We start from the raw sequence: 144,179 nt of genomic DNA on the forward strand, positions 1-144,179 counted from the left end.
CTGTATCATTTTTATTTAATTGTTAAGTCCTGGTTCACATAGTTTATGTAACGTGTAAAGTTTAGTCCACCTGGTCCTTTGACGTTTATTATTTATTGTGCCAGACTCGAGACAGGGATACAGAAGAAATGTCAAAATAATAAAAAATATCCCTGATCGCTCTCGATTATTGTGGCTATTGTAAATTTAGCTTCGATCATTGTGAAATATGCTAAAAGAATCCCGTAAAAATTGAACACACCGTTGAACACAGTTGTGTCTATTTTTATCAAGACACCTTCAGCATGATTTGTTTTCACTTCCTTTTTCTAAGTGTTTGTCGATGTAAGCTTTTATGTATGAGAAATTGGTTTCTTTCCATTGTCTGTAAAATCACATGTTAAATGTACTGGAATAACAGCAACTATTGTATTAACTGAACCAAATCTGAGAAAGTAGATATGGAAATTCAGCCCTATTTCCATGCGGTACTTTATGTTAACTTTCACTGATTATATGTAAATCATAATATCAGTATATTACAAAAATGTTAACACGGATACACGATAATTATACATCCATTTTTCTCACAAATATTAGATTTGCACTGTGTAAAAAGTATGACCTCAGGTCTGACGAATGACTGATATTTTTGAAAACTTTACACATGTCAGGCATCGAACGATGACGTCATCTACACGAGCAATCAAACTGCGTGTGCGTGTTAAATTTGTGTGGTATAAAAGTTCATGTAATAGTGTATTGAATTTTTTTATCAACAGTCGTGACCCTTATTGGTTTAATACATAACGATACATATACAACAACCTTCAGTCGATCTATGTTTTATTTATTATGTCTTGCCATTACAGAACTATGGGATGTACTGCAATGTATCACCATTAATCGCAATTAATCAGTCCAGTGCTTTTATAATATGCATTCTATTGAATGCTAGTCTTTGAAAAAAAATATATGATATTGTTTTACAATATTTTAACTTGTTTATATTCTATGTCCTAATTTTGTTTTAAGATTGACGTTTTGTTTGTCACCCTAACATTATGATGTAGAACTCGATAGTATTTTGTATCTTTTTTTTTAGCTCTGGTCTGGTTACGAACATGAGGAGTGTTGACGAGATTAAGACGATGTGGAGAAACGCAAAAGGACGAGGTTCGCTTAATACGCTTACTACGCTAAACTGTCTAACCCCGTTTGCTCTAACTCAGGAAAAATCGGGCTAGGTGGGATGTCTAACCTTCAGAATATAAACATCGGTCCTTCATATCCAGTTCGATCAGCAATTCTGGCCAAAAGAGTTCGAGCCAACGGGGTGCGGCTGTATTTAAAAGTTGAATAATTATTCTTGTGTCGCCTGTACGTATGACTGACGGTCAGTCAAATATAAGGAACCGTTTGCCACAATGTATTATCTATAAAAAGGATAAAATTTACTTCAATATGCTGTACTATGTGAAGAATCTACGTCAATTAATTTGCCTTTGCTTTTAAATCACCGCCGCACGTATTTTGTTAACCGCATGGTGATATTTACTATAAAGCATTGTAGCTGTACTGATACTTGAATTTTGCTTTCTGTTTTCAATGCATTTTCATACACGGACGTTATTTTATTCAGTAAAAGAAAAGGTAGATAAAAGTAAAATGACTGGTGCTGGTGTGATTGAGCCCCTAACAGCATGCGAAGAGTTCGTTAGCAACCACATGTACGCTAACAATCAGTGCCAGTTGCTAGGGATTCCCGGAGGATCAGAAACAGGTGAGATTACTGAATTCGTACATATTTCGACTGTTGTGATTGTTCAATATGCATTATATTAACGTTACTCAATCGCCAAAATTCAAAAACATGAGAAACATTAGAACGCTTTAAGGCCGTGCGTATTTGTGCGTAACGATCTGTAACTATAATGCACCAGTCAGTAACCACGGCCCCTCCAGGTCGGGGGAATAGCGGGGACTTTGACTTTCGGTACAGCCAACCCCAGGTAAAATCGCCACCCTGCGGGAACGAAGTGATGGTCAAATCCCCGCGAAATGCCCCCGCACCCCAGGGAGCCTAAGTAAGGCAAATTCTCCGCTTTTTTGCGCAAATACAAAACCACCGCATTCAACCGGCACTGCGGGGCCACATGAAAGGTAAAAACACGGCCCATTTCCCCGGCTGTCCCCGGACCTGGTGGGGGCGTGGTTACAATTGACTTGTGCATAATTGTTAAGAATAATATATTGATTATTAATATGTTAATTCTTTTTTTCAGCCACTTATGTTGCACAGTCATTACCAAGCGGCCAAGAGATAACCAGAGACGATGGTCTGATCGTGCTACACCTTGACGACAACATGAACATGTAACTTATACTTTACACAATAAATTGACAACTAATTATGTTAACATTTGCGAAAGGGAATATTTACCGAACTGTTGTCTGAAAATGACCGTATATCAGTAGTAGTATTGCAATGGAAGGTGATTATTGAAGAAGTACTAATTGACTTTATATGAAGAACATATTAGTTAAATTGTATGATGTGTATACAAAGTTCCTTGATGCATATCAGTTACTGAATGTATGTTTTGTTTTAGCTCGGATATAATACAAACCCCAAGCCCAGTGCGAGATGAACAAGATTGTGATCGTCAGGCGGCAGAAAAGAAGCCGATGTTAAAAGGTGGTAACTAAACCTTTATATAAAATCATCAATCTGTTTGAAGGCCTCATGACCGCAATTACAGATAGCCTTTACATTCAATGAGCACTTTTTAGAACTTAAATGTTATAGATTAAAGGCATAACACATGTTTGTCAATAAATGAAAATCAAGAAATAACATACTAAATATTTATTAACAGGGAATAAAAGCACACTGAAAAGGAAAGGAGAAAGAACGGAGGATTTGTACGATCTTGAGGAGCAGCGCTTGAACGCTGAATTAAAATCATTTAGGGCCTAAGAGAGGTATTGGACGGAAAATAACAAAAGGGAGGCAGCAGTTCATGAACTTAACATTGAACTTTTGAAGAGAAGAGTCGAAAACGAAAACTATACTTAAAATATATTTAAATGAATGTAAAAATTCCCAACATCATCTTAAGAACCAATTCTTCGTATTTGTCATTTTTAGCTCGACTTTTCGAAGAATAAGGAGGGCTATACAACTCGCCCAACGTCTGCGTCCGGTTAACGTTTTAGGGCAATTTGGGCTTTTCACTATAAATCGAATAGCCTTCATCTAATTGACTTAATACTTCACACAGTTGTTCATGTCCGTTACAGGATGAGGTAAGGTTACTCCATATTATCCTTTATACAAATTATGGCCCCTGATTGATTATGGAACTTATGTTAAAGCAACTGTGCACCAGATGATTAATTTGCAAGAAAAAAGGAAATTGTCGAAACTGACAAAAACTTGGAATTAATGTGTACAATTAATTGAAAATAACTAACCGGCCCCAATTTCTCGAAAATTCTTAAGTACGTTAACTCAATAACATATTCAGTAAAAATAACGCTCTCAGCTGAGTAGGTTAGCTAAATTCCATTTCTTGAACGTGCTCAATAAGCTACTCAACTGAGTAAAAATAACGCGATTATCTTTTCGGTCATTTCGGTTAAAAGAGAGCTCTTCGGTAAAAAAGGTAAGAAAGTATAAAGTTCGGGAAAATCTGACAACAGACGATAGCAATGAAAAAATCTTGCACAATGGACAATGGAAGCAAAAGAGCTCCCTAACTGGACAGAAGCAGAGAAAAGCTACTGCCTCGAGCTGATATCAGTCGAGTCTGATGTACTGTTCGGAACATTTCGAGGGGCCACACAAGGTGGCAAGCTAAAAAAAACAGCCTGGGAAGGCGTTTGTAAAAAGCTTAATGCGTAAGACACAGCCCTTTTGTTCACATTTTTTTTTATCAAACATGCATTATTACAGTAATTAAATAACTATACGATACAATAAACATGTTTATACAATAATTTATTATTTTGTCATATGATTTATTAAACGGTAAACAATACGGGCATGAATTTCAAACTTTTGAAAGAATCTTACCGCAAAGAATCTAGTGCCTTCTATCTTTCATTGGCTGCAACTGTATCATTTTTATTTAATTGTTAAGTCCTGGTTCACATATTTTATGTAACGTGTAAAGTTTAGTCCACCTGGTCCTTTGACGTTTATTATTTATTGTGCCAGACTCGAGACAGGGATACAGAAGAAATGTCAAAATAATAAAAAATATCCCTGATCGCTCTCGATTATTGTGGCTATTGTAAATTTAGCTTCGATCATTGTGAAATATGCTAAAAGAATCCCGTAAAAATTGAACACACCGTTGAACACAGTTGTGTCTATTTTTATCAAGACACCTTCAGCATGATTTGTTTTCACTTCCTTTTTCTAAGTGTTTGTCGATGTAAGCTTTTATGTATGAGAAATTGGTTTCTTTCCATTGTCTGTAAAATCACATGTTAAATGTACTGGAATAACAGCAACTATTGTATTAACTGAACCAAATCTGAGAAAGTAGATATGGAAATTCAGCCCTATTTCCATGCGGTACTTTATGTTAACTTTCACTGATTATATGTAAATCATAATATCAGTATATTACAAAAATGTTAACACGGATACACGATAATTATACATCCATTTTTCTCACAAATATTAGATTTGCACTGTGTAAAAAGTATGACCTCAGGTCTGACGAATGACTGATATTTTTGAAAACTTTACACATGTCAGGCATCGAACGATGACGTCATCTACACGAGCAATCAAACTGCGTGTGCGTGTTAAATTTGTGTGGTATAAAAGTTCATGTAATAGTGTATTGAATTTTTTTATCAACAGTCGTGACCCTTATTGGTTTAATACATAACGATACATATACAACAACCTTCAGTCGATCTATGTTTTATTTATTATGTCTTGCCATTACAGAACTATGGGATGTACTGCAATGTATCACCATTAATCGCAATTAATCAGTCCCGTGCTTTTATAATATGCATTCTATTGAATGCTAGTCTTTGAAAAAAAATATATGATATTGTTTTACAATATTTTAACTTGTTTATATTCTATGTCCTAATTTTGTTTTAAGATTGACGTTTTGTTTGTCACCCTAACATTATGATGTAGAACTCGATAGTATTTTGTATCTTTTTTTTTTAGCTCTGGTCTGGTTACGAACATGAGGAGTGTTGACGAGATTAAGACGATGTGGAGAAACGCAAAAGGACGAGGTTCGCTTAATACGCTTACTACGCTAAACTGTCTAACCCCGTTTGCTCTAACTCAGGAAAAATCGGGCTAGGTGGGATGTCTAACCTTCAGAATATAAACATCGGTCCTTCATATCCAGTTCGATCAGCAATTCTGGCCAAAAGAGTTCGAGCCAACGGGGTGCGGCTGTATTTAAAAGTTGAATAATTATTCTTGTGTCGCCTGTACGTATGACTGACGGTCAGTCAAATATAAGGAACCGTTTGCCACAATGTATTATCTATAAAAAGGATAAAATTTACTTCAATATGCTGTACTATGTGAAGAATCTACGTCAATTAATTTGCCTTTGCTTTTAAATCACCGCCGCACGTATTTTGTTAACCGCATGGTGATATTTACTATAAAGCATTGTAGCTGTACTGATACTTGAATTTTGCTTTCTGTTTTCAATGCATTTTCATACACGGACGTTATTTTATTCAGTAAAAGAAAAGGTAGATAAAAGTAAAATGACTGGTGCTGGTGTGATTGAGCCCCTAACAGCATGCGAAGAGTTCGTTAGCAACCACATGTACGCTAACAATCAGTGCCAGTTGCTAGGGATTCCCGGAGGATCAGAAACAGGTGAGATTACTGAATTCGTACATATTTCGACTGTTGTGATTGTTCAATATGCATTATATTAACGTTACTCAATCGCCAAAATTCAAAAACATGAGAAACATTAGAACGCTTTAAGGCCGTGCGTATTTGTGCGTAACGATCTGTAACTATAATGCACCAGTCAGTAACCACGGCCCCTCCAGGTCGGGGGAATAGCGGGGACTTTGACTTTCGGTACAGCCAACCCCAGGTAAAATCGCCACCCTGCGGGAACGAAGTGATGGTCAAATCCCCGCGAAATGCCCCCGCACCCCAGGGAGCCTAAGTAAGGCAAATTCTCCGCTTTTTTTGCGCAAATACAAAACCACCGCATTCAACCGGCACTGCGGGGCCACATGAAAGGTAAAAACACGGCCCATTTCCCCGGCTGTCCCCGGACCTGGTGGGGGCGTGGTTACAATTGACTTGTGCATAATTGTTAAGAATAATATATTGATTATTAATATGTTAATTCTTTTTTTCAGCCACTTATGTTGCACAGTCATTACCAAGCGGCCAAGAGATAACCAGAGACGATGGTCTGATCGTGCTAAACCTTGACGACAACATGAACATGTAACTTATACTTTACACAATAAATTGACAACTAATTATGTTAACATTTGCGAAAGGGAATATTTACCGAACTGTTGTCTGAAAATGACCGTATATCAGTAGTAGTATTGCAATGGAAGGTGATTATTGAAGAAGTACTAATTGACTTTATATGAAGAACATATTAGTTAAATTGTATGATGTGTATACAAAGTTCCTTGATGCATATCAGTTACTGAATGTATGTTTTGTTTTAGCTCGGATATAATACAAACCCCAAGCCCAGTGCGAGATGAACAAGATTGTGATCGTCAGGCGGCAGAAAAGAAGCCGATGTTAAAAGGTGGTAACTAAACCTTTATATAAAATCATCAATCTGTTTGAAGGCCTCATGACCGCAATTACAGATAGCCTTTACATTCAATGAGCACTTTTTAGAACTTAAATGTTATAGATTAAAGGCATAACACATGTTTGTCAATAAATGAAAATCAAGAAATAACATACTAAATATTTATTAACAGGGAATAAAAGCACACTGAAAAGGAAAGGAGAAAGAACGGAGGATTTGTACGATCTTGAGGAGCAGCGCTTGAACGCTGAATTAAAATCATTTAGGGCCTAAGAGAGGTATTGGACGGAAAATAACAAAAGGGAGGCAGCAGTTCATGAACTTAACATTGAACTTTTGAAGAGAAGAGTCGAAAACGAAAACTATACTTAAAATATATTTAAATGAATGTAAAAATCCCAACATCATCTTAAGAACCAATTCTTCGTATTTGTCATTTTTAGCTCGACTTTTCGAAGAATAAGGAGGGCTATACAACTCGCCCAACGTCTGCGTCCGGTTAACGTTTTAGGGCAATTTGGGCTTTTCACTATAAATCGAATAGCCTTCATCTAATTGACTTAATACTTCACACAGTTGTTCATGTCCGTTACAGGATGAGGTAAGGTTACTCCATATTATCCTTTATACAAATTATGGCCCCTGATTGATTATGGAACTTATGTTAAAGCAACTGTGCACCAGATGATTAATTTGCAAGAAAAAAGGAAATTGTCGAAACTGACAAAAACTTGGAATTAATGTGTACAATTAATTGAAAATAACTAACCGGCCCAAATTTCTCGAAAATTCTTAAGTACGTTAACTCAATAACATATTCAGTAAAAATAACGCTCTCAGCTGAGTAGGTTAGCTAAATTCCATTTCTTGAACGTGCTCAATAAGCTACTCAACTGAGTAAAAATAACGCGATTATCTTTTCGGTCATTTCGGTTAAAAGAGAGCTCTTCGGTAAAAAAGGTAAGAAAGTATAAAGTTCGGGAAAATCTGACAACAGACGATAGCAATGAAAAAATCTTGCACAATGGACAATGGAAGCAAAAGAGCTCCCAACTGGACAGAAGCAGAGAAAAGCTACTGCCTCGAGCTGATATCAGTCGAGTCTGATGTACTGTTCGGAACATTTCGAGGGGCCACACAAGGTGGCAAGCTAAAAAAAACAGCCTGGGAAGGCGTTTGTAAAAAGCTTAATGCGTAAGACACAGCCCTTTTGTTCACATTTTTTTATCAAACATGCATTATTACAGTAATTAAATAACTATACGATACAATAAACATGTTTATACAATAATTTATTATTTTGTCATATGATTTATTAAACGGTAAACAATACGGGCATGAATTTCAAACTTTTGAAAGAATCTTACCGCAAAGAATCTAGTGCCTTCTATCTTTCATTGGCTGCAACTGTATCATTTTTATTTAATTGTTAAGTCCTGGTTCACATATTTTATGTAACGTGTAAAGTTTAGTCCACCTGGTCCTTTGACGTTTATTATTTATTGTGCCAGACTCGAGACAGGGATACAGAAGAAATGTCAAAATAATAAAAAATATCCCTGATCGCTCTCGATTATTGTGGCTATTGTAAATTTAGCTTCGATCATTGTGAAATATGCTAAAAGAATCCCGTAAAAATTGAACACACCGTTGAACACAGTTGTGTCTATTTTTATCAAGACACCTTCAGCATGATTTGTTTTCACTTCCTTTTTCTAAGTGTTTGTCGATGTAAGCTTTTATGTATGAGAAATTGGTTTCTTTCCATTGTCTGTAAAATCACATGTTAAATGTACTGGAATAACAGCAACTATTGTATTAACTGAACCAAATCTGAGAAAGTAGATATGGAAATTCAGCCCTATTTCCATGCGGTACTTTATGTTAACTTTCACTGATTATATGTAAATCATAATATAAGTATATTACAAAAATGTTAACACGGATACACGATAATTATACATCCATTTTTCTCACAAATATTAGATTTGCACTGTGTAAAAAGTATGACCTCAGGTCTGACGAATGACTGATATTTTTGAAAACTTTACACATGTCAGGCATCGAACGATGACGTCATCTACACGAGCAATCAAACTGCGTGTGCGTGTTAAATTTGTGTGGTATAAAAGTTCATGTAATAGTGTATTGAATTTTTTTATCAACAGTCGTGACCCTTATTGGTTTAATACATAACGATACATATACAACAACCTTCAGTCGATCTATGTTTTATTTATTATGTCTTGCCATTACAGAACTATGGGATGTACTGCAATGTATCACCATTAATCGCAATTAATCAGTCCCGTGCTTTTATAATATGCATTCTATTGAATGCTAGTCTTTGAAAAAAAATATATGATATTGTTTTACAATATTTTAACTTGTTTATATTCTATGTCCTAATTTTGTTTTAAGATTGACGTTTTGTTTGTCACCCTAACATTATGATGTAGAACTCGATAGTATTTTGTATCTTTTTTTTTAGCTCTGGTATGGTTACGAACATGAGGAGTGTTGACGAGATTAAGACGATGTGGAGAAACGCAAAAGGACGAGGTTCGCTTAATACGCTTACTACGCTAAACTGTCTAACCCCGTTTGCTCTAACTCAGGAAAAATCGGGCTAGGTGGGATGTCTAACCTTCAGAATATAAACATCGGTCCTTCATATCCAGTTCGATCAGCAATTCTGGCCAAAAGAGTTCGAGCCAACGGGGTGCGGCTGTATTTAAAAGTTGAATAATTATTCTTGTGTCGCCTGTACGTATGACTGACGGTTAGTCAAATATAAGGAACCGTTTGCCACAATGTATTATCTATAAAAAGGATTAAATTTACTTCAATATGCTGTACTATGTGAAGAATCTACGTCAATTAATTTGCCTTTGCTTTTAAATCACCGCCGCACGTATTTTGTTAACCGCATGGTGATATTTACTATAAAGCATTGTAGCTGTACTGATACTTGAATTTTGCTTTCTGTTTTCAATGCATTTTCATACACGGACGTTATTTTATTCAGTAAAAGAAAAGGTAGATAAAAGTAAAATGACTGGTGCTGGTGTGATTGAGCCCCTAACAGCATGCGAAGAGTTCGTTAGCAACCACATGTACGCTAACAATCAGTGCCAGTTGCTAGGGATTCCCGGAGGATCAGAAACAGGTGAGATTACTGAATTCGTACATATTTCGACTGTTGTGATTGTTCAATATGCATTATATTAACGTTACTCAATCGCCAAAATTCAAAAACATGAGAAACATTAGAACGCTTTAAGGCCGTGCGTATTTGTGCGTAACGATCTGTAACTATAATGCACCAGTCAGTAACCACGGCCCCTCCAGGTCGGGGGAATAGCGGGGACTTTGACTTTCGGTACAGCCAACCCCAGGTAAAATCGCCACCCTGCGGGAACGAAGTGATGGTCAAATCCCCGCGAAATGCCCCCGCACCCCAGGGAGCCTAAGTAAGGCAAATTCTCCGCTTTTTTTGCGCAAATACAAAACCACCGCATTCAACCGGCACTGCGGGGCCACATGAAAGGTAAAAACACGGCCCATTTCCCCGGCTGTCCCCGGACCTGGTGGGGGCGTGGTTACAATTGACTTGTGCATAATTGTTAAGAATAATATATTGATTATTAATATGTTAATTCTTTTTTTCAGCCACTTATGTTGCACAGTCATTACCAAGCGGCCAAGAGATAACCAGAGACGATGGTCTGATCGTGCTACACCTTGACGACAACATGAACATGTAACTTATACTTTACACAATAAATTGACAACTAATTATGTTAACATTTGCGAAAGGGAATATTTACCGAACTGTTGTCTGAAAATGACCGTATATCAGTAGTAGTATTGCAATGGAAGGTGATTATTGAAGAAGTACTAATTGACTTTATATGAAGAACATATTAGTTAAATTGTATGATGTGTATACAAAGTTCCTTGATGCATATCAGTTACTGAATGTATGTTTTGTTTTAGCTCGGATATAATACAAACCCCAAGCCCAGTGCGAGATGAATAAGATTGTGATCGTCAGGCGGCAGAAAAGAAGCCGATGTTAAAAGGTGGTAACTAAACCTTTATATAAAATCATCAATCTGTTTGAAGGCCTCATGACCGCAATTACAGATAGCCTTTACATTCAATGAGCACTTTTTAGAACTTAAATGTTATAGATTAAAGGCATAACACATGTTTGTCAATAAATGAAAATCAAGAAATAACATACTAAATATTTATTAACAGGGAATAAAAGCACACTGAAAAGGAAAGGAGAAAGAACGGAGGATTTGTACGATCTTGAGGAGCAGCGCTTGAACGCTGAATTAAAATCATTTAGGGCCTAAGAGAGGTATTGGACGGAAAATAACAAAAGGGAGGCAGCAGTTCATGAACTTAACATTGAACTTTTGAAGAGAAGAGTCGAAAACGAAAACTATACTTAAAATATATTTAAATGAATGTAAAAATCCCAACATCATCTTAAGAACCAATTCTTCGTATTTGTCATTTTAAGCTCGACTTTTCGAAGAATAAGGAGGGCTATACAACTCGCCCAACGTCTGCGTCCGGTTAACGTTTTAGGGCAATTTGGGCTTTTCACTATAAATCGAATAGCCTTCATCTAATTGACTTAATACTTCACACAGTTGTTCATGTCCGTTACAGGATGAGGTAAGGTTACTCCATATTATCCTTTATACAAATTATGGCCCCTGATTGATTATGGAACTTATGTTAAAGCAACTGTGCACCAGATGATTAATTTGCAAGAAAAAAGGAAATTGTCGAAACTGACAAAAACTTGGAATTAATGTGTACAATTAATTGAAAATAACTAACCGGCCCCAATTTCTCGAAAATTCTTAAGTACGTTAACTCAATAACATATTCAGTAAAAATAACGCTCTCAGCTGAGTAGGTTAGCTAAATTCCATTTCTTGAACGTGCTCAATAAGCTACTCAACTGAGTAAAAATAACGCGATTATCTTTTCGGTCATTTCGGTTAAAAGAGAGCTCTTCGGTAAAAAGGGTAAGAAAGTATAAAGTTCGGGAAAATCTGACAACAGACGATAGCAATGAAAAAATCTTGCACAATGGACAATGGAAGCAAAAGAGCTCCCAACTGGACAGAAGCAGAGAAAAGCTACTGCCTCGAGCTGATATCAGTCGAGTCTGATGTACTGTTCGGAACATTTCGAGGGGCCACACAAGGTGGCAAGCTAAAAAAAACAGCCTGGGAAGGCGTTTGTAAAAAGCTTAATGCGTAAGACACAGCCCTTTTGTTCACATTTTTTTATCAAACATGCATTATTACAGTAATTAAATAACTATACGATACAATAAACATGTTTATACAATAATTTATTATTTTGTCATATGATTTATTAAACGGTAAACAATACGGGCATGAATTTCAAACTTTTGAAAGAATCTTACCGCAAAGAATCTAGTGCCTTCTATCTTTCATTGGCTGCAACTGTATCATTTTTATTTAATTGTTAAGTCCTGGTTCACATATTTTATGTAACGTGTAAAGTTTAGTCCACCTGGTCCTTTGACGTTTATTATTTATTGTGCCAGACTCGAGACAGGGATACAGAAGAAATGTCAAAATAATAAAAAATATCCCTGATCGCTCTCGATTATTGTGGCTATTGTAAATTTAGCTTCGATCATTGTGAAATATGCTAAAAGAATCCCGTAAAAATTGAACACACCGTTGAACACAGTTGTGTCTATTTTTATCAAGACACCTTCAGCATGATTTGTTTTCACTTCCTTTTTCTAAGTGTTTGTCGATGTAAGCTTTTATGTATGAGAAATTGGTTTCTTTCCATTGTCTGTAAAATCACATGTTAAATGTACTGGAATAACAGCAACTATTGTATTAACTGAACCAAATCTGAGAAAGTAGATATGGAAATTCAGCCCTATTTCCATGCGGTACTTTATGTTAACTTTCACTGATTATATGTAAATCATAATATCAGTATATTACAAAAATGTTAACACGGATACACGATAATTATACATCCATTTTTCTCACAAATATTAGATTTGCACTGTGTAAAAAGTATGACCTCAGGTCTGACGAATGACTGATATTTTTGAAAACTTTACACATGTCAGGCATCGAACGATGACGTCATCTACACGAGCAATCAAACTGCGTGTGCGTGTTAAATTTGTGTGGTATAAAAGTTCATGTAATAGTGTATTGAATTTTTTTATCAACAGTCGTGACCCTTATTGGTTTAATACATAACGATACATATACAACAACCTTCAGTCGATCTATGTTTTATTTATTATGTCTTGCCATTACAGAACTATGGGATGTACTGCAATGTATCACCATTAATCGCAATTAATCAGTCCCGTGCTTTTATAATATGCATTCTATTGAATGCTAGTCTTTGAAAAAAAATATATGATATTGTTTTACAATATTTTAACTTGTTTATATTCTATGTCCTAATTTTGTTTTAAGATTGACGTTTTGTTTGTCACCCTAACATTATGATGTAGAACTCGATAGTATTTTGTATCTTTTTTTTTTTAGCTCTGGTCTGGTGACGAACATGAGGAGTGTTGACGAGATTAAGACGATGTGGAGAAACGCAAAAGGACGAGGTTCGCTTAATACGCTTACTACGCTAAACTGTCTAACCCCGTTTGCTCTAACTCAGGAAAAATCGGGCTAGGTGGGATGTCTAACCTTCAGAATATAAACATCGGTCCTTCATATCCAGTTCGATCAGCAATTCTGGCCAAAAGAGTTCGAGCCAACGGGGTGCGGCTGTATTTAAAAGTTGAATAATTATTCTTGTGTCGCCTGTACGTATGACTGACGGTCAGTCAAATATAAGGAACCGTTTGCCACAATGTATTATCTATAAAAAGGATAAAATTTACTTCAATATGCTGTACTATGTGAAGAATCTACGTCAATTAATTTGCCTTTGCTTTTAAATCACCGCCGCACGTATTTTGTTAACCGCATGGTGATATTTACTATAAAGCATTGTAGCTGTACTGATACTTGAATTTTGCTTTCTGTTTTCAATGCATTTTCATACACGGACGTTATTTTATTCAGTAAAAGAAAAGGTAGATAAAAGTAAAATGACTGGTGCTGGTGTGATTGAGCCCCTAACAGCATGCGAAGAGTTCGTTAGCAACCACATGTACGCTAACAATCAGTGCCAGTTGCTAGGGATTCCCGGAGGATCAGAAACAGGTGAGATTACTGAATTCGTACATATTTCGACTGTTGTGATTGTTCAATATGCATTATATTAACGTTACTCAATCGCCAAAATTCAAAAACATGAGAAACATTAGAACGCTTTAAGGCCGTGCGTATTTGTGCGTAACGATCTGTAACTATAATGCACCAGTCAGTAACCACGGCCCCTCCAGGTCGGGGGAATAGCGGGGACTTTGACTTTCGGTACAGCCAACCCCAGGTAAAATCGCCACCCTGCGGGAACGAAGTGATGGTCAAATCCCCGCGAAATGCCCCCGCACCCCAGGGAGCCTAAGTAAGGCAAATTCTCCGCTTTTTTTGCGCAAATACAAAACCACCGCATTCAACCGGCACTGCGGGGCCACATGAAAGGTAAAAACACGGCCCATTTCCCCGGCTGTCCCCGGACCTGGTGGGGGCGTGGTTACAATTGACTTGTGCATAATTGTTAAGAATAATATATTGATTATTAATATGTTAATTCTTTTTTTCAGCCACTTATGTTGCACAGTCATTACCAAGCGGCCAAGAGATAACCAGAGACGATGGTCTGATCGTGCTACACCTTGACGACAACATGAACATGTAACTTATACTTTACACAATAAATTGACAACTAATTATGTTAACATTTGCGAAAGGGAATATTTACCGAACTGTTGTCTGAAAATGACCGTATATCAGTAGTAGTATTGCAATGGAAGGTGATTATTGAAGAAGTACTAATTGACTTTATATGAAGAACATATTAGTTAAATTGTATGATGTGTATACAAAGTTCCTTGATGCATATCAGTTACTGAATGTATGTTTTGTTTTAGCTCGGATATAATACAAACCCCAAGCCCAGTGCGAGATGAATAAGATTGTGATCGTCAGGCGGCAGAAAAGAAGCCGATGTTAAAAGGTGGTAACTAAACCTTTATATAAAATCATCAATCTGTTTGAAGGCCTCATGACCGCAATTACAGATAGCCTTTACATTCAATGAGCACTTTTTAGAACTTAAATGTTATAGATTAAAGGCATAACACATGTTTGTCAATAAATGAAAATCAAGAAATAACATACTAAATATTTATTAACAGGGAATAAAAGCACACTGAAAAGGAAAGGAGAAAGAACGGAGGATTTGTACGATCTTGAGGAGCAGCGCTTGAACGCTGAATTAAAATCATTTAGGGCCTAAGAGAGGTATTGGACGGAAAATAACAAAAGGGAGGCAGCAGTTCATGAACTTAACATTGAACTTTTGAAGAGAAGAGTCGAAAACGAAAACTATACTTAAAATATATTTAAATGAATGTAAAAATCCCAACATCATCTTAAGAACCAATTCTTCGTATTTGTCATTTTAAGCTCGACTTTTCGAAGAATAAGGAGGGCTATACAACTCGCCCAACGTCTGCGTCCGGTTAACGTTTTAGGGCAATTTGGGCTTTTCACTATAAATCGAATAGCCTTCATCTAATTGACTTAATACTTCACACAGTTGTTCATGTCCGTTACAGGATGAGGTAAGGTTACTCCATATTATCCTTTATACAAATTATGGCCCCTGATTGATTATGGAACTTATGTTAAAGCAACTGTGCACCAGATGATTAATTTGCAAGAAAAAAGGAAATTGTCGAAACTGACAAAAACTTGGAATTAATGTGTACAATTAATTGAAAATAACTAACCGGCCCCAATTTCTCGAAAATTCTTAAGTACGTTAACTCAATAACATATTCAGTAAAAATAACGCTCTCAGCTGAGTAGGTTAGCTAAATTCCATTTCTTGAACGTGCTCAATAAGCTACTCAACTGAGTAAAAATAACGCGATTATCTTTTCGGTCATTTCGGTTAAAAGAGAGCTCTTCGGTAAAAAAGGTAAGAAAGTATAAAGTTCGGGAAAATCTGACAACAGACGATAGCAATGAAAAAATCTTGCACAATGGACAATGGAAGCAAAAGAGCTCCCAACTGGACAGAAGCAGAGAAAAGCTACTGCCTCGAGCTGATATCAGTCGAGTCTGATGTACTGTTCGGAACATTTCGAGGGGCCACACAAGGTGGCAAGCTAAAAAAAACAGCCTGGGAAGGCGTTTGTAAAAAGCTTAATGCGTAAGACACAGCCCTTTTGTTCACATTTTTTTATCAAACATGCATTATTACAGTAATTAAATAACTATACGATACAATAAACATGTTTATACAATAATTTATTATTTTGTCATATGATTTATTAAACGGTAAACAATACGGGCATGAATTTCAAACTTTTGAAAGAATCTTACCGCAAAGAATCTAGTGCCTTCTATCTTTCATTGGCTGCAACTGTATCATTTTTATTTAATTGTTAAGTCCTGGTTCACATATTTTATGTAACGTGTAAAGTTTAGTCCACCTGGTCCTTTGACGTTTATTATTTATTGTGCCAGACTCGAGACAGGGATACAGAAGAAATGTCAAAATAATAAAAAATATCCCTGATCGCTCTCGATTATTGTGGCTATTGTAAATTTAGCTTCGATCATTGTGAAATATGCTAAAAGAATCCCGTAAAAATTGAACACACCGTTGAACACAGTTGTGTCTATTTTTATCAAGACACCTTCAGCATGATTTGTTTTCACTTCCTTTTTCTAAGTGTTTGTCGATGTAAGCTTTTATGTATGAGAAATTGGTTTCTTTCCATTGTCTGTAAAATCACATGTTAAATGTACTGGAATAACAGCAACTATTGTATTAACTGAACCAAATCTGAGAAAGTAGATATGGAAATTCAGCCCTATTTCCATGCGGTACTTTATGTTAACTTTCACTGATTATATGTAAATCATAATATCAGTATATTACAAAAATGTTAACACGGATACACGATAATTATACATCCATTTTTCTCACAAATATTAGATTTGCACTGTGTAAAAAGTATGACCTCAGGTCTGACGAATGACTGATATTTTTGAAAACTTTACACATGTCAGGCATCGAACGATGACGTCATCTACACGAGCAATCAAACTGCGTGTGCGTGTTAAATTTGTGTGGTATAAAAGTTCATGTAATAGTGTATTGAATTTTTTTATCAACAGTCGTGACCCTTATTGGTTTAATACATAACGATACATATACAACAACCTTCAGTCGATCTATGTTTTATTTATTATGTCTTGCCATTACAGAACTATGGGATGTACTGCAATGTATCACCATTAATCGCAATTAATCAGTCCCGTGCTTTTATAATATGCATTCTATTGAATGCTAGTCTTTGAAAAAAAATATATGATATTGTTTTACAATATTTTAACTTGTTTATATTCTATGTCCTAATTTTGTTTTAAGATTGACGTTTTGTTTGTCACCCTAACATTATGATGTAGAACTCGATAGTATTTTGTATCTTTTTTTTTTTAGCTCTGGTCTGGTGACGAACATGAGGAGTGTTGACGAGATTAAGACGATGTGGAGAAACGCAAAAGGACGAGGTTCGCTTAATACGCTTACTACGCTAAACTGTCTAACCCCGTTTGCTCTAACTCAGGAAAAATCGGGCTAGGTGGGATGTCTAACCTTCAGAATATAAACATCGGTCCTTCATATCCAGTTCGATCAGCAATTCTGGCCAAAAGAGTTCGAGCCAACGGGGTGCGGCTGTATTTAAAAGTTGAATAATTATTCTTGTGTCGCCTGTACGTATGACTGACGGTCAGTCAAATATAAGGAACCGTTTGCCACAATGTATTATCTATAAAAAAAGATAAAATTTACTTCAATATGCTGTACTATGTGAAGAATCTACGTCAATTAATTTGCCTTTGCTTTTAAATCACCGCCGCACGTATTTTGTTAACCGCATGGTGATATTTACTATAAAGCATTGTAGCTGTACTGATACTTGAATTTTGCTTTCTGTTTTCAATGCATTTTCATACACGGACGTTATTTTATTCAGTAAAAGAAAAGGTAGATAAAAGTAAAATGACTGGTGCTGGTGTGATTGAGCCCCTAACAGCATGCGAAGAGTTCGTTAGCAACCACATGTACGCTAACAATCAGTGCCAGTTGCTAGGGATTCCCGGAGGATCAGAAACAGGTGAGATTACTGAATTCGTACATATTTCGACTGTTGTGATTGTTCAATATGCATTATATTAACGTTACTCAATCGCCAAAATTCAAAACATGAGAAACATTAGAACGCTTTAATGCCGTGCGTATTTGTGCGTAACGATCTGTAACTATAATGCATCAGTCAGTAACCACGGCCCCTCCAGGTCGGGGGAATAGCGGGGACTTTGACTTTCGGTCCAGCCAACCCCAGGTAAAATCGCCACCCTACGGGAACGAAGTGATGGTCAAATCCCCGCGAAATGCCCCCGCACCCCAGGGAGCCTAAGTAAGGCAAATTCTCCGCTTTTTTTGCGCAAATACAAAACCACCGCATTCAACCGGCACTGCGGGGCCACATGAAAGGTAAAAACACGGCCCATTTCCCCGGCTGTCCCCGGACCTGGTGGGGGCGTGGTTACAATTGACTTGTGCATAATTGTTAAGAATAATATATTGATTATTAATATGTTAATTCTTTTTTTCAGCCACTTATGTTGCACAGTCATTACCAAGCGGCCAAGAGATTACCAGAGACGATGGTCTGATCGTGCTACACCTTGACGACAACATGAACATGTAACTTATACTTTACACAATAAACTGACAACTAATTATGTTAACATTTGCGAAAGGGAATATTTACCGAACTGTTGTCTGAAAATGACCGTATATCAGTAGTAGTATTGCAATGGAAGGTGATTATTGAAGAAGTACTAATTGACTTTATATGAAGAACATATTAGTTAAATTGTATGATGTGTATACAAAGTTCCTTGATGCATATCAGTTACTGAATGTATGTTTTGTTTTAGCTCGGATATAATACAAACCCCAAGCCCAGTGCGAGATGAACAAGATTGTGATCGTCAGGCGGCAGAAAAGAAGCCGATGTTAAAAGGTGGTAACTAAACCTTTATATAAAATCATCAATCTGTTTGAAGGCCTCATGACCGCAATTACAGATAGCCTTTACATTCAATGAGCACATTTTAGAACTTAAATGTTATAGATTAAAGGCATAACACATGTTTGTCAATAAATGAAAATCAAGAAATAACATACTACATATTTCTTAACAGGGAATAAAAGCACACTGAAAAGGAAAGGAGAAAGAACGGAGGATTTGTACGAACTTGAGGAGCAGCGCTTGAACGCTGAATTAAAATCATTTAGGGCCTAAGAGAGGTATTGGACGGAAAAGAACAAAAGGGAGGCAGCAGTTCATGAACTTAACATTGAACTTTTGAAGAGAAGAGTCGAAAACGAAAACTATACTTAAAATATATTTAAATGAATGTAAAAATCCCAACATCATCTTAAGAACCAATTCTTCGTATTTGTCATTTTTAGCTCGACTTTTCGAAGAATAAGGAGGGCTATACAACTCGCCCAACGTCTGCGTCCGGTTAACGTTTTAGGGCAATTTGGGCTTTTCACTATAAATCGAATAGCCTTCATCTAATTGACTTAATACTTCACACAGTTGTTCATGTCCGTTACAGGATGAGGTAAGGTTACTCCATATTATCCTTTATACAAATTATGGCCCCTGATTGATTATGGAACTTATGTTAAAGCAACTGTGCACCAGATGATTAATTTGCAAGAAAAAAGGAAATTGTCGAAAACTGACAAAAACTTGGAATTAATGTGTACAATTAATTGAAAATAACTAACTGAAGTACCACATAGTTTACAATTTATTTAGGTTTAACAGTTTTTCGTATTTTTCCATTAAACAAGAGGGCCCTGAATGCCCTGTATCGCTCACCTGGTCCAATTCAATTACCTTGCTGTAGTAAGTACATTCCGATCAGATTTCATATAGACATAGTAGAACTATGGCCTCAAAAGTTCTTTAACAATATTTGACTTGACTTTGTGACCTTGTTTTTGAACTCATGTTACCATGTTTCAAACTTGACATAGACTTCATAAACACAAACATTCAGACATAGTTTCATGGTGATCAAATAGAGAATGTAACCTCTACAGTGTTTACAAAGTTTTTTCTATAATTTGACCTAGTGGCCTGATTTTTGACCTCTGATTACACAAGTTTCATGAGCATAATTATCGTTAACATGTTAACATGAGGATACATTTATAAATGTGACCTCTAGAGTTTTAGCAAGCTTTTCCTTCAATTTGACCTAGTTTTTGGATCCACATGACCCAGATTTAAACTTGACCTAGGGATTATTGATATTAACATTCTGTCCAAGCTTCTTAAAGATATGGTCATAAATAAACCTCTATAGTGTTAATAGGCTTTTCATTTAATTTGACCAGGTGACCTAGTTTTTAACTCCAAATGAACCAATATCGAACTCATCCAACATTTTATTGCGGGTAACATTCTGACCAAGTTTCATTAAGATTGTGTCCAAATTGTGACCTCTAGAGGGTTAACAGTCAAATTGTTGACGACGGACGACCACGGACTCAGGGCGATCACAATAGCTCACCTTGAAGCACTTCGTGCTCAAGTGAGCTAAAAATATTACTGGGTATGTCTACCTAAGTATTTGATTGCCCTTTTAAAAAAAATATATGCATATTAAAGTACATCAATTGTTCACCATGTTAAGGTCAATGAATCTACCATGTGAAGTTAAATGAATCTACCATGTTAAGATAAATGAATAACACTACTTTAAACTAAAACATAAAGGAAATTTACAGACAATGGAGGTCTAACATGTTCTTCACAATAACATAACAGGAAATAGAACTTGACATGTATTTCATCTGTTTTTCAATAACATAACATAAAATAGAAATGGACATGTATTTCATCTGTTTTTTTAAGTGCCATATTTCAAATATATTGATTGTCACATTTGCAAAAGGTACACTATGTAAAAGGATGATATGTACAGTTAATTCATGTGATAAAAGTTATATGACGTTATGAAAGTCTTTATGACCACATCTGCATATATACTTATGTGTTATTTGTTTTGTTGTTTAATATCAGGTAGTTTAAAGAGAGTTATTACAGAAATAAAGATTTTTAAACAAAATGCATTTTTTTTTTACAAAAGTATCAAGGATATGGGCTTTATGCATGAAACACCATTGGAACAGAAATATTTGATATGTCTCAAAAGACTAGCAATGGAAATATCACACTCGGAAGTAGCAAATGATCATCAGAGGAGCAAAAAACATTAAGAGAAAATGCAATTTCTCTTAAACTATCAGCATTCCAATTGAAAATTAGACATGTATATAATGATATCAAATGAACCTCAAACAGGGATTGACAACCAGAGTTGGTGGAAAACATTTCGAAGCAATTATTAACAAGAGCTGTCACAGAGACAGCGCGTTCGACTACTCCGTCGCTTTTATGTGTAAGGATTGAAAAGTTTTGGTGAAACATGCATGGATCACTTTAAATTGGATTAGAGTGATGCCAAACTTAATGCAAACTATAGTTATTTTACTTGTTTTTTAGTAAATTGGATGGTTTAGTACCATTGTATAAAATCTCAATGCAACACGATACATCAAGTAGTTGCTGAGATATCAACCTATGTGTGCCTACATGCAACACTTTTACCAGAATTTCAAAGTCAAATAATAAAGGCCCATTTGCACTATACTCAAATAAGTGTTATCTTACTTCATTAATTTGGTAAGTTATATAAATGGGAATACATATCCAAAGTTTCAATGCAGTAAATGATGTAGTTACTAGAGATAATGGCTTAAAGCTGCACTCTCACAGGTTGAACGTTTTGACGACTTTTTTTTATTTTTTGTCATGGAACAAGCTAATTTTTGAGAAAATCCATGTAAACCATTTATATAAGACTGCTGACAAAAAATCAGATGGCAGATTGTTATATAAAGTTCAAAAATTGATATTTTATGCATTTTCCTTATACTGTTAGTAACAGTTTAAGCAATAAAACATTAATTTTGGTATGGAAATATGAAAATCTACGATCAGATTTTTTGTCAGCAATCTTATATCATTGGTTTGCAAATATTTACGCCAAAATTTGCTCTTTCCAAGACACAAAATAAAAAAAGTTGCAAAAATGGTATATCTGTGAGAGTGCAGCTTTAAATGTTCATACCAGTATATGCAAAATCTTAAACAAGATGTCCAGCCGACGCTGCTGCCGACATAACGCAGAGTAGTATAGTTCTCCATTCTTCATTCAGTTCAGCTAAAAACAAAATGATTCTTACTTTTTTCAAATACTCAAATACTGTCATAACAGTTACAGCACTTTTATGAAAAAGGAAACTGAACATATCAGTCAGGAGAAGAATGTTTGTGCTAAAACATCTCTGAAAAGAAGGCCATTGCCTGGATTTTGAATTTGAAAATGAAAGTCATGATCTGGTTGATCAACATCAAAATCGTCCAGACGATCAAATATGTCTCCATTATCTAGACCAAAGTTGTGGAGGAAGGAGCAGGTCAATATTATCTGGCAGCATCGCTGGGGCTGTACACGAAGGCCATATGAAAGGCAAGGAAACCTGCGCTTCAACACACCGTATGTCTGTTCAATAATGACTCGAGTCTTTACTAGGGCTCTGTTATATCTGAAATTTATACAACAATCATATCATGGGCATATACTTATACAACGCAATTAATGTTAAAGGTACTAGACACTAGATGGTCCCAAAGTTAGCAATAACATGATCCAGTATGAGTGAAATGTCACTTACACATCTAAACAAATTTTAGCACATCTTATCATTTACATATGTTACATTTCTTTTATTTGCCCTGCTTGGCATGAGTATCATACCTTTCCTGTGCTTGTGATCGTGTGTTCAGGTATGGTGTTAGAAGGTAACGTCGGCACGCATAACCACTGTCACCAAGCAAGTAACCATCCATGACACCTGTTCGACATATTATATAATACAACATCAAAATACATCAGACATAATCAAATGCGGTCAATAAGAACATGAATATTTACACCTCACACTGCTTTTCAGGCTTCAACATGTAAAAACTATTAATAATCACAAATTTCTTAAGATATGATTTTGTGTATTTATTATTTTACAGTTTGCAATAATTTTAGAATCTTTGATTAATCTTGGATTTGGAAGCAATGGTACATAATAAAATGGTACAAAGATCTATTGCCAGACTGAGACACATACAATGACATACTTCATCACTTGACCATTGTTCAATTGCTCACCATTTATATAATGGTGAACAATTGAACAATGGTCAAGTGATGAAGAATGTCATTGTATGTGTGAAAAGGAATTGTTTCAAAAACATGACTACCTTAAAGCTGCACTCTCACAGATTGACCATTTTAACAACTATTTTATTTTTTGTCTTGGAAAGAGCAAATTTTTGGCGTAAATATCTGCAAACCAATGATATAAGATTGCTGACAAAAAATCTGATAGTAGATTTTCATATTTCCGTACCAAAATTAATGTTTTATTACTTAAACCCTTACTAACGGTTTAAGAAAAATGCATAAAATATCAATTTTTGAACAATCTGCCATCTGATTTTTGTCAGCAGTCTTATATAAATGGTTTACACATGGGTGAAAGTTTGAATTTTTCAAAATACTGAAAATAGGGTGTTTACATGGGGAAATGCCATTTTTACAATACATTATATAGGATAAATATTTTCTAAAATACTGAATTCAGTATCAATACTGAAAACTTTCACCCATGTTTACATGGATTCTCTCAAAAGTTGGCTTGTTCCAGGACAAAAAAATCAAAATAATTTGTCAAAACGTTCAATCTGTGAGAGTGCAGCTTTAAGAATATGAAACTGGAAGTTATGTCCATCAATTATTTTACTGAAAGTACCATATACAAATATTTTTTTAACTTTTTTCCCAATTACTTTGTTAATTTTTTTAAAAAAACAACAATTTTATTTTGCAAAAATCACAGATTTGTATCATAAAAAATCATTTTACATCAAGAATGATTCCAATTGAAAACATTTTAACAGAAATATTGACAACATGTTATGAAAATTTCAAGATTATGGAAGTTTTAGTACTGAAAGTTTTCACCCATTTTTAGGAAATAATCTACTTACAAACTTCCATTAACAAACGCCCTGTTAAATTATGTTTTACCATTTAAATATACCTGGCAATCTTAAACTCAGAAAATGTGTGTATTTGTATGGTTATATGACATTAAATGAGACATCAAAGTAAAAGAAAAATGCATTTTCATTGAAATACACGAGCATTGATTCATTTACCATTTTCCAAATCCAGGCATAAGGAAGATTGCCGGAATATGCGGGCATCATGGACACTTCCAGGCCACTTCACAACTACATTTTGAATCCGGAACCCAGCATCACATACCATCTGAAAATACAATGACAATTGTTGATTATGTTTCAGTCCAGTTGTTCATTTCTGGAGTAAGATTGAACAAAAAGAATGAGTATTACAATGACAAGAGGGCCATGATGGCCCTGTATCGCTCACCTGTAGCTTTGCTAAATAAAGTGAACATTCTGACCTATTATCATAAAGATCCAATGAAAAGTATGGCCCCTAGAGGCCACTCTTTTATTTGTCCCACTGACCTAGTTTTTTACCCCACATGACCCTATCAGTAGGCAATGCTTCAAACCAAATATTTAAGACCTAGTCCTTGTGGCTTCAGACAAGAAAATTTTAAAGTTTTTTCCTATATAAGCCTATGTTAAACTTGTGACACCCAGGGTGAGGCCTCTTTTCACCACAGGTGCACAAATTGAACAATCTTGGTAGCGGGCCACTAGGTTATGCCACATATAAAATGCCAATGTCTTGTTGGTTTAGACAAGAAGTTTTTTGTTCTATATAAGCCTATGCAAAACTTGTGACTCCCCCCAGGATAGGGCCTCTTCTCCCCAGGGGCATAAATTGAACAATCTTGGTAGAGGACCACTTGGTTATGATACATACCAAATATTGAATGCGTAGGCCTTGCATTTTCAGACAAGAAGATTTTTAAACACTTTCCTTATATAAGCCTATGTAAAACTTGTGACCCCCTAGGTGGGGCCTCTTATCACTTCAGGGGCATAATTTGAATAATCTCGGTAGAGAACCACAAGGTAAAGCTACATACCATATATCAAATGCCTAGGCCTTGTGGTTTTAGACAAGATTTTAAGTTTTCACTAAATAAGCCTATGTAAAACTTGCGACCCCCGGGCAGGGCCTCTTATCACTCCAGAGGCATAATTAGAACAATCTTGGTAGATGTCCATAAAGTAATTATACATGCCAAATATCAAAGCCCTAGGACTTCTAGTTTTGGAGAAGATTTGTTAAGTTTTCCATATCTAAGTCTATGTAAACCACGTGACCCGGGGCGGGGTCATTTTTGACCCCAGGGGCATAATTTGAACAATCTTGGTAGAGGTCCATTAGGTGATGCTACATATCAAATATCAAAGCTCTAGGCCTTGTGGTTTTGGAGGAGAATTTTTTTTAAGTTTTTCTTATCGGTTACCATGGCAACCAGAGTTTCGCATGGAATCCATGTCTTTGAACAACTTTGGTAGAGCTTCATGCAAGGAACATCCCTGCCAAGTTTCATCATGATTGGCCAAGGGGTTAAGGAGATGTTGTTCGAAGCAAAATGTTGACGAACGACATACATCAAGCGGTCACAAAAGCTCATTATGTCACTGCGTGACAGGTGAGCTAACCATAGGGCCATGGTGGCCCTGTATCGCTTACCTGCCATCGATCCATACTATTGGGACTTTCAGGATTGCAATGCATCAATATTTTGAGTTACTGGTTCTTCCTTAATTGTTAGTAATTAATGGATGCCACCAGGCGACAAGTTTACTTTGTTGTTAACAATCATGAATGAATGGAAGTTGTCATAGTATATTAATTAGCAAACAAAATACAAACAACATCTTCAAAGGGTTTTATTAATGTGTTTATTAAACATTTACTTGTGCCAAATTTTCTATAAAAACAAACATCTTCAAAATCAACAGAATGCATCAAAAAGTTGTGGGAACAAACCTTGAAAAGTATGATGGAAAAGATGGGTTCAAGGGAATGATATGAAGAAAATTTCTGATTTGTTGAATAGGGATTGGTATTAGCTGCAAAAAATGAGGGCATTAACAGTTCTAACACTGGACTTTTAACGTCAAGGTAACATGAAGGTGATGGTCACAATTGTAAGTGAATGGGAACTACATCAATAATGACAATGATAACATCAATGCAGACACAATGTAGTTGGTGACAACATTTTTACTTTTTCCAGGAAACAACTGAGCTCTAAGTTCTTTGGTTTTTGAATGTTTTAAATGTGTCAGTAATAGTATTCTTGTGCCAAGGTAACTATGACAGACAGATAGGCTAACAAAAATGTACAAATATGTACACTATTATTTGTGTAGACTGCACATACTGTTGAGTACAAATGTGAAACGTTCAATAGTAGTCAGCCAATTGCAAATGAGAACATGAAATTATATTGAATAGTAGCACATTGGTGACATATTTTTAAGATTTTTGCAAACAAGAGGCACATCAGTGCCTGTGCTGCACTGGCCTACAGGCTCAAGCAAAGGCCACCTAACAAACATTTTCGCCAAGTTAAATAGAAATACAATCATCGGTTTCTGAAGAAAAGTCATTTAAAGATTTTTCTATTTTTAGCTCTGATGCCCATGTTGTGCAGCGGACCAGAACGGTTTGGGCAATTTGAGTTAACAAGGACCACCAAAGGAACATTTCTGTCAAGTTTACTGAGATAAGATTATTGGTTTTTGATGAAGTTGTTTAAAGGTTTTTCCATTTTTTAGTCTTGGCGGCCATGTTGTGCAGCGGAATGGACCCATTTGATAGATTTTGGTTAAGGACCACCCAAGGAACATTTATGTTAAGTCTAATCAAAATCTGATCATCGATTTCTGAAAAGATGTCGTTTAAAACTTTTTCTATTTTTAGCTGCGCCGCCATGTTATGCAGTGGACCAGAAACATTTAGGCAATTTCGGTCATCGAACTTGACCTATATTTTTCTAGAGATGATCATTCTGACCAAGTTGAATTGAGTTAAGCCTAAAATTGTGACATCTATTATGTTCACAAGGTTTTTCTACTAATTGACCTAGTGACCTAGTTTTTGACCTGGGTTGACCCAATATGGAACTTGACCTAGCTTATGTTAAGATGATCATTCTGACCAAGTTTCATTAAGATAAGGCTAAAATTGTGACCTCTATTTTGTTCACAAGGTTTTTCTAATAATTGACCTAGTGACCTAGTTATTGACTGCGTATGACCCAATATCGAACTTGACCCAGATTTTATAGAGATGATCATTCTGACCAAGTTGCATTAAGATTAGCCTAAAATTGTGACCTCTATTGTGTTCACAAGGTTTTTGTACTAATTGACCTAGTGACCTAGTTATTGACCGCAGATGACCCAATATCGAACTTGACCTAGATTTTATAGAGATTATCATTCTGACCAAGTTGCATTGAGATTAGGCTAAAATTGTTACCTCTATTGTGTTCACAAGGTTTTTGTACTAATTGACCTAGTGACCTAGTTATTGACCGTGAATGACCCAATATCAAACTTGACCTACATTTTATAGCGATGATCATTCTGACCAAGTTGCATTGAGATTAGGCTAAAATTGTGACCTCTATTGTGTTCACAAGGTTTTTCTACTAATTGACCTAGTGACCTAGTTATTGACCGCGGATGACCCAATATCGAACTTGACCTACATTTTATAGAGATGATCATTCTGACCAAGTTGCATTGAGATTAGGCTAAAATTGTGACCTCTAATGTGTTCACAAGGTATTTCTACTAATTGACCTAGTGACCTAGTTTTTGACCCCAGATGACCCAATATCGAACTTGACCTAGATTTTATAGAGATGATCAGTCTGACCAAGTTTCATAAAGATTAGGTCAAAATTGTGACCTCTGTTGTGTTCACAAGGTTTTTCTAATAATTGACCTAGTGACCTAGTTATTGACTGCGGATGACCCAATATCGAACTTGACCTAGATTTTATAGAGATGATTATTCTGACCAACTTGCATTGAGATTAGGCTAAAATTGTGACCTCTATTGTGTTCACAAGGTTTTTGTACTAATTGACCTAGTGACCTAGTTGTTGACCGCGGATGACCCAATATCGAACTTGACCTACATTTTATAGAGATGATCATTCTGACCAAGTTGCATTGAGATTAGGCTAAAATTGTGACCTCTATTGTGTTCACAAGGTTTTTCTACTAATTGACCTAGTGACCTAGTTTTTGACCTGGGTTGACCCAATATGGAACTTGACCTAGCTTATGTTAAGATGATCATTCTGACCAAGTTTCATTAAGATAAGGCTAAAATTGTGACCTCTATTTTGTTCACAAGGTTTTTCTAATAATTGACCTAGTGACCTAGTTATTGACTGCGTATGACCCAATATCGAACTTGACCCAGATTTTATAGAGATGATCATTCTGACCTAGTTGCATTAAGATTAGCCTAAAATTGTGACCTCTATTGTGTTCACAAGGTTTTTGTACTAATTGACCTAGTGACCTAGTTATTGACCGCGGATGACCCAATATCGAACTTGACCTAGATTTTATAGAGATGATCATTCTGACCAAGTTGCATTGAGATTAGGCTAAAATTGTGACCTCTATTGTGTTCACAAGATTTTTGTACTAATTGACCTAGTGACCTAGTTATTGACCGTGAATGACCCAATATCGAACTTGACCTACATTTTACAGCGATGATCATTCTGACCAATTTGCATTGAGATTAGGCTAAAATTGTGACCTCTATTGTGTTCACAAGGTTTTTCTACTAATTGACCTAGTGACCTAGTTATTGACCGCGGATGACCCAATATCGAACTTGACCTAGATTTTATAGAGATGATCATTCTGACCAAGTTGCATTGAGATTAGGCTAAAATTGTGACCTCTAATGTGTTCACAAGGTATTTCTACTAATTGACCTACTGACCTAGTTTTTGACCCCAGATGACCCAATATCGAACTTGACCTAGATTTTATAGAGATGATCAGTCTGACCAAGTTTCATAAAGATTAGGTCAAAATTGTGACCTCTGTTGTGTTCACAAGGTTTTTCTAATAATTGACCTAGTGACCTAGTTATTGACTGCGGATGACCCAATATCGAACTTGACCTAGATTTTATAGAGATGATTATTCTGACCAACTTGCATTGAGATTAGGCTAAAATTGTGACTTCTATTGTGTTCACAAGGTTTTTGTACTAATTGACCTAGTGACCTAGTTGTTGACCGCGGATGACCCAATATCGAACTTGTCCTACATTTTATAGAGATGATCATTCTGACCAAGTTGCATTGAGATTAGGCTAAAATTGTGACCTCTATTGTGTTCACAAGGTTTTTCTACTAATTGACCTAGTGACCTAATTATTGACCGCGGATGACCCAATATCGAACTTGACCTAGATCTTATAGAGATGACCATTCTGACCAAGTTGCATTGAGATTAGGCTAAAATTGTGACCTCTATTGTGTTCACAAGGTTTTTCTACTAATTGACCTAGTGACCTAGTTTTTGACCCCAGATGACCCAATATCGAACTTGACCTAGATTTTATAGAGATGATCAGTCTGACCAAGTTTCATAAAGATTAGGTCAAAATTGTGACCTCTATTGTGTTCACAAGCAATTGTGAACGGACGGACGGACGGACGGACGGACGGACGGACGGACGGACGGACGGACGGACGGACGGACGGACGGACGACGGACGAAGAGTGATCACAAAAGCTCACCTTGTCACTACGTGACAGGTGAGCTAAAAAGTGAGTGTTTCTTCTGCATGATTGCAAGGAGTGTACTAGTGAAGATATAAGTACATTTAGAGCAAAAATTCATATGTCAGTCATTGAAATTAGACTTTCGGATAAACAAACCCGAATTCTTATACTATATTGCATGGAATCATGTTTTTGAACAAGCCCTGCTATATAAACTTCAGAATTTGAGCAAGCCCGGAAGACATTTTACTAGTGCGTGGCTTGCATGCTTGTGCTAATTTCGACCACTGATATGTTATTAAAACCATGAAATTTACAGGAAGAACTTTCAATCATACTATCACCATTGGCATTGCCAAGGCAAGTGAGTACACTATGAAAGTTGTTATAAGCTACATGCTAAGGCCAAACAATTTACAAATACAACATTGCAGCTTGGTAAGGATGACCATTACATTTCGTATAAAACTAGAACATCTATAAGATTTATTGACAACAAAACATTTATGATCTTTTTTCAGACAGTTATATCATTTTCAGTTGTATCAGTATGTAAGTTCTCACCTGCACATTGATAGAGTGATAGCCATTGCGATTTACATAGTCCTCCTCATACTGGTGAGGGGCATTTATTCGTATGTGGGTTCCATCCACCAGTCCAATGACATTTGGAAATCCTGAAAACGCAAACTTCCAATTAACATGTGTAAATATTCTAAGAAATGAAGAAATAAATTTATTATTTAAATTTAATCCATTTACAGCTATGGAGTGGAATGAGTAAATAACTAAGAGTTGGGTGGGAATGGTGGCGGGGTATATGCGATTATATCGACAATTTCATCCACAATATAATTTATATCTACAAATGTAATCAATGCACATCTACGTACAGTATATAAATATGATAAACTTTTGTCGTGGAAAAACTGAGAGGCTGAAAAATAAAATCCCAAAAGTAACTAAATAAGTTGCGAAAGCCCTTCAAAGGTTGATTCATGCCCCCCCCCCCCCCCATTTTATTTTATAAATAAATAATATATAAAATAAAAAAAATAATTCCACTATTGGCCCATACAGATTCGGAGTAGCTAAAAACAATACCAAAATGTAAATTAAAGAAGTGACGAAAGCCTGTACGAGGTAGATTCTTAACCCCCTCATACAACATCCCCACTCCTCCCACATAAACAAATCCCCACCCCTTTCACCTACTTTTGATCAACTAGTGTCCTTTATCAAATGTAGAATCTAGCTTGTTCATCAAGCAGCAACAATGCCAGGATATGAGACACCTCGTAGCATGTTCTATCATCATTTGACAACAGTAGCGCAACTGGAACAGAAAACAAGAGTATTTTTTACGATATGAATTAAACAAGGAGCTAAGTTTGAACCAGTATAATATGTCTTTCCAAACAACTGCTCTATTTCTAGTTTTCTTTTCACCCATAAATCAGTCTTAGGTACATTGCCTGGTTTTGGACAATTTCACATGGTTTAAAATAAGCGATATAATCATTAAACGTCATTAAAATGTATGCAATAAAACTGCTTACCTCTGACCAGTGTCAGGTACAAGCTGGTATCATGTGCCAGTCTGTGTCTCAGGGAGAAGTCATTAAAATGTATGCAATAAAACTGCTTACCTCTGACGAGTGTCAGGCACAAGGTGGTATCACGTGCCAGTCTGTGTCTCAGGGAGAAGTTATTAAAATGTATGCAATAAAACTGCTTACCTCTGACGAGTGTCAGGTACAAGCTGGTATCATGTGCCAGTCTGTGTCTCGGGGAGTAGTTATTATGAATGATGCTTCATATAATGGATAAAAACCAGGTAGGTATGGCTGCACGGCGCTCTGGAAAAAAATGGTTGACATACATTGTACATTTTAGACATTTGTAATATATTTGATCACTTGAGCCCAAAGCAAATTTGACAATGAATTTGTCGTACACTGCAAGTGATGACTGAAAAGGGACATCATTGCTCATCTGTTATGGAGACAACACTCAAGAAAATCATGCATATATGGTCACTGGTAACATTTGTAGAAAGTTTTATGTCAATATCAATATTTTTCAGCTATTGTCAAGTTGTTGTAGGATGATTTGGTTGCAGGAGAAGACGACTGAATGACTATCATATACCTGTAACTTTTTATTCTTTACAAACAGACAAGAGAAGAATTAAAGTCATGGTAATTACAATCTCACCCTACCCTGAAGCCATGCTGTCTAATTTAGTGTGTTCGACAAAAAATGGCTTTGGCATATAACGACAAAAATCGAGTAAACAGTGCCATATCAGGCCTTAATGGTCTAATAAAATAAGATTGTATATCACTGAGCATATTTTTTAACTTTGAGAAGGTTACAAACAACCGAATAATTTTCCTATATATTCTGTCTAACAAATTTGCATGTATCATAAAACTGATTTCTAGTGCTCCACGACTCCGAAACACAATTTATGGACATAAAGCTCCACTTGTGTACATTAAACATCATTAGAAAAAAAAGTTAATTCCCCTTAGAAAAGTAATATTGGTTGAACGTAACCACTGTATATTTGGTAAAATGACAATATCTGGAGTACGAGGACAAACAATGCGGTGAAAATGTAAATAATAAAAAGTAGATCAAGTAGATCCAGCATGTCCAGCCTGTTTTCTAAATCATTCAGTTTTAAAACCTATTTATATGTAAGGTAGCCAATTGTCTGAGATTGTACCACAGTACTTTGGTTCACAACTAATGGAAATAAGGCATGTAACAATGAGTAAGCACTTCTGATTTGGTGTAATTTGCCGTTAGAAAGCTACATACTGAATTAGAGTCGCCATCTTTGAGCACACCGAGTTGGATGTGTTCCAATATCTTTTCCATCCCACCATCTTTCTTGAAGGCTGTATGCAAGGAAGGATCAGTAACATATCAAGCTTGTCGGAAAACAGCTTGTTTCTTGTTTGCATATTCCCGACTAAAATAAAGATTCTTTCTTTTATCTTGTGGTTAAATGAGTTTAACACAATTATATAATGTTGTCTTTTATTTCTGGTTTAAAACTGCCATAAACTTTAAGACAGCTCCATATAAATGAAAATAAAACACACACACTAAAGTGACCACAAATTATTTGAAAACTTATTTTCATATTTTCAAAACTGCAATAATATTGTTATAATGGAAAAGTAGCGTTAACGATAATATTTAATTAAAAAACAATTAAATGATAACACAAGTTGTATAATCGTTAATATGACATTAAATATCCTTCTGGGCACTTTAGCTCATATCTTGAGAAGAGGCAAACATTTAATTCACCCTTTTTGTACATGCCTTTATCTTCAAGGGTCTACAATCTTGTCATAAAAGCGTGACTATCATCATTTGTCAGATAAATATAACTATTGATATTTTCAAAACCTACCTTGCAGTATAATGGCGAGTTGATCCGGCAGATTTTTTCACCCCAGGATCAACTAAGAGAGATGTAAGTATCTTATACACCTTCCGCAACCCATCCATCTGTAAAGTATAACAAGACACTTATAAGGATATTTATCATGAATTTAAAACATTAAAGAAACCTTTCTTTATAGACTAACATGACAGTCAGCCTAAGGAGTATGTGAATTCCTGGCATGTTAAATTTTAAGTCAATTAGAATTAGAGCTTTCAATGGATGATATTAGTATCCAGCACAACTTTCTGTTTCGTAAAAAAATAAGTTTAATAATCGAAGGGCAATAACTATAAATTATCATACACAAAATAAACAAGATATGTTTTGATGTTTGCTCCCCCTCCTGCCCCCTTGGACATTGGATGCCTTTGAGGCAGTTTACAGATTATGACTATTCAAAATGGGATGATAGTAGGTTCAGCTTTTAATCATGTTCAGATATTGATAAATATTTGCAGATAAAAATATATTGTCTTAGCAGCAGGGAATAAGTAAATATGATGTAAATCTAAATGATGAATATGACTTATGACCATGACCTTTGACTCTATGATCTCAAAATCTGTAGGGGTCATCAACTGGTCACCCTCTCCCTAAATATTAAGTTTAAGGGCCATGGAATCAGGCATTGCTGAGTTATCACACAAACAAGCTGTTTACATTCAAGGTCACTGTAACCTTGACCTTTGACCCGATGACTCCTAAATTCAATCGGGGTCATCTACTGGACATGCCCAGCCTCCATGTCAAGTTTGAAGATCATAGGTCTAGGCATTGTTTAGATATCACTTGGAGAAGCTTTGTTAACCTTTTCGCATTAAAGGTCACTGTTACCTTGAACATTGGCCCAATGACCCCTTAAATCAATAGGGGTCATCTACTGGTCAGGTCTAACCTTCACGTCAAGTTTGATGACAATAGGTCCAGTTATTGTCGAGTTTGCATTCAACGTCACTGATACCTTTACCTTTGACCCCTAAAATCAATAGGGGTCATCTACTGGTCAGGGCAAACCTCCAAGGCAGGTTTGAGGGCCGTGTGTGCAGGCATTGTCTAGTTATAACTCGGACAACCTTTTATCATTCTAGGTCACTGTGACCTTGACTTTTGACCTGATGACCCCTAAAATATAAATGGGTCATCTACTGGTCAGCCTCCATGTCAAGCTTGATGACCATAGGTATAGGCATTGTTGAGTTATCACTCAGACAAGCTTTGAGAACATTTTACCATTAAAGGTCACTGTGACCTTGATATTTGACCTGATGACATCTAAAATCAATAGGGGTCCTCTACTGTTCAGGCTCAACCTTCATGTCAAGTTTGATGACCATACGTTCAGGAATTGTCGAGTTATCGATCGGACAAGCTTTGGTCTATGGACGAACCAACTGACCGACTGACATGTGCAAAGCAATATACCCCTTATTCTTTGAAGGGGGCATAAAAATGTACACAAAATGTTTCTTGTGCATGGCACTCCTCTCAACACAGTCAATATATGAGTTATTGAGAAAAGTAGACTTGTCCTGATGGATAGACAGACAGGAAAACTTTATTCTTATATAGCCCCTAATATAGAAACTCAAAAAGACAATATAGAAGGGCTCCCCTGATTCACTCTCACAATCATTCAGATTTTACTAAATTAAATAATATTGATACTGAAGTTGTAGAAATATTTACATTTAAAATATAACTTATACACTTACAATATTCTTATCAGTTATCAGGGCATTTTTCTACCTAAAATAAGGTACTTCAACCAAGAAAGAAAATTATCCACAAAAGTACAGAGGTGGCATGAAAGCTTGAGTATTTGTTTTCAAGTTCATGATTTTATTATATTAAGAGATTTCCTTAGAAATACTATTTCAACTATACAATCCAGACATAATTAAACTAAACATACACTGTATATAAATTGAGAACATTAATGATTTTGATCAAAACACGCATTTGAGGACAAAAGCTCAGTAAGCATAATCAGGGTTCATACAACCAGATCCATAAAAAAATTCAAGGAGTTTTTAATGAGATTTCAAGGACCTTTTTCGATTTCCAATGACTATTGTTGATAACAATTATTTTCTGCACATTAAGACATAATTTACAGCAATCTATGAAAATAACACAACTTTGTGATACAGTTACCTGTCAAAGTTTTATTAACCCTTTAAACGTGTATAATGTATCGTCTAATACCTCTGAGATACTTAAGCACATCTCTATACTCTTTCCCTGTCCTGTTACATTTACAAGGAAATGGTGAACTTGTCTAGGGTATAAATGCTTGTGCAAATACTAACTAGAGCTATCACTGAAGGTTATAAATACCCCGAACGCCGTCTCTTGTTATGATTTATCATAGTATGAAGTTTTATGCTATTCCATTTAGTAGTTTTCAAGTTACTTTCCGGACAAAAGTTTGACAAAAAACACAGAAAAAGGCAATAACTCTGTAATTTGCTAAAATAATGTAATGATTCATGTACATTGAACTCCTTCTTATTGTGTTGTACCATTGTATAAAGTTTTATTACATCCCATCCGGTAGTTTTCAAGTTATACTCCGGACAAGAAAAAAGTAACAAAGGGCAATGACTCTGTAATTGGCTGAAAAAGAATTGCATTTCCAGTGCACTGCACTATTTCTCATTATGATCTATCACTGTATGAAGTTTTATTAAATTCCATCCAATACTTTTCAAGTTATGCTTCGGACAAGAAAAAGTAACAAAAGGGTAGTAACTCTGTAATTAGCTGAAATAGAATTGCGGTTCCTGTACACTGCACTCCCTCTCATTATGATCTATCATTGAATGAAGTTTTATAAAATTCCATCATGTAGTTTTCAAGTTATGCTCCATACAAGAAAAAGTAACAAAGGGCAATGACTCTGTAATTAGCTGAAATAGAATTGCGGTTCCTGTACACTGCACTCCCTCTCATTATGATCTATCACCGTAAAAAGTTTTATTAAATTCCATCCAATAGTTTTCAAGTTATGCTCCGGACAAGAAAAAGGAACAAAGGGCAGTAACTCTGTAATAGGCTGAAATATAATTGCGATTCCTGTATACTGCACTCCCTCTTATTATGATCTATCACTGAATGAAGTTTTATAAAATTCCATCCGGTAGTTTTCAAGTTATGCTCCGGACAAGAAAAAGTAACAAAGGGCAATGACTCTGTAATTAGCTGAAATAGAATTGCGATTTCTATACACTGCACTCCCTCTCATTATGATCTATCACTGTAAGAAGTTTTATTAAATTCCATCCAATAGTTTTCAAGTTATGCTCCAGACGAGAAAAAGTAACAAAGGGCAGTAACTCTGTAATAGGCTGAAATATAATTGCGATTCCTGTATACTGCACTCCCACTCATTATGATCTATCACTGTATGAAGTTTTATAAAATTCCATCCAATAGTTTTCAAGTTATGCTCCGGACAAGAAAAAGTAACAAAGGGCAATGACTCTGTAATTAGCTGAAATAGAATTGCGGTTTCTGTACACTGCACTCCCTCTCATTATGATCTATCACTGTAAGAAGTTTTATTAAATTTCATCCAATAGTTTTCAAGTTATGCTCCAGACGAGAAAAAGTAACAAAGGGCAGTAACTCTGTAATAGGCTGAAATATAATTGCGATTACTGTATACTGCACTCCCTCTCATTATAATCTATCACTGTATGAAGTTTAATTAAATTACATCCAATAGTTTTCAAGTAATGCTCCGGACAAGAAAAAAAACAAAGGACAGTAACTCTGTAATTAGCTGAAATAGAGTTATGGTTCTTGTGCACTGCAGTTCCTCTCATTGTGCTTTACCATTGTATTAAGTTTTAATAAATTCCATCTAGTAGTTTGCAAGTTAATGTCTGAAAAAAATTGACAGCAATAAAAACTAATAAAGGGTAATAACTCAGTAATTAGCTAAAGTAGAGTTATGGTTCTTGAACACTGCACTTTCTATCGTTGTGCTTTACCACTGTATGAAGTTCCAATGAATTCCATCCAGTACTTTTCAAGTTATACTCGGGACAAAAAAGTAACAAAGGGCAATAACTCAGTGATAAGCAAGAATAGAGTTATGGTTATTGTAGACTGCACTTCCTCTCATTATGCTCTACCATTGTATGAAGTTGAATTCAATAGTTTTTAAGTAATGCTCCGGACAAGGTAAATTGCAACGGACCGACCAACCGACAAACTGATCGACCGACTGACCGACCACAGGGTGACTCCAATGTACCCCCTTCAAACTTCGTTTGTTGGGGAAATAATAATAGGCAGATTTCTCTTTTGTTTTTCTGACTTTGAGTTTGATTTCAGGGAAGACTCACCCCCTGAACTGATATCAATCAAATGCAATGTTTACACATCGGTTTATGTTTATTTTTTCGTGGTCAACTAGTCTATCTTAAGCAAAACGCCACTTTTTGTTAAAAACACAAGAAACAACAGCAAAAACAAAACAAAGAACAGAAATAGACTTAACCAGTGTCCGCATTAATTGTACTCTTTGGATAAAAACCGGTACCATACCCATACCATCGTACGCATGGCAACATATTCGAAAAGTAAATGAAGGTCCACTTAAATAGAAGTTTTTTTCTAAAGATGAACCTCTTTTACTACAAAATACAGACACTTCTTTTGTGACAGAACAAGGAAATTTAAAGACGGTTTCTGAAAATACAAGCACTTTCCAAGCAGTTTTCACATAGATTTAAAGAGCTTTTTTAGCAAAATTAAAGACTTGTCATCCAGCAGCCTAAAAATCAAGTACTTTTCAAGTCCGTGCGAAACTTGGCATTTGCTGCATCATTACTCAATACTCAACTTTAATTAGTATTCCCACACTTAAAATCTGTTTCAAGGATATCAATTTACAAGGTATAACAACCGAATGAAGTAATTGACTGTGCTACAGAGCACAGATAAAATACTGCTTCTTTATCAGCTCAAAATGGGAAACCTTTTGAGAACAATCAAAACATTTCAATTGTTTTCTTGTTTTGGCTATAGATTGAATTAAAACATCATTTAAACAAACTAAAATGTCTTTTGATGATTTTAGAGAAAAATAGTATGCACAATTTCTTTTTCACACAGTGTATCGTTCAACTTTCTCGTTGATAATTTATCACCCAAAGCCCCATCTGATATGTATGTACAAAGTCTATAGTCAATGAGATAACAAGACTCTAGATTATGACATTGATTGAAATTTTAATTATTTGATTGAGATTTAACTATCATTTTGCATGAAATACTTAACGATTTAAAATGACTTTAAAGCATACATATCTAGTTCTTGCTTGACATTGTGACATTTAACAGGCATATTGATATGTGGAATATTAAAACTTACTGGTAAAAATTGGCTTCAAAGCATACAAAGTCATTTAAAGACTCAATGTCAATGGCATCTGATTTGATCCATGACTTTGTCTGCTCTCCGTGTCAAGAAGACAAGCTTAATACTGAGGCCAAGCATTTCTGTAGGGACTGCTCCAAATACTTATGTGACAAATGCCTGACATTTCACTCCAAACTCTTCAAACAGCATGTTGTGTTGGACCATAAGAATGTGGACAAGTGGGTGGGGCAGGGCGACGCCCTCATTTCATGTGACCTTCACCCTGGTAAGGTCATTGAACTTCTGTGTGAGGACCATGCTGAGATGTGCTGCCACCTCTGTGTGTCCTTGAATCACAGGTTAGTGATAATATTATGACTTATTTGACTGCATCTGTTTAATTGACACCAAGATATCTTAGGATGAATAATTTAATCACTCAATGTTGATTTCCCTCATGATTTGAGAGGATACTAGAGCAATGTGAACTGATTATTTTTCAGTAAGGGTTAAAGGTCTAAAACTGTCCATTATGTCAGATAAAGAACAAACCGAGGCACGCAGTGTGGATGTTTTTTTCCGCTGACATAATGGACAGTTAGAGGTGTTTCACTTACTTAAAACAAGTAAACACAGAGGTCAAAATCATGATTTCATGGCGCTATTGTTTACTTATTGGACAGTCTGTTATTTACCATTTGAAAAGATACTAATCATGGATATCTCTTAGGCAAAGCAAAATCATTTTTACGCTTATTTACGTGTACATGTATATCAATTGTAAATAATTGTTTGGTTATCATTTCAAATAATCATTTTTAGAATACAACCTATATTTACAGCTAATGAAATTACAGATAGGCAATCATTAAGTACTTTGATTAAGAGGATTAATCATTAAGAACTTCAACTTTTGCGGGTGTTTAAAGGTCCGCACACTGCAACTTATCCGAAACACAATCCCCGTGTCAGATTTTGCGTTGACAATGTGTCAATCAATGAGGTTGTAACCTAAGTCAGTTAGATGACCTGAGTTAAAATATTATGATTAAGAAGGGCTCGTTCGCTACGCTCTCTACGGCCATTCTTAATCATTAAGATTTAAATTCATCTAACTTTTACTTAAAAGTCAACTTCTATGGACATAAAACAAATCCTAACTGTGTTTTCATTGTTTATTATTCACGTAATACGGAAACCTTTTAAATCCAAGAGTTTTTCAGTTTATACAACTTATAAACATGTTCCTTTGCCCTAACGGCTGCACAAACCTCAGTCACATCTTCAAATTCAACATATATTTATAATTATTTATTAAACCCTAGTAATAAAAGGGCCTTTAAGTATTTTTCTTCAAATAGTTTTACACAAACAAACAAACTTTATACACAACAACAGAGCTGTAGGCAAAAGGTTTTTATTAACTAGTATATTTATTCAACTTTTTTATTCGAATATTCGAATACCGATTTTGACATTCAAATACCAAATGTTTGATGGCATATTCGAATATTTGTTTGCATCCCTATAATGTTGTGAAAATGGCTCTTCGTAGCAAAAGTGTGACAAATGTTTACATGAGTAAATTACTACAATTTGGACATCTCTTTGATGTTATAAAAACAGCAAAGTCAATTGACACAGACGAAATAGCCCTCAATGATATCCCTTGATATTTGGGGATGGTATGACAGACACTGTTTGTGTATTAAAAAATCATATTTATTTACTGACTAAGCCGTTTTGGACTGAAATTTACAAGAAGAGGATTTTTTCAAACCAATTTTTTAGTCCTTTTCTTTTACTTAATTCCATCCGGCAAAGTCCAAATCAAACCAGACCAGCAAATTGTCGGTTTTAGAAGCCCTGTAAACAATCATCTCTTCTCAATTGACTAACTTTATGCCTCAGATTATGTACATAAACTGATTTCAAAGCTGAAATGTTGATTACTTTTATCAGTAAGTGAAATATAACAACTAAACGTTATTAAATACAAATGTAGCTTCAAAATATATAGCTATATAGGACACTGTGTTACATTTAAATAACACATAAAACTATTTTATATTCTATAGATGTTTAATCCAGTCACTAATTCACCATTCTTACATCCTACAGGATGTGCAGAACCATCAGCTTGATCTCAGACCTGGCCAAGGATGTATACGAGATGGCCGATTTCAAGCAGCTTCCATCCAATGTTGCTAAGATAACAACAAGCCTGAACCAGGTTAGAGAGGTCAGAAAGAAAAACCAATGCACATTAAAGACTTCTGGCAAGTCCATGCTGACAAAGATCAAGGACTTAAGGAAGTCACTGAACCAGCTGCTAGATAAGCTGGAGAAGAGGACAGTGAAACAGATGGACAGTGTCCTGGCTGACCTGGATGACACACTACAGAAGGACATTGACTCCTGCACACTCATACATGACCAGCTTAAGGCCTTGATGGACACCATCCTATCCCAGGGCAAGGACGATGAGTCAAGCTCCTACATTGGCTTCAGAAAGTGTGAAGAGAAGATGGCAGAAGCCAACAGCCTGCTTCAGGAGATGTCCACAAAACCTGAATCGACCACTAGTTTCCAGTCTGATACCAGAGTTACACAACTGCTGTCTGATATGCATTCATTAGGCAAGATCCTTGGGAACTCCGAATCACCGACTGGCCATCAAAAGTCTGACAAGAAGTCTTCAAAACAGATCAGGCCATTGCATGATATATCAGGGGTTTTCACAGTTAAAAACAAATCTACTTTCAAAGTGAAAATCAAGCCAGATAAACATACCTGTGAAAATATGGGTATAACAGAACTTCCATCAGGAGAGATTATTCTTGTAGATAACAGCAATAACAGAGTGAAGGTATTAAATATGAAGTATAAGGTAATTACCCAGTGTGATGTAACTCCAAGGCCCCAGGACATCTGTCATGTGACTGGTAATCAGGTGGCTGTAGCAGTAAACTGTGTTGGTCCTGTCAGGCATGAGGTCCACTTTCTCACTGTGTCAGCTGGCAAAATCAAGATGACCATGAGGTTCTCAGTTGACCATGACTGCATGTCCATCAGGCACCATGGAGACCAGCTGTATGTGTGCTCCAATTCTGCCCTGTACCTCTACACCACAGACAGCAAGCTAGTCAAGAAGATATATGAAGACACATCAGGAGGGAGGACAGTGGCTAACTTTGTTTTAAACCAAGATGGCAAAAGGATATACATCTGTGACTCTACAAATAGCAAGATCATTACAATTGACATCAATGGCAGTATTCTAGCCACACTGAAGGATCCAAACATTGGAAGGCCATGTGGTGTACATGTGAGTGAGGATGGACATGTGTTTGTGAGTTCATGGGTCTCCAACACAGTGGTGCAGGTTGACCAGGAAGGCAGGAAGAAGCTGGCCACACTGGTCAGGAGTGGAGAGGGCATCAAATATCCATGGGCAGTTTGGTACAGCACCCACACTGGCAGATTGATTGTGGGTGGATCACAAGATGACATTCAGGTGATGGAACTCCAGTAGAGAGACAGTCAGAAAGTCAACAAAAGTTTGGAATAGTTGTTGAAGTGATGGAAGGAAGCATTCAGAGAGACAGAAACTATGTTTAATTCAATTCATTATAATATGTATGCTAATCTAGATTTTACTTATTTGACTTTCTAAATACATTTGTTGATTAACAAGAAAACCCCAGAAATAATGTAAATTCAATAAGTATGTGTGTTTGCTTATATTCAATGATTGATATTTGTAATTGTTAAAACCTTTTTTTAATTTACTTCTGTATCATGCAATACCTCATGAAATGATTTAATATTAGGGATGCAAACGAATGGCAAAATTGATATTTGAATATTCGGTAATTCTTGCGATCGAATATTCGAATATTCGATTGAATTACCGAAATACATATTTTGGAAGATGTAGTAAACTACTATTATTATTCGCTTAAGTAATAGCCGGGGCAATTTTACCTTACTTTGTCGCAGCCAGTACGCGCGGCAGACCCCGATTTCCCCCTAATGAGCCTTTGAAATTCGCAATTTTCAGGAAGAAAAAACAATACATTATAAACAGACAAACAACAAAATCGAATAATTTCAATTCCGCTGCCTTTATACGAGTAAACAATGTGATATTAGATGGATTCCTGGTCAAATAGCGTTTTGCACCAACGGAGGGTCTTTCTGTAGGACAAGCAGCCTCGTTCTGAGATTGACTTCTAAATTGACTAAATATAACTATGGAAACCCCAAACCAACTCGGGAACTAGTAAAATAATAAAACTAAAACATATCTGGATTTGACTCATCCAGTGTTCAACAATAGAGGAAGTATATTCTAAAACGCTATACTATACATTTACATTTCAAAGCACGAACATTGTATCGAAACAGGGAAAACAGTTAAAAGCACATACATGTAACAACATTATTGTAGCTCAGCTTAATTTGCAGCCAAATCAAAACATTGGTCTTAAAGCCGATTCCTATTGAGTTATTGTTAAAGTACGGGGACTTTTTACAGTACCCTACGATATGTCCATAAATTACATATGACCCGTGTTTTGTGTATTGTCATCACATTCACACCTCTGGCATTATGGGCCAGTCGTTGTAAAAGCAAAATAAACAAACTTTATAAACAACAACAGTGTTACAGTGTTGTAGGCAGAAGGTTTTATATTATCTCTATTGAAAATTAGTATTATTACCGGTACTCCTTTTTTCGAATATTCGAATACCGATTTTGACATTCGAATACCAAACGATTGATCGAATATTCGAATATTTGTTTGCAACCCTATTTAATATTATCAAAAACAAATAAAGTGATTAACGGTAGTATCACCAAAAGAAATATCCTGATCTAGTATCTTTAAAACAAATTGTGTTGGCTGCTGTATATACCGCAATTATTATAAATTTCTTTACTGTTAGAATACAATACAAGTATTCAATATCTTATACATTAATAAATTGGTTTTGAAATGTATATTATTAGTTTAACTGACCCTTGAAAATTACGTTGACCAAGAATTAGGTTACACTGTTTATTGTCATTATTTATGCAATAAGCTACAGAAAATGTTTATCGTCAATTCCATTTCTCGACACCTGTCTTGGTATAGTGATCAGATTATGATACTCTCACAAGCAATAGTCCCAGAGATTGGAAGTGTCTTTTTTACCATTTTTGGAAGAGGCTCAAGGCTTTTTTCCATAGAAACAAGAGCGTCGTCTTGGTATGTCGAACACATGTGGCAAGTTATTTTCAAATCTGTCCATACAAGAAAAAGTTACTGCCCGGACATAACAACCAATACTCTGTATCCTTATATGCAGCACTCCATTGTGAATAAACACCTAAGTGTGACCTTGACCTTAGAGGTAGGGACACGGTTCTTGCACGTGACACGTCGTCTTGGTATGTCGAACACATATGTAAAGTTATTTTAAATTCTGTCCATACAAGGGAAAGTAACAGCCAGGACACGACAACCTATAGTTTATGTCCTTATATGCAGCAAGTGTGACCTTGACCTAAGAGGAAGGGACACGAATCTTGCACTCGACATGTCGTCTTGGTATGTCAAACACATGTGGCAAGTTATTTTATTATCTTTCTATACAAGGGAAAGTTACAGCCCAGACACGACAACCTATACTCTATCTCCTTATATGCAGCACTCCATTGTGAATAAACACTAAGTGTGACCTTGACCTAAGAAATAGGGACACGGATCTTGCACGTGACACGTCGTCTTGGTATGCCGAACACATGTGGCAAGTTATTTTAAAATCTGTCCATACAAGGGAAAGTAACAGCCAGGACACGACAACCTATACTCTATGTCCTTATATGCAGCATTCCATTGTGAATAAACACCAAGTGTGACCTTGACCTAAGAGGTAGGGACACGAATTTTGCACGCGACACGTCGACATGGTATGTCGAACACATGTGGCAAGTTATTTTAAAATCTGTCCATACAAGGGAAAGTTACAGCCCGGACACAACAACCTATACTCTATGTCCTTATATGCAGCACTCCATTGTGAATAAACACCTATGTATGACCTTGACCTTAGAGGTAAGGACACGGGTCTTGCACGCGACACGTCGTCTTGGTATGCCGAACACATGTGGCAAGTTATTTCAAAATCTGTCCATACACGGGAAAGTAACAGCCCGGAAACGACAACCTATACTCTATGTCCTTATATGCAGCATTCCATTGTGAATAAACACTAAGTGTGACCTTAACCTAAGAGGTATGGACACGGGTCTTGCACTCGACATGTCGTCTTGGTATGCAGAACACATGTGGCAAGTTATTTTAAAATCTGTCCATAAAAGGGAAAGTTACAGCCCGGACACAACAACCTTTACTCTATGTCCTTATATGCAGCACTCCATTGTGAATAAACACTAAGTGTGACCTTGACCTTAGAGGTAGGGACACGGGTCTTGCACGTGACACGTCCTCTTGTTATGTGGAACACATGTGGCAAGTTATTTTAAAATTTGTCCATACAAGGGAGAGTTACAGCCAGGACACGACAACCTATACTCTATGTCCTTATATGCAGCACTCCGTTGTAAATAAACAACTAAGTGTGACCTTGACCCTAGAGGTAGGGACACAGGTCTTGCACGCGACACGTCGTCTTGGTATGTGGAACACATGTGGCAAGTTATTTTAAAATCTGTCCATACAAGGGAAAGTTACAGCCCGGACACGACAACCTATACTCTATCTCCTTATATGCAGCACTCCATTGTGAATAAACACCTAAGTTTGACCTTGACCTTAGAGGTAGGGACACGGTTCTTGCACGTGACACGTCGTCTTGGTATGCCGAACACACGTGGCAGATTACTTTAAAATCTGTCCATACAAGGGAAAGTTACAGCCCGGACACGATAATCTATACTCTATGTCCTTATATGCAGCATTCCATTGTGAATAAACACCAAGTGTGACCTTGACCTAAGAGGTAGGGACACGAATTTTGCACGCCACACGTCGTCTTGGTATGCCAAACACATGTGGCAAGTTATTTTAAAATCTGTCCATACAAGGGAAAGTTACAGCCCGGACACAACAACCTATACTCTATGTCCTTATATGCAGCACTCCATTGTGAATAAACACCTATGTGTGACCTTGACCTTAGAGGTAGGGACACGGGTCTTGCACGCGACACGTCGACTTGGTATGCCGAACACATGTGGCAAGTTATTTTAAAATCTGTCCATACAAGGGAAAGTAACAGCCCGGAAACGACAACCTATACTCTATGTCCTTATATGCAGCATTCCATTGTGAATAAACACTAAGTGTGACCTTAACCTAAGAGGTAGGGACACGGGTCTTGCACTCGACATGTCGTCTTGGTATGCAGAACACATGTGGCAAGTTATTTTAAAATCTGTCCATAAAAGGGAAAGTTACAGCCCGGACACAACAACCTATACTCTATGTCCTTATATGCAGCACTCCATTGTGAATAAACACTAAGTGTGACCTTGACCTTAGAGGTAGGGACACGGGTCTTGCACGTGACACGTCCTCTTGTTATGTGGAACACATGTGGCAAGTTATTTTAAAATCTGTCCATACAAGGGAGAGTTACAGCCAGGACACGACAACCTATACTCTATGTCCTTATATGCAGCACTGCGTTGTAAATAAACAACTAAGTGTGACCTTGACCCTAGAGGTAGGGACACAGGTCTTTGACGCGACACGTCGTCTTGGTATGTGGAACACATGTGGCAAGTTATTTTAAAATCTGTCCATACAAGGGAAAGTTACAGCCCGGACACGACAACCTATACTCTATCTCCTTATATGCAGCACTCCATTGTGAATAAACACCTAAGTTTGACCTTGACCTTAGAGGTAGGGACACGGTTCTTGCACGTGACACGTCGTCTTGGTATGCCGAACACACGTGGCAAGTTACTTTAAAATCTGTCCATACAAGGGAAAGTTACAGCCCGGAAACGATAATCTATACTCTATGTCCTTATATGCAGCATTCCATTGTGAATAAACACTAAGTATGACCTTGACCTTAGAGGTAGGGACACGGGTCTTGCACGCGACACGTCGACATGGTATGTCGAACACATGTGGCAAGTTATTTTAAAATCTGTCCATACAAGGGAAAGTTACAGCCCGGACACAACAACCTATACTCTATGTCCTTATATGCAGCACTCCATTGTGAATAAACACCTATGTGTGACCTTGACCTTAGAGGTAGGGACACGGGTCTTGCACGCGACACGTCGTCTTGGTATGCCGAACACATGTGGCAAGTTATTTTAAAATCTGTCCATACAAGGGAAAGTAACAGCCCGGAAACGACAACCTATACTCTATGTCCTTATATGCAGCATTCCATTGTGAATAAACACTAAGTGTGACCTTAACCTAAGAGGTAGGGACACGGGTCTTGCACTCGACATGTCGTCTTGGTATGCAGAACACATGTGGCAAGTTATTTTAAAATCTGTCCATAAAAGGGAAAGTTACAGCCCGGACACAACAACCTTTACTCTATGTCCTTATATGCAGCACTCCATTGTGAATAAACACTAAGTGTGACCTTGACCTTAGAGGTAGGGACACGGGTCTTGCACGTGACACGTCCTCTTGTTATGTGGAACACATGTGGCAAGTTATTTTAAAATCTGTCCATACAAGGGAGAGTTACAGCCAGGACACGACAACCTATACTCTATGTCCTTATATGCAGCACTCCGTTGTAAATAAACAACTAAGTGTGACCTTGACCCTAGAGGTAGGGACACAGGTCTTTGACGCGACACGTCGTCTTGGTATGTGGAACACATGTGGCAAGTTATTTTAAAATCTGTCCATACAAGGGAAAGTTACAGCCCGGACACAACAACCTATACTCTATGTCCTTATATGCAGCATTCCATTGTGAATAAACACTAAGTGTGACCTTAACCTAAGAGGTAGGGACACGGGTCTTGCACTCGACATGTCGTCTTGGTATGCAGAACACATGTGGCAAGTTATTTTAAAATCTGTCCATAAAAGGGAAAGTTACAGCCCGGACACAACAACCTTTACTCTATGTCCTTATATGCAGCACTCCATTGTGAATAAACACTAAGTGTGACCTTGACCTTAGAGGTAGGGACACGGGTCTTGCACGTGACACGTCCTCTTGTTATGTGGAACACATGTGGCAAGTTATTTTAAAATCTGTCCATACAAGGGAGAGTTACAGCCAGGACACGACAACCTATACTCTATGTCCTTATATGCAGCACTCCGTTGTAAATAAACAACTAAGTGTGACCTTGACCCTAGAGGTAGGGACACAGGTCTTTGACGCGACACGTCGTCTTGGTATGTGGAACACATGTGGCAAGTTATTTTAAAATCTGTCCATACAAGGGAAAGTTACAGCCCGGACGCGACAACCTATACTCTATCTCCTTATATGCAGCACTCCATTGTGAATAAACACCTAAGTTTGACCTTGACCTTAGAGGTAGGGACACGGTTCTTGCACGTGACACGTCGTCTTGGTATGCCGAACACACGTGGCAAGTTACTTTAAAATCTGTCCATACAAGGGAAAGTTACAGCCCGGAAACGATAATCTATACTCTATGTCCTTATATGCAGCATTCCATTGTGAATAAACACTAAGTATGACCTTGACCTTAGAGGTAGGGACACGGGTCTTGCATGCGACACGTCGACATGGTATGTCGAACACATGTGGCAAGTTATTTTAAAATCTGTCCATACAAGGGAAAGTTACAGCCAGGACACGACAACCTATACTCTATGTCCTTATATGCAGCATTCCATTGTGAATAAACACTAAGTGTGACCTTGACCCAAGAGGTAGGGACACGGGTCTTGCACGCGACACGTCGTCTTGGTAAGCCAAACAAATGTGGCAAGTTATTTTAAAATATGTCAATACAAGGGAAAGTTACAGCCCGGAAACGACCACCTATACTCTATGTCCTTATATGCAGCATTCCATTGTGAATAAACACCTAAGTGTGACATTGACCTTAGAGGTAGGGACACGGTTCTTGCACGCGACACGTCGTCTTGGTATGCCAAACACATGTGGCAAGTTATTTTAAAATCTGTCAATAAAAGGGAGAGTTACAGCCCGGACACGAGTTATTGAGCCGGACACACGGACGGACGGAAGGACGGACGGACGGGTGCGATTTTACGATTTTAATTTGCCCACCTTCGGGGGCATAAAATGCGCCATTTTGACTAAATTTAGAAATGCAAGTTACTTGCTTTAAAGTTAGACATAATAAGATTGTTTTCTTTGAGAATTAATCAACATTTCAATAAAAAAACATACGCGGACCCATTTTTTTTTAAATCAACTTTTATTTTTACATTTTTGGAAAAGTATATGTTTTAAGTTTGGTAATGTGTCAAAAATTATTGGTCAGAATTTGTTTCACTTGCTTGGTTATTTCTGGTTTCAGGCAAGGTATTCACTATACCAAGTATACCTAACATCTACATGAGTCTATGAAAAGTCTGAAACAAACTAGAGATATCACAGAATTGATGAATGCCCCCAAAAACAGGGCGAGGTTGGAACATGATGACACAAATGCAACTCAATTATATCCCATTATACCAAACTAAAGACTGAATGAAAGTCTACTATATTATAAGAAAATATTTGTTTCATGTCTATATTTTGAACAGTTTTTCTCTACCGATGACAACAGTGATAACACCAGTTCTTGCCAATATATCATTCCCCCCTCCTCCTACAACAAAAAGACAGCGTTCTTACCTGAAACACAGATTGCCCCAAATCGTTGTCTACGGATCGTGAAGATTTGCAAGGTCTGCAACGTTCAGCTCCGAAAATATGGGTAACCGACGCGCACCACCTTCCTCGTTTGATAGGTACCAGGATAAGCGCTTCAGGGCTTCTGATCGTACCCGGTGTGCGGATGATGGAACCAGTTTAATATATTTTTGTTTTTTTTATTCCACAATACTTTCTTGTTATTCTAGTTTCAAACTTCTTTATATTTAACCTTTGAGAAACAACTTACTACACTATTATGCTAATCACTGTCTTTGGCATAATGTTATGGCCTGCTGGTGTGTAAGCTCATTTATACTCGCACATGGGCCTTGCCCATTCACAAAAATTGAAATGATTTAGATATTCAATAAAAAAAATCAGCAATGTTTTAGCACTTTTTAACGTTGGAATTGTGGCTATGTAGCTATTAACTCCAGAACTTACTTTAAGTTTAAAGGTCACCATGACCTCAAATCCATGGGGGTCATATTTTGACCCCGTCAAATGTGCATATCACATTTGATGACTTTGCACATTTGACGACTCTGGAACATGAAATTCAATGGATATTGATCCTAAACAAACATGTGACGGACAAGTCATTCCTTTGTGTCTGCCATGCTCACCAGGTGACACAAAAGCAGACAAGCTTCAACTATTGTGCGATTCTTGACTCACCACAATTTTAGACTCATTTAAACACTAAGTGCAACTCGAAAATTAAAAGCTAAAGAGACTCAGAAGAGTATGGATTCAAATGACATCACTACAACAGTAACCCCCTTTGCGTGTGAATACGTCCCCAAACTTACTTTAGGTCTGTAGACAGCATACATCGCAGTGTTCCCCGGAGTTTCTCCCCTTGGGTGATCTCACTTGAGGAAGTGGAGGGTTTGGTTTCCAGCATGGCTAGAATACTGGTTCCCAGCACTGTGTTAACACATGCATATGACTGAAAGAACGTGCAAATGTCAGGTTTTGATAAACCAGCAGCAGAAATAGCGGAAAAATATCGTTTTTTTTCTCTCACTAACATGTGAATGATCAAAAGAACATTTATTTCTTATTTTTGTATTCTTAATGCATTTTCTTTCATGCTTTGACTGAAATATCAAGCTATTTTTATCTTTCTCTTATTTTCACTTCAATGAAAATATCATTTTTATTTGATTCATTGATTTCTGTGATCACATGGTGAAATATAGTTTGATGTTCCACCCAAATACAACAAGTATCTCTTTATTTATTCGTTAAAACAACAAACATAGGATGAAAAGTAACAAGAGATGTTTGTCAAACATTATGCCACCCGTGAGTGCCATGTTGTCAGGATTATTTGGACAATTTTGGAATGAAATATGCATGGACTGAAATGAAAGCTGATTTGTCATTGAGGCAGATTTAAGATAATGACCACTCAAAGTGTGATGACAGTAGGTACATAGTTTTATCATGTTCAGATGATGAATGATATTTGTAGATAAAAGTGTATCCTCTTAGCAGCAGGGAACAAGTAAATATAATGAAATGTTTATGATGAATATGAGTTATAACCATGACCTTTAACTCTATGACCACAAAACCAAAATCAACTGGTCACCCCAAACCTAAATGTCAAGTTTGAGGCCCATGGGTGCAGGCATTGTCAAGTTATCACACAGACAAGCTCTTTGCGTTCAAGGTCGCTATGACCTTGACCCTTGAACCAATGACTCCTAAATCAAAAGGGGTAATCTCAAGGACATGCCCAACACCAAAGTCGAGTTTGAGGGCCATGGGTGCAGGCGTTGTCGATTTATCACTAGAACAATATTTTCGCATTCAAGGTCACTATAACCTTGCCTCGATGACTCCTAAAAGCAATCTACTGGTCAGGCCCATCCTCCATTTCAAGTTTGATAACTATAAGTCCAGGAATTGTCAAATATGCCTTCCAGGTCACTGTGACCTAGACCCAGCCTCCCTGTCAAGTTTGATGGCCCAAGGTCTAGGCACTGTTCAGTTATCACTCGGACAAGCTTTAAAATCCGTTTTACCAGTAAAGGTCATTGTAACCTTGACCTTTTACCCGATGACCACTAAAATCAATAGGACCATATGTCAAGGAATTGTTGAGTTATCACTCAGACAAGCTTTGGTCTACCGACGGGCCGACCGACCAACCTACAGACCAACAGACCAACACGTGCAAAGCAATATACCACTCTTTTCCGAAGGGGGGGGGCATACTTATGTGTAAAAAAAGAACGCATTTGCTTGTTACTCTCATTTATGCAAATTAATAAATACCAGTGAAATCTTGTCTCAAGGTCAGTAATAAACTTGAAACGTCTAACAAAATAAAAGCATCATACCTGCATAATTGGCAGTGCTCTGGCGAGTTCTTTCAACATTAACTGCCATAAGGCTGGGCTCATCAGTTACTGACTCTTCAACAAATGAGTAACCAACTCACTGGCTGCATTGGCCACCTAAAAAACAAGAAAGATTATTCAGTTTCACAGCTCAAATAAACGTAGCACCATGGCTGGGATCATCAGTAACTGACTCTTTAACATATATGTTACAAATTCACTCAGATTGGCTGCGTTCAAAATTTAGAAAAGTCAAAACCAGATAATTCTGTATAATAGGAAGTGCTCTGCTTGCTTTTCTAGTAAATCATGACACCATTAGAACCTATCTTAACATCTGCGTCTAAATTTTCACAGTCAACAACAACTATATATGTCTCCACAGTAGTGTTTTAGCTGAAGGGTTATGGAAGGGTACTGAACCCTGTCCTTTTAAAAGTCTTCATAGAATTAAATGCTCAACACTCTCAAAAAATATTTCGTATTGTCTAATTATATTGTAAATATACACGCAACTTTATATTTCTGTCTGTTGAAACTTTAAATTTCCTCCATTGAACACAATATCTACCATTTTCTGCCAAATTCATGTTTAAGTTCTTCATAGCCCGATTCAAGGTGCCGTTTTTACCCTTAGCAACCATTTTCTTTTTCTGCACCACCCTGTCCTTTTTAAAGCCTGGCTAAAACCCTACTATTTTACTTTAAATCTGTATGTTCTTTCAAAGAAAATAGTTTGAGAGTTTGGCATAGCTTTGATAGCATTATCAGTTTTGTCACGAAAAAATAAAAAAAAATGCCAATGACCCAAACATGTCAAGGTTTTCAAATTCCAATCTGGTTTTTGCTCAACCTATTCACCACCGGATAATATATTTGTGTTGCACTGCTTAATACAAATAGTAAAAGCCAAAAAGAAGAAATCATGTTTTGCGTGTATTGACCTTATAGCTGCATTTAACTCTGTCTGGCGTTCTGATCTTTGGTAAAAACAAAGTTCATATAATATTTGCGGTATTTTTCTAAAGTTAATGAAAGCATGTTTGATTCTATTAAATCTTTTGTTAGGGTTAATGGAAAGTCGTTTAACTATTTTGTAAGTAATATAGGGGCCAGACAAGGAAAAAATCTTTATCTGATGTTATTTTCCCTTTTTCTAAACGACCTTCAGGATTCTGTAACACGAAAGAGCTAAATGGCATCGACATTGGTGATAATCAGTTATTATTATGTATACAAATGTTTTATTTTTCTATGCTGATGACACAAACATTGTCTGTGAATCTGAAAATAATATCCCATATTGTTTGTATGCAAACCATGACTACTGTCTCTTATGGCATTTAAAAGTTAATATTAATTAAACAATGATTGTAATATTCTCATCCGGTAGAATGATGAATCAGACATTCCAATTTGATAATATGGGCATAGAAACTGTGAGAGAGTACAGGTATCTTGGAAAATATTTTAGTCATATTACAAACCACGCTAATAAAGCTATGTATTTCCTTAATAAGAAATGCTTAATCATTATACTTTCCAATTAATATGCAAGTTGACTTGTCAATACTAGGGCCTTTAGTTTGCAACATCTTCCTAAATGACATCTACTACTTTATCAATGATGCGCAGCTTTGTATGATTATGCAGATGACAATACTCTTTCTGTGTGTGATAAAAATCCTGATGCTGTTGAGACCACTCTTGAAAAAGAAAGTAACATTTTGATAAACTGGTTTACTTCCAGTCAAATGCAGGTTAACCCTGACAAATTTCAGGCAATTTCAGTTGGCTCAAGGTCAGTTAAAAAAATAAAACAATTCAATATACTTAATCACACCATTGTTTGTGAAGAGCAAGTGAAAGTTTTAGGTGTTGAAGTAGATAGTTTATTAGATTTTGATGCCCAGATTTCTAAAATGTGCAAAAAAAAGCTGCTAAGCAATTGAATATTCTTCAAAGACTAAGCAAATTTGACAACCAATACTAAGCTTATTATCTTTAAACTTTTTATCAGATCCAATTTCAACTACTGTCCTGTCGTTTGGCATTTTTGTATCAAGACCAACACAGACAAATTAGAAAAGATTCAATACAGAGCTTTAAAAATTGTTTTTAATGATTACACCTCAACTTACGAAAATCTTCTTCATATAGTTCAATTGCCAACATTACATTTGAGTAGGGTAAGATACATTGCTATTGAAACTTACAAATGTCAGTATGGTATCTCAGCAGAATATGTTCAAAACCTTGTAACTTTTAAGACATGTAATTTTAATCTGAGATACGAAAACTGTGTAGACGTTCCATCAGTAAGAACAACTAAATATGGAAAAACTCTTTCCGCTTTGAGGCCAGTCAGGTATGGAACAGCCTCCCAAAGGAAATAAGGGTCTCCCAAAACTACCTGGAATTTAGAAGGCTGATCCGCAACTGGAAAGGTCCCTCTTCAATGTGTTCAATGTGTAAATAATACCTTTTTGCTTTAAAAAATAGAAGAAATTGAGAACAATAAGATGTTGCACTGAATATCTTTTATCCTTTGTCTTAACGGAAAAGGAGTTTTGTTTTCAGTGGGATGGCTTACACCCACTGGACAAGATATGGGATTCAAATACCAGAAAAGAATTCATCGGACTTCTTTGACTAAAATAACAACTTATTAAATTAAATTACATGGGCTAATATCTTATTATGATTGTTCAAATTATATAACATCTGTCGAACACATACAACTACTTGTGTTTTTCTTTCGGCAAGTATTTTGTTTAGATGTTACGATTTTACTTTTTCATTTTTTTCAATTAACATTATTTTACAGTGAAAGGTGTAATATCAAAATAACATGATATATATCATACCTCCTCTAAGCAATACTTGCAAAGTTGTTGTTTTTTTTCCTATCATGCTAGATTATTTTTAAGTTTTTTGTTCTTTTATAAACTACACATCGATGTACAAAGCTGTTATTCCCTTGTATATTTTGCTACTTACAATTTTGCTACTTCAATGTATATGATTACCCTTCAAGTTATACTGTTGAAACAACTAGCCATTTTACAGTGGTATCTCAACTAGTGGAACCGTGCGCATGTGGTCTGGCCATACAGCTGGGAAAACTTGTTGGTGATATCACTGTTCACGATGCTCTGGTGATATCACTGTTCACGATGCTCTAATCCTATTTTGCTATTTGTATTTGTATGCATGCTCCAATATGTGTTCATTTTAACATATATACTTTTATTTCCAGGTCACAAGCTCATTGTTATTGTTATTTGATATGTTATGTATGTTTGTTATTCATGTCGGAAAATAGCTCATTGAGCTAATGTTTCTTGTTAACACATACCCGACTTTAAATAAAGATTCTTGTATCTTGTATCTTGTTTCTTGTTTAATAAGCTTGTTAAACCAGTATTTCTTTATGGGTGTAAAATATGGGGATTTTGAAACTTAAAATATTTGATAAAAGATACAACTTTAATTTTTGAAGCACAATTTAAGCCTTCGCTACTTTATTTTGCCATATAAAGTCTTTATGATCATCTGAAAAAAACGGGTATTCAAATAAATTCATCTTGATCAATACTATTTAAGATATGTTAATAAAAAGAGGAATGTATGGGATTTGGTTATCACATACATTAAGTAATTGTAGATGCCTAACCCTCTCAGAGACACAAAAGTTAAAGGATTTGTTTATTATTAACTGGTACATGAAATACATCGACACGTTTTAGATATAAAAAAACATCTAAAAAAACAAAGTTTTAAATGGAAAATTATCTTAAGAGCATTTATGACATAAATAGAAGAGTTTTGCAACATTACGAACGAGATGGAAAATATGAGAAAAGTAAAATGAACACGTTGCAATAGCACGATAGGTGATGATACCATTATATTGAAGAATGTCCTGATTTTCTTTAATCTGAGAAAAACATTAATAAAACCTGTATTTAATGATTCACCGAGTTATGTAAAATTGCTGAACCTCTTCATAAGTAGAAAGAAAAATTAGTTCATGAAACTATCAATATTTGTTATACACGTTTTAAAATCATTCAGCACTTAGTGTTAAAAAATTATGTAAACGTTCATCACTCGTTTCTTTGGCGTATAAGTAAGTAAATTGTTTATTATTGTGGCATGTGCAATTCAAACAGAGTAGTAATAACATATATACAAACATTTGCACCCGACCCGTTGTGTCTATAGGTCACCATATCTAAAGTGTAATGAAAGTGGCATAAGGTATATAACATAAATTGACAAGTATCATAACACAGTTGGTATTACAGATACAATGTAAGTTCCAAGAGCGGCAGAAATGGATCAAATATCACATTAAGCGTACATAATAGTTCGTCTTTTAAGTTAGGCATTTACAATATATTTAGATAGTTTCCTAGGATATGAGGACATTAGAATGGATAGTTTACTGTCTATATCATGGTCGACTAATTGACGTGAAATTATTTTGTTCAGGTGTAACAAACGCAGATCACTGTAACGATTGCATTCAAAAAGAAAGTGTTTCTCGTCCTCAATATGATTAAGCTGGCATAATCTGCATATATGGCTCAAGACCACAGTTATCTGCCCCCCGTTGACCAAGATCCGGATGTGAATACAGAAAAAGAGTGCTTGTGTTCAAGTATCAATATTTTATTAAAATTGAATGAAAAAGAAGCAAAAAATGTTCTTTTTGCAGAGAACTTGACTGAATTTGACACTCTATTGCAGAAATTGATAGTTTTCAATGTAAATATTGGAAAAATCATAGCATGTGGAAGTCTGAAAATTAGTTGTTTGTAGCCGATTGACTCCCTGGCGGAAGGGTTATGTATTTGAACTCAATTTTGACAGTCGGGTCAATGGTCAACATGGTGTTTTCTTGTGATTATATTTTGTGTCTTGAATTGTTCTAGAGATGCCATGTCCTTGTTTTTCAATTGGGGGGTGTATAAAGTCAAAAGCCAGGTTAGTGTCGACTATATGAAACATATAGTAAAAATAACTGTGGTCTCACGCCATATTAAGATCCAGTGGTTCCCCAATAAAACGTCCAGTTTCCGCTCTCGTATATTGATTGGAGAATTCTCACATGATATATATTTTATAGGTTTTTAATATATATACATACATTCTCTTCCGGAGAATTTTGTTTTTGGGATAACGTTTTAAAATGTTATAATTCTATGTAATCCTATTTACAGGTGTGTATAAAGTCAAAAGCCAGGTTAGTGTCGACTATATGAAACATATAGTAAAAATAACTGTGGTCTCACGCCATATTAAGATCCAGTGGTTCCCCAATAAAACGTCCAGTTTCCGCTCTCGTATATTGATTGGAGAATTCTCACATGATATATATTTTATAGGTTTTAATATATATACATACATTCTCTTCCGGAGAATTTTGTTTTTGGGATAACGTTTTAAAATGTTATAATTCTATGTAATCCTATTTGTATTTTAACAGCATTTGAAACTCAATGTATAATTCCGTTCGGACAACTTTAAACTCAGTGCATTCTTTGTTTTCATATATGTATTCATTATGACCCTGCATAAAGTATCTGCATACTTTGCATTTATAATGCTCTCATGTTTGTAAACTATCTGCAATGAGTGTATGAATCACTTTTGGTAGTTTATATGTGAACTAAAAAATAGTGCACTGTTATGTATAAAAAGTAAAATGTTTGTTTCAGTACAATAGTGCAATATATTATCTCATAAATACCAATAGTATATATTTTCCTCATGGCTACGGATCTGGTGCTAACTCGGTGACATATTTTACGATCTGACACTGAAACAAACAAGTGACCTCTACATAAATTATGCCAGAGAGCATGTCTACGTATTTGAAGGCATGCGTTATCTTACAAAGCACGCCGATACCAAATGTGCCCAGGTCATAGATAATATCTATCAAAGGAAGTTTGAATGTGGTTCTATTCATGTATGGAAACAAGATGACAGACAAATGGATATTCCTTGGCCTTCTGGTTACGAATGCAATAAGCCATATTGCATGTGTTAACAATGAAAATGAAAATACATTTCAAAAAGTTGTTGACGAAAGACTTACTAATCTGGAGAAAGCTGTGGTAACCCTTGTCGAAGAAAATATGCACCTGAAGAAAACGATAAAGGACATCGAGAGCCAGGTTTGTTTTGATGAAGCTTGTAAAGTATTTAGTCGTTGGAAAGAAAATGTTTCCGGTTTCACAACCTACATTTATCAAATTCATTATCTTGATTATCTCAGACCACGTAATGCGGCAACATTAATAATGCATCCACACAAAACAGTACACGGATAGTATACTGCAATAGAATTATTTACGTGATGCGGCACCAATTTCTCGAAACTTCTTAAGCTTAACCGGCTTATGTCGCTTATTTCAATTAGCCAAAATACATACTTAAAATCGATTTTGATTAATGAAAAATAGTTAATTGTGATTATTATACAAATATTTACTTCATAACGTATACAAACTCTCGCATAAGTAAATGTTTAGAATAATACATGTATAGAAAAACAAAAATAGTGAGATTAGCTTAATCCTGTTATAAGGGACTTGAGAAGTTTCGAGAAATTGGGGCATGGTGATATTTACTTCAAAATTTTAAAATGATTTGTTTAACTAATTCTACCCATTCTACCTCCTGACAAAAACAGATGAAGAGAAGAAAATTCCATACACTTTATTTAACAAATGGAATTGGAATACACCCGACGACAATTTAGTTTTCGATTTTTTAATATTTTTTTTATTTTTATTTATTTTTTATAGGTTCTTGCAAGTCAAACTGATATTCAAACACATCTTTATTGAGAGAAAAAAGGAACATGACTTACCTACTCAACTATATTAAGATTAATCTTATTGATTTCACAACGATTGTGAAACCAGTTTTTACATCATTATATTAATCACTCTCATTGGCACGATGTTATGCGAGGGTGTGGTCTTGTGTTGTGGGTGAAAACGGAGGACCCGTGGGCTTAGCGACCATAAACCAAACTCACATGGGCTTATTATAATTCAAAACAATTGGCAGAAACAACAGGAACATACAAATTGCTTCGTACATATACACAAAGCCAACACTACTTGCTTTGGCTTTTCGACAAGAGTGATGGGATACGTATAAAAGCAAAACTTAAATTATGCGGTGCATTTCAGGGTGAAAATGAAAACAAATGTTTATATATAAAAACCATACAAAAATACAATTTCACATTCACAATCTCTGGCTAATACTGTTATCATTCATGCGATTGAAGCTACATCGAAAGAAGCAACATACATCAAACACTCATATCAGTATAAATATCCGGCTTTATAATTTATGTTTATAAAACCATTTTTTTCATTTAAGCATACAACTACAAGAAATCGACACGCAATCCCGGACATCGATATTGGAAATAAATTCGCTCGCCAAGCAGGTAAGCGTCAAGGTAAAGCGGTTTCTTCGTCCGCAACCCCGGTTAATTCATTTGGGGCTCTTTGGCCTTTTTCCATCGAAAATAACCTCGGATGTTTATGGACGGTTTACAATGTCAGTTTTTTTATATATCTAACTACAATGCAAGTATATCGCGTAGTAATTTCAATTTAGCTGATTAACTTAATTACTGTACTCGTTGGAATCTTAATGTTTATGCACTTACACACTTCACTTGCAATAAATTTGAACACGTTTAAACACCACAATAAATTAATACTATTATGTAAATTTATCAAGCTACTTCTACTGATGTACCGGCATTTATCCGATATGTTTTATGTAAAAAGGCCGAGAACTTCCGCAAGCAGTAAAATCCGTTTACACTACATGAGAACGAAACATTTGCAATGTGGACACCTCACATTAATAAAAGACATCAATTTTAATTAAATACAGGTTGCCGGTCAAAGCAAACACTAAGTCAAGGCCGGTTTATATATAAGCGTTTGATGCAGATATTCTTTAAATATAACACAAGAACCTAACCAGCTAACTGCCTTTGATATTGTCTTTGTACTACATCTGATAAATAGAGTGTATGTACTCATTTGCAGCTATAATAACATTTCAGCATTATTTTTATCACAGTCGATATGCAATACTTATTTTTGATCATCGTGTTAAAACAAATATATTTCACTTTATGTTGTCCACTTGTTCTATTTATGTTTGATAAGTTTTAAGTTGTAAGCAATTGGACTGTATGTATGCAATGTATACATCATTGCTATGCATGTATAAACTAAATATAAGTATACCGGTAGATCGATATCATACAAATCACCCATTTTTCTGTATTAATTTCGTGACTAAATGTATAAAAATAACCATTGTCTTGTCTTAATACAGCTGGAAACGGCCCAACTGCATTCACTTCTTGCGTTGGAGTCAAAGACTTGACGAATCTTGGCGCACATCAAACGATTATTTTCGACCGTATCATAACCAACTATGGCCAAGCCTACCGCAATTCAACCGGCATATTCCACGCACCAATCAACGGCGTCTATGCCTTTCACCTATCAGCAATGTCACGACCAAATCATTCCCTGTATCTTAACTTTGTTCACGACGGCGAAATTATCGACGGCATCTATTCTTCTGCACAAGGTATAACTGAAGTTGAATCTGTCGGAGAAATGTGGACACTTGAAATGAAGCAAGGTTCTGAAGTATGGATAGCGAGTTCAGGCCAAGGGGAAATTCACGGCTACTGTCACACGATGTTCAGTGGGTTTCTTCTGTTTGAAACCGAGCCTACCAACATCATTGGCTAAGATGGAATACAACATAACAACACAATAAAATTTATAAAGTCAAATTGAATCAATTTACTATTTTAGTTTGGATTCGCAACCTGAATATCAATGTTTTGATTCGAAATAAAGTTTGAAAGTTAAGTGAAAGTACAAACTTTCAAAACGATTGTGTTGTACTTTTCCGTGTTCACTTAATCGATTAATTGCCGAATAGTCGACATTTGGCAAACACATACAGGTTAGAGACCACTAAATAAATTTTCTAAATATTATATAGTCAATTTACCAAAATGCATGAAAGATAACACCGATTTCTTATTCTTCACGACCCCAACATCATAAATGGGAAGAAAGCTCTACTTGTGTACTTAACATTTAACAACGTGAGAAAAAAGTAACGTTTCTCCTAAGAAAAATAAAATTGGTTGAACGTAACCATTGTGTATTCGGTAAAATGACAATATCCGGTGCACGAGGACAGATAATGCGGTGAAAAAGTAATTCAAGTAAATCCAGCATGTTCAGCCTGTTGTTGTTTTTTTCAAGCACCAAACATTCAGCTTCAAAACATATGAAAATGGAAACTAGCCAATGGTCTGAGGTGGTATAACCATGCTTTAATTCACTGTCATGTGTAGATGAAAAGAAATAAGGCATGTGACGATGCGTAGGCACTTCCGAATAGGTGCGCTTCGTGCCCTACTGGGATAAACATGTTTATAACAATTGTATTGTACGAACAAATATACGGCTACTTACTTTTTTAAATTAAATTTTATCTTTAAAGAGAAAACATCGTGAGACTAATACGACAATCTGGACTCAAGCTTGCGAATAAATAATGTAGCAATTTTAATATTCAGAAAACGATAAGAAATGGTAAAAAATACCAACTTATATTTCGGTGCATTTTACTGCGTATCTAAAATGGATCTTATCCCGGTGTGTGTGCTTTCCGGTAGTATAAATATATTTTTTCGGTGAAATAACATTGATATTTCACTGTTTCAGATGGTGAAAATATCAGTTTGATATTTTACACTGTTTTAAAATGTCCGCCCAAATCAAACACAATCACGCACAGGGCGTAATTCTTATAAAACGCAAATAAATGTCTTGAAAAACCGATTTTAAGCATAATAATAACAAGAAAAAAATGAAAGTTTCAGTGTAGGATCGCAATATATTTCACCTCGTGAACACCAAGAGTGAGGTTTCCACTCGTTGTTATGTCACTCGTGAAATACAACTTTTGATTACGATCCTACGCCGAAACTATCGTGTTTGCGAAGGGGCGGTCCGTGTGGGTTCCGGGACAGTCCATTGGTGATCCGGAATGGTCCGGGACGGTCCGGGATGTCATCCGTGTTGACACAGTGTTGGTCCGGGTCATTTCGGGACGGTCCAGAATGTCATCCGTGTTGACACCGTGTTGGTCCGGGTCATTTCGGAACGGTCCGGGATGTCATTTGTGTTGGCACCGTGTTGGTCCGGGTCATTCCGGGACGGTCCGTGGCGCTGCCGTGGTGGTACCGTGGTATTCCGTGATGGCTTCGTGTTGGCTCCAATTGAATCGAATTGAAAACAATTTCTATGAAGATTAAGAATCATTTTCAACACACAAAGAACTGTCTAAAAATCGTAACTTTTAACGATAGTATTGAGGAATGTTAAGTGTTTAAAACAAAAGCGTGACCTTTAAATTAATGATAACGTACATTTATGCACCAGTCAGTTGGGGGCATTTGGCGGGGATTTTACTAGCAGTTCGTCCCCGCAGGTCGGATATTTTGCCCGGGGTTGGCTAGACCGAAAGTCAAAGTCCCCGCTTTTCCCGGTGCCTTAAGGGGCCGTGGTTACAATTGACTGGTGCATTAGATCCAATAAGGCATACATACAGTTTCGTTGAAGGCAGTTTCTGCTTTTAGTGCCAATATATTTAAAAGAAATGGTCCATGGAATCAAACAAGATAAAATATTAATGTTTAAACAAATATTTCAGAAAAAAAACTCAATAACAATATAATATGAAAAACTTCAGAAACAAGCCCAGTGGTCGAAAGTTTAAACATAAACCCGTTTGATGGCGCAAGGTCAACGTCAATGACATAGAATACAAGACACTACTTTTCATATCTAAAGCAATAACGTTTAATACATGCTATAACTCCTTAACCCTCCAACGGCGAAGAGGCAGAAAATGGCAAAATATTCAGTAGGTTTTTTTCCAGTAAATATAGATGTGGAAAAGTACCTCTGCCTATAAACCTAATTAAGTCGTTGTTGTTTTTCGGTTTAAACCTCTTGCACGTTTTCTTTCGCTTATACAAATAAATATATTTACAATAATAAATACGTGTTACTAAGTTCTCTCCATCAATAAAATTGAAAGCATTTAAACCTTTTAATCTTGGTTGGAGCAGAGTGAATGAAACAAATTGCAACTATCCAGGCGCGTAGCCAGGCATACTCCCATACTCCCGGGAGTATTTCGATTTTGAAAAATGAAAATTTCAAATGGCCTAAAAATGATGTAAAACTTGAACCCTAAAGGGGGTACAGGCAACATATTACACAATGAAGACAGTCACAATTCGCATAAAATAAAATTTTCACCACATTTATAAATGTGTTTTTATACTAGCTTTTGTTTTCTGCAATATTTTTTTCTTGTTTTTCAATCGAAGGTAAATTACATATCTGTATAAATCTGAGTTGTCTCCCATACATTATACAGTATACATGTCAAGTAAAGTTTATTGAGCGGGTAATTTTAAACCAATATGGCTTCCACAACATCAGCCGGTCCGCCGTATCCAGATCTTTTTCGGGAAGATGACATAAAACTGACATTATGACTCGCGTACATAAATATTTTAATATATTTATATTTTTTGTTTGTGTATACATTCAGGTACGCCCAAGGACGATTTCGTACACTACAAGCAAAGTATTTTGTGGACTTTCCATGGCTGCGATATTCTTTATCGACGGATGGTGTCTATTGCGCCCAATGCCACTTATTTTCTGGCCCTGATTCACGCGTGAAAACCCTTGTTAGCTCGGTTCTCCGTGACTGGAGCAATATCGCAAAAATTGTTGCTAATCATGCTAAGTCTGAAGCACATTTGGCGAACTGTGATTCTGCTGATACTTTCTTGTCCGTCATGAACGGCAATCAACCAGACATAATGCGAAAACTGTCATCACAATACAACACTCTAGTTAAAAAGAACAGACAGATAATGATAAGCATCCACTGAAGCAATTATCTTCTGTGCAAAGCAGAACATTGCACTCAGGGGGCACGATGATGATGGGGGAAACTTCAAAGCTTTATTGAGCTTTCAAGCTAAACATGATAGAGTCTTGAAAGATCATCTTACAAATGGAGATCCCCGGTCCATGTACCTGAGTCCGGATATTCAAAACGAACTTATTGGGCTTTGCGGTAAACAGATTTCGGACGGTATTGTCTCGAAGTGTAACGAAGCAAAATGTTTTGGCTTCATAGCAGATGAAGCCACCGATGCCAGTACAATGGAGCAAATGGCCATGTGTCTCCGTTATTTTGATGGAACTGGTCTACGTGAGGAGTTTCTAGGCTTTGCAGAATGTGAATCGACCACAGGTGAATCATTAGCAAATGCGTTTTTAGCCAACCTTGAGCGTGCGGGTGTGCACATCAATCACATGCGTGGCCAAGGATATGACGGCGCAGCCAACATGTCAGGGATCCATAGGGGTGTACAAGCTAGGATTCGGCAGCGTATTCCTGGTGCAGTGTATACCCATTGCAAGGCACATAGCCTTATCTTGTCAATTATCCATGCCTCGAAGGAAATGTACGCCCGGAACATGATGGGGACTGTCCAGCAAATTGCTTTTGCGTTTAACTATTCCGCCAAGCGCGTTTTAAGGTTCCAAGAAAACCTTGAGAAAGACGCTGCTGCACGCGAAGAGATGGACCGGCGCACGAAGCTCCAATCTTTGTGCGAGACCCGCTGGGCCGCAAGGGCAGAGGCGTTGCACACGTTCCTGTGTTCATATAGGTATTTTCATAGTCAAACATTCAATACTTTGCAAATATAATGAATACTCTGATGAAAAGAACAGTTTTTAACTTATTTCATACTATATTTATAAACATGCATAAAACATTAAATATAATTTGTTCTCTACATGATTGTATTAAAAACATAAGAATATTTTAAATTGAGTTTATATTCTCTGATTTTTGCGATTAAAATGCCTGTAAATGCCTGAAATAGTACGTTTCAAAACCACTTTATTAATTCTTTACTTCCATATTAAACTATTCATATTTCAGAGTTGTTGTGGGGTCATTGGACGAGCTAGCGAGCGACTATGGGGACACAAAAGCCGCGGGATATAGCCGCTCAATACAGAACTTTGAGTTTGTCATAACATTGGTCGCGGTAGAGCATGCGTTGTCGGGTCTTGTTAACATATCAAAGATCCTCCAGAAGAAAGACTGCGACTTGCTTGAGGCAGCCGAGGAAGCACGAGTTGTTATCACCATGCTGGAGGTATTTTCGTTATTTCATTTATATGTAATATGTATATACATAATATAGTATTAATATTGTATGTATGTATGATCAATTGCCGTTCAAGTTGTCTTGTTCCAGACATGTTCGTAATGTCTATAGATATAGCATAATAATTCGACTTACTGGAATTAACAAATAAGTTTTACGCATAGCAACTATCGAAACAAATAATTATGTACTATATGAAATGATGAATTAGCCATTAATATAAGACTTAGTATTATGTATGATTGCGTAATGGCTGGATTAATGCTTATAAACAATATGCGTTCATATGAATATCAAACCACCGCATTTCTGTGTGGTATTAAAACAGTCTTCTGGTCATATTTATATTTATACATTTAACCGGAACTCATTACAGAATGAACGAAATGACGATATGCTGTGGGACCACCTATATGACAAAGCCGTTTCTCTAGCAGACGACATCGGCGTGGAGGCCACCGTTCCTCGTTGCCACGGTCGGCAAGCCAACAGACCAAACGCTTCGGCCCAAACCCCTTCGCAATTCTGGAGAGTCAACATGTATCTACCATTCGTAGACCATCTCATTGTGGAGTTGACGAATCGGCTGTTAAATCCACATGGAAGATTCACTGCTCAGTATCTACTGCCAACAAAAGTACAAATTAGTTTGTCTTTAATTTTGTCCTATATTTATATTTTATATGACTAGTGAATTAATACATGTTTCAACAATGATATAGAGGATATTTGTTGACTTGAGTGTATGATCATGTTATCATTCACGAGTGGTCAGAGAATTAATATTTTCACGAGTAGCGAAACATGTTTCTTTATTATTTATAATATATTGGCGTGTAGATATTATATCGTTAAATGTCTTCATCATATTGGTAATGATACAAACTAGTCGCGGTAAAAACAATTGCAAACTTTATAACCATGGTTATTGTTTTATTATAACTATAGGCTGCTGGGCTCACACCTGCTCGGGCTGGAGAGATATACGCAGTGTACCAGCCAGACCTACCAGGGTGCGACCAGGAGACGTTCGTGCGGGAGTGCAACAGATGGACGGCTAAATGGACGACAACATCCCCTGCTCCATATCCATGCCTAGAATCAAGCTTGGGCGTGGCAACTGAGGCGTCCTATCCTAATATCCGGATATGCATGATGATTTTGTTGTGTATGCCTGTATCCACAGCAACGGCAGAGAGGTCGTTTTCAACGATGAAGCGGGTCAAGACCTACCTCCGAATTACCATGACCACAGAGAGGTTATCCGGGTTTGGGCTACTGAATATTTACCAGGAGCGAAACAATAACGTTGAGCAAGTGGTGGATGCTTTTGCCCGTCAAAAAGATCGTCGCCTTGCTCTTATTTTCAAAGTTTAACCATATTGTAGACGAAAACTTTGGTTAAGTGGTTGCATAAACACTTAATGAACTAACTGACGCCGCAACGAAAGATGTTTGATATTATATGAATGTTATTTCAACTTTACAAAAATGTATAATGAAGTTAGTATTTGTTACGTATCGAATGTTAATATATGTGACTTTGCATTTTCCTTACATATTTCCATTACACCCCCCCCCCCCCCCGATATATTGCACGGTACAAGTCTTACAATTTTGATGCCATAATGCCCTCAGATGCCGTCTAAGACGGTCTGTGAATTAAAAAATTTCCGGGGTGGCATGCCCCCGTACCCCCCTAGAAAGGCGGGAGTATCTCGAATTATGGCCTGGCTACGCCCCTGCTATCAATCATTTTTATAAACGTATACATGTGCAAACAAATGTTGAATAGTTAAAGTGACACTCTTATTAAAAATCAATACATTCACATGTATAACAAACACAATTTTTGACTGATAAACCTTGAACTACTTACTAAATAGTGCATTTATGGAAACTATAAACAAACATATTTAATAGCAGAAAGTGCAAACATATTAAATGATTGGTGAATGCTAAAAGATTTACTGCGGTGTACTGTAGTCTCATAAGGTAGAAATACTGTGTTATTAAATATGATTATTTTCTTCAAATTGAACTCGATATCCTTCATAAGAACAATTGTTTTTGACATTTATTCATCCTTTTTTGATTATTAAAACAATACTATTAATTTTGGAAAATCTTATTTGGGAGCAAGAGTGCATCTTTAATGCTTTTCATTTATTTAACGATTGTTTACTGTGATAAATTGACAGTTGAAAAACCACCGATGAAACTATAAGTAATAGTTACGGTATCCACAATTCGAGTTATTGACATCTTACGTTGTAGTGCGCGTGCATAATTTCAATCACGAGGGTTGTGCGTGACGTAAATGTTCTGTACCATGTTATCATCGTTCAATAAATAGCGTGCGCTAAAAGTGAACAACGTTGTAATATATCCGCACGGTAGTTATAGTCTCTACAGGGGCGGATCCAGGATTCGATGTTAGAGGGGGCGTAAGGTAGGGGCGTTCCCTTTTGACTAGCGGCCCTCCCTCAGAAACATTATCTATTTGTCTTAATGTGTTGACAGGGGGGTTTGGTCCTCCCCCAAGAAAATGTTATCAATATCTAGTCCGAAATGGTGCATTTTGGGAGTATATTATGGGTGCCTACCCGCTCCCCCTGAATTCGCTAGTGATAGAACATATACAAGAAACAAAAATCGTTATTTAAAGTCGGGTATATGGTAACAAGAAACATTAGCTCAATGAGCTATTATGTGACATGGATAACAAAATATACAGTCCACACGCACGCGGTTCCGCTGGGTGACACGCCACTATAAAATGGTCATTTTTTTCAAGAATATGATTTAAGGAATAATTGTATACATTTAAATAGCAATGTTATATTTATCATGTAATTTAAAGCAGTACTGTCATTACTTCTGTATTTTTTACTTGGAAAGAGCAAACTTTTGCGTAAATATCTGCAAACCATGATAAAAGATTGCTGATAAAGCAGATTTTAATATTTCCGTTCGAAAATTAATGTTTCTTTATGGCTTAAACAAACGGTTTAAGAACAATGTATAAAACATCAATTATTAACTTAAATATAAAAAGCTTCGATTTATTTTTTGTTGATATGGAAATTGACTTATTTACTAAGCTAGTTAAAACATTTTTTTCTGTATGGGTGTGAAGTATGGAAATTTGGAAACTTGGATTTATTGGTAAAAGGTACAACTTAAATTTTTTGAAGCACATTTTAAGCCTTCACTACTTTACTTTGCCATATATAGTGTTTATGATCATCTGGAAAATATATGATCATGTTCATAAATAATATTCAAAATATGTTAATAAAGACAGGAATGTATTGAATTTGGTTATCACATACATTTTGTCACTGTATATGGCTAACACTCTCAGAAACGCAAACGTTAAAAGATTTGTTTATTAAATTCAGTACATAAAATACGTCTACAAGTTTTAGATTTAAACAAAAACAAAAAAACAACAGCATTTATAACAAAGTTTGAAATGGAAATTTATCTTAAGATCATTTATGACAAAATTACAAGTAGTTATGCAACATTACGAACGACAAATCGCAAATTGCCATGTGAAACTGGGCGATAAAAATATTCCATACGAGAATTGTATATAAACACGTTGCAATAGTACGATAGGTGATGATTATTAATTACCACTATATAAAAGAATGTCCTGATTTTCTTTAATCTGAGAAAAACATTAAAGAACCTGTATTTAATGTTTCACCGAGTTATGTAAAATTCCTGAACCTCTTTATGAGTAGGAAGAAAAACTAAGTCATGAAACTATCAATATGTGTTAAACCCATTTTAAAATAATTCAGCACTTTATAGTGTTAAAAATTGTCTATTATTTAAACGTTCAGCACTCGTTTCTTTGGCGTATTATAATTAGAGAATTCCCACAAGATATATACTTTAGAGTTTTTGTAATATACATACATGCACTTCCAAAGAAGTGCATGTGACTATGTTTTAAAATGGTATAATTTTATGTAATTCTATTTGTATTTTGACAGCATTTGAATCTCAATGTATAATTCCGTTCGAACAACTTTAAACTCAATGCATACTTTGTTATCATATATCATGTCTACGTATTTGAAGTCATGCCGTATCTTACAAAATCACGCCGTTACCAAATGTGCCATGCTCATAGATAATATCTATCAAAGGAAGTTTGCATATGGTCCTATTCATTTATGAAAGCAAGATGGCAGACAAATGGATATTATTTTGCCTTCTGGTTACGAATGCAATAAGCCATATTGCATGTGTTAACAATGAAAATGAAAATACATTTCAAAAAGTTGTTGACGAAAGACTTACTAATCTGGAGAAAGCTGTGGTAACCCTTGTCGAAGAAAATATGCACCTGAAGAAAACGATAAAGGACATCGAGAGCCAGGTTTGTTTAGATGAAGCAAGTAAAGTATTTTGTCATTGCAAAAATATGTTTCCGGTTTCACAACCTACATTTATCAAATACACTTTATTGATTATCTCAGGCCACGTTTTGTGGCAACATTAATAATGCATCCACACAAAACAGTACACGGATAGTATAGTGCAATCAAATAATTTACGTGATATGGCAAAGGGAATAGATAAAAAAAATCCAAACAATACAGGTGAGAAGAAAACGTAAATATTCTAAATCCATTTCTACTTTAATTTACAAATGAAGTTTATGGAATATATATACACCCGACGCTTATTTTGTTTTCGACTGTTTTATATTTTATTTTATTCTATTTATTGGATATATTTTATAGGTTCTTGCACGTTAATGTACCAAGACATAACGGCAACGGTTATAAATCTTAAAAATGTTATTCAAACACATCTTTATTGATAATATAAGTATCTTACATGGCCGAGAGTGTAAGAAAGGTTCATCCCGACCCGAGCGTTGAGTGTTTTGCGGAAACGAGGTTTACCGAGCGGCTATGGCAGATGCTTTTTCTCCCACCTCAGTTAAATCGGTGTTTAAATAGTTCTGACGAGAGTGGAGCATTATTTCTTGAAAGGGCTTGAAATCTTTTTTATGGTGACATTTGAAGCTAGAAATAGTTAATAAGCATTCTAAATATCGCCACAAGACAAGGTTTCAGACCTACGACTTTTGATGCTACAGACGACTGTCTTCAACAAGGGAGGTAACTTAAATGTGGTGACCATTAAAGGAGTTTCATACGGGCATTTTATCTTCGCCCGTGGTCAAGATAAGAATTTCTAGCATGGTTGAATTATTGGATCTATTTATCTGAGGTGGGAGAAAAAAGAATCCTGACTTACCTACTCTACTATATTTAGTTTAATCTTATTGATTTTACAACGGTTGTGAAACCAGTTATTATATCAATGTATTAATCACTCTGGTTGGCACGATGTTACGCGAGAGTGTGGTCTTGTGTTGTGAGGGAAAACGGAGGACCCGTCGGCCTAGCGATCATAAACAAATCACACATGAGCTTATTATAATTCAAAACAATAGGCAGAAACAACGGGAACAAACAAATTGTTTCGTCCATATAATCAAAGCCAACAATACTTGCTTTTGCTTTCCGACAGGAGTGGTGGGATACGTATAAAAGCAAAACTTAAATTATGCGGTGCATTTCAGGGTGAAAATGAAAAAAAAAAATGTTTATATATAAAAACCATACAAAAACACAATTTCACATTCACAATCTCTGGCTAATACTGTTATCATTCATGCGATTGAAGCTACATCGAAAGGAGCTACATACATCAAACACACATATCAATATAAGTATCCGGCTTTATACATCTATATTTATAAAACCAAATATTTTTCATTGAAGCATAAAACTACAAGAAAGCATCACGCAATCCCGGACATCGATATTGGAAGTAAATCCGCTCGCCAAACAGGTAAGCGTCAAGGTAAAACAGTTTCCTCGTCCGCAACCCCGGTTAATTCATTTGGGGCCTTTTCCCATCGAAACGCGAAATAGTTCTGAGACTACACATGGTAGTGCATGCTACGGAATTAGAAAACGACAGGATGGTGATACGGATTCTTCAATACGGCGTGCTGTATTTTCACTGTTGGATATGGAAAACAACATTGATAGGCATATAATAAAATTAGATACACTACAGGCCTATAATAATAGACAGTAGCGTTGAAGGCAGTTTTCTGCTGTTTGTGCCAATATGTTTAAAAGAAATGGTCCATAGAATCAAACAAGATAAAATATTAATGTTTTAACAAATATTTCAGAAAAAAAATCAATAACAATATTATATGAAAAACTTCAGAAACAAGCCCAGTGGTCGAAAGTTTAAACATAAACCTGTTTGATGGCGCAAGGTCAACGTCAATGACATAGAATACAAGACACTACTTTTTATATCTAAAGCAATAACGTATAATACATGATATAACTCCTTAACACTCCAACGGCGAAGAGGCAGAAAATGGCAAAATATTCGGTAGGGTTTTTTCCAGTAAATATAGATGTGGAAAAGTACCTCTGCCTATAGCCTAATTAAGTCATTGTTGTTTTTCGGTTTAAACCTCTTGCACGTTTTCTTTCGCTTATACAAATAAATATATTTACAATAATAAATACGTATTACTAAGTTCTCTCCATCAATAAAATTGAAAGCATTTAAACCTTTTAATCTTGGTCGCAGCTGAGTGAATGAAACAAATTGCAACTATCAATCATTTATCAACGTATACATTTGCAAACAAATGTTGAATAATTAAAGTGACACTCGTAAAACCACCGGTGAAAATATAAGTGATTGTTACGGCACTCGCAACTCGAGTTATTGACATCTTACGCTGTAGCTATATACATGTACATGTATAGTGCGCGTGCATAATTTTTATCACGAGGTTGTGTGTTACGTAACTGTTATGTACCATGTTGTCATCGTTCAATAAACAACGTGCGGTAAAAGTGAACAGTGCTGTAATATATCCGCACGGTAGATATTGCCTGCAGGGGCGGATCCACTAGTTAGGGAGGCGTTCCCTTTTAACTTGCGGCCCTCCCTCAGAAACGTAATTTATTTGGTTAAAAGTTTTGACAGGGGGGTTTGGTCCTCCCCCAATTTTTCTTTATCAATTTCTAGTCCGAAATGGTGCATTTTGGGAGTATTTATGGGTGACCCCCTCCCCCTGAATTCGCTAGTAATAGAACATATACAAGATACAAGAATTATTGTTTAAAGTTGGGTATATGATAACAAGCAGCATTAGCTATATTAGCTATTTTTCCATATGAATAACAAAATATGCATAACATATCAAAACATAACAATGAGCTTGTGACATGGAAGCATATGCAAAATGTAGTTTAAAATAGGTACACGTATTAGAACAAGTGTTTACAAAAGCTGTTCCTTATTATATTCATACAATTACAAAAAAATAAAATGATTAGAGCACTGAAAACAGTGATAACATCAACTAGTTTTCCCCGGCTGTACAACCAGTCCACACGCGCGCAGTTCCGCTAGTTGACACACCACTATAAAATGGTCATTTTTTTTTTCAAGAATATAATTTGAAGGATAATCGTAAACATTTAAATAGCAATAAATTGTAAGCATCATTATATACATGGTAATTACAGCATGGTACATTGGTGTGTAGTTGGTAATTATAATGTTTTAATCAATCAATCTAGCTTGATAGGAAAGTCTTGCTTATTTTCTATTGTTACCGTTCCGATAGAGGCTTTAACATGTTAAAATTGCACAAAAGTCACTCTCGATGGCCGATGAAACGCGGGGGTGCGGTCGTGTGTTGCGGGGGAAACAGGAGTACCCGGGCAAAACCCACTTGTCCGGCTTGGTGATCATTAACCAAAGTCACATTCGCCCAGGCCGAGAATCGAACCCGGGTCGCCTTGGTGAGAAGCGAGTGCGCTAACCACTGCGCTTACCGGACAATCAACACAATGCTTGCAGAGGTAATTAAGAAAATAGTTGCCCTCTTGGCACGTGAAACTCAGCTTCAGTAGAAAAAAAGACTGTGTACGTAAACTGGTGGTAATCCACAGTGATAAGTTTGTGTTTATAACTGACCATTATATGATGGTTAACCCGATTATTTATTGATTTTACAGGTACATGTATATGCCAAAGGTGACCGGACCTGTGTTTACTTCTCGTTATCCACAGTGATAAGTCTGTGTTTATAACTGACCGGTATAAGATGGTTACCCCGATAATGTATTGAATTAACAGGTATATGCCAAAGGTAACCAGACTAGTGTTTATTTTTTTTTTTCCTGATTGGATTGAATTCTTTTGATGTTAACATAATTCAAGGGTTAAGTTCCAGGGTTAGGGTCACGTCACCTACAATCTTCGATACTGAAATAATGCATTCGCAATAAACCGTAACTCCTTCTATTTTCATACGGACCGTGTCGGGCTAAGAACTCGAATTGTCCAAGCTTTGGCTTCAATTAGTTTTTCCTTTAGTTCCTTTTTACATTTTAAAGATGCACTCTTACTCCCAAATGAGCAGTCCCATCATTGATACAAATGTTCTTATGAAGGATACCGAGTTTAATTTGAGAGAAAGGTCCAAAAAACACGGTATTTCTACCTTATAAAACGATAGTTGATCACTGAAAATCTTAAAGCACTCACCAGTCATTTAATATGTGTGCGTCTTCAGCCATTAAATACACGGTTACAATCTTATTATTAATAATTAATATTTTTCACAAATGCATTGTTTAATAATTAGTTTAATGTTTACTACTCCCAATTTATGTTTGTTATACAAGTGATTGTATTGATTTTGAATAAGATTGTCGCTTTAACAAGAAATATCTTTAAAAATGATACACGGCACTGGTAAACTAACGGTTGTCTAGTGTTCGAAGGTTGGTTGAATATTTTACTACACTAGAGATTGTACCGGGTGAAATTGTAATGGGTGTTTATGCGTTGATAACTTGTGCAAAAAAGAGCATTGCAATACAGTATTTGACAAATACAAAATAACTAGAATAACTTGCACACCTTTTCGAATACCGAACTCGTTTCACGTGGAGACTTTTTGACTAAACTATGTCCAATACGGCGTTGGGTGACCTTGACATATTGTCATCGGTCAACCAGATTAATTTCGAAATTGAATCATATTTTAAGCATTCTTGTCGGTGTGGTCAGCGTTAATACAACATCTGTCTTAATTTTCAGGGAAAATCGTTCGTGATTTTTTTTTAGATATTTTCAATTTTTATACTACAACAGAGCTAAAACGATCGTATCCGATACTCCTTTATGTTAGAGCTAAAACGATCGTATTCGATACTCCTTTATGTTAGAGCTAAAACGATCGAATTCGATACTCCATTATGTTAGAGCTAAAACAAACGTATCCGAGACTCCTATATGTTAGAGCTAAAACTATTGTATTCGATACTGCTTTGTGTTAGAGCTAAAGCGATCGTATCCGAGACTCCTTTGTGTTAGAGCTAAAGCGATCGTATCCGAGACTTCTTTGTGTTAGAGCTAAAACGATCGTATTCGAAACTCCTTTGTGTTAGAGCTAAAACGATTGTATCCGATACTCCTTTATGTTAGAGCTAAAACGTTCGTATCCGATACTCCTTTATGTTAGAGCTAAAACGATCGTATTCGATACTCCTTTATGTTAGAGATAAAACGATCGTATCCGAGACTCCTTTATGTTAGAGCTAAAACTATCGTATTCGATACTCGTTTATGTTAGAGCTATAACTATCGTATTCGATACTCCTTTGTGTTAGAGCTAAAGCGATCGTATCCGAGACTTCTTTGTGTTAGAGCTAAAACGATCGTGTCCGAGACTCCTTTGTGTTAGAGCTAAAACGATCGTATCCGATACTCCTTTATGTTAGAGCTAAAACTATCGTATCCGAGACTCCTTTATGTTAGAGCTAAAACTATCGTATCCGATACTCCTTTCTGTTAGAGCTAAAACTATCGTATTCGATATTACTTTGTGTTAGAGCTAAAACGATACAATATTTGGCCAATACTAATTCTAACTATCACTTTAAAATCTTTACAACTGCCAATGATTTATGTTTCATTTGACAATGACAAAAGAACCTTTTAAATTACCTTCAGCTCATCTATGTTCATTTCACAGGGAGCCAGGGCGAACTCAGTCGACCAAGGCCACAGAAAACATGTTGAAGGAATCCGACCCACTAAAACGCTAGTTCGCTGATAAAGTGGTATGTTCAATGTCGGTGCTTGTTGGTCCTTTATCATTTAGGTATCATTTAGTATTTGATATTTGGTAACGTATATGTAGATGGGGCAAAACTATACTAGGCCAAGTATTGCAAACTTTATGAACTACAATGATGTAGAACATACATGATGTAAACGGCACGTGCCAACAGTCACGAAAAAGACATGGTGATCGACTTTCCGCAGCCACGTGATACTGTTGTACCATCACTCTTTAAACATAAGGAAACACCGAATGCCCCTAAACAACATGGTACAAAACTCACAACTGTTAAGTCTAAAACCCAACCGGGGAATAAGGATGGTTCCCATACTCCTAGATCAACGACCAGACGTAAGCAGGGTCCACGTCGGACACACTCAGTTTCAGCGCGCCGTGTAAACCTTCAACATACTCCGGGTACAACCATTAACTCTGCCCCTGGTGGTGAATCTGTGGCCTTAGGAGGTGCTGACTCTTGCTAGGAATGGCAGGAGAAGGTTAACCTTAAAATAGCCGTCCTTAATGTACAGTGTTTAGTGTCTAAATATTGCAACAAACTGCATTGCCCTGAAATTATTTCCATATGACATAGTTATAGACATGTAAGTGAAGATGACATTTTATTGATACGGCTGGACGGCAATATTTTCTTTCTAGATAATGATTTATTTATCGGTTTCTGTTATATTGTATCAGAGAGTAGCGGTAGATTTAATTTACAGTTAGAAAATGTTTTTGACAGATTGTTAAACTCTGTAGCATTAATTCATAATTATACGGATGGTCAGTGTAATATATAATTTTCTGGTGATTTTAACAGCCGTACATCGGATAACTCCGATTGTATTGATTTTGACCTAAATAATGACCTGTTTATACTACCTGATGATTATACGGTTGACATATTTCGTCCTACATTCTCTCAAGATAAAGGTCACACCAATAGTAACGTACTGCGTTTATAGATTTTTGTAAACGAACAGGTTTACGCATAGTGAATGGTCGTTGTGGTGAGGACGCGGAGATTGGTAAATTTACTTTTGTAGGGTCGAGAGGATGCAGTTTAGTGGATTATGTTTTAGTTTCGGAATCCGTGTTTGATTGCATAAATTCATTTACCGTTCATGATCCAAATTCCTTATCTGATCATTGTTTAATTGAGTATACATTTGAAAATACCGTTCACATTGACGCTGCTCCTTTATCACGTGATCAGACTGTAGAAAATGATAAGTATGAAGAGATTAATTCCAGATATAAGTGGAAGGTTAATCTTCGAATAATTTTATAAATGCAATTAGCACCGAGGATTTTGTTGATGAACTGAATGTACTGACTCTTTTTTACGAATAAATGTTCGACGGGTAGTGACGTAGATTCTAGTTTATCACAATTTTCAAAGCTTATGAACAATGTTACTGATGGTCTTTTTAAGACTTCTATTTATCATAATGCTAATAACTCGAATAAAACACAGCCTGGAAATAATCCTTGGTTTACTTAAGAATGCTGTCAAAAAGAAACATATTTTTAACATTTTTAAACAAATATCGCAATTGTCCTTCAAATGAAAATAGATTGATACTTGTTAAAGCTCGGTCCGAATACAAATGTACTTTACAATCCTGTAAGAAAACATATCTCGCTGACAGAACTAAAACTTTAGAGCAATATAGACATAATAACGCCAAACTTTACTGGAAAATGTTGAAACAGTCAGCGCATGTCAGGCATACGTTTGTGGTCTTTTGAAGTGTATTTTAAAGCAGTAAACAATCCTGGCGACCCCTTTTTCCAGGCTGATAGAGATATCATGTATTTTAATGAACGATTCGTACGCGACGAATTTCAAGTTTGGTTTTTGGAATTAGATGCTGAGATTAGTAAAGCAGAGATAAATCAATATATTAAACAATTAAAACTCAGTAAAAGTGCTGGTCAAGATACTTATATAAATGAATATTTTTTACAAGGAAACACCGTGTTAAACCCTTTTAACACTCACTATTTAATGTTGTTTTCAAAACAGGTTATTTTCCAGCAACATGGTCTGACGGTTATATAGTGCCACTTCATAAGAAAGGATCTATTCATAACCCGGAAAACTACAGGGGTATTACTTTATTGAGTGTATTGGGGAAACTCTTTACCCGCATTCTTAATAACATATTGACATTATGGGCTGAAAATTACAATGTTTACATCGAGGCTCAGGCCGGTTTTCGCAGTCGAATTGGCACTACTGATAATATATTCGCCCTACATGGTATAATTACACATATGATTGATCAGGGTAAAAAATAGTATTGTAGTTTCATAGATTTTAGCAAAGCTTTTGATTATGTTGAACACAATAGTCTTTGGTCTAAACTGATAAAACTTGGTATTCGCGGTAAAATGATGACAATTCTTAAAAGTATGTACTCAAGTGTTAAATCTCGTGTTAGGTTCAACAATAAGTTAAGCGAAGAGTTTTCTTGTTCTTTAGGTGTTCGTCAAGGTTAATCGTTGTCTCCTTTTTTGTTTTCAATACTTCTCAATGATATTGAAGAGCATAGTACTGAATGGTTTAAATGGTATCGAGATGTACATGAAAAAAATGTTTATCTTATTATACGTTGACGACATTGTTGTTTTTTTCTGATTCGCCGGAAGGCTTGCAAAACGGTTAAGATAATTTATATGAGTATTGTCGTAGATGGAAACTCAAAATAAATGTCCTGAAAACCAAATAATTGTTTTCAGAAATGGTGGCATTGCCAAGGAATCTACAGTTTTCCTTCAATTGGGAAATTCTTGAAATAGTCAGGTCTCTGTCTTATTTAGGTCTGGTCTTTTCCTCTGGTGGTTCGTTTAGTAAAACAGAAGTAACTCTAGCTGGCAAAGCACAAAAAGCCATTTTTAAACTTAATAAATATTTATACAATTTTCCTAACGTTAGCATGCTCCACTTGCTATGTTATTTGTAAATGTTAAATCGTGTATTTTGTTTTATCTCACGGGCCATGTGTGAACATGTATTCAAAATAAACTATCATATGTAATACAAATGACCGTAAGTACATAATGCATTAAAGGTGCTCGTTCATGATTTTAGACCAAACAAGAGTTTTCCCAGAAATGCATCTGAAAACACTTAATTTATCATTATTATACACTAGCATATCGAAATTACTGAAAATAAATTCGAAATTGCACAAAGAAAATACAGTTAATGTGAAGCATTTGGGTTTTAGTTGGGTGCGAACCCAAGCCGCAAGTCAAGAAAAGATGGAAAACGATGACTTAACCAAAATGCCACCGGGATAGATATTTTGAACTTATTTTAAACAATATGATAATTTATAACGATACTGTCAATCACACAAATCACGTAACAACAAAGCTGAAATTAAATGATTATCAGCGTTGTCAACGATTATTAAATTTTCAAAGACGATATTTGAGCAAATATTTACATTTCCTGAAGAGTTCCAGCTTTTGGTATCTTAGTAACACTTCTAATGATTTGCCACTCTTTATAACGTCATACAATACAGCGCAAACTAAAAAAAAACATGAGCGAGTTCCTTGAAGTTATGACATTTTGTACACTACCTCTTGATTTCACTGAAGTGGGACGTAAATAACTTTTATTACAATAATGGAAAACAATCGCTAGTTTTAGTTTCGGTTAAAAAGGGCAACTGAAACCCTTTCAACTGATATTAAAATGGACATTTGCATAATATGGGTTAAACAAGCATCAAAAGATGACCTATTTGTTGGTCATATTCCTTAAAGCTGCACTCTCACAGATTGAACGTTTTGACAACTTTTTCATTTTTTGTCTTGGAACGAGCCAATTTCTGCGAACATCCATGGAAACCAGTTTAATAAGACTGCTGACAAAAAATCAGATCGCAGATTTTTATATTTAAGATCAAAAATTGACGTTTTATGCATTTTCTTAAACCGTTAGTAATGGTTTATGCCTTAAAACATTAATTTTCGAACGGAAATATGAAAGTCTATGATCTGATCTTTTGTCAGAAATCTTTTATTATTGGTTTGCAGATATTTACGTAAAAATTTGCTCTTTCCAAGACAAAAAATTAAGAAGTTGTAAAAATTGGTAAATCTGTGAGTGTGCAGCTTTAAAGTGAATCGCTCATGTTTTTGGACCAAAAATTATTTTCCCCGGTATTACATCTGAAAACACCTATTTTATCATTAATTGACTCTTGTATCGAAATTACAGGAAAAAAAGTTAATGAATAAAAAAAGTATTTTGGTTTCAGTAGGATTCGGCGTGGAAAGTCAAGAAATAAAAGAAACAGCCGACTAGTCCACACGGTCACATGGACCACAAAAGTGGTGGATATGTTGACCTGTTAAGGATACATTGATAACATAACGTGATAATGTCAATCAACCAATCCCGCAACACCACAGCCGTTTGATTTGCCATACTTTATTTCGTAATTAAAAAAGTGCATTTTACTTACCATGACTGAGCGAGTTACTTTATACTGAATCAATAGAAAACGTTTGCAAGATCTATGTCAGGCTTACCAACAGGCTAATTTTGATATCATTAATCAGTCTCACAAGTATGTTTTTTACTTCTTTGGGGTTTTATTTCTTTTAACAGTTGTAAACGGCTGGCTCGAGGGAAACGGGGCGATTTATAGTGTCTAGCTGTATGGTGTGCATATAAATTGCTATCTTTCTTCGCGATGGAAGATTGTTAAAAAGAATTGGTGCAACCTTTAACATTGATTGATATTTTCAAATGATATTTTTTTGGATGGGCGAAGCCGTTTTTTTACAATTACTTGCCCATAGTGTGTGATTCGGTTGAATTTATTGTGGACGTTTTGGTCATCCAACTTCATGTCACGTGTTCTTGTTTGATTTGGCTTACATGTATATTTACAAGTTCAATATACATGTATATGCTTTTTGAAAAACGTTTGCCATTAGATATGGTCTAAATACAGGCCAATTATTCTCAAAACACCGTCTTCTGACAATAAAATGAAACTCAGAGGCTTGGATGCGTAATTTTAAAAAAGGTTATAATTTGACGCTTAATTTCTGATGAACTATTAGCACCTTTGAATTTCTTGTAATTTACACATGTTCAATCTTAAATTCTTAATCAGCGAATGAGCACACTTACATTTGTAAGATGTCATTTACCGTCCCAATGTGGTATCATTTTAAGCTATGTTGTTGCGTATATGGTCTGTTTGTGATGTTTGTACTTGTAAATGGGGCGTTAATACGTCTCCGTCTCTAGTTCAATGCAATTTGTGCCCTGGCTTTGTGCTTCCAAACAGGGATCATTGTTTTTTTTTTAATTTTCAACTACTGGGCTTGTGCCTAAAGCTTTTATTGTAATAATTTAAAGCTATTGGGTTAATGCCCTAAGAATACAACAAAACACAAACCGCATAAACTTCAAGAAGATGTACCGACTCATTGAAGTCTGAATTCATCTGAATGATGATAAAGTTTATATAATCCCAGCTAATCCATCTTAACCGCTATTGCATTATAACTTTATGTAATATGGAAACAGATTCAAGAAAAAATTGTCTCGGTAGTTCAAACAGCAGACACTTTCGTTCTGTCTTCATTTGTCATACTTTTCGTGCAAATGTTATTAAACTTTAAAGGGACTAAACACCGACTAACACAATTGAAAGAAAAAAAAATGACAAAAACTTACATAAATAAATATAGCTGTGCACAATGCATTGAATCTTTCTGACTGATGTACCACATCGCTTACGACACGTGTATCTTTTGCAATATTTGCCCGTTTTTGCTATTCGAAATGTATAGGGTTAATCTACCAACTTAAATTCAGTCATTTTAAAAAAAGACTTTGATATATGTATCTGTACTTATCACGTGACTTTCTACAAGCAAAATAAACACACTATAAACGATTAAACCATTATGCGATATTTTCAAACGGGAAACTCAGCTGATACAGCAATAAAGCATTCTTCTAATCATGTAAAATATTGTATAAGTGTTATGCCTTAACTTTCTATTGAATAATCGATATGCTGTATATGCATAAGATAATAAACATTCTGTTCTGTTCTAATCATGTAAAATAATGTATTATTGCCTCATACTAGTTCGTATTGATAAAAGTCTAGACATTTTTTGAAATACTATATTCGCCGAATTTGGTGTCTTGTCCCTTTAAAGAAATTGAAATACCTGATAACGTACATTTATAATTGCACTGTGAATAGTTCTAACGGCCATTTAAAGGGACTTGTCCACGTTTTTGAGGGCTTGACATCAAGAAGATGTGTTTGAAATGTAAATAAATTGCCAGTAGGAATGATATAAAATCCTCACAAGTTCAAATATGGAAGGGATTATCCGCAAGTTCATTCATGATGCTTTATGACATTCTAACATGCAAGTCACATTTGTATTCGTACGATGTATTTCAGAATTGATTTGTTTTCCTTATGGTCAGCTGTGCTCTGTTTAATAGTTAGATGACATGAAGTAAATTCTTAATGATTAAGAATGAGATCGGATGAGTGTCAGTAGGTAGATCTTTAAAACACCTGCGAAAGTTGCAAGTCACATTTGTATTCGTACGATGTATTTCAGAATTGATTTGTTTTCCTTATGGTCAGCTGTGCTCTGTTTAATAGTTAGATGACATGAAGTAAATTCTTAATGATTAAGAATGAGATCGGATGAGTGGCAGTAGGTAGATCTTTAAAAAACATGCGAAAGTTGAAATGCTTAATGATCAATGATAAGTCAGTTACTTTATAATCTGCAATGTCATTGACCGAAAATGAAGGCTGCTTTCTAATGATTGATATGCTGTTATTAAATAGTTGTACATGTGACGTAGTTCGAACTTTTTATGAAATTGGAAACATTATAATTCATTTCTTAGGCTTTATGAATACGTAAACATACAAAATACAATAAGAGAGGTGAAAGCGAGAAGGTTCTATCTTCTTCTTTATTTAATGTCACTTAGAACCTTTTTGCATTCACCCCTCAATTCATTTTGCTAGCTTTTAATTTGTTTTTCCTTTATTTGAATATGTTTTCTAAAATTAATTTAATACAACTTTTTTATTACAGTATTGTATTTTTTATTTACTTTCTACAAAAAAGGCATGATCATTTCAGTCGCATGCGGACATGGAGTATTATGTATTTGAAACAGCAGTTTGCTAATTTAAAGTAGGAGTGACAAAGTGTAATTTAGAATCCTTTATGATGGGAAAATCAGGAGTTTATTCTTAAAGCTGCACTCTCACAGATTAAACGTTTTGACAACTTTTTTTATCTTTTGTCTTGGAACGAGCCAATTTTTGCGAAAATCCATGGAAACCAGTTATTTAAGACTGCTGACAAAAAATTAAATCGCAGATTTTTATATTTAAGTTCAAAAGTTCATGTTTTATGTATTTTTCTTAAACCGTTAGTAACGGTTTAAGCCATAAAACATTAATTATTGAACGGAAATATGCAAATCTGCACTCTGATCTTTTGTCAGCAATCCTTTATGATTGGTTTGCAGATATTTACGCAAAAATTTGCTCTTTCCAAGACTGTAAAAACTGTAAATCTGTGAGAGTGCAGCCTTAAGAATGACATTTGCGATACAAACAATTAAGCTCCCGTTGTAGCTGTTCGCCAAGGGAAGCTACTGTGTAGGAAGGGAGATTGCGAAACATATAGAAATTTGTAATAGTACCGTGTAACCTTCATCTATTCGGGGGGGGGGGGGGAGTTAGTATTTAAAATCAATATCTAAAAAAAATATCCATGGCCGTTATCATTTAACACTTCGTTATCAATTAATAAAAACAATGTGAACACTGTACTTCACATTTTATTGTGCAAGATGGACAATATCAAAAGCATTCTTCTGCAATTTATGAACTTGTCCCTAACTTTAAGTCCCGTTATTTTTAAGTGATATAAACTTATCTATTTGTATGTATATCCAAAAGATTATTTCCACTTGTTTACCATTTTTACCCCAAAGTGATAAAAAGCAATAACAAAATGCAACAAAACCGAAAGCATAATCAAAGTATAATCTAAAGTTAGCGCGCACAACTTCATTACGAAATTTGCAAGTCAAGTGAGTTACTCAGAATACCTTAAATTTTATGTTGTATCAGAACTTGCATTTTTTAACAACAACAACAACAGCAACAACAACCTTTATTGACATGTTACCATTACTAACAAAATACCATAAAATGCTGAAATACAACGTCGGCAACAAGTTGGGATATATATAGATGGTACTAACAATACATTTCATGTTTGAAAGGGTTTAAAGCTGCACACTCAAGATATACATTTTTTACAACTTATTTTATTTGTGTGTCTTGGAAAGAGCAATTATTTTGCGTAAATATCTGCAAACCAATGATATAAGATTGCTAACAAACAATAAGATCGTAGAATTTCATATTTCCGTTCGAAAATTAGCGTTTTATGGCACTAAAGGTTTAAGAAAAATGCATTAAACATCAATTTTTGAACTCTCATATAAAAATATGCGATCATTATTCTTATATAACTGGTTTCCATGGATCTTCGCAAAAAATGGCTTGTTTCAAGACAAAAAATAAAAAAGATGTCAAAACGGTCAATCTGTGAGAGCGCAGCTTTTAATCGGTTATATTTAACTGCGTATTATGATTATTATTCGAAAAACATGCGCGTGCAAAATGAAGCTCATTTGAAACAATGCGAGCACGGTGACATGGTTACAGTAAATATAAAATACATTTGAGCATTTCAAAAAAAGATCACAGTGACACCAATATGTGGTTATAGTATTTTCAAAAACATAAACCTTACATATAATGGTCTGGCCTTTACCCTGACCTTTATTAAGGTCATATAATAGTTATAGGGAGTATAAGACCAAGCCGGTCGAGGTTCGTTTTATGTCCTAATGTGTATAACTAACAAAAGCTGTTTTCCATAGTGAGATAAACAACATTTCTTACAAAGATAATACAGTAATGGCAACAACAATAAAACATGTATGACATCAACAACTACAGATACACTTACAAGTTTATGGAACTAAGTGTTCTCACTGTATACATGTCTCTCATCTCTCACCCATGGTGTCTGTTAATCTGGTCACTGTGGTTACTACTGTAAACAATTATGAACACAGTGAAACACATGAAAAGGGTTACTTAAAAGGGCTGCTATCTTGAAATACTGTGATAGAACAGAATTTACCAAACCTTCCAAAAATACAGAATGCACAGCCGATACAACATATTGCAATTAAAAGAATAACACTCTTGAATTCATTTAATACATACCAAAACATGGAAATACTTCCAGGAACTAGTTAAAATAATAAAGCTCTAAAAGTGCGCCAAAAGCTGCAATCCTGGCAGATTGCTATTCTCACAATAACCTCAAATATCAGGGGGGAAAGGTAGCAGTCAACACAAAATATGAGAACTGGAGCAGACAACACTTTTTACTAAATGCTGAAATATCCACAGGGCTACATACAGATACTATTCGATTGATCTAACTTATTGCTAAAATAATAATTGTACATGATCTCTAGCACACTTATTGCAACAGCTACGGTAAAAGTTTACATAGCGTGTTTAATCAGGTCACGGGCATGCCGTAAAAAGCCACGTGCTTCAATACACTTTGAATGAATGTGTTCATTTAAACTGTAAAAGGTGAATGAAATTCCAATGGATACCCACTTTGGATATGAATTACTTTCACAGGTATGTTTTGGTACTTGGATTTTCATAGTTGTTTTATTCAATTACTGTTTTAATTACAAAAAAATGCAAATTTGCCAAGATCATTATTTACAGTTTAATTTTATTTTTATTTATTAGAAAAGTGATATAACTTACATACTAGGTCAAAATATCCTCCCAAAAACACCAAAATCCTTTCGTAAAATGCCATTTTGTTCCGCATCTAACATTTCCCTCGCTTAAGTTTCGGCAAACACAAAATAAGTTGGAGCCCCTGCCATCGGTGTTTTCAAATCCCATTACTTAGCACCCGACACCAGAGGGCCAGCTCAATAATACTCCAATGGGTTAAGGGCCCTCCACAAAGCAAAAGTGGGTGGGGAAGGTAAAAATGCTTACTAAATATTGAACCCCAAACTAAATAAAAGTAGATTGTTTCTTAAAGATTTTTAATTTTGGTCTTTCAAATGATTTTATACTGTCGAACGCCCTTAAAAACCACATTATATGCTAGCATAAGCCAGTGTGAGGACTTTGGTGGGGTTAATACTACTAGAAGGGGGTGATGTGTCGCTCGAAGGCCGGGGTACTGGTACGTCGATGACATCTAGTGCTTACACCTGGTATCAGCGAATAAGGGCCAGCCTTGTGTCAGGTTGACCAAAAATGACTCATTGTGTCACAAACCAAATAGTTTGCTATTATAAACCAATATTTACACCTCAACTTCCATTTCTTAAATGAACTGCTTTTCGGCAATTGCGTTCATCAATCGATGAACGCAACATCTTCGGATATGTTCGGATCGTAATTCATTGCATAACAATATACATGAAAGCTATTGATCTTGTTATTGGTTGTATTGTGTCTGCAGGTCCCGTAAAATATAGATCAACATTTTTAAAAGTGTTAGTTTATTATATTTTAAATATATTGGTACCAGAAGTATTTCAAGTTTACGTTTTAAAGTGATTTCAAGTGGTTGATCTTTTCCCGCGTTATTGTGACGTCATTTGAAAAAAAGTTTCCGGTTATAGTCGGGTCGTTCTATTTACAGAATGGGTAAGAACGGATTACTGAAAGGTTTTCTTAAATGAAATAAAGTATTTTTTAACAATTCTTGAATGAAATAATGAACTAGTGGTGTAAATATAAGGAATGAATTGCGGGGTTGATGTCATTATCGGGGATATGAACGCAATTGGGTTGGTCAAAGTACGCGTGGAGTCCTTTGGACTCCACACACATTGACCAACCCAATTGCGTTCATACCCCGATAATGACATCAACCCCGCAATTCATTCCTTAAATAAACCAGTATGTGAACGTTAAGGGATGAGTAATAATACTATAAGGATGCGGATACTGGCACATAGGGACCATTAAGTGCTCAAACCTGTTACCAGCCAACAAAGGCCAACTTTGGAACAGGTTGACCGCAGATTGTGTTATTATATCCCAGTGGGTGGACTTTGTGTCGCGGTTGATATTACTACAACTTATTTTTGGTGCAAAGAAATAGAGCGTGGTAAAGCTGTGCATCTTGTATTTTGTACATACGTAGTTGTGACTTATATTTCATCTAATAATTCTATTACATGGACTAATTTCGTTTCTATAAAGTTCAAATTATGGTGCCAGGACCTCTTTGTCCGAGTCCCAAAGACACACGGAAAGAACGTTTAGCGCATGCAAAAAAAAACGGTTATGTCGCAGGTACACATTAAAAATTACAAACGCTTAAATATATGCAAATTTTTATAGACGTGGTGGGGCTGCTGTTCTTGCTATTAAACGTACATCTTTCTAAAATTCTGAGAGATGTGAATAAAAATGTCTTTAATACTTTTGTTTTAAATGAAAAACAATGTCATGTATCACTTATGTAACAAATGCATGACTAAAAAATGTCTTTCGTATGCAAGTTGAAGAAGTGATTTGGCTTGCTCAAAACGAACAAATTCCTTGTGCATTTCGGCTATTTTTGGTATTTGTTCAATGTTCTGTCATATTTCTGACATGATATTCCGATAAGTTTTATCAAATTGAGTGAAATAATTGAGACCCCTAATACTTAAAGCTGCACTCTCGCAGATTTACCGTTCAAACAACTATTTTTAACAGTGATAATAGATCAGATCGCAGATTTTCATATTTCTGTACAAAAAATGTTTTATGGCTAAAAGCGTTACGAACGCTTTAAGAGAAAATGCTTAAAACAGCAATGTTTGACATAAAATAAATATGAAAACCTGCGATCTAATTTTTTTGTCAGCTATCTTATATAAAAGGTTTCCATGCATTTTCGCAAAAAAATGGCTCGTTCCGAGACAACAAAAAAAATATCAGAACGTTCAATCTGTGAGAATGCAGCTTTAAGTGTCAATCATTAGAAAATATTTTATAGCAATTACAATACATGTCATTTGAAAAACTGTTGACCCTTTTGTCAAGTGTAGATAACTTATCTTGAGACTATTTATTTCATAAAATATAATCATATTATTAATCGACTGATTATTTGAACGGCGACTGGAAATTTAATGTGCATAATGAGATATCGATTATAATCTAACATACGAAGGAATAAACGTGGTGACAGGTATCGCTTTGAAGTATTAAATTATTATTAATTGCTAACAAAGTGTTATCCTTAAAGGGACAAGACACCATTCCAAAAATAATGAAAATCGTCAGAAACTTTTATAAAATCGATATCTTTGTGTACAACGCGTTAAGCCTTTCTTACAAATAAATATGTATCACATCGCTTACGAAACAGTTTTTGCGTATTTTTTCCAATTTCAAATTTACTGGATTTTTTTACCACGTAAATCCCAGTAAGTTTAAAAATAGCGCCTGGTTTTTGTATTTGTACTTATCATGTGACTTTCACATGCGAGATACACACACTATAAATCTATATTAACGGGGATATAAACTCAACAACAACAACAACAACGCTATTAACGGGTGAACTCAACTGAGACAGACGAAATAATTTTTAACCACGTAAACTAATGTTTTATCGACCTCGTTATTGATTTATTTGATAATTAAATACTTGTTTTGAGGTCATAGTGTGTCTGCCGATGTCTATGTTTATATGAAACACAAACAAACTGTATAGTTTACATGTAATAAATTATGTTCTGATGACGGGACCATCTGGTGTCCAGTCCCTTTAATTTAAGTTATTACACCTAAACAATATAGCACATTCCTATAGTATTATGTTGTCAAGTATACATAATAACAGCTTATTAAGAAATTTCAATAGAGAAAACACTGCCTAATTTATGTTTTTACAGGTTAATTTGATAACACAAAATGATCACACCTAAGATGCTTGCCGTGCCGCAGATAAATATTTGCTTTTCACATCACTTTTGAAATTGACATTGTTTAATTCAAGATATATTTAATCTATACTGTTTCTTTGAATTCTAAAACATCTGGGGAACGTTATTTTTGTCTTTCACTAAATAGATTCAGCCAAATTTAGTCGATTATTTCTATTCCACGGACCGTTTCATACAGCTTAATTCGTGGTAATTTTTTTATGTTTTTAAACAATGAATATTTCAAATTTATTTATATGCATTTTTATTTGAAACTTCACTTGCTTATCCTAATAGTTTTGATACAAAACTTTGATAGTTTCCTTTAAATTCATCGTATAAAACACATTGTTGCACCAGTCAATTGTACCCCCCCCCCCCCACCCACCACCCTGGTCCGATGAATAGCGGGGACTTTGACTTTCGGTCCAGCCAAGCCCGGGCAAAATCCCCGCCCTGCGGGGACGACCTGCTGGTGAAACCCGCGCCAAATGCCCCCGCACCCCAGGAACCCTAGATAAGGCCCATTCCTCGCTATATTTGGTGCGAATACAAATCCACCGCATTCACCTGGCACTGCGAGGCCACCTGGAAGCTAAAAACATGGCCCATTTCCCCGGCTATCCCCGGTATACCCCCGGACCTGGTTAATTTGATAACACAAGATAATCACACCTAAGATGCTTGCCGTGCCGCAGATAAATATTTGCTTTTCACATCACTTCTGATATTGGCATTGTTTAATTCAATAGATTTAAACTGTAATGTTTTTTTTGTTTTTTTTTTTAATTTTAAAACATCTGAGGACCGTTATTATTGTCTTTCACTAAATAGATTCAGCCAAATTTAGTCGATCATTCTATTTCACGGACCGTTTCATACAGCTTAATTTGTGGTCATTTTTTAATATTTTTAAACAATGAATATTTCAAATACACTTTATTCTTTCAAATTTATTTATATGCATTTTTATTTGCAACTTTACTTGCTTATCCTTATAATTTTGATGTAAACCTTTGATAGTTTCCTTTAAATTAATCGTATAAAACACATTTTTTCACTTGAACATTTGTTTTATAAGGCCAAAATATGGAATGTGGTTTGGTTAGGGTTGCATCCTTTTCAAATCAAGCAAAGGGGGGGGGGGGGGGACTTTGATATGTTTATTAGGTTTTATGTAAGAACGTTATTGTCATTTTTAGATAATGGTGTATATAACTATTACTTTTTGAATTCTCTATAAAAATGGTCGGCGCCTATTTCGTAGGTCAGGTAATCTTAAAGTGACACTCTTATTCAAAATAAATACATACACATGTATAACAAACATACATTTCACTGATAAATCTTAACTATTTACTAAATAATGCATTTATGGAAATTTTTTATTACTGATAACAAGATTCTAACCATGTAGTTAATAGCAAAAAGCGCAAAAACATTAAATGATTGGTGAATGCTAAAAGATTTATTGTGGTCTACTATATAGTCTCATAAGGTAGAAATACCGTGTTTTATGCTCATTTCGCTCAAATTAAACTCGGCATCCTCCAAAAGAACCATTGTTTTCGACATTTATTCATCTTTTTTATTATTAAAACAATATTATTAATTGTGTTAAATGTTATTTGGAGCAAGAGTGCATCTTTAATGTATTTTTAGGCCTAAGATGCTTTATGAATGTGACCACAACATTCTGAACATTTATGAAATATCTTAAATTTTTAGCAGGTGGTCTTCAAAATCCAGAGCGTTCTTTAAACAATACATATCTACAACAAACATTATAATCCCTGCTTTCGACTTAATAAATATGTTTACAATAGTATGACATACAAGCTTGCATTGTTAAATATATAATGTTGAATAAAAGGTGTTAAAATTAACATGTTCTCGAGGTATTACAAGTAGAATAGCAGTAATTATATCCGATTACAACATTTAACAAATACAGACCTGGTGTTTTTATCAACAGAAATTTATAGTTTCTATTTTTTTTATCTTGCATACGTATACCAAACATCACACGCTTGTTTTTGTACAAATCGGGATTATTTGCATTGACCAATCACTGGTCATCCGTATCGATTTCTATTGGAAATGGTTTGACACCGATCTCTCCATAAACCATTCAACCAGCAACAGGGCAAGAACACAATTTCTTTGAACTTCGAAGTTTGTCGAAAGAACAACGTGGAATTGTACTGGACATGATAAATGTAAGTTTGAATACTTAAGCAATAAACTGATTTCTGCTCTTTTTGCTTGGCATCACTTTTTGTTAGTGGTGTTTTAATTTTTATTAACTGCTGAAAACCATATATTTTTTGGTAAAAACACGGCAAACAAATTGATTAAACTAAATTAAATTTCATCTATACTTTTATATCTCAAAGTAAAAAAAATGAGAATATTTCGTGGTCAGGAGATTTATTTTCTAAGATTTGTTTCATATCACTTTCAGCCAAACTCTATCTTTGTGAATAAGAACCATGAAAAGGCGTAAGCATTATGCTACGAGTATGAATGTTCGATAAATTTCATGAAGTATACTCAATCAGACTTATATCCAAAGCCCTGTTCTTATTTTTTCTAAAAATCTTAATCATTTTTATTTTAAAATAAACATATTCCACAATTTATGCCCAAACTTCTACTAGTGTATTATGCGACTTGTAGAATTTGTAGATGAGTTTGATATTAATTGACTATGTACTTTGATGGTACACGTCTAATAAAATAGGTTCTGTTCTGTTCTGTTCTGTTCCTTAACTCAATATTCTTTTATTATTCCACACTTTACAGTTATTTTGTTAAAGCATGTGAACATACATTATTATTATTATTTCATGTAGTCAATGTTATAGGGGTGGTTTAATTGCGGTTAGAATTTATAATTATAAAAAAAATAATTAGGTAGCGTCAAAAAACGTTTATTTTCTCAAACCATTATGTATGGCAAATGAGGTATATATAATATACCTACATCAGTATGTGTATACCACGTGATAAATTGCGTCATAAATGCTACGTCGGAAGGCAATATTTTGCTTCAAATGAAGACTTTAAACAAAAATAACTTCACTATTTCTTCACCTTTTTGAATGAAACATAGCACAGTCTACGCCGCTTACGAAGCCCCGCCTTCGGTATTTAACCAGAGTTTGATTGAGAGTTTAGTTTCTTAAAACACGTCAACAAACCGTTTCACAATACGGGCGTCTGACGCAGCACTGTCAAAACATTATTTTGGAAACAGGTTTGTCGAAGTGTTTGATGAAACTAATCACCCTATCAAACTTCGGTAATGAATCGAAGTCGGGGCTCTTTAAGCGGCATAGACTGCCCTTTGTTTTATTTAAAATGGTGTAGTAAAAGAAAAGTTATCTTTGATTTGTTTTAGTCTTCATTTTTAAGCTAAATGTTGCCTTCCGACGTAGCATATATGACGTAATTTATCACGTGGTATACACACACTGTACATGACATGGCGGCAGATAGACGTTTAAATTTAGAATGTGATCTCCAACATGGTTATCGGAGAGTCATGAATTTAAACGGAGTTCCGAATCACTGGCACCGGATTTTCAATATTTTTTTACATATTCGGTATTATAATTTTTAGTAAGGAATTATAAGATTTTTTTTTATTTAAAAAAAAAATGATTGAGTTTGAAAATCCGGTGCCAGTGTTTCGAATGCACTGCCACAATGCAAATCACGTGATCATATCCCATATCGCTAAAGATTGAAAAAAAAAGAAAAAAATATTATTATTTTTTTTACCCCAATGCACATTGAAATTTGTTAAAATGATCAATGTGAGAGTGCAGCTTTAAAAGACTAAGGACTCTTGGAAAAGTTGGGATTGTAGGTTTATAATTGTACGTCTGTCCCATCATCTTTCATCTCGTTTATAAATGTCTTGAAGAGAATATGCAACTGCGTTAAAAATATATACACCACTAGTCAAAGAAATAAATTACATGTTTTAATTACAGTTGTTATTGCGTAATATCAACGACCTTTTTAATTTATGTAAACAGACCAATTATAAAGTTAATCATTGTGCTTACACTAGTTTTGACTAGTTTACATCTGCTAGAGCAGTTTGATAAATAGAGGATAGTGACGTGTATTTTAGGAGGAATATTTTACGGATATAGTTTTCTGTGATAACAACGAATGAAATAACGTGGTTATTGCACCGTCTATGTTTATCTAAAACAAAGCAATTTAATTGACGTTAATTGGAAAATCGCGTGGGAAACATACAGTTGTGACGTCATTTTAGTGACATCATTTAAAAGACAAATCAACCGGTATAGGGAACATACATGTAGCCTTATTTATATTCCGTGAAAATAACAGCGGCGATATAACAATATGATATTTCATGGCAGCGCATAACAGAAAACACATATTTGAATCCTCATATAAATAATATTCAAGTGATAATAAGCCCAGTGTCAAATTGTTCTTTACATGGAATATGTACGATGAAGTTTGTGTATTTGGACATGATTTGATGCGGAACGTTTTGAACCTATTCATCGCAAGTGCAGAAGAAAACTGACGTCACATTATGCGCTATTTTGTGGTAACCGTATTTTTATACTAGTATATAAATTTATTGTTTGAATTTGTTTTCTAACAGAGGGACCTTAATTATTGTCGACATACGCAGACAAATTAGTTATATCGTGTGTTTCCGGTAAGGGTCGAAGTACATATGCCGATAAAGAGGCTCGCCGAGTACCGCATTCGGAACTCCTCTGCCATTGTTATCGGATATATGCCAGTACATCATAAGAAGTATTTTTATATAAAATTGTTAATGAAATGTAGTGTTTTAGCTTGTTTTTGTTGATCTCAGATCAAATTGATTGCAAACATAATTATTAAGATTCCCAAGAGTTAAGTCATTAAGTTTAACAGCTAAATTGAAATAACTACGCGATCTACTTGCAGCGTAGTTAAAGTATACTGATTTTTGACATTGTAAATGCGAGTACCGACCCAGCGAGCCCGAGGGTCGGATTTTACAATCCGTAACGGAAACACATAATTGATTTATTTCTTACAAACCGTATATCATTATTAAGTGGAAAAACTTGAAAAGGTATTATCTAGTCTAAGGGCCTTTTTCCAAAAGAGCGTGCGGCGTTCTTTAAATAAGTCATGATGCGTAGTTATTTTTAGTTATTAAGGTCGCCGTCAAAAAGGATTGCGTTTTGACGATTACTTATTTTTTCAATTTTATGAATAATGATGTACAAAAGTATGTATTTGATCGCTATATTGTCTTTCCTTTAAAGGGACTGTGTCACAGATTGGTACAAATTATTATTTTTTTCTCTAACGAATCGCAGGATAATTATCTAATAGAATGTGTTACGCTTTGATATCATAATTGTAAAAAAGTACCAAAATGTAAAAAAAAATGTGTTGGAGACCAGGTTCGAACCCGCTTCGCCAAAATTGAAGTCCAGCGTCTTATTCAGTGAGCTACAAAGGCTTATACTAATCGGGTGACATAATTAAGCTATACACCTACCTCGGTAAAATCACGTGATAACACCGACTAGACAATCACGCATAAGGAAGGAATTCTACCTGGTAGACATACCCAGTCATCTTTTTAATGGAAAAAATACGAAATAACTGCTAAACTTAAATAAATTGTAAACTATGTGGTACTTTAGTTACTAAGTTTCACTGCATTGTACACATCGATGCCAAGTTTATGTCAGTTTTCGACATTTTTTTTCTTTCGCTATTTTATCATACGTGAGACAGCCCCTTTAACTAAACAGTAAAATAAATTAGAAGTGTTGCGTAGTTGCTCGTGACGCAGCTGGCATAAAGGGTGAGTGGGAGATCGAATTTTCCAGTATGCCCGATTTTACCTATCCTATTTCAAGAAACAAGTCTGTACGAAACCAGTCGATGGATTCCCGTCTTTGCGAATCCCTGAACAAGTCAACAACAACTCACCATCCAAAGGACTGTTTTTTATTGTTTACTTTTTTGCGCTTGAATATCATGTTTTCTTCAAAACCTTGACACTGACAAAAACAACCAGCTTCTTTATAAATGTCATGCATATAAATGACCATAGATAAAAGCATTACAATAAGCATAAACATAACTCAAATTCTAGTATTGCCACCGTTAATTTGTTAAAAGATAACGCGACGAAATGGACCGTGCAAACTGAAAGATGCGTTTAATAAGATTACGTGATAGACGTGAAGGTTATACGTTTTAAACGTTAACGCTTAAATTCCCGCTACGGGGCTCCGTAAATGCATATAAACCGATGAGAAGTTAATCCAACGTCATTTGAAATTTCTCAGTCCAGGACATTTAAATAACCTACAGGTACGGTTCATGTCTTAATACAAAATATTTGATTTTGGATATTTTCCAATATTTACTATTAAAGTCAGGAATTTCTATAATTACAAGTATGTAGTTTCTTTTTAAGAAAATAATAATTCAAATGATTTTATTGTACATTTTCTTACGATTTGGTAATGATATTTTTAAAAAAAGTTTTCGTTAAAAAAACTTTTTATCCTAGCAAAATTTTTTTGGAAACATAAAAGCTGAATGAATGTATATAGGCTATTGCTGGTATTCAATATGAGACTTAAGACAATCTTTTTGTCATAAATTATTGATTTCATTCACTTCATTGGTCAGTTCTTAACAACAAGTAATCCGATTAGCTACATCGTTCTTAGATCCAATTAAGACCAATATTGAATGCCATCCTATAACGGCGAATATGGAACTTTTGATTCTTCATATACGTATAATCATAAATTCAAACTTGACAAACTTACAATGATATAACTGAAAAGGAAAACGATCATTATGTGTTTAAACAACATTTCAAAATTAGACATTATAATGTAAAACAGCAAACAATTATTATAAATTTGTATTGAGTTAATGCTTCATTTAGTTTTAATGCATGTTAGTCTATTTTTCAAATAGTTAAACATTCCATGTACATTTGATATTTTACGACGTTTTGCCGAACTCTATAAATCTCTTTGAAAATGACATCTGTTCTTTTTGACAACAGTTGACAGAGTGCGAAGATGCATTGTAATACGTTGTTGTAATAATGTAAATTTCCCGAATTAATTGAGCTTATTTGATGATGCATCACTATTAAGATGTTTGAGATGCAAGTGATTGCGTAATTTAGGTGTTATATATTAGTTTTGTACCATAGTTTCGCTTGAAAGGGTTTATGAGTAGAAAAGAAAAACGTAAAACCATAAAGAAAAATAGTATTGTAAACAAAATGTTTTGGTCTCGAAATTTTGCAAAAAAAGTAATTTCATGTCTGATTTTAGTTGAAATAAAAATTCGACCTTCAAATACACTATTAATTATCCTAAATTATATTTTAATATTATTTCATGTGTACTCAGTTTGCAATTCCCTTTTTAAAAGATACCTAGCAATGGTTGAAAGTTGATATTACGTACGTGTGATCTCATATATTTTAGTGGTCTACGCACACTTGTGTAAAGTACCAACTAACTGGGACAGCCACTTTTTATATAAACCGGTTCACCTGATTTAAATAAATAAACGGTTGACTGCTGATTTACTGAAATTAATGTATTGGCAAACGACCTTTAAGTTCTATAAAAGAATATGTTGACCACTAAGAGGATATGGTGTCACCGCGCATCTTAATTGGCATTTAAAGCTTATTAGTAAATATGCAAACTTAATGCAATACAATAAAATGTTGATCGCATTCTCCGGTAAATTGCTTAAAGATGCACTTTTACTCCCAAATAAGATTTACCACAATTAAAACGCTGTTTTTTTTATATACCAAAAAGGATGAACAAATGTCGAAAACAATGGTTCTTATGAAAGATAGCGAGTATAATTTGAAAGTAAGGTGAAGAAAAAGCTGGTATTACGACCTTATGAGACTAAAACAGATCAGAGTAAATCTTTAAGCATTCACCAATCATTTAATATTTTTTGCATTTTCCAGCTATTAAATACACAGTTACAATCTTGTTATCGGTACATTCATGTGTAATTAATATTTTCTATAAATGCATTATTAAGAAAGTAGTTAAAGGTTTATCACTCAATATTTATGTTTGTTATACATGTATATTTTATTGATTTTGAATAAGAGTGTCACTTTAAACAACGATTTAAAATGTTCTTGGTATACCACTTTAAAAATCGAGATATCAATAAAGGACAAATGTCTAGTTAATGGTCGAATAAGGGTCTAGAATGGGCATCAATGCTTGGTTTTTGTCGTGTTTATACTTTGTGTGCATATAAATGCTCTGTTCTGTTCTGTTCTGTTCCGTCCTTTATCACTTGTCTACTTTCCATGGATGGCACATTTTATCCGTTGAATATATATATTCAGACTTTTCATATCTGGATATGGTAAATGTTTTGTTAAAATGAATATTGTTTAATCGAAGTTACAGTGACACTCTTATTCAAAATCAATACATACACAATGTATACCAAACATAATTTTTGACTGATAAACCTTTAACTATGTATACTTACTAAATAATGCATTTATGGAAAGTATTAAATACTGATTACAAGGTTGTAGCCGTGCATTAAATAGCTGAAACCGCAAAAATATTAAATGATTGGTGAGTGCTAAAAGATTTACTGTGATCTACTCTAGTATCGTAAGGTAGATATACCGTGTTTTATGCACCTTTATTTCAAATTAAACCAGGTATCCTTCTGGAAAACCTTTGTCGTCGACATTTATTCATCCTTTTTTGTAGTTCAAAACATTTGTATTAATTGTGATAAATTTTATTTGTGAGTAAGAGTGCATCTTAAACGAAGGCCCTTCGCTTTCGCATGCTTTCTGATTCTCGTTACATGACTTTCTAGCGCTAATCCATCATTGAAATTAACAACTATTTCACATCAAACCATCTAGTACCGTCAATATTACATATACAAAGTTGCACTGTGTGCCAACAGGGGGCAGAAACAAATTATTTTTGTTCATTTAAGCCTATATATATATACATACATATAAGAAAATAATTTGTGTTTGCCCCCTGTGTGTGCGCCCCTTGTTTAACGCTGTTTATGCGTTTTTTTGCAAATGGATGCCTTTCATTTCTCATTTTTAATGCGTTATATAAGATTTTTAAAATAAATGACAATCACTATAAATGATTACATTTAGTAATTGACGGGAAACACACACGAATAAACGTTTGCTTTTTCTCTTTTCTTCTATACTTTACGACCTGATCTGGGCTTGACAAAAGAAGCATCAGTCGTTTTGAAAGATTGCTCTGCACAATAAACATTACCAGTAACACCAGAGTTGTTAAAGCTGCGCTCTCAGAGATATACCATTTTTACAACTTTTTTTTATTTTTTGTCTTGGAAAGAGCAAATGTTTGCGTAAATATCTGCAAACCAATGATATAAGATTGATGGTAAAAATCAGATCGTAAATTTTCATATTTCCGTTCGAAAATTAATGTTTTATGGCTTAATACTAACGGTTTAAGAAAAATGCATAAAACATCAATTTCTTAACTTAAACATAAAAATCTTCGTATAACTGGTTTCCATGGATTTTCGCAAAATTTGGCTCGTTCCAAGACAAAAAAATAAAAAAGTTTTCAAAACGGTCAATCTGTGAGAGTGCAACTATAAAAGGTAAGTGAGCATTTTAGGGCCTTAACAGTACTCTATAACAGTATCAAAATATTTGGGGATTCGGACTCATCAAATTACATGTTTGGTCAATGTTTATGCATATCTAGTTCTGATTAATGTGTCAGGGTATATACAATATGATTTTAGCTTTTCCAAAGTGTACGATTAAGGCACTGGCACTGGATTTTCAAACTCAATCATTTTTTTGTTTTAAAAATCAAAAAAATCTTACAATTCCTAACTAAAAATTACGATACCAAACTTTTGAAAAAATATTCAATGATAATTTTGATATTGTAATTTTTAGTTTGGAAAAAAATAATGATTGAGTTTGAAAATCAGGTGCAAGTGGATTAAGGTCATAAACTCACCACTCGCTCACCTCAACAACTATGGTAACACTTTGAATGTATATTTGGTTCTGAATTTGTACAACAAAAGCACGACAAGATGTTAGACCAGACGCATCTTTCAACCTTACATAGTGTGTCTCTTTTTCTCCACTTGGCGTGCAGCAAAAGCGAACTCAGACGTTCGGTATGCATTATATACGCCCTGGATTAGACTTCGTGCATCGTATTATTTCTATCGGGTTTAAAGTGACTCGCTCATGTTTTTGGACAAAAAATTAGTTTTCCCGGTAATGCATATGGAAACCCTAATTTTAATATTATTTTACTCTATGATATCGAAATTGCAGAAAAAAATACAGTTATAGCATGAAAAGTATTTTGGTTTTAGTGGAGTTCGAACTCACGCCGTTAAAGTCAAGAAAAAGTTTAAAACGACCGGCTAGTCCACACGGCCACTTTAACAGAAATGGTGGATATGTTGACCTGTTAAGGATACATTAATAACATCACGTGATAATGTCAATCAACCAATCACGCAACACCACAGCTGTCATTAATTGTGGTCTTCAAAAACGATATTTGAGCAAATCTCACTTGAATCTCGTACATACTTGATTTTGACACATAAATCGCTTAAACCACATATGGACTCTTACGTACCTGATCATTGTACAGTTGAACCCCTTTCACTAGCGGTTTTTAAAATCGTCCAAGTACTTTCAATATCGGAGATAAAAACATAATAAATACGGTCATAATGCATCATTTCCGACTTCAACTTGTTAAAAAAATTCTTGACAGAGACGCCCCAAACCCAAATGGAAACAGTTTATGTCATATACTTTCGGTTCTGGTAAAGGGGCGCATGTCAAAAGGATGCGCCCCTAAGTTACGCCCCCTCTTATGCCAATTACTGGAGCCGCCCCTGCCTTTAAATTCGTATGGACCTCTTACGTACTTGATCACTAAACGTTCTAGCCCCTTAATCCACATGTGGAATGAATTCATATTTTACGACTGAACTTAATGTGCAAGATCCTGTACCGCTCCTAGTTAAATAGCAATGTTCATACATGTTTGCATTCAGATGCACATGTTACGTGAGTCATACTATGAAACATATCATATATGCTCGTGTGTACATAGAGAGATTATTAGAAGTTGATTAAGAATATTAGAAATAACCTTTCTGAATCATATATCAAGGTATTCCATCAATCATTCAAAACTGCCACTGGTAAAGTTTCCTTTTAAAGTTACAAAACGTTTGAATAAATATTAAAGTTTTCATGGAGAGCTTTTTTTCATACTGACATTACGTTATTTAGTAGAGTACGTTGCTCAACCAAATGCTGACGTCAACATGGAATATTGGTAGCGCCATTATGGGGTTGTTGTTGTTGTTGTTGTTGTTGTTGTTGTTGTTTTAAAAATGTAGTCCATGAAAAAAAGATATATTATGTTTTATCAATATAAATCAAACATGATAATAAAAAAAAAATCTCGTCGACGATGTTAATATCGAAAATGCACGTATTCGTCCTTGTTTCATGATGATAGATGACTTACCTTAAACACAGATGCCTTTCAAATCAATTCATGCAAGAAGCATGATTTTCCAAATGTAACAAATATATATGTAGTATAACTTGCAACTATCATCTATCACAGAATGTCAACATGTCCTTGTACCAGCAACATCATGACAACAAAGTTGTTTATTGGTTTAAAACATTGTCATTTTTAATTCGTTATTTTAACTCGTGATAAATGCTTACATCATAACTGTTATTTCACCATTTTTTCACACGGCATTCGCTGAATAGATTTATGAATCATTTGTGTATGTATTTAAAATGTTTTGTAATTGTTGTGGTACGAATGCATCATAGCATAAACGACTGTAATCATGAGACACCACATGTTTACAAAGCACATTTTGAAATCGATCATCACTCCCTAACAAACATATTGCAAAGGATTTTTAATGGTAAAATTGTGTTGTTTTTAGAGGAATACTCTTGACAGCCATGGATATGGTATGTTTGCAACCAACGATAGAATACGCTTTGATTTATTAATTTGTCCAATATCAGACAGACACCGGCATAATTAAATCGCCCGATTTTACATGAATATTGTAAACACGTTTGAAAAATAAAACCTATGTTACTCAAGCAATCAAGCATCAACTTTCGATATACTCAAAGCTGTACTCTAACAGATTGACCGTTTTGACATTTTACAATTTTGTATCGGAATAAGCCATTTATTCCGGTTATGTCGAAAAACGAGTGAAACAAGACTGCTGGCAAAATATCAGATCGCAGTTTTCCAGATGATTTACGTTCGAAAAATGATATTTTAAGGCTAAATGCGTTACAAACGCATTAGAAAAATGAATATTTCGGCAGTTTCCCAGACAACTGAGATCTGTTCTATTGTGAGTTATCTTACATTAATAAATTTAAGCCATTGATAATAAAATCATTTGATTCTGAGACAAAAAAAATATTGCCTGAATTGTCAATATGTGATAATGCAGATTTATATGTCAACATATATTACCCAGTCATTTATTTATTAAAACCATCCATGAGAACGTTACCTATGTAACTCAAGCATTAGGCGTCGAATATACTCTAATTCTTACCCATTTGGCCGATTGTTTAGAACGTGTTAAAGTAAACAGCGTTTTTAACTTCATCGTTGTTAACTCATATCATGACTGGTTTGGAGGTTTAATAGATCTGCTGTATTTTTAACAAATTTTTAGACAACTGTCTCAACTGTAGTTGTCTACATCTATGTGTAATAGCACGTCTTCAAATAGTTCACATTTAAAAGTTAACGACAAGGTCATCATATATGTACCCCTTAAGACGACGATAAATTAATTAAAAGATTTTCATCCTCGTCCGCCCCCTCTTTTTTCGTCAATTAAACGTGTTTAACAAGGGTCCGTATTTGCGTATGGGTCGGGTACTGCCCGGAAACGGCTTTTATTCATACCTATATTCACATGTAAAAAAATCAATGGTTACGATCGTGTTCGACTAGAAAAATACGTATATGGTCTCTTATGCAATAAGAACAGGAATGAAAACAAATTCAACGAAGAAACAGTCATTTAAGAAAAATAAAATGGCACCCCGACGCCAATAAAAATTGATGAACATCTAGCACTTAATTTATTTAAGCCTAAGTAGGAAGGTCATCGCTGTAAAGCATACCAAAGTGAACTGGGGGATCTTAGTTGTTGTGTTTCTCTAACGTGCACCACTAAATCGCACTGCCACACGTCCCTAACGGAACACGGTGAACGTGTGTCTGTACTCTCTTCTCTCCCCTACATCTTGGTGATTTGTCGCATTTGTCTCCCAGTTGTAATATTAGCGCGAGTCTCCCAGTTGCAATATTATCGCGAGTGAGTCTACCAGATGCAATATTATCGCGAGTCTCCCAGTTGCAATATTATCGCGAGTCTACCAGATGCAATATTATCGCGAGTCTACCAGATGCAATATTATCGCAGTCTACCAGATGCAATTAAATCGCGAGTTTACCAGTTGCAATATTATCGCGAGTCTACCAGATGCAATATTATCGCGAGTCTCCCAGTTGCAATATTATCGCGAGTCTACCAGATGCAATATTATCGCGAGTCTACCAGATGCAATATTATCGCAGTCTACCAGATGCAATTAAATCGCGAGTTTACCAGTTGCAATATTATCGCGAGTCTACCAGATGCAATATTATCGCGAGTCTACCAGATGCAATATTATCGCGAGTCTACCAGATGCAATATTATCGCGAGTCTACCAGATGCAATATTATCGCGGTCTACCAGATGCAATTAAATCGCGAGTTTACCAGATGCAATATTATCGCGGTCTACCAGATGCAATTAAATCGCGAGTTTAACAGTTGCAATATGCGCGTGAATCTCCCAGTTGCAATACAAGCGTGAATCTCCCCGTTGCAGTATAAGCGTGAATCTCCCCGTTGCAATATAAGCGTGAATCTCCCCGTTGCAATACAAGCGTGAATCTCCCCGTTGCAATATAAGCGTGAATCTCCCCGTTGCAATATAAGCGTGAATCTCCCCGTTGCAATATAAGCGTGAATCTCCCCGTTGCAATTTAAGCGTGAATCTCCCCGTTGCAATATAAGCGTGAATCTCCCCGTTTCAATATAAGCGTGAATCTCCCAGTTGCAATATAAGCGTGAATCTCCCCGTTGCAAAATAAGCGTGAATCTCCCCGTTGCAATACAAGCGTGAATCTCCCAGTTGCAATATAAGCGTGAATCTCCCCGTTGCAATACAAGCGTGAATCTCCCCGTTGCAATATAAGCGTGAATCTCCCCGTTGCAATATAAGCGTGAATCTCCCCGTTGCAATATAAGCGTGAATCTCCCCGTTGCAATATAAGCGTGAATCTACCCGTTGCAATATAAGCGTGAATCTCCCCGTTGCAATACAAGCGTGAATCTCCCCGTTGCAATATAAGCGTGAATCTCCCCGTTGCAATATAAGCGTGAATCTCCCCGTTGCAATATAAGTGTGAATCTCCCCGTTGCAATATAAGCGTGAATCTCCCCGTTGCAATATAAGCGTGAATCTTCCCGTTGCAATACAAGCGTGAATCTCCCCGTTGCAATACAAGCGTGAATCTCCCCGTTTCAATATAAGCGTGAATCTCCCAGTTGCAATACAAGCGTGAATCTCCCCGTTTCAATATAAGCGTGAATCTCCCCGTTGCAATATAAGCATATATCTCCCAGTTGCAAAATAAGCGTGAATCTCCCAGTTGCAATATAAGCATGGATCTCCCAGTTGCAATATAAGTATGAACCTCCCAGTTGCAATATAAACGCGGTATGATTGTGTGCTGGCTTGTGCCTGAAGTTATAAAAGACTTCGTTGTAATTAAAGGTGGCCGTATTGGAAAGTGATGGTAAAAAATTATTTTTATATCATTAATTTCACTCTAATGTCTGTTAGGTTTGATCCTTAAGTTGCAAGAAGCTTCGTTGCGTGCATAGGTGAAAATATGCGTAAGGGATTGGTGAACATTCAAAAAATGTTTTTTCACCATAACATTCTTAAAAATAGAATCTAAGTAATTATTATAATTATTTTAACATGTATAATGACGCAACGCCATTCCCCCATTACTAGTCACGCGGTGACACCATATTTTTATCTATAGGGTCAGTAAAATAAACGAACCAAAATGGCGTCTATTTTCCGATTCCGATGAATAATTGTTTTTTTCCATAATTCGATGAATGAAAACAGGTTGTCGACGTATGATATACGTTTCGAGGTTAGTGGGTGACCCGATATGTAATATATGGGAGGAAGAACCATGTGCGAATTCGAGCTCACATACAAACGCCGTTACTTTAAATATCAATACTGTCGCCTATGGAAGCATTACAACCGATTACAAGTATCCTACTTCAAAAATAGGTGGCAATAAAAATATTCTGACTGTATCTTATATCATCAGTAAAATCGTTCTATGGTCAACATTTTTTGTCAAATGAGAAAGCAGTATACTTTCAATTTATCAGCAGTCAGCCGTTATTGATTTGCATCACTTGTGAAGGGCTAGATATGAACTATGTTGGTGGGTAGTTTACACAGTAGAAGATAGACCACTAAAGAGTGAAAGGCCGTTTATATGCACTTACACGAAATAAATGGTAATGCGACTGTTAAGAACATATATTTTTAAAACTACATACAAGCAACATTTAACCATTACGCAGGGTATAATTATTTAGTTTTGCTCAATCTGTCAGCCCAATATTTTTCTTGAGATAAAACAGTGGCTATCTATAATTTATATCTAAGTATTTGAATATTCAAATGTTTTATTCCAAAATAACTTTTAATCGAGACATATTTGACTTAAAGCCGGATGTTCTGGTAAAAGAATAGATGACGGTAATTAGATTCGCAATTAATAAATCAGTCGTCAGCGCAGTGGCAATTAAACTGGACACGGTTTCCATATTCGTACAACTGTGGTTTGAATTACGAGAATCAAATCTGCATGTTTATGCACAATTTTGTATATTCAAGGAAGTGTTGCACGTGCTTTTATTAATTAGAATTCAAATATATGCATTGGTCTAAAATGCTGCATGCGAAAACAATAAAATTGTCAAGTTCAAGTATAGAGAACAATGCATTGAATATAATATCAATTGTATATATAAATAGAAACCGTATGGAAGTTACATTTCATGATCATTAATAATAGCAATCATTCATTATTCTTGATGCGCAATGAATTGCAGTAATTAAATTATGCATCCGGCTTGCACACATTTGGACTGCGCTGACATATTTAATGCTGACGCCAATTTATATCCATTAGCTCAGATGGACACTTTCATGTAAGCAAAACCCAATCGGAACACCTCGGCAATCTCCGTCATACAACGAGCCGCCGATGTATACTGGTGCATTTGTAAAAGAAGTTCGTAAAGTTATTATATCTATAGACCTACAGCCGTGACAAAGCTCTGGTCTAAAGACCAACATCAGTGGCAAAGCTCTGATCTATAGACATACAACCATGGCAAAGCTCTGATCTATGGATCTACATCAGTGGCAAAGCTCTGATCTATAGACCAACATCAGTGGCGAAGCTCTGATCTATAGACCCACAGCCGTGGCAAAGCTCTATCTACAACATTTTTCAACTGACAATAATTATTTTAAATACCCTCTACATTTATTTAGATTTATTTACATGCATACATGGTTTAAATTTAAATTAGAAAAATGGCATTTTTCCACTAAGTTGAAAATTGTTACTTAGTAATGAAAACGGCCCCTGATGTTTAGACTGCGAGCGATAAACTAAAATGATGTTTTATTTCTGTCCCCATCTGTTTAATGCTTTGATTGTCGGCCTAACAACTTTACGCAAATTCATCAAATTTAATAGTTTTGCTTTGAATTCTTGTTTATGTATATGTTGATATAATTCTTTAAAGTGTGCATGTTTAAAAGCGACATAACGTAAAAAATCACTTTGTCAGACGTGAGTAGTAGATAAGTCGGTGAGATAAAGATTACTTTTAAATGTAGAGTTTTTACGTAATAATTTTTCAGTAAAAAACACATTAATTTATTATCTGTCAACTGACAAAAAAAAATAGTTACCTACGTGATAATAACAACCCACATATTGTACTGTATTGTTTACTTTCAGAAAACGGATTCAAATTGTTTATAATTTTAGAGATATTTGTAACTTAAAATAATTTATCCCGGATCGAGCTGGCTATTTCGAAAAACAAACATTTTCTGTTTACTATTTAGAAATTGTATTTATATTCACTTATGTTATTTTATAGCCTTGTATCAAAGTCGTAAACTTTCAATATCCTTTAAAACAGTCAATATCGTAGGGCTATTAGAACTGAGTTTTGATCGGAAACGTTGTATATTTCTCGAATGGAATGGATTTTCATATCCGATTGCCGAGTGAATCTAATGCACCAGCCAATTGTAACCACGCTCCCCCAGGTCCGGGGGTATACCGGGGATAGCCGGGGGAATGGGACGTGTTTTTAGCTTTCAGGTGGCCCCGCAGTGCCGGGTGACTGCGGTGGTTTTGTCTTCACTTTAAATATAGCGGGGAACGGGCCTTACCTAGGGTCCCTGGGGTGCGGGGGCATTTGTCGGAGATTTTACCATCTGTTCTTCCCCGCAGGGCGGGGACTTTAGCCGGGGTTGTCTGGAACGTCAAAGTCCCTGCTATTCCCCGGAAGTGGGTATGGGCGTGGTTACAAATGACTGGTGCATAAAATCTACAAAAATCTACGAGATTGGAATACGGCATACCGTATTAATACGTAGTATTAATAGCCATTTTCTTATTCATTTTACTGGTTTCAATCCCTTATAAAAAGACATATGCTTTCATGAAAAACGTCATTTTAATGACGCACTAATTTGTTTCATGACGTCATATTAACATTGCACAATGATACTTGTTATGACGTGACGTCAGCAGAATGGAAAACGGCCGTATTGCACAGCAGTGAAATCCGGACTACCGTATTTTGTGATATGTATTCCGTGTGGATTGATGATGGGTATGTAAAAAACCACACTGTTTATTAGTATAACCATGTATATAACCAGTGATGATCATTTCGACATGGCACATACATAGACGATCATTGTTTTTTTTAGTGTAAGATCGTTAAGTATTGCATCGTGTGAGTACCATCAGCCATATTTCACAGTGGCGTAGCCACGATTGAAATAAACACTTTTGATATACACGATGCGAAATATATTGCGATCTGACAGTGAATCGAACATTTATTATACTAATCAGAAAAGCGCGCCAAATTGTATGCTAACGTAACGCCAGTTTGGAAATGGCGTCGTTGAAATTGTGGCCCATGCCCGTGCGCGCTGGCAATTGATTTGGAATTGAGAAAGGGCTAAAAATTCAAAACAGTGAAAAATATCGTAGTTCTATTTCACTGTTTGAAACATCATCAAGATCTATAAATCACCGGAAAGCATATGATAAATCTTAATATTCGTGTGGAGTATTTTAGGCTGTATGCTGTAAGCCTACATACTTATCGTAACAGTTAAAGACCATTAAAAAATGATAATTTTGATTTTTATTGCCTATGAACAGAATTGTAAAATCCCGCTTATCGCGCCTACGGCCTTTCAACGCTTCCATTTACTTCGTGTGTTTCTATAAGTTGCCGTTGGGCTTTTTTTTTTTTTTGGTATTTATGATTACTTTTAAACCAGTTTTAGGCCCCCAATAGGCTGGGTTTTCACAGGCTACGACAAGGCATTACCCAACGTATTCCATTTCATTGGCATTATTTTGAGGGGGTGGTGGAGGGTAATGTTTGCGGCCTAATGTGACAGTTTGTCTCTTGATAAATGCTTGTTTGGCCTTGTGCCTTCAAAGTTACTTGTTCGCAGACTGCTTGTTTGGCCTTGTGCCTTCAAAGTTACTTGTTCGCAGACTGCTTGTTTGGCCTTGTGCCTTCAAAGTTACTTGTTCGCAGTCTGCTTGTTTGGCCTTGTGCCTTCAAAGTTACTTGTTCGCAGACTGCTTGTTTGGCCTTGTGCCTTCAAAGTTACTTGTTCGCAGTCTGCTTGTTTGGCCTTGTGCCTTCAAAGTTACTTGTTCGCAGTCTGCTTGTTTGGCCTTGTGCCGTCAAAGTTACTTGTTCGCAGTCTGCTTGTTTGGCCTTGTGCCTTTAAAGTTACTTGTTCGCAGTCTGCTTGTTTGGCCTTGTGCCTTCAAAGTTACTTGTTCGCAGTCTGCTTGTTTGGCCTTGTGCCTTCAAAGTTACTTGTTCGCAATCTGCTTGTTTGGCCTTGTGCCTTCAAAGTTACTTGTTCGCAGTCTGCTTGTTTGGCCTTGTGCCTTCAAAGTTACTTGTTCGCAATCTGCTTGTTTGGCCTTGAACTTTGTGCCTGTTAACGGACTTGTTCACAGACGCTTGTGAAATGTTTGTTTGGCCTTGCCCTTTGTGACTTTAAAGGGACTTGTCCACAAATTTAATGTTAGCAACGAATGTTTTTAATTGTTAAAATGAGTTATTTTACTTTCATTTACTTTAATGAACGAAAACCGAACAGCAACTGCCAGATCCTCATTTAAACAGAATTAAGTAAATCCAAGCCTAAAACGATTCAATTTGTAATAACGTTACTATGCTTTCCGGCAAAATAGAGCTTCTTTTGTCATTTGTTAATTTCCAATAACTATTAAAAATCAAGCAATTTTTGTGTTTTATCATTGCTACAAGTAATGTGTTCATATTTAACACGAAATAAAATGGTCAATGGATGACCCTTGAAAACGTGATCGAGTCCCTTTAAACAGGACCTTGGTTAAATTATATGGTAATGAACCTGTCCGTGGACTTCTCATTACATTATCATACAATGAGATATGACTTTTTATTTCCTTATTCAATTATCCGAATTAAAGAGTAGATATGCGTTCCCAATAAATAAACAAGACTCATAAAAAGTGAAAGGTTAACATCTATATAGACACCCAACTTGATTAATAATTGTTTATTGCAAACACATACATCAAATGGGTGACACTCGTGAGTTGTCCTAAATAACAACAGGTGGATGCGCAATAGCCAGACGGTGCATTGCATTTGGACCACCTATATTACATACAGATGAGTAATTTACACTGAGTAAATAGTAATTAGTGACCATTTCGTCTCGCATGCACAGGCAATTAGCTATGACATTGGAACACTTTGTTGTTTAAGCGAGCCGACTGTCTCTTGGCTATCGACTTAAGAGACAACACTAACATATGTAAGGGACCTGGGTCTTCCTGATATACTTAAGTTTAGAGACAATACTAAAATAGTTACGGAGCCTGTATCTTGCTGATGAAAATGCATAAGCAAACATTATTTATCCGATAATGATAGGTTACCGTAATTATGTCCCCCCCCCCCTAAATGGGGAGACATAAAGTTTTTGCTCGAATTGTCTGTCTGTATGTCTGTCCGTCCAGCCGCCCGTTCGTCCGCCTATCCGTCCGTCCTTCCGTATGTCCGTCCATCACGAGTCGTGTCCGCTTCATATTTTTTGGACCGCTTGAAGAAATTTAAATGACTCGCCACAAATGTTCACTTTATTGAGACGACGTGCAGAGCGCACGTTACAGCGAGCTCGGTTAATGCACCAGTCAATTGCAACCACGCCCCCCCCCCCCCAGGTCCGGTGGTATACCGGGGATAGCCGGGGAAATGGGCCGTGCTTTTACCTTTCAGGTGGCCCCGCAGTGCCGGGTGTATGCGGTGGTTTTGTCTTCTGGTCAAATGTAGCGGGGAATGAGAGCCTTACCTAGAGTCCATTGGGTGCGGGGGTTCCACGGTCAGTTCATCTCCGCAGGGCGGGGACTTTGCCCGGGTTTGGCTGGACCGAAAGTCAAAGTCCCCGCTATTCCCCGGACCTTGGGGGGGGGGGCGTGGTTACAATTGACTGGTAAAGGTCAAGTTCATACTGAGAGGTTAAAGGTCATATGACTACAATTTGTGTCCGCTACAGATGGCTAGAACCCCTTGAAGGATTTTTGAATTAATTTGCCACAAATAGTCATCATATTGAGACGAGTGTATCAAGCTCAAGTAACAACCAGATTAGTTCAAGGTCAAGATCACACTGAATAATATAATATGACGATTTTTGGTTTAGAATGTTAAGTTTCTTAAAACATCCAACAAAACCTCCGCTTGATGGAACACTGTCATTTTGGAAACAGGTTTGTCGCATTGTTTGAGGAGACTAATCACCTTATCAAACTTTGGTAATAATACTTCAAAGTATATATACTACGGACAGAATTGTTCATTGTTGTAAACATGTTAATAGCAGTTTCTTGACAAAGCATGATATGCATAAGAAAATAATTGATAAAATGATGGTCACAATGATACATGGCAAGGATATATATACAAGGACAAAAAATAAACAAAAACAGAGAAAAACTACGTTTCAAAGAAAATATACAAATGATAAATATCTAAATCAAAACGTAAATGTACACATCTGAAATTTAAAAAAATAATAGCGATTTGGAAGGTTAATATCATTTATAACTATAGTCTAAACCATATTATTTATCATAGAATTTCTTTAGAATCAATACCTTTTCGAACTCACCATACAACGGGAGGTCAATCAACTGTCAGTTACACGTTGACATTTATTCAATTATCAAAAATGATGTGTTTATTGACACTGGTAACCTAGTGATCTCTTTTGGACATAAACATTGATATCAAAACATGAGATGTGGCTAATAAGCCGCTAATGAGCGGTCATATTCAAATTGATTCTAACTTTGATCTTTTCGTTACTATTTTTGAAGCTTTGTATTCTCTGACCGCCAAGAAAAATGTCAAATTTGACCATTTTTGATAAATGAATCCTTAATTACCTATATTCCATGACAGTTAACACGTTAGTTCTGTATTGTTATGAATGCACTGAAAAAATGGACATGAGAAATGACATACATTTATTACGTAACCATCTTACAAAGGTCAAATGTCCATCAAATGTTCGTGATTAGAATGGTGGCCCTACATAAAAAGGGATCGTTCAGTAGAACAATATCATTCTTCTTTGGCGCGACCAGCTTTCTCTGAGCTTGTATTTTGGGAGTTAGTAGTCATAAGGTAATTAGTATTGAATATTTAATATTTCTACAACATTTCATTGAGAAATTGTTATAATTTTGAGGAGATTTGAGTTGAGTTAATTTATTTCTTAAACACATTTGATACTTTTTTGAATTTATATCAAGGGAATTATAAAATTAGTCCACTTTCTATGTCATTTCAATTTTATTAAATGATAAATCAATTTGAGAGATATGATATTACATTATTCAAATTTAGTTTCAAGCGGTCCATATTTTTTTTATCGAAATATGTTTATCTTAAGTTATATTGTTTATTTATTTATTTTATATTTTTTTAATTAGTTTTAATTTTCCTTTATTTTTTTGTTTTGTTTTTCATTTTCTGCATTTTCTTCTTTCTTTTTTGTTTTATATTCTTAATATTTGTGTATGTTTTCTGTTTATATTTTTAATTCATTTTTTCTCCTCTTAATAGAAAGCTAAATGCATTATAAGTTTTCTATTATCTAACTTTAATGATCAAAACAACAAAAAACACATATGATTTAGGTACATATATATCATATTGTCAAAAAATAATAGCCTTTATATCTTTTTTAATATTCTTTAAATTAGCAACATAGCCATAAATTCTCCAGTTTATAAAAGCGCCAACATATTGCTATTTTTTATCTGTAACTTATTCATATGCATTTTTGTAATTGATCGATAGAGTCAAGTGAGTTAAACACGATAATGCATAAAAAATAATATAAACAATGCATCAACCTATATTTAGTGCCTTTAGTTTGTCAGCAAATTATCTTTCTATAATCCAATGTTATTTCAGTCAGACACAATGGCTCAATCCTGGGGATACACAAGCGAAAACGGTAAGTAAATTCTTAAATAAAAATGGTACGTGTTTTCAGTAACAGGAATTAAATGCAAATCAATTTTCAATGTAAATCCTATTTATGCTGAATCGTATTTCTTTGACATAATTTCTTTTTTTCTGTGACATTGTTGTGTTTTCTTTCCCTTCCAAATGAAGTAAAATGACTTAATTCAGGAAAATTGCAACCTTAATTATAAATAATTCATTAGTGAAAACTGTTTTGAATTCATATATAATTATACAGTAGCACAAGTCATTATAAGAACAGGTGGATTGCATAAAATCCCTGTTTAAAAATATATTTTGAAATTTGCCAAAAAAGTGCTGAGTAACGACCTTAGTTATAGCATTCTCATTTAAAAGAGGCTTGAGGTAATAGAGGCAACCAAAATGCTTTAAAAACGGCGGCTATATCAATATGTACTTTTCATTTTCTTTCTTCAACGCTTACAGGTCCCCATACTTGGGCGACGAAGTTTCCTGACGCCGCCGGCCATGCGCAGTCGCCAGTCAACATTTGCTGTAATGACGTCATATACGATAGCGCACTAAACATGACGTCACTTAAGACGACTTATGACGTCGAGGACAGTTTTGAGGTTGTTAACACCGGAGAAAGCTTTAAGGTTAACATCAAAAAGAATTCAGGTATTTATATACGTTTCTTATACAATAAATATATCTGTATTAATTAACTGACTTTATAATTAAAGAAACTATTGAACAATCCACATCTGTTTAATGTGTTTACTGTATGCAGAATTTATGTTTATATATTTATACAGTGAATTCAAGTTTTAATCCACGGTAAACAAACAGTATTAACAATGCAAACACATTATAACTATTAATGCTGTTTCTTACATGCTTTACAAGCATAAGCGTGCGTTTCCACATTGCTACGACATTTTTCACATTGCTCCGACATTTTCCACATTGCTTCGACATTTTCCACATTGCTTCGAAATTTTCCACATTGCTTCGACATTTTCCACATTGCTCCGACATTTTCCACATTGCTTCGACATTTTCCACATTGCTCCGACATTTTCCACATTGCTTCGACATTTTCCACATTGCTTCGACATCTACCATATTGTGACAAATACTAGAATTAACACGCAATTTTGAAGTATTGGTCTCCTGGTCAATACGGAAGTATGCATAAACATCTAAGAAAATATTTTCAACATATTGAAACTTTACAATTTTTGGCAACGATTATTTTTAAAGCCCTCTTGTTTCTTTTCATGAAATTAATTGAAATGCGTATACTGTTATGATTATTTTCTGGCTTATTTTTGGTATACAAACCAATTCACAAGAAATTCATATTTTTGGTTTACAAACATTGTTAACCTTTTGTAAATTCAGCTATAAAGAAAAAAAGGCATTCATTCACTGAGTTTTAAATTGTCACTAAGATGTTGTTGTTGTTTTGTATACGGCCCCTGGTTTCATGAAAAAAACTTAAGTGTCTAAACAAACTTAGCAAACAAACTTAGCAAAGTCTTTTCTGCCATCTGATTGGATAAGTATTATTACTTTCAAATCGCAGTAGCGGATTTCTGGCAGAAACATATTTTCTAGTATTTTGTGTATGTGTAACTGGCCACTGGTCCGCGCATGCATTCTACAACGGATAATTCAATGACAACTCCTGTAATCACACTCTTATCATATATCATCGTCGGAAGTACTAAATATACGTTGGAAAGATTGGCTAGCGAAATTTCGTTCTACATGAATATTCATTAACCGCAATTTCATGTATAGCCTTTGATGTTTGTCAGGCATCAAATCAAACGTTCGGGTTTCACCTCATGAATTATGCATGAGTAAATTTATAGACTCGACGGAGTAATTGTTACGCACTACTAATTAATTTTCTTCTACGTTCATTCAAAAGTGAAAATTTAGATCTGAAAAATGCCATTACTAGCGTTTCACGTATGTGACAATAAGTTTCCTTAAATTAAATTTAACATCCAATTGATTTCAGCAGTAATAACGGTATGCCATGTTTCTCCCAAGAATATAATCTGACTTTAAAGTTAAGAATCGTTAATTTTCAATGTAATCCATTTGTATTACGCCGGATGTCAGTAAAATTCTAATCCAGCAGAAAATATACTGATCTCTGAGCTATTTATGCATTTTTTTTCTTTTGAAAGTATTGGACTGAATTTAGAGTATTACAACTACTTATAATTTGAAATAGTAAAACTAGAACAAAATTTTAGAATCTTAAATGTAGAGAGTGCATCCTGGAACACATCCGGGCACTTTGCATTTAGTTATAACGTAGCTTCTTCAAAGGCAAACTGTTCAAAATCCCCCACTCTCAGCAGTTAAGTGTATAGGATAGCGCATTTATAACGGTCAGTGAAATAAGGCTCGCTGAAGCTTAAACTACATAAAATGTTATTCGTCTGCCTTGCAGAGTTGACGGGCGGGCCACTGAAAGATACATACAGACTGGAGCAGTTCCACCTCCACTGGGGGTCCAACGATGACCACGGATCGGAGCACACGATTGATGGTCAAACCTATGCAGCAGAGGTGAGTAGAGACTTGATTACATTTTACCAACATATGACTATAACAAAGTACACCAAAAGCCCCTTACTTGACACCAAAAGCCCCTTATTTGGCACCGAAAGCATCTTAGTTGACACCAAAAGCCTCTTATTTGGCACCAGAATCCCCTTAAAAGTCCCTTATTTGACACCGAAACCCCTTTTATGGCACCAAAAGCCTCTTATTTGGCACCAGAATCCCCTGAAAAGCCCTTTATTTGACACCAAAAGCCCCTTATATGGCACCAAAAGCCTCTAAGCTGACACCAAAAAGCCTCTTATTTGGCACCAAAATCCCCTTAAAAGCCCCGTATTTGGCACCAAAAGCCTTTTAAATGGCATCAAAAGCCTTTTAATTGACACCAAAAGCCTCTTATTTGACACCAAACGTCCCTTATTTGGCACCAAAAGGCCCCTTTTAGACACCAAATTTGGACGATTAGTTGACGGTGTTGCGAGTTATGGTCACTGAAATCAAATGTATAATTGTCTTGAATGATTTTGTATGCTTAATCTTCATTGATAAACGCTCGATTTGATTAATGTAAGGAAAAGTGTGAGGTTAAGTGATTATAATCCTGTTGATCCCCCTGTTGACCACCCCGATGAGCTAACCCCACCTTTTACTGACATCTATTGTCAAGTGACTTGTTTTGTCTCTCGTTCATATTCGTCCTTTTTACACAGTTAAAGTAAGGTAAATTTAAAGTTGGCGTCCTATACGATAGTATAAAGATAAGGCTGTGTTGTCCTTCACGGTAGTATTAAGATAATGTTATGTTGTCCTTCACGGTAACATTAAGATAAGGTCATGTTTTCCTTCACGGTAATATGAAGGATATGAAGATAAGGTTATGTTGTCCTTCACGGTAGTATAAATAATAGGCTTAGACATGTATGATTTCAAAATCAAATAGTTAACTTCAATACCAACTGTGCATGATTTATGATATGTATGAACATGACAAATGCTAACATGATCGATGAGTTTCCGTTTACATGATTTTAAATGCATATTAAGTAAAAAACAAAAAAAACAACATGCAATAAAATTCAGTTAAATAGGAGGTCATTGGATAAACCTTTGTTTTTATACAAAACATTCCTGTTTGTTTCTTTTGCAAATTGATGTTTAATTTGTATTATGATTGATTATAGATTAAATTCCTCAGCGTCAGTCCTGACAAACAGAAGCAATGTTTTAATTAAAAACTGTCAATTTAAGTAGATATCAAAGTGTTTTTTATGACGTATAAATGACACGAACGACACACGATCGCTATAGTGTTGAGGGCGTACAATTAAGAACTAAAAATTTTTTTTTACAAAAATAACAGCAGCGTTGAGTCTTGTTAGTTGTAAACAATATTCTTGTGATCGTTTAAATATGACGCGACTCATTGGCAGTTTTGAGTTCTTGGTTGGTTTTAACTGACCGTGCAAAGATGACTTACCATGTAAAAACCACTGGCGTCGAAAGGCGACTGACTGTGCATGGCGACTTACCATGGAAAGACCTATGACCGTGCAAGGAGACTTACCATGGAAAGACCTATGACCGTGCAAAGACGACTGACCGTGCAAAGACGAGTGACCGTGGAAATACAACTGTTCGTACAAATATGAGTGACCATGCAAAGACGAGTGATCATGCAAAGACGAGTGACCATGCAAAGACGAGCGACCGTGCAAAGACGAGTGACCGTGCAAATACAACTGACCGTACAAATATGAGTGACCATGCAAAGACGAGTGATCATGCAAAGACGAGTGGCCGTGCAAAGACAAGTGACCATGCAAAGACGAGTGACCATGCAAAGACGAGTGACCACGCAAAGACGAGTGACCACGCAAAGACATGCAAAGACGAGTGACCATGTAAAGACGAGTGACCGTGCAAAGACGAATACCCATGCAAAGACGAGTGACCATGCAAAGACGAGTAATCATACACAGTCGACTGACCATGCAAAGACGAGTAACCATTCAAAGACGAGTGACCATGTAAAGTCGACTGACCATGCAAAGACGAGTGACCGTGCAAAGACGAATGACCATGCAAAGACGAGTGACCGTGCAAAGACGAGTGACCCTGCAAAGACGAGTGACCATGCAATCTCACTGATGAAAACTTAACGCTACAGCCTACATATTAAGCCAATGATATTTCAGAAAGGCAATCAAGTACTAGACTAAATTATTAATTTCACTTTTCGCGGTTGCTTTAAGGCCCGCCTTCTGCCTCTCATCCGATATACACTCCCTGCGTCAGATTTTGCGTTGTCAGTGTATCAGTCACTGCGGTAAAACCGTTGTATTCTAAGTCAGTTAGATGGCCTAGAGTAATTCTTTAATGAAGAAGAAGGGTTCGTTCGCAACGCTCACTCCGTCATTCTTTTTCATTAAGAATTTACTTCATGTCATCTAACTATTACCTGGTTAAGTATTATATGAGGTAAGGTTACCTTTGGGTCAAACGTAAGGGTTACAATTTCAGCGTTTACGGCTTTTAAAGTGACTCGCTCATGGTTTGTAAAATGCGTTTGTTTTAATTACGAAGTAAAGTGTGGCAAATCATAAATAGTGTTAATACAAAAATACCAAAAGCTGGAACCCTTCAGCAAATGTTGATATTTGCTCAAATATCGTCTTTGAAGATCACAATTTTCATTAGCATTTATAACGCGATTGAAAATTATTACGGATGCGATGTTGCGTGATTGGTTGATTGACATTATCAAGTAATGCTATCAATGAATCCGTAAAAGGTCATCATACCAAATTCACCTTTATTAATGATCCGGTGGCCGTGTGGACTAGTCGGCTGTTTTTTTTTCTTGACTGGCCCAGTTCGAACCCCGCTAAAACCAAAATACTTGTTTATGTTATAACTGTAGTATTTCTGCAATTTTGATATCAAAGAGTAATATAATGATAAAATAAGTGTTTTCAGATACATAACAGGGAAAATTATTTTTTGGTCCAAAAACATGAGCGAGTCACTTTAAAGGGAATTACTGGTTAAATATGTTCGAAGATATATTTTCTTCGCTTTGAAGGTTATTTTCTTCATTATTAATATGAATCGTTGTAAGGCAATTAATTCACACATACGTCGGACTGATGTAGGCCAAATATAACAAATTACTATACCAAGTGAACAGTTTCATGACAGTGACGATATAATAAGAAAAAAATGTAGATTTATTGGTTTGTCTTTGTAAAATACATTTGTTTTGGACTGCTGTTATATGGTTCAGAACACCCTATCCATGTTAGTCATATCTGAATACATTGGATAGTAATAAAAATGCCTCTCACACTAAGATAAGTAGATACAACCTACATTTACAGTCAATGAAAATGCTGATTTTTAAAGGCCCGCCCACTGTCACTCGCATACGCAATCCCTGTGTCAGATTTTGCTTTAACAATCTGAGAGCCAATGCGGCTGTATTCTAAGTCATTTAGATGACCTGAATTAAAATCTTAATGATTAAGAAAGACTCGTTCGCTTCGCTCACTGCCCATTCTTCATCGTTAAGATTTTAATTCATGCCATCTAACTATTAATAAAGCTCCAGTGAGACCGAATACAGTGTAAATCAACGAATTAAAAGAAATAAGAGCATTCATAATAAACTTGCAAAACCCCCTTGCTTACTTTAAATGGTCCATGCCCGCTCGTACATAATATAGTTTCATTCCAGCCCTCGCATATTTTATACCTCATTTTCGCAAAATTAACCTACGCCCGTTTAACAAGAACCTAATATACACGAGCGGCCATGGAAGATACTTACAGCATGATATTCATGAAAGCATTTGGAGTGCCAGTTTTTAAAGCTGTGTCACAGATTGAACGTTTCGACAACTTTATTGATTTGTTTGTCTGGGAACAAGCCAATTTATGCGAAAATGCATGGAAAACCAGTGACATAAGACTGCTGACAAAAAATCAGATAGCAGATTTTCTTATTTATGTTCAAACATTGATGTTTCATGCACTTTTCTTAAATCGCTAGTAACGCTTTCAGCCATAAAATATTAATTTTCAAACGGAAATATGAAAACCATCAATCTGACCATTTGTCAGCAGTCTTATATCACTGGTTTGCAGATATTTACGCAGAAATTGGCTCATTCCAAGACAAGATATAAAGAAAGTTGTAAAAACGGTAAATCTGTGAGAGTGCAGCTTTAAACCATTGTTCAACATGTAAAATGCAATACTCTTTGATGATTCTGGGTCAAGAACTTAGGTTAATGAGTTTGTTGCAAGAAATTAATTAATGACATTTGGTCCATGAACTTATTTGGATGAATCGCTGATGGAAAAATCATGAAAAAAAAATCATGCATCAACAAGTTTTATTAACTATTTTATGGACTTGCTTATGATTATCAGCTCATAAACAGATGTTCGACATGGCGTGAAGGCAGGTCATTTTCACACCTGTTGCACCGGTTATAAAAGGTGGCTCTAGCGTGAAAGGTTCATTAATTTAAGTCTATTTAATCATTATCGAAATATCTTTTTATATTTCTCTTAAACGGAGCATGCCAATGTTGTTGCGGTTGTAGTAGCAGTAGCAGTAGCAGCAACAGCAGCTGCTGCTGTTGTTGTTGTTTTGTCTAAAGGCACAAGGCTAGTGCCCAAAAGACGCAGAATGAAATACGCAAAGCGTCCAAACAACATAGATAGACCACACATCCATCAAAATAACATTATCGATTAATGATTGGGTTACCGTCTTTGAACGGTCATTCACAGAGAAGTTCACTTGGGATTTAACTTGACTATGGCTTTTAAATTATGCACGTAAGCTCACACTTGTCCCAACATTATGTTATAATTTCTTTCAAAATTAAAAGTATAATCCTTTTCTGATCCGACATCAACTTGACGACAATGAAGACTCAAGTTAAATCATTTATGTTAACTGATGAAGTTACTTCAAGTAATCAATAACCGGATACAGGCATCACCTGCAAACGAACGAATCAGGTCTAAGCATGTTCCTGTCCCTTATCCAATCGGTAAAGTTCAAAATAATGCGTCTCCTTGTAGCTTTATCTTTTTCACTATAAATGCATTAAGTATGTGAGTTTTGGGGAGGCTGTATGCAGTAAATATTAAATGATATATTGCACCTCCACTTCGTTCACTAAAATGCATTATGTATGTGAGTTTTAAGGAGGATGTATGCAGTAAATATTAAATGATATATTGCACCTCCACTTCGTTCACTTAAAATGCATTAAGTATGTGAGTTTTGGGGAGGCTGTATGCAGTAAATATTAAATGATATATTGCACCTCCACTTCGTTCACTAAAAATGCATTAAGTATGTGAGTTTTGGGGAGGCTGTATGCAGTAAATATTAAATGATATATTGCACCTCCACTTCGTTCACTAAAAATGCATTAAGTATGGAAGTTTTGGGGAGTCTGTATGCAGTAAATAGTTAATGATTTATTGCACCTCCACTTCGTTCGCTAAAAATGCATTAAGTATGTGAGTTTTGGGGAGGCTGTATGCAGTAAATATTAAATGATATATTGCACCTCCACTTCGTTCACTAAAAATGCATTAAGTATTTGAGTTTTGGGGAGGCTGTATGCAGTAAATTTTAAATGATATATTGCACCTCCACTTCTTTTACTAAAAATTCATTAAGTATGTGAGTTTTGGGGAGGCTGTATGCAGTAAATATTAAATGATATATTGCACCTCCACTTCGTTCACTTAAAATGCATTAAGTATGTGAGTTTTGGGGAGGCTGTATGGAGTAAAATTTAAATGATATATTGCACCTCCACCTCGTGCACTACATATGCACCAAGTACGGGAGTTTTATGGAGTCATGTTCCAACCAAGACACGAATAACTAGATTGTATCTCTAATAAACCAATACTTGCATTTAATTCATATAATCATCAGTTAATTATTCTATTTTTATACATCAGCTCCACCTTGTCCACTACAACTGCACCAAGTACGGTAGTTTCGGGGAAGCTGTTGACAAGCCCGATGGTCTTGCTGTCCTCGGCATTATGATACAGGTATATATAAGTTGTGGTTCAATTCATGAATTTTATGGAATATATCACAAGCTAGCGTAGCGATGTTACAGTTTGACCAATTGTGTCACTTAGACAACAGTTACTGACTTTTGGTTCACATCAAAGCGTCTTGGCATTTTATGAGAAATAACTTTTGAATAAATTTCAAACGCATAACAGCGATTCCATTGGCGAACAAAGTAGGACAAATTGTAAGTTTAGATAAAGTGAATATGTACAATGAAATAATATGAACGTCCATTCATGGTATTGGTCATTTCAAATCATGTGTCACTGAATTCTAGCAAAACTATGTTTTCATGCGAATTCAGATTTGCCAGTACTCTGACCTTGTATTGTATATCATTTATATTTTCCAGTCCGGAGCCGAACATCCCGGTTTCAAAAACCTTGTTGACACGATGCGCAACGTGAAGTCACGTGGACAAACGTGTACGGTTCTCAAGACGTTTAACCCGGCTTCCTTATTGCCAGGTACATCAATATTTTTTTATTGAATTCTTGATGTGTTTGTCTGCAATTTATGTATTCATATTGACTTAAGATATCAAGCACAAGAAACGAAAGAAGCGAATGGTACTGTTTTACTAGGAAAGTGGGGCACAGCAGTTGTTGTTGCTGTTGTTTATAATAAAGTTTATATAGGTCTGCCCGCTCTCATTGGCTGCTATATGACTTGACCCCGCATTATGTCCCGTCACGACACGAAGTGTATTTAAATTCCAAAGGGGACATGAGTAATAAGTGACTGCAATTCCTAGTTGCATCAAGACTACCCCCGAGATGAGTTCTGAAATTTAAGAAGCAGTCAAAACAATATGTCGAAAGGGAGGTATCCATCGAAAAGTTGGTCATAGTTTACATTTTGTAAACCCACCTGATAGGTTTCCAGTTCAGTATATATATATATTTCAATGCAATAATTGCGTGGATATGCTATGCGCTTTTTACGTGTATGTATCAATATATAACCGCGAAAGTTTTGCGATTTCAGGAAACATAAATAGCTACTGGACCTACCACGGGTCATTGACCACGCCCCCATGCTATGAGAGCGTGCAGTGGATTGTTCTCAGACAGCCAACCCAGTATTCACCTAAACAGGTACACATGGTTGTCTTTTACTTTATTCTTATCAAGGAGCCCATATCTGGAACCCATGTCGTTAAAGGCCTTGTTTAAGAAATGTTTGGCATGATAATCTCCTGCTGTGCATCTCCTGCTAATTGCACTGGTGCCACAGTAGGGGCCAATTTCCTGTGTATTCGTTGATTGGCTCACGGCCATTTGAGTCCATTTCTATAATAAATCTTCCAAAACTGCACAGCAGGATACTCAGATCGGGGATCTGATAAGAGGGATCAAGGCAAGTAGATTAAGATCACTAAACAGAGGCTGTGTACAGTACACAGTTGTTGTTATTGTTTTTTGTTGTTGTTACTTTTTTTTTGGGGGGGGGGGTGGCACTTACAGAAGACTTAAACTAGGCCTTTAAGAATCCTAAGAGCGATTCCGTCAATGACTAGATGTTAAATAGTTGTTATTCATATCGGCCAATTCAAAGCCAAAACGGCATTTGATTTGTATACAGTTAAAAATAATAGATATGTAACCCTTAATTTCTGAGTAAAAAGCGCAAATATCGTTTAAAAAAATTCGTCTGTAAAATATCATATGTATCTTTTATCATTAAAGTCAAGTGATTTAAATATGATAATGCATTAAAATTGCATTTATCAAATTTGACCTATATTGTGTTGTCAACTGGTTCCTAACTATCTAGGTTATTTATCTATCTGACTATAAGCCCGACATATATAGAAAAAAACTCACTCGTGCGTAAAATCAAAATCATGTTTAATGATGTTGTTTTTGCAGCAATAAAAAAATGACAACGTTATTATGCAATGCTACGTTTTTTCTTCGACATTAACTAGTTTTGCCAATTAAAAAACTGATCTTTAATTAACGTAGTATATTTAGCCTTGACCCAAGTTGAACGTATGACTTTGACATCACTTATAACTAAAAAATAATAATAATCAAGAATGATGCATGATTTAATAACACTTCAATATTAAGTCATAGTTAGGTGACATGAAGTAAATTCTTAATGATTAAGAAAGGGTGGAGTAAGAGTAAAATATTACTTGAGGTCATCTTACTGACTTAGAATAAAACCACATTGGCTGATACATTGTCAACGCAAAATCTGACGAGGGGAGTATGTACCTTTAAACACCCGCGAAAGTTGAAACTCTTATTATTAAAGACTGTCTAGTACTTATTGGCTGTAAATATATGTTGAATTCTAATGATACTTAATCAGGTAATCAAGATTGTTGTCGATAATCATATTTTACATATTTGTAGCTTCAAGCACTTCGAAGTCTGCTGAACGCTTCCGAAGGTGGAGTTTGCATCCAGGACAACTTCCGCCCTCCACTTCCGCTCGGTGACCGAAAAATCCGGTCATCTTTCACGGAAGTCATTTCTTCTACCAAAATATAAACATGCGGTTAAAGTCAACCGAATTATGAACATGAGGTTACAGTCAACTTAAATGGAGAAGAAGCCATTTTAAATAAAATTGTTCATAACTTTATTAGTCAGTAAGAATACCATACAGCAAGACGGCAGATGGTCTAGCGCTTTTTGTTAAGATAGAAACTATTGGAAACAATATAAAGAAAATATCACATTTATATTCATGTGGCCCTGTCTGTCGTATTGAGGTTTAAGTCAAAGAGTATATTAGCAACAGAATGGGGAAACATGTAGCGCTTTATTGATTGCAACATTGCACTGCACGAGGCACGGTGACGAACGCAGACGATCTTTGTTTTTAAAAGACTATAGATATTACCATGACAACATAAAAGAAGAAATGATTTCCTGGTGTGACATTGTATTGCAATATAATAATTATAAATTTACATTCCTGTGATTTTTTTCTGATACTTCTGACGTAGCATGCCCATTGCACAGTGTAAAATACTAGATTATTGCATGTGAAGAAATGTTACAAAGGCTTTATTGATCGATGCAACATTGTTTTCACATAGGCTATCGAGAAAATATGTACATTTCCATGACCATTTTAGTTTCGTTATGACTTATCATGATGCCATATTGAAAGTGTGTAATACTAGCATGTTACCAATCGTAACAACTCGACCATGTCCGGCAAACTTCGGGAGTGACAGATTCTTTGGATAATGACCGAGGTGTTCCGATTGGAATACCAGTTGGTCGCTGTATGTAGATACTCATCAATGCAACATGGTATTGTACAAAACATTAAAAGAAGATATTGAATATATATTTAGTCAGTTGCAAAGTGGATGCTAGTTATGTTAACTTGCATGTAGAAATGATTTGATTTATTGATTAATGCAACATTGTATTTCACAGGGTTATAGAAAATGTGTATGATTTTTGTGGCTCTTGTCTCGAATTCTAATTTATCTAGTCTGAAATTGGCAACGGTAGTATTTTGAGATTTTTTATTCATGCCTTTAGTCAACGAATGTGTGCCCTGTAAGATTGAAGAAAGTCCTTCTATGGAATTTAATCATGATAGTTACTTCAGTATTTTGGGCACTCCTCGATATACATGTATAGACTAGAGGATATAACGCAATATTAGGGTACCTATGGTTGGCGTCCATGTTAAACAATGAAATGCATGCTTTAGAAGCTTTACAAATGCTGTATGTATTGTTAATGTTTTGTCATTACATTGCTTTATTATGTATTTAAATAGTGTTATTTTACAAATATACGGATCTAATTTCTAATGGACATTTGTTTATGTATACTGAAGGTTATGAATAATAAATATAAGGGGAGGCATAATTATATGGGGAATTAATGCACCAGTCAATTGTGACCACGCCCCCCCCGGTCCGTTGGTATACCGGGATGGAGGGGAAATGGGCCGTGTTTTTACTTTCCATGGTGCCGCGAAGTGCCGGGTGACTGCGGTTGTTTTGTCTTCGCGCCAAATTTAGCGGAGAATGGGCCTCATCTAGAGTCCCTGGGGTGCGGGGGGGGGGGGGGTGGCATTTGGCGGGGATTTTACCGACAGTTTGTTAACCGGGCTTGGCTGGACCGAAAGTCAAAGTCCCCGCTATTCCCCGGACCTGGGGGCCGTGGTTACAATTGACTGGTGCATAAATACAGCGAGTGACTCCCGAGAGGCGGGATTGTGGCAGGCCCGGTGAAACCATAACTCGGGAAATAGTTGTCTATGCATGCCAATGTATTTCACCATGCTTCGTGCTTCAGTGTGTGACAACTTATTTTGCAGTTTGGCATAATAAGTGCACCCCCCCCTTTCCATCTCCCGCAACCTGCCCCACACTCGCACATACCAACACGCCTCGAGTTGAGAAGAACATTGATAAGTGCATTAGGCTATGCTGAATTGTTTTCTATAAACCAAATCTGACGAGCAGGTTTGTGGTCTCCGTCATCTCGAAAACAAGGAACAACAGTTTTCAAACCATTGAAAATAAAACAAAGTCTATGTTAATGAATTTTACGTCAACCAATATATCAATCAAAATCTTTATTTCCACCTGATAGGAGATATGCATTAATACGTACAGACATAAAAGTAAAAAGTAAGCTTTTTAAATGATTAAATCAGATTCGGTCCGGCGATCCGTCTGGTGGAGATGTGGGTGTAAAAACCATTGTTTAATATTTTTACCGCATCTTTTCTAACGAGAAAACAACTAATATTTTGTTGAAATGAACTACGGAAACATGCATTACAACGGTTCCGTGTAAAAGCAATTATATTGAACACAAGAAACAAAATTCCGTTGATGTTTTATTTAAAGTTGTCTTGCTGAACCAGCTGTTTCAGCGTTAGAATCATTGTTCCACCCACGCTTTAAGTGCACAATGTATCTCGACAATTCACCTCGCACGAAACAACCTGAACATATCCGTTCACATGTTTAAGCGTTGTAAATAACCATGTTACACGTTTAGAAATTTAAATATTTAATGTCAGTTATCGTAATGGCAGTGAAGTTCAACAGTTCATCCGTGTTTTAATGATGTTTCTAAGGCAGTGGCATCGCTTGCAGCATTCGGAACTCCTCGGTCATGTTTTCATCGAAAAACAACACTACTCGGATGTATATGGACGGTTTACAATGTCAGAAAGTTATACAGTTGAACTACGTTGCAAGTACAATGTAGATCGCGAAGTGATTTCAATTTAGCAGTTAAACGTTATGTCTTTACTCTTGTGAGTCTTAATTATTTATGCAATTATACACATCACTGGCACTCATTTCAAGTACACTCAGTAATACAAAATACACGTGACACTATTATTAATTAATACCGTTATTTGAAATTTTACCAACTACTTCTACTAATGGACCGGCATACATCCGAGGTTGTTTTCGATGGAAAATGACCGATGAGTTCCGAATGCAGTATTGGTCAGAGATGGGGAACAAATAAAGTTATTTTAATAATGATAACCATACACATTAAAGCTGCACTCTCACGGATAGACCGATTTGACTCTTTTCACTTTTGTTTGTCTCAGAATCAGCTGATTTTGGCGTCAGTGTTTACAAAGCAGACATTTAGGGTGAAGCACAATATAAAATATCTCATTTTTTTGGAAAATTGCCGACAGTTTCATTTTCCTGAAAGCGTTAGTAACGATTTTAGCCATAAAACATAAATTTTCGAGCGTAGGTATTAAAAACTGCGATCTGATATTTTATCAGCATTATTAAGTCACCGTTTTTCAGACATTTACGCAAAATTTGGCTAATTACAAGTAAAACATTCCCTGAAAGTTGTCAGAACAGTGAATTTGTGAGAGTGCAGCTTTCAAAGAAGATACCCACTACCGTTTTACCACGTGTCCGAGACGCCGCAAAGATTTGAGGCTAGGTGAGCGATTTAAGACCAACAACTCTTGGAATAAAGCTAAAATCATTTTTAATATACCTGGACACATTAGTCAGAACTCGAGCAAATTGCATGTTTTTTTTCAATGGCAATGCATTTCTAGTTCTGAATTATATGTCAGGGTATTAATAATACATAAAAAGACATTTTCTCGTGTGAGATCACTCAGACCGCTGTAGCAAATTTAGACATTTGGTTTTGGGAAGTGGCATGTTCCGAGTTCGCCGTCCCTTCGACCCCGAACGACAAATCCAATAACTACCGCTCGCCACGTCGAATGACTAGTAATTGTTTTAGTTAAAAACAATAAAACATTATTTTACATAAACAGAAGAAAAAGGCGTATGGATTCCATATAATCTGTAATTAATACCGCTTAAATTTGTTCACCCCTTTTGTGGAACTATATGTAGTCTTATACGGTATATAGGCTCTTGGATTTCTGAGGAAATGACTAGACTGTGACTTGAGTTATAATTAAACATAATTGGCGCACTATTTTAGGGTGTGATAAGCCCAAACAACATTTCAAAATGTTCGCGCTCGCTTTCAATGATCCCTTCACCTTTTATATTATATATTTATAAGAATTTACATTAATGTTATGTTATGAACTATACTTAAGAGTGGTTTAATATTAATATTTTCTAATGCTGGCTAATAGTTTAACTAAACAATTATAAACCAGGAATAATGTTACTTTTTGTCTTGAAAACGCCGAAAACATTCGTATTTTGCCGGGCCTACAGAGTAAAGCGGTATTCTGGATTTCGGTCTAGAAAAAAGCGTATCTTCATGATTATACTGTAACAATCACCTTGCCATATAAAAAATAGCAAAATACTTTCAACGTTAAGCAACAGGGGGGATCACTGCGTTATAGAGTTTGAAAATGCCCCAAAAAAAGAAACGATTGCCGTTTTAACTTATACGCGTATTATGATCGTAACAACTCGGTTATCTCCGGATCCGATTGCGAAATCAAAACAAACAAAGGTGAGATATTTTACAGGTGTTCTATCATCAAATGGTCATTTCTGAATACGTTAACATAAATAGCGTTTGAAACGTTTGCCATTTGAAATATATAATATTATAGTTGTAAACCTTCGAGGCAATAGTAATATTTGCAATATCTGAATATTGCGGTGGTTTTTGTGACCTGTTTTATGACTTCCTGTTTTTATTTATATACAAAATTTTCGAAGAGGAAGTAAAAATGACGTCACTTTTTAGAAGCAGACAATATTATTTATCAGTTTGATTTTTTTGATATTTGTCAAACGTCTCAGTAAAAATATTATATAATGTTGTTCCATTTTGTCGTGCCTATTGATTTAAAATTTTTAAGTCGCTAGATCTCACTTATGTGATAAGTTTTATAAATCCATCGTAAATATTGTAAGAGTTATGGCCCTTTGTAACTTTTTAAACAAATACATATTTTGGGCACTAGTCATTTCGTACCCTGACCATTTGATGCCCTCCAATTTTTTATCATTCCGTTCCCTTTGGATAGTCATTTTGTACCTACATATAATCACGGACCTATAAACCATGGATTGGCAACTGCCCGATATTTGAAACAATAAGAAATAATAATTAACCCACAATCCTTAGCGCACGCTCGGCAAATATCTGAAAATTCCACCGAATCTCCGATCGGTGATTAACAGCGATCTTCGGTTATTTCCGCCAGCTCTGCTGATAATTATTTTTAACACCGATCGACATGTCGCATGTAATATGTTTGTAGTTTGTTATTGCATTTTCTCTAATTATCGAAGTATTAATCAGGACCTAATATGTTCCTGATTAAAGTTATATTTAGGTTTAATTAATGTTTTCCTACATGTATATATTTGGCCGATGTCAGACATCTCGAAAACGACCACACGGTAAGATCTCGGAATGAAATCGCGCTGCACGCGTGAGTTTGAGACAATCGCATTAACACAGATGAGAGTTGCCAATCCATGGTTTATAGGTCCATGATATAATCATTTCGTATACCCTATATTTAGTCTAAAATAATAGACGTGTTATACGGGATTCTTCCAATCCCTAACGTCTAAACGGGAATGTGCAAAAAACGGGGGTGTTTTAAAAATATTGAAATTGTTTTAAGTGAAGTATTTTATGGTTGAAATTGATCATAAAGAGTTATTTTCATATTTTGCTATGTAAGTGAAATGTTATTTTGCACTAAACAAGCATTTAATGCATTAAAACAAGTTGTTTACCTTTCCAATAAAACGAAAGTTGACTGACACAGATAACAATTATGCGAAGGGGAACAACTCGATACAATCGTAATAACTCGGCCTCCTCAGACAAAGCTTCGAGATAGACCTCGTTATACAATCGTAACAACTCGGCCATGGCCGAAATGTTCCGAGCGATTTAAAACTGTGCCCTGAAGCCTTGCAGGTGCCCTTCATGTATATATCGTTATGTTTTGACAGAATGAAATGAAGAAAAGCCGTCAAATTCATAATTATAAGTTGGATAAAAAAAAAATTGTGTATGGAACTAATATAAAATAACATTATCTGGTAATATTTCTTGTTTTTATGATATTTTATAGACGCTATATGCTTTAACCCGGAATCCTGATCGGAACAACTACCCACTTTTGATACTAAACAATTTATACGTGAAGGATTTGCCATATCAAAAATCTAAAAAAAATCCGTCAACGTACAATTATTTGGACTAACCCTATATTATATTTATATTTGAAGTTAAGGTTAAAATATAGGGTACGAAATGACTTTAGGTAGGGTATGAAATGACTGTCCAAAGGGTACGAAATGACCAAATATCGGAGGGTACGAAATGGTCAGGGTACGAAATGACTATAAACCTATATTTTTCATGTTTTTATAAGCCCTGTTGCCAAAGATGCGAGAGCCCTGGTTTAAATAAAATGCTTTTAAAAGAAGAATGCAAAAAAGGACTTCCAGAAGTATGGCATGTATGACGCATTTTTAAAAAACTTTGGCAAATGTCGCAACCCCATTGGTTTTTGAACAAAATCTCAGGGTAGATATATCCATAAATATGGCATCACTTATCAATGTGACATTTCACATGAAATTTTCTTCACCCTCTGAAAAGGAACGTATCCAGGTAAGGAAGTTACTAGTCTATAATGTTTACAGCAGTTTTGGGACATGTACAATATTAACATACACTGTATATAACAAGGTTGGGGATTGGACCAGCCTAAAGCTGTCACTCCTGCACAAGGTAATCAGTTTGTTGAGACTGATGCAAAATATTGTTAAGTGTTAAAAGAAATTTCAGGTTATATAAGCATGTCAGTTATTCTGTTTCAGATTGTGCTGTAAGTCAAGGACAATCAGTTGATGCCACCAGAAAGATTCGGCAACATGGATCTAGGATTTTACATGTAAAGAAATAATGTTTTATGTAACAAACATACATGAACATTAAGTTAAATGTAAAGAGCAAAAAGATTTGTTACACTGACAAAACTCATAAGCTTTGGAGATTATTTAATAGCAGCTATGTCGTTCTTATTCCAAAGCTGTAAAGACTCTGACGAGCTTTTAATAGCCATAATGTTGTTCTTATTCCTAAGCTGTAAAGACTCTGAAGAGCTTTTTATAGCAGCAATGTTGTTCTTATTCCTAAGCTGTAAAGACTCTGAAGAGCTTTTAATATCAACAATGTTGTTCTTATTCCTAAGCTGTAAAGACTCTGAAGAGCTTTTAATATCAACAATGTTGTTCTTATTCCAAAGCTGTAAAGACTCTGAAGAGCTTTTAATAGCAACAGTGTTGTTCTTATTCCAAAGCTGTAAAGACTCTGAAGAGCTTTTAATAGCAACAGTGTTGTTCTTATTCCAAAGCTGTAAAGACTCTGAAGAGCTTTTAATATCAACAGTGTTGTTCTTATTCCAAAGCTGTAAAGACTCTGAAGAGCTTTTAATAGCCATAATGTTGTTCTTATTCCTAAGCTGTAAAGACTCTGAAGAGCTTTTAATAGCAGCAATGTTGTTCTTATTCCTAAGCTGTAAAGACTCTGAAGAGCTTTTAATATCAACAATGTTGTTCTTATTCCTAAGCTGTAAAGACTCTGAAGAGCTTTTAATATCAACAATGTTGTTCTTATTCCAAAGCTGTAAAGACTCTGAAGAGCTTTTAATAGCAACAGTGTTGTTCTTATTCCAAAGCTGTAAAGACTCTGAAGAGCTTTTAATAGCAACAGTGTTGTTCTTATTCCAAAGCTGTAAAGACTCTGAAGAGCTTTTAATAGCAACAGTGTTGTTCTTATTCCAAAGCTGTAAAGACCCTGAAGAGCTTTTAATAGCAACAGTGTTGTTCTTATTCCAAAGCTGTAAAGACTCTGAAGAGCTTTTAATAGCAACAGTGTTGTTCTTATTCCAAAGCTGTAAAGACTCTGAAGAGCTTTTAATAGCAACAGTGTTGTTCTTATTCCAAAGCTGTAAAGACTCTGAAGAGCTTTTAATAGCAACAGTGTTGTTCTTATTCCAAAGCTGTCAAGACTCTGAAGAGCTTTTAATAGCAACAGTGTTGTTCTTATTCCAAAGCTGTAAAGACTCTGAAGAGCTTTTAATAGCAACAGTGTTGTTCTTATTCCAAAGCTGTAAAGACTCTGAAGCATTGAAAACTAATCTAACATTGATCCATGCATGTTTCGCCAAAACTTTTCAATCCATACACCGAAAAGCGGCGGAATAGTTGAGCGCGCTGTCTCTGTGACAGCTCTTGTTTAGTTTTTTTCTTGGAAAGAGCAAATTTTTGCGTAAATATCTGCAAACCGATGATAAAAGATTGCTGACAAAAGTTCAGATCACAGATTTTCATATACCGGTATCTGTTCGAAAATTAATGTTTTATGGCTTAATCTGCTACTAACTGTTTAAGGGATATGCATAAAACATCAATTTTTAACTTAAATCTAAAATCTGCGATCTAATTTTGTATCAGCAGCCTTATATAACTGGTTTCCATGCATTTTCACAAAAATTGGCGCGTTCAATGACAAAAAATAAAAAAAGTTCCATCTGTGAGAGTGCAGCTTTAATAGCAACAATATTGTTCTTATTCATAAACGAAGTATATTTACTACATGTATGTCAAAGCCTATCAATTAAAATCATATATATCAAAAAATCATTTTAATTTTTTCTTTTATTTTTATCATTTTTATTTTCAGAATAATATTGCTTTTGATATTTCTGAAACTGATAATATGGGTGTGTATATTCTACTCGCGTGCCCAGCGACGTCGAAATTTACTAAGTGCCAGACAACTCGGACTTACCCAGGGAACCACTTCAGGAACTGTTGTCATGCCAGCAGGGATGGTAATATTGTAGATTTAATTGATTCATTCACTGCTGTCATGGAAAGAGTTGATTGTATTGAAAAGTTTATTCTGCAAAATCTTGACAGAGCATTTATTTTGCATGTGATAAAGCATGAAAAATAAGAATCAATTGTTATATTTTCATTTCTTTTTTTTTTGTTACTAATGATTTTGGGTGTAATTTTTTTCGCATTTATGAAGAAAGATTTTTTAGTTTGTGTTAAACATATATTGCATGACCTAGGTCTTTCTTCCAAAATGCCGCCTACACAGGTCACGAAAGATCGAACCGTTCAATACAATTTTATCTTACAGAAGATACGCGAATGTAATATATTTACTTATTAACACTTTCTTTAAAATGTGTTTACATATTATATGCATGTGTATCAAAACTTGAGAAAACCCACTTTATTTTCAGGAACAAGGTTACATTATAAATGGCTTTAACAGCAGAGCAGGCAATCCAGTGGTTCCATCTTTTGCACCTCCGACGTACGAAGAGGCCGAACGCAATAAAACAATGGAAGAGAAACCGCCGGCATACGAACAAGTGTTCTCTCACAGTTTGAACAGCCTGCCAACAGGTCCATGTGTATATCCTGCATATAACAATTCTGGAACCTCAGGTCATAATTCACAAAGAACAGAAGGGCCTCCAGCACAGCCCTTAGAAGGGCCTCCAGCTTATTCACCTTATACAGTTACAACGACCACAGACACAGAAAATTCCCAAGCACCAAATTAACACAGTAAACTCTCAGGATTAAATCAAGCCTTAATGGTTGTTTGACCCCCATATCTAAAAATTATTTAAGTCCAATCTCAATCTTAGTCTCAACTCAATTTACCACATAACATCTAAAGTAAGTCAAATTCTTTTACAGGTTTACTCTTTTAAAAAGCGCATTCATTAATAAAATATGTTATTTTAATGTTTTATTAATATTCTGAAGCAAAAATTCAACAGCACAAAATGTTATTGAGTGTAACTCATTGTTTTTGAGCAGTTACTCATTTTATTTTTGTTTACATTTTTTTGCTTTATATTTTTTTCTTATTGAATATTCACCAAATTATTTATCAACACATACTATGAGAAGATTAACATTTAGAAAAATTAAAAACACAAGTTGTTGAATCATTCAATGCTGTTATGTGGAGAAATAAGTCGATAACGAGCTTGAGATTTGACTTAAGTAAAGTATTTTTACAGGGCCAAGGTATGTGCACCTTACAGGCTTGTGAAATTGCATGTCTTGGCTTAGATTTGAACTAAGTCTTTTGCGAAATGATATTATAATCATAAATGAACAGATTAATTCTATATCAAAGATTTAGGTAAAATCATGTTTTCTGTAACATGTATTCCTTTGCTCAAGTATAACATTACACAACAATTTATTTTTATACTTTTTTAAGTGCTTCATAAAGGTGTATGAAACATTTCTTTGCAAAAAAGAGGTAACAGTTAGAAATTTTTAAACATACAATTAAATCAAAAGTAAAATGATAACATTTATAAATGAGAAGTGTTTCAAACGGTTGCACGTTTGACTGCTTTTAACTTTTGCAATCTCTGTTCAAATAATTTTTATATATATCTTTTGTTTACAAATAATGATGTTGTTGTGTTTTTTTTTTTTAAATATCCGCTTATTTATTAATTTGTTTGTCTTAAATTTCATTGAAGCTGCATTCTTACAAACTGATTGTTTTGACAACTTTTTTATTTTCTTAATTAGCATTTATTTGCATTAATGACTGTAATCCAGTAATATAAGACAGCTGACAAAAGATCAGATCACAGTTTATCATATTTTCATTTGGCTAATAATGTTACTAACGCTTTGAGCTGAGACAAATAATATTAAGTGTCAAAACTGGCGACGTCTGTGAGAGTGTGGCTTTAAAAAGTGTGCAGTGATTTGTCCCTTTTCTTGCAATCTAATTGCAAACACATGTAGAAATTCAACCCATCATTATCTGATTCATATAGCCTACTAGTTCATGGCTCGAAATTCCTTGTATTTTTTCTTGTCAATAGTGTAACTTGGCACACATTTCTAACCTACTCATGTCCGTTTGTCAAGGTCACACTTTGGTCAGAATTCCTTGGTCTTGGTCAGATAACAGACAAGCACTAACTTTTGCATTTAAACATATAACCCCTGGGGTATGGCACTTTTAAATTATGCCATCCCCCTACAGAAGCAAATTTACCCTTTTAAAGTCCAAATTAGCCAAAAAAGACACCCACCCATATACTATTTAAATAATTGCCTTACCCCCGCGGGAGAATGGTTTCAGCTAAAGAGTTATAGAAGGGTGTGTGCACCCTGTCCTTTTTTTGGTAGCACCCTTCTGCCCTCCTGGAGACCAACATTTGCACCCTCCTGCCTTCATGGAATTAAATGCCTAAATATTTGATTAACACTTATCATTTACTTTAATTTAGCTCAATTCCTTACATTTACTGTCAAATTTGTAAGGATCCAATTCATCACAGCCTGACATAATGAACCTTTTTCTCCCTTAGTACGCTGTCCCTTTTCTTTATCTCATGTATACAGAAATCTGATACTACTGTGAAATGATGGTTTCTATTCAGCATTATTAAAACTGTTTAATCCAAAACAATATAGTTTGATCTCATATTACGTTTTTGTAGCTTGTTTGTTTTACAAAGAAAAAAAGTCGATGTTTGTTTTGTTTTGTTTTCAAAGAAAAAAGTTGATAAGCCTTGTTGTGGTCTGCAGAATACTAAACCTTGGCTATAACTTAAAAAAACTGTTCAAGATATTCTAAGATATTCAAATGAAACCTGGTACACATGATGTAACTCTGTCATAATTAAGTGAGGAGTTATGCCCCTTTTTCAGCAGAAAGAAGAGCGAAACACATGTCTAGTTTATTAAGTATTTTGTGCAATCGAGTAACCTAAAATACACATTTGCCAACATTTTTAGTGGTTATGGGTACAGATTTTATAACTGCTTTTTTAAAGTGATTGATTGGATTGTGATATTATTTATTTAATCAAAAGAATGAGTAGAGTAGAGTGATAGAAAATATAAACTGGTATGGAATTTTCACTTAAGGTAAAGATTTTTGCCTTCTTTTTTTAATATATTTATCATTTATTGAATGTTTGGATTTGTTCTTCTGGCATCCTGTATCATTTTATTGTTATCACATATTTTCACTAGTATTTCATTTTCACAATTCCAAATTCAAAGACATTATATAAATATTGAATGCCTTGAGGGTGACAGTGCATATTGTCAACCTGAAGTAAATACTGTCGACCGAGGCGAATAATATAACAGTGACAATGTCATTTAATGTTACAGTGACAAAATTTAATCAAACATATTAATAAATCAAAATTGTCAGAGAGTGGCAATGTAGCAGAGGGTGATAGTGCGGGGTGGTGGGCGAAAAAATTACCCTGGCGTTTTTCCTATATGTGCTTTAAAAGTTAGGTATAATAATACTATAAAAGCTGTTTATTTGTTTCAAATTACATGTCACAGTCCGAGTGCTCATTTCTGATATATTATTTATAGATCTGGTGTACATGATTACTAAATGCTAATTATTCAAAATACATTCCATGTCTTGAATTGCTTTGACTCCTGTTGCTGACTATTTCAGTGTTTATATATTTTTCTTTTTTTTATCATTTTTACGGAAAAGCCATTTCAAATTTTTCATTGATGTTACAATTTGATCCCTTCACTTAAAGGGACTAGACACCCGAAGGTCCTAAAAATTGGCAAATACAGTATTTCCTCAAAACAAGCTTAAATTTATCTATACAAGCTAGTATGAAGTCCATAATAAATAATTTTATAATTAATAGAATATTTTGTCGCTGTCTCAGCCGAGTTTACCTGTTTAAAAATAGCGCATAATGGTTTCCCAGTTTATAGTGTGCATAATTAGCATGTGAAAGTCAGCTGATTAGTTTACCAACATAAACCAACGCTTCTTTGCATTAACTTGGATTTATGTAGAATACAAACATAGACAATAGAAATAGAAAAATACACAAAAACTGTAAAAGATACATGTGTCATAAGCGATGTGATAAATCGGTTAGATTCAATGCGTCGCAAACAACAATATCAATTTTATGTGAGTTTTTGACAAATATCTTTTATTTCTTGCAATGGTATCATCTGGTGTCTAGTCCCTTTAAAATGAAAATAGTTCAAGTCCTTGGTCAGATTTTTTTTGTTTTTTGAAGAAAAAAACAACTTAGGTTTTGTGATAGTCTTGCTGTTTTTGTTGTTGTCTGAACCTTTCAAGACATTGATGTTGCTTTCTTCCTTGTGTACGCTTACATATTTATTTTCTGTGATGTTAAATGTTAATGTGCATTTGTTGTTTTATTAGTTTTGTATTTTTGTTTGTTTCACTGAGTTGTTTCATTTTTCTCATCCTATGGTCGAAATAAAGTTACAAAAATATGAGTTATTTACACAATGCCCTTTAATTATTTATGCTGTCCCAGAATAATCTTGCTTGCAAGAATGATATTTGCAATTTCTTACAAAGATGCCTCCCTTAGATTCAAGAACGACATTCACAATTTTTTGTTACCTCTCTTTGTTGCGGGAATGGCAATTGCATTTTCTTCACAGAATTACCTCCCTTAGTTGTAAGAATGCAATTTGCAAATTCTAATGTGTAACTAACCTTTGTTTCAAGAACGATATTTGCAATTTCTTTCAAAGTTACCTCCCTTTGTTGCATGAAGGGCATTTGTAATTTCTTAAGTTTCAAGAATGACATTTGGAATTTCCTACAGAGTAACCTCCCTTAGTTGCCTCCTTTAGATGCAAGAATGACATTTGAATTTTGAGTAACTTGCCTTAGTTTCAAGAATGACATTTGATTTTTTATAGTTACCTCCCTTAGTTACAAGATTGCCATTTGCAATTTTTAACTGAGTTACCGCACTTAGTTTCAAAATTGCCATTTTTAACAGAGTAACCTCCCTTAGTTTCAAGAATGCCATTTGCATTTTTCTAGAGTAACTCTCCCTTAGTTTCAAATACATCATTTGCATTTTTTAAATGACTTACCTCCCTTAGTTTCAAGAACACCATTTGCAATTTTTAACTGAGTTACCTCCCTTAGTTTCAAGAGCACCATTTGCAATTTTTCTACAGAGTTTCATCCCTTAGTTTTAAGAATGCCATTTTAATTTTTCTACAGAGTTACCTCCCTTAGTTTCAAATATGCCATTTGCAATTTTTCACCTCACTTAGTTTCAAGAATGCCATTTGCATTTTTCTACAGTAACCTCTCTTAGTTTCAAGAACACCATTTGCATTTTTCTACAGTTACCTCTCTTAGATTGCCATTGTTTAACAGTTACCTCCCTTAGTTTCAAAATTGCCATTTTTAACAGAGTAACCTCCCTTAGTTTCAAGAATGCTATTTGCATTTTCTAGAGAACTCTCCCTTAGTTTGAAATACATCATTTGCATTTTTAAATGACACCATTTGCAATTTTTCACCTCCCTTAGTTTCAAGAATGCCATTTGCATTTTATACAGTTACCTCCCTAAGTTTCAAGAACACCATTTGCAATTTTTAACTGAGTTATCTCCTTTGGTTTCAAATACGCCATTTGCAATTTTTAACCTCCCTTAGTTTCAAGAATGCCATTTGCATTTTTCTACAGTAACCTCTTAGTTTCAAGAACACCATTTGCATTTTTCTACAGTTACCTCTCTTAGATTGCCATTGTTTAACAGTTACCTCCCTTAGTTTCAAAATTGCCATTTTTAACAGAGTAACCTCCCTTAGTTTCAAGAATGCTATTTGCATTTTCTAGAGAAATCTCCCTTAGTTTGAAATACATCATTTGCATTTTTAAATGACACCATTTGCAATTTTTCACCTCCCTTAGTTTCAAGAATGCCATTTGCATTTTATACAGTTACCTCCCTTAGTTTCAAGAACACCATTTGCAATTTTTAACTGAGTTATCTCCCTTGGTTGCAAATACGCCATTTGCAATTTTTAACCTCCCTTAGTTTCAAGAATGCCATTTGCATTTTTCTACAGAGTTACCTCCCTTGGTTTCAAAAACGCCATTTGCAATTTTTAACTGAATTACCTCCCTTAGTTTCAAGAACACCATTTGCAATTTTTAACTGAGTTACCTCCCTTGGTTTCAAATACGCCATTTGCAATTTTAACCTTCCTTAGTTTCAAGAATGCCATTTGCATTTTTCTACAAAGTCGCCTCCCTTGGTTTCAAATACGCCATTTGCAATTTTTAACTGAGTTACCTCCCTTAGTTTCAAGAACACCATTAACAATTTTTAACGCCATTTGCAATTTTGTTGGGAAAATGACATTTGCATTTGTGTATAGTTTGAATTTTATTACGATATTAAACCACACACCAAAATTTGTTCAGAATTTATTGAAGATGAAGTATACATATACATACATTTAAATCAACACAAATCCATCCATATAAACATATCTACCAGTCGAGTCCAAAATTTTAAAAGGATAATATTTTGAAGTTATCACGCAAACTGCATATCAATAGAATTATTGTATAAACATTTATCGTATAGATTCTGCCCATAATTTAATGGGGATCTCCTAGTTCTCTTAAGCTCACGTTGATACATCTCATTAAAACAGCGTCCAGATTTTCTTAGAAACTTGGCCCTATGCGTCTCATGTATATACAAGTCTTGGAATCAGTCTTTTCAATGTCCATTTTACAATCTGATTATGGTTTGTCCATACAACAGCTGTAATCCTGCAGCTTTTTTTTTTTATCTGCATACCATTTTTCTGGTATCAAATTCCAATGACATCTTTATCTATTTTGGTGTATGAGCATATACAAAATGAAACAAGCATCAAAGTCAATATTTTGGCAGATTCATTTTTTTATTGAATAAATAATCATCATATTGTGCAAAAGTGAAAATCAATTCCAAATCAAAGGCTTTGACCTAAGGTAAAGTTTTTATGATACATGGACATTTCAAAATGTCACACGAAATCACTATTAATAAAACGTCAATCCAAAGCACTATTTGGCACCTCAATAAAATGCCTTATTTCCATGCGATTTTTCAAGCTTTATGCTTTCAAAGCATAAACATCAATGTGTCACTTTTTGATAGATTCAGTGCAGGATTTTTGCTCAATGTTTTGTAATGACATCCTGTGGTAAAACAGCCAATGAGCCAGATTTTTTTGCACCAAGATTTATGATGAACTATAAAATGATGAGGCAATCTGCATCAGCTTGCGTCCCTTCTTGTCCTTTTCGCAGCTATTTCCCTCTCCTGGTAAGACAGAAATGATCAAGAATAAAACATGTCACAGAATTATGGGCCATCATGACAATGGTTACAGATAAAGAAACTTTTTTAAGAACACAACTATCTGGCCACAAAAATGATAGATAAAGCAATCTTTTTAAGAACACAACTATCTGGCTTTCATGTTTATAGATTATAAGTATCTTCTATGGCCGAGAATGTAAGATCCGACCTGAGGTAGGGTGTTTTGCGGAAACGAGGTTTCCAAGTTTTTGCAGAACACCCTGCGTGAGGGTTAGGATGAACTTAGCTATGGTAGATGCTTTTTCTCCCACTTCAGTTAAACATAATAAAGTAATAAAGTTAAAAGTAGTTTTATATTTTGCTGGAACTCTTTAAAATTTGTGTGTAGTGAAAATAATGTGCGTATAGATATGTGATAATTCGTGGTTGTCATGGATATGTGCACAGTGATTCAGATCATGTAAATACCGGTAGTCAAATTCTTCTTGAAGTAGTTCTGAGGAGAGTGCAGCATTTTTTCTTGAATGAAGCGTGAAAACTTATATATGGTGCTTTTTGAAGTGAGAAATAATCAATTTGGATTTTAAATATTTCAACAAGACAAAGATTCCATGATGCTACAGACAACGAGTCCCAACAAGGCAGGTGTTATCTTTGCCTGTGCAAGATTATAAGTATCTTCCATGGCCGAGAGTGTAAGATAGGTTCATTCCGACCCGAGCGTAGGGTGTTTTGCGGAAACGAGGTTTACCGAGTTTCCGCAAAACACCCTGCGCGAGGGTCAGGATGAACCTTTCTTACACGAGCGGCTATGGTAGATGCTTTTTCTCCCACCTCAGTTAAACAAAATTAAGTAAAAATGTATTTTTTTGCCGGAACTCTTTTGTGCTAAGTGAAAATAATTGCGTATGGATATGCAATAATTCGTGGTTGTCATGGATATTCGCGCAGTGATTCAGAGTATGTAAATGGTCTGATCGGTCTTTAAATAGTTCTAAGAAGAGTGAAGCATTATTTCTTGAAAGGTGCGTAAAAACTGTTTTCTGGTGACATTTGAAGCGAGAAATAATTAAATCGTGTTCTAAATATTGCCACCAGACAAGGTTTCCATGATGCGCTACAGACGACAGTCTTCAACAAGGGAGGTAATTACAATGTGGTGACCATTAAAAGAAGTTCCATACGGGCATTTTATCTTCGCCCGTGGGCAAGATAAGAATTTCTAGCATGGTTAAATTAATGGATCTACTTATCTGAGGTGGGAGAAAAGAATTTCCAGCATGGCCAAATTTTTAGATCTACATATCTAAGGCGGGAGAAAAAGAACACAACTATCTGGCCATCAAATTGATAGATAAAGCAATTCTTTTTAAGAACACAACTATCTGGCCTTCATGTTTATAGATAAAACATTTTTCTTTTAAGAACAGAACAATCTTGCCATCAACTTGATAGATAAAGCAATTCCTTTTAAGAACACAACAATCCTATCTGGCCATTGTTTTTTAATAGATACAAAGTCATGTGCTAAGCATTTTTTAAAGAACATACTTATCTCACCATCATTTATAAAGATAAGCAATTTTTTTCGAAACACAACTATCTGGCCAACATGTTTATAGATAAAGCATTTTTTAGTTGAAAAGAAAATTAAAAATTCAAGATATAAAAGCACACAAATTCATGTCCATCCAACAACACCTCTTAGCTGAGAACCCTAGCAATAATTTTGTTCACCAGATTTTAAAAACAACTCGGATTAACACAAATAATCAGATCAAGTTTCATGACTTACTTTTTGACCTACTCATAGAACACAATTCAAATTTGACAGACATTCTCACCAAGTTTCATGATTGAGGTAGAGAAAGAAGGTGGCTCTAGGGTGTGAGAAGTCACCTACTCATTTACCTGTCATGACCCATAATAAATCTTCACATACCAAGTTTCATGAAGACTGGTTCAACAAAATAATGACAGATGAACTCAAACATCACTTCAATCGAAAACCTAGATATTTTTTTTACATATCTTTATAATCAAAATAAACTACACACAGTTCCAAACTGGTAGAAGTCTGGTGCCAGTTCACAGAGCCAGCCTGGATCGATGACAGTCACATCTCGCATGTAGTCCTTGGTCGTCTGAACCACCTCATTGAAAACAACCCTGAAATGTATAATATAGTTTTTTATGGCAAAACAGTAAAACCTGTTGTAAAAGGTTGTCACATTTTGCAAATTATAATCACATTATTGGCATCTAGGATAACCAATGAGTTCTTCTTGTTTTTAATTCCAGTATTGTCCTTTTCTTTTTGCTGATGGAATAATATATTAAGCAGAGGAGAATTTGAACTATATATTATACACTAAAATATATACCTTTTACACAGTCTCCAATACCAAGTGCACTGACAGATATACCTTTCACACAGTCTCCAATGCCAAGTGCACTGACAGATATACCTTTCACACAGTCTCCAATGTCAAGTGCACTGACAGATATACCTTTTACACAGTCTCCAATGTCAAGTGCACTGACAGATATACCTTTCACACAGTCTCCAATGCCAAGTGCACTGACAGAGATACCTTTCACACAGTCTCCAATGCCAAGTGCACTGACAGATAAACCTTTCACACAGTCTCCAATGCCAAGTGCACTGACAGAGATACCTTTCACACAGTCTCCAATGCCAAATGCACTAACATATATACCTTTCACACAGTCTCCAATGCCAAGTGCACTGACAGAATAACCTTTCACACAGTCTCCAATGCCAAGTGCACTGACAGAAATACCTTTCACAAAGTCTCGAATGCCAAGTGCACTAACATATATACCTTTCACACAGTCTCCAATGCCAAGTGCACTGACAGATAAACCTTTCACACAGTCTCCAATGCTAGGTGCACTGACAGACATACCTTTCACACAGTCCCCAATGCTAGGTGCACTGACAGACATACCTTTCACACAGTCTCCAATGTCAAGTGCACTGACAGACATACCTTTCACACAGTCTCCAATGCTAGGTGCACTGACAGACATACCTTTCACACAGTCTCCAATGCTAGGTGCACTGACAGACATACCTTTCACACAGTCTCCAATGCCAAGTGCACTGACAAACATACCTTTCACACAGTCTCCAATGCCAAGTGCACTGACAGATATGCCTTTCACACAGTCTCCAATGCCAAGCGCACTGACAGATATGCCTTTCCCACAGTCTCCAATGCCAAGCGCACTGACAGATATGCCTTTCCCACAGTCTCCAATGCCAAGCGCACTGACAGATATGCCTTTCACACAGTCTCCAATGCCAAGCGCACTGACAGATATGCCTTTCACACAGTCTCCAATGCCAAGCGCACTGACAGATATGCCTTTCACACAGTCTCCAATGCCAAGCGCACTGACATATATACCTTTCACACAGTCTCCAATGCTAGGTGCACTGACAGACATACCTTTCACACAGTCTCCAATGCTAGGTGCACTGACAGACATACCTTTCACACAGTCTCCAATGCTAGGTGCACTGACAGATATACCTTTCACACAGTCTCCAATGCTAGGTGCACTGACAGACATACCTTTCACACAGTCTCCAATGCCAAGTGCACTGACATACATACCTTTCACACAGTCTCCAATGTCAAGTGCACTGACAGGCATACCTTTCACACAGTCTCCAATGCCAAGTGCACTGACAGACATACCTTTCACACAGTCTCCAATGCCAAGTGCACTGACAGACATACCTTTCACACAGTCTCCAATGCCAAGTGCACTGACAGACATACCTTTCACACAGTCTCCAATGCCAAGTGCACTGACAGACATACCTTTCACACAGTCTCCAATGCCAAGTGCACTGACAGACATACCTTTTACACAGTCTCCAATGCCAAGTGCACTGACAGACATACCTTTCACACAGTCTCCAATGCCAAGTGCACTGACAGACATACCTTTCACACAGTCTCCAATGCCAATTTTCACACAGTCTCCAATGCTAGGTGCACTGACAGACATACCTTTCACACAGTCTCCAATGTCAAGTGCACTGACAGACATACCTTTCACACAGTCTCCAATGCCAAGTACACTGCCAGATATACCTTTCACACAGTCTCCAATGCCAAGTGCACTGACAGACATACCTTTTACACAGTCTCCAATGTCAAGTGCACTGACAGATATACCTTTCACACAGTCTCCAATGTCAAGTGCACTGACAGACATACCTTTCACACAGTCTCCAATGCTAGGTGCACTGACAGACATACCTTTTACACAGTCTCCAATGCCAAGTGCACTGACACACATACCTTTCACACAGTCTCCAATGCCAAGTGCACTGACAGATATACCTTTCACACAGTCTCCAATGCTAGGTGCACTGACAGACATACCTTTCACACAGTCTCAAATGCTAGGTGCACTGACAGACATACCTTTCACACAGTCTCCAATGCTAGGTGCACTGACAGACATACCTTTCACACAGTCTCCAATGCTAGGTGCACTGACAGACATACCTTTCACACAGTCTCCAATGCCAAGTGCACTGACAGATATACCTTTCACACAGTCTCCAATGCTAGGTGCACTGACAGACATACCTTTCACACAGTCTCCAATGCTAGGTGCACTGACAGACATACCTTTCACACAGTCTCCAATGCTAGGTGCACTGACAGATATACCTTTCACACAGTCTCCAATGCTAGGTGCACTGACAGACATACCTTTCACACAGTCTCCAATGCTAGGTGCACTGACAGACATACCTTTCACACAATGTCAAGTGCACTGACAGACATACCTTTCACACAGTCTCCAATGCCAAGTGCACTGACATATATACCTTTCACACAGTCTCCAATGTCAAGTCAAAGTTTCCTTTGTTAATTGCTATACTAGGTGTATATACCTACCATTTTGGGGGCTTCTCTGTGTACAACACAGAGGTGGGATGTAT

At 35.6% G+C, this 144,179-nt stretch overlaps 9 protein-coding genes and 1 long non-coding RNA gene across 13 annotated transcripts in view; 8 read left to right on the plus strand and 2 right to left on the minus strand.

Annotated features, from left to right (window-relative positions):
* The first annotated feature begins 631 nt into the window (after nucleotides 1–631).
* On the plus strand, nucleotides 632–3,026 carry LOC128245144 (uncharacterized). Its single transcript, XM_052963387.1, has 6 exons — nucleotides 632–696; nucleotides 1,085–1,155; nucleotides 1,622–1,762; nucleotides 2,265–2,355; nucleotides 2,592–2,677; nucleotides 2,859–3,026. The coding sequence occupies exons 2-6, from the start codon at nucleotides 1,104–1,106 to the stop codon at nucleotides 2,957–2,959; spliced, it is 471 nt and encodes a 156-aa protein (XP_052819347.1). The 5' UTR covers nucleotides 632–696; nucleotides 1,085–1,103; the 3' UTR covers nucleotides 2,960–3,026.
* A 4,783-nt stretch (nucleotides 3,027–7,809) lies between these two features.
* Nucleotides 7,810–10,552, plus strand: LOC128244090 (uncharacterized). The gene is made up of 4 exons (XM_052962106.1): nucleotides 7,810–7,979; nucleotides 9,277–9,347; nucleotides 9,814–9,954; nucleotides 10,458–10,552. The coding sequence occupies exons 1-4, from the start codon at nucleotides 7,810–7,812 to the stop codon at nucleotides 10,550–10,552; spliced, it is 477 nt and encodes a 158-aa protein (XP_052818066.1).
* A 6,900-nt stretch (nucleotides 10,553–17,452) lies between these two features.
* On the plus strand, nucleotides 17,453–19,344 carry LOC128244091 (uncharacterized). The gene is made up of 5 exons (XM_052962107.1): nucleotides 17,453–17,539; nucleotides 18,007–18,147; nucleotides 18,650–18,740; nucleotides 18,977–19,062; nucleotides 19,244–19,344. The coding sequence occupies exons 1-5, from the start codon at nucleotides 17,488–17,490 to the stop codon at nucleotides 19,342–19,344; spliced, it is 471 nt and encodes a 156-aa protein (XP_052818067.1). The 5' UTR covers nucleotides 17,453–17,487.
* Nucleotides 19,345–21,983: 2,639 nt separating this feature from the next.
* LOC128243750 (putative nuclease HARBI1) lies at nucleotides 21,984–30,575 on the minus strand. Its single transcript, XM_052961676.1, has 4 exons — nucleotides 30,540–30,575; nucleotides 24,406–24,517; nucleotides 22,946–23,042; nucleotides 21,984–22,733 (listed from the first exon to the last, which is right to left on the minus strand). The coding sequence occupies exons 2-4, from the start codon at nucleotides 24,515–24,517 to the stop codon at nucleotides 22,442–22,444; spliced, it is 501 nt and encodes a 166-aa protein (XP_052817636.1). The 5' UTR covers nucleotides 30,540–30,575; the 3' UTR covers nucleotides 21,984–22,441.
* An 8,297-nt stretch (nucleotides 30,576–38,872) lies between these two features.
* On the plus strand, nucleotides 38,873–42,509 carry LOC128244092 (uncharacterized). The gene is made up of 2 exons (XM_052962108.1): nucleotides 38,873–39,174; nucleotides 40,937–42,509. The coding sequence occupies exons 1-2, from the start codon at nucleotides 38,873–38,875 to the stop codon at nucleotides 42,348–42,350; spliced, it is 1,716 nt and encodes a 571-aa protein (XP_052818068.1). The 3' UTR covers nucleotides 42,351–42,509.
* A 15,510-nt stretch (nucleotides 42,510–58,019) lies between these two features.
* LOC128245119 (heavy metal-binding protein HIP-like) lies at nucleotides 58,020–60,907 on the plus strand. Its single transcript, XM_052963355.1, has 3 exons — nucleotides 58,020–58,232; nucleotides 59,455–59,524; nucleotides 60,436–60,907. The coding sequence occupies exons 1-3, from the start codon at nucleotides 58,023–58,025 to the stop codon at nucleotides 60,861–60,863; spliced, it is 708 nt and encodes a 235-aa protein (XP_052819315.1). The 5' UTR covers nucleotides 58,020–58,022; the 3' UTR covers nucleotides 60,864–60,907.
* Nucleotides 60,908–64,250: 3,343 nt separating this feature from the next.
* On the plus strand, nucleotides 64,251–66,784 carry LOC128244093 (52 kDa repressor of the inhibitor of the protein kinase-like). Its single transcript, XM_052962109.1, has 4 exons — nucleotides 64,251–64,897; nucleotides 65,176–65,395; nucleotides 65,784–66,044; nucleotides 66,356–66,784. Exons 1-4 carry the CDS (start codon nucleotides 64,251–64,253, stop codon nucleotides 66,782–66,784), a joined length of 1,557 nt encoding a protein of 518 aa, XP_052818069.1.
* Nucleotides 66,785–92,909: 26,125 nt separating this feature from the next.
* Nucleotides 92,910–124,339, plus strand: LOC128242134 (carbonic anhydrase-like). Of its 4 annotated transcripts, none has more exons than XM_052959186.1 (8): nucleotides 92,910–93,325; nucleotides 111,825–111,867; nucleotides 112,326–112,520; nucleotides 114,316–114,434; nucleotides 120,423–120,518; nucleotides 120,899–121,013; nucleotides 121,534–121,643; nucleotides 122,913–124,339. In XM_052959186.1, exons 1-8 carry the CDS (start codon nucleotides 93,311–93,313, stop codon nucleotides 123,048–123,050), a joined length of 831 nt encoding a protein of 276 aa, XP_052815146.1. In that variant the 5' UTR covers nucleotides 92,910–93,310; the 3' UTR covers nucleotides 123,051–124,339. The 4 variants fall into 4 exon arrangements, with proteins under 4 accessions (XP_052815146.1, XP_052815149.1, XP_052815148.1 ...); XM_052959189.1 differs by lacking the exon at nucleotides 92,910–93,325 and adding an exon at nucleotides 95,004–95,109; XM_052959188.1 differs by lacking the exon at nucleotides 92,910–93,325 and adding an exon at nucleotides 100,716–100,782.
* Nucleotides 124,340–127,433: 3,094 nt separating this feature from the next.
* Nucleotides 127,434–136,324, plus strand: LOC128244777 (uncharacterized). Its single transcript, XR_008262988.1, has 4 exons — nucleotides 127,434–127,484; nucleotides 129,830–129,903; nucleotides 131,697–131,847; nucleotides 132,271–136,324. It is a non-coding gene; the product is annotated as an uncharacterized LOC128244777 (long non-coding RNA).
* Nucleotides 136,325–138,329: 2,005 nt separating this feature from the next.
* Nucleotides 138,330–144,179, minus strand: part of LOC128242662 (probable ATP-dependent RNA helicase DHX35) — a 213,508-nt gene continuing 207,658 nt past the window's right edge. Inside the window, exons 23-25 of the mRNA XM_052959902.1 lie at nucleotides 144,136–144,179; nucleotides 141,244–141,355; nucleotides 138,330–139,186 (exon numbers count right to left, since the gene is read on the minus strand). The exon at nucleotides 144,136–144,179 is cut by the window's right edge and continues 110 nt beyond it. Of these exons, the coding sequence (XP_052815862.1) occupies nucleotides 139,142–139,186; nucleotides 141,244–141,355; nucleotides 144,136–144,179 (201 nt within the window). The 3' untranslated portion in view covers nucleotides 138,330–139,141. The remainder of the gene's footprint in view (nucleotides 139,187–141,243; nucleotides 141,356–144,135) is intronic.

Source organism: Mya arenaria, chromosome 8 (assembly GCF_026914265.1).
Source record: "Mya arenaria isolate MELC-2E11 chromosome 8, ASM2691426v1".
In the NCBI taxonomy this organism is placed as follows: Eukaryota; Metazoa; Mollusca; class Bivalvia; order Myida; family Myidae; genus Mya; species Mya arenaria.

Coding starts and splice junctions, on each gene's coding strand:
- LOC128245144 (XM_052963387.1), top strand. CDS start 1,104: ATGAGGAGTGTTGACGAGATTAAGACGATGTGGAGAAACGCAAAAGGA. Junction 1,156..1,621: donor GAGAAACGCAAAAGGACGAG/GTTCGCTTAATA, acceptor TATTTTATTCAG/TAAAAGAAAAGGTAGATAAA. Junction 1,763..2,264: donor TCCCGGAGGATCAGAAACAG/GTGAGATTACTG, acceptor TCTTTTTTTCAG/CCACTTATGTTGCACAGTCA.
- LOC128244090 (XM_052962106.1), top strand. CDS start 7,810: ATGGACAATGGAAGCAAAAGAGCTCCCAACTGGACAGAAGCAGAGAAA. Junction 9,348..9,813: donor GAGAAACGCAAAAGGACGAG/GTTCGCTTAATA, acceptor TATTTTATTCAG/TAAAAGAAAAGGTAGATAAA. Junction 9,955..10,457: donor TCCCGGAGGATCAGAAACAG/GTGAGATTACTG, acceptor TCTTTTTTTCAG/CCACTTATGTTGCACAGTCA.
- LOC128244091 (XM_052962107.1), top strand. CDS start 17,488: ATGAGGAGTGTTGACGAGATTAAGACGATGTGGAGAAACGCAAAAGGA. Junction 18,148..18,649: donor TCCCGGAGGATCAGAAACAG/GTGAGATTACTG, acceptor TCTTTTTTTCAG/CCACTTATGTTGCACAGTCA. Junction 18,741..18,976: donor CTTGACGACAACATGAACAT/GTAACTTATACT, acceptor GTTTTGTTTTAG/CTCGGATATAATACAAACCC.
- LOC128243750 (XM_052961676.1), bottom strand. CDS start 24,517: ATGGTATGTGATGCTGGGTTCCGGATTCAAAATGTAGTTGTGAAGTGG. Junction 23,043..24,405: donor ATGCCTGGATTTGGAAAATG/GTAAATGAATCA, acceptor TATGTCGAACAG/GTGTCATGGATGGTTACTTG. Junction 22,734..22,945: donor CGATCACAAGCACAGGAAAG/GTATGATACTCA, acceptor TATAAATTTCAG/ATATAACAGAGCCCTAGTAA.
- LOC128244092 (XM_052962108.1), top strand. CDS start 38,873: ATGTCAATGGCATCTGATTTGATCCATGACTTTGTCTGCTCTCCGTGT. Junction 39,175..40,936: donor TGTGTGTCCTTGAATCACAG/GTTAGTGATAAT, acceptor TACATCCTACAG/GATGTGCAGAACCATCAGCT.
- LOC128245119 (XM_052963355.1), top strand. CDS start 58,023: ATGTATGGAAACAAGATGACAGACAAATGGATATTCCTTGGCCTTCTG. Junction 58,233..59,454: donor TAAAGGACATCGAGAGCCAG/GTTTGTTTTGAT, acceptor TTTTCATTTAAG/CATACAACTACAAGAAATCG. Junction 59,525..60,435: donor TAAATTCGCTCGCCAAGCAG/GTAAGCGTCAAG, acceptor GTCTTAATACAG/CTGGAAACGGCCCAACTGCA.
- LOC128244093 (XM_052962109.1), top strand. CDS start 64,251: ATGTACCTGAGTCCGGATATTCAAAACGAACTTATTGGGCTTTGCGGT. Junction 64,898..65,175: donor ACGTTCCTGTGTTCATATAG/GTATTTTCATAG, acceptor TTCATATTTCAG/AGTTGTTGTGGGGTCATTGG. Junction 66,045..66,355: donor AGTATCTACTGCCAACAAAA/GTACAAATTAGT, acceptor TTATAACTATAG/GCTGCTGGGCTCACACCTGC.
- LOC128242134 (XM_052959186.1), top strand. Junction 112,521..114,315: donor TAACATCAAAAAGAATTCAG/GTATTTATATAC, acceptor TCTGCCTTGCAG/AGTTGACGGGCGGGCCACTG. Junction 121,014..121,533: donor CCCGGCTTCCTTATTGCCAG/GTACATCAATAT, acceptor TTGCGATTTCAG/GAAACATAAATAGCTACTGG.